This window comes from Passer montanus, unplaced genomic scaffold, assembly GCF_014805655.1.
Source record: "Passer montanus isolate IOZ18808 unplaced genomic scaffold, ASM1480565v1 scaffold226, whole genome shotgun sequence".
Classification (NCBI taxonomy): Eukaryota; Metazoa; Chordata; class Aves; order Passeriformes; family Passeridae; genus Passer; species Passer montanus.
The window spans coordinates 14,031-143,971 of record NW_024366882.1 but is presented as its reverse complement, the minus strand read 5'-3'; the positions used below and the strand labels follow the sequence as shown (position 1 = coordinate 143,971).

At 44.0% G+C, this 129,941-nt stretch overlaps 1 protein-coding gene across 1 annotated transcript; it reads right to left on the bottom strand.

Moving 5' to 3' along the window:
* Positions 1-22,373: 22,373 nt before the first annotated feature.
* Positions 22,374-81,969, bottom strand: MB21D2 (Mab-21 domain containing 2). Its single transcript, XM_039710229.1, has 2 exons — positions 81,762-81,969; positions 22,374-26,035 (listed from the first exon to the last, which is right to left on the bottom strand). Exons 1-2 carry the CDS (start codon positions 81,967-81,969, stop codon positions 24,771-24,773), a joined length of 1,473 nt encoding a protein of 490 aa, XP_039566163.1. The 3' UTR covers positions 22,374-24,770.
* Between the last annotated feature and the right edge of the window lie 47,972 nt (positions 81,970-129,941).

The window sequence follows — 129,941 nt, the reverse complement described above, 5'->3', positions numbered from 1 at the left end:
CCGCGCCGCCCGGCAGCGCTCGGGGCTCCGCGCGGGCACGGACAGCGCCGGCGGCAGCTCCCGGGCCGTGTGCCCCAGCCCCGGTGCTGCAGGAGCGCGGCCGGTCCCGCGGGTGCTCCGCAAACCCACAGCGGCCACGCCGGGCGGGTCGGGCAGAGCGCACCGCTCGCCCCCAGCCTCCCCGGATCCTGCGCGCACACCTGCAGACTCCGAGAGGATCTCTCAGGAGATGCCCAGTCTCAGGTTCAGGCCTTCCCTGGATATGTTGTTTCAAGATTAATTATGCTGATTCATAAAACATCCACCTCATGGCTAGTTTATGCTTTTCCACCTTTGCATCCAGCCACTGGATTTCACTCCTGGTTTTCACTCATCCTCCAACTCATTAATAAAATAAGCAGTCCCCTGCTAATAAGTTGATAAAACATTCATACCAGGATCAAGTCACTTTTTTTTGGAGAACAAAGAGTTCATCCCTGTTAGAAAGTTTCTCCACACTGGAATTACCGCTTGAGTTTTTTTTCAGATTTTTAACTTTTGTGCAATGGGGATGGTAAAACCCAGTTCTGTGTTTATGATTTGTGCTACTGAAAAAGCAGCTCATGGCATCCTGGGAGCTACACAAATAGAGGATAGATGGCTCCAGCACGATGTAAGTTTCTAAATACAGGAACAGTAACTCCTTTCTTTCACTGTTCCTGTATACATCCTCGCATTCACATCTTCCCTTGCAAAACACTCCGTAATGGTCTCTCATTCTGAGGTACTGCAAACCATCCCGCAGACACTACCTATGGGCATTCACATCCCAAAGCCAAACCCTGAATTTGGTTATGGAGGTGAACACTGCACACATCATTCCCCTTAGCACACAGCCCAGGCAGTTCAGCAACACCTGCTCCAATCTCAGCTGCCACCCCACAAAGTGCCAGGGAACTTAAGTTAGAGATGGCCCATTAGTGCAAGAAAACCCCACTAGAAACAGCTCAGTATGAAGACCCAGCACATAAAATTCACATTTTAACTGGCTCCTATCCGTTTATTAGGTCCTACACTATTGTGAAGAATGACATTGTTTTTTAATTTCAGGACTGAATAGTCAGGTACTGTAGGCAAGCTGTGACTCAAACTGTGCTATAGAGAACTGATGAAACTGACTTAGAAACTGAAGAAGCAACAGACATTTACTTTGACCTTCTAGTCAAATCATCAATTCTTTCTTTGACTGATGTGGGATCTTATTTCCCTGTTGCTATATCTTTACCCACCATCAATGCCAAACTGACTCAACTACACTTCCAGGGTCAATCTGTGTGCTTTTTCTGAAAAGCAATGCAACAATGACTCATTCAAGGTCTATTAGTCCTCACTAACATTTCATAATACAATCAGATTATACACAAGAGTGCTCCACAATTCCTCAGCCAGTTTTTTATAACTCTTGGACTCAAGTTATCAACTCCCACAGATTAAAATCAGGCAAAATCTCAAAGGACATTAAAGTTCCTGGCATCCAAGTTCAAGAACAACTTTCAACAGATAGAAGAGAAGGCAAAGAAACACCCTAACTTTTAAGGTACAGCCAGGCTGTTTACCAAGAGCACAATCTGAGGCACCATTTGTAACAGCAGGCACTGGACCAATGAACTAAGAGCCTCATTTCAAGGCTGTGCACTCCCTGGAAAGCTAACAGCCATCAATAACTCAGCTTCACTGAGAAAGTGGGCAACTGCTCCTAGCTGAACGCATCAAGCTGAACCCCACTGCTTGTCAGCAGAATACACAAAGAACAAGTTTCTCAAATACAGGAAATGTATTTTTCTGGTGTCCTGACAGGATCAGCCATAATATGATCCCACTGGCAAAGGTAGGTTGAGGTTTGGGGTTTTTGTGGCGGTCCTATCAAAGGAGGGGAACATGAATTAGCTGCTCAGAGGTCTCACTTTTGGAGAGCATGGCAAAATTAACTTGTTTCTGAGATGTGAAGCATTTCTTCCTTTGAGGTAACAGAGGGCAGAAACATAGAAACAGAACATCCAAACCCACTAATCCACACATTCAATTTTCAATCATAGTTCATCAGAGCTTTCTGGGTCACATCACATCACAATTTCTCTTCCAAATCATGAAACCATCACAAGGCTTTAAGATCCATGTTCTTAAAAAGCCAGTTTGAAGAGAGAAGTCCCTCCCTTTGCTCCTTCAAGGCTTCTCTCCTAAATGCAAAGAAGCAAATTCAAGGGAATAAATCCTGTGAATACTTTCCCTCCTTTGCCATTTACAGGTCATCTTTCAAATTACTTATCAGTAGAAATATAATATTGGCTGTGCTGTATTCTACATTAAAGTACATCCTGCATTAAAGTTTCAAGCAAGCTGGACCAGCTCAAGTTAGATCACTGTTTCTCATTTAGTCCCTCAGGAAAGTCTGAGCCTACTCTGGCTTTGCAAGTATCAAGCATCAAATAACACCACACACATTAATGGCATCTCAGTAGTGCATCAAGTACTTCCTCAAACCACAGCAACAGAAAGCATTGCAGCACTCAGGAGGTGCAGATGTGCTGAGCCTGGAATCCTTCCTACTCAAACCCTTTAGCCAAGATGGAAGAACCACCTTTGAAGCAGCCCTCTGCTGTGTCAAACCCACAGGGCTGCCAGGGCTGCTTCCTTCACATGCTCAAGCTTTGGGAATAAGCTGGAATCATGGTACAATTAAGAAAGTGGCTCAATCCAAGTACAAACCACCTTGTGCAGACCCTGCTGTCCCAAAATGCCTCAGCATATCCTCGGCCCCGGTCATGGCAAGGAGATGGCTATTTGGGAAAGGCAGAGTTATTCCTCATTGATCATAGTCCTGAGTGGTTTTTGCAGGGCTGCAAACACAGGATTTCTTCATGGCCACCTTGTTTGATCAGCAGGGCTTTTGCTCAGCCTGTGCTGCTGAAGAGCTGCCCGCTGCACCAGACTGACTCACTCTGAAGAGCAGAGAGCTGCCCCCTCTTCCCAGGGGTGGCAGGACAACATGTAAGGTCCTACTGCTGGAGGCAAGGTTCTGCTTGACAAAGAGCTCAGTCTGTACAGGTGAGAGAGAACAGCAAGGGCTCAGCTTGGCTGCCCCAGACAGAAAGAGAAATATTTCATGGTCCTTCAGCCCTTGAGGAGCCTGCTGCTCCCCACCTTGATGGTGGATGCTGGGCAGAGCCCACTGCCTGCCCTTGCACCTTTCCATAAGCTGCTGGCTTAGAAACAGCCCTGACCACAGACAGGATAAAGCCAAGTGGCCGTTTTGGCATTGCTGCAGATTGTAAGTCCACATGATGATCATACATGGTCTCCCAGCTGCTGCTGCTCCTGCCCATCTGCCACCCTGGCACAGAGCCTCCTTCTCTAAGAGGGAACCTCCATTCCCGGGGGCAGAGACACCAGCCAGCCTGCAAGGTTGTGCAGATAGCCACACATGCTGCCATGCACACATGGGCTACTTTTGCATGAGGCTGGAAGTGCCAGGAGGGAGCAGATTGCCAGGGGTGGGATATCATCTGCCCAGTGCCAGTTTCTGGTGATGACCATCCAAAATGGAAACAAAGGCATAAAAGGCACAGCCTCAAGGACCAGGTGACCTACTGGCTTCTATACCAAGCTCTGCACAAAAGCAGCCACAAATCAGCTTTGCTTTCATTTCAAGAGAGTGCAAATTGAGGTACCAATGTCTCAGCCTGTTCCCAAACTGCCCAGAAGCCAACTTCAGCACCTAAGTAAGAGTTCCCAGCCAGCGACAGAGCTGCTCTCACTGCAGGCAACTGAATAGTGTTTGTCCTACACAAGGTTTAAAGACTATGTTTCTTAAAGGCAATGGACAGCTCAATCAAAAAGGAATTGCACTGATGTCTGGCCAAGAAGGAGAAGTATCTACTAACTTTGAGGTTCAGAGTGGGTCTGACCTCAAATCCAGCTGCAATGGCAAGCAAGAATCAGCTAAGTGCTTCTGAAAGTCCTTGTTTGACCCCTGAAGCATCTATCCAAAACTACCAATGGGCATTGTTAGCTAGCTACCATCATTAGCCAGCAGAGCAGATTCCTTAAGGACAGAAAAAGAAAACAGCTCTGTACCACACCATGCTCAGAAGATGTCCACGTGCCATGAGCTGTGCTCAGATAAGCACAAGCCAGAGCAGCAGGTTCCAAGAAAGTAGGCCATGACACAGCAGCAGCAGGAAGGACCTCTAACAGTACTGAGAAAGCAAAGAACAGTGGGGAGGGAAAGAGGAGTAAACAGGGACCATAAGTTTTTAATAATATAGGTAGAGTAAAACAAAAAAAAATTTACAAGCTTTAATCTGTCACCCTGAGAATGATGCACATAACTTCTGACTATGAACAAAGCACAAATGATTACTACATTATCAGCTGATGCCACCTCCTTACATCACCCAATAGTTGCTAGAAGCAGAGGAAGTGCATTAGGAGCTGATGTGTGAAATAAAGACCAAAGTAAGCCTCAACCTTTGAGTTAGCTCAGAGTTTAATTACATTAAGTTATTGATTAAATGTTGTTAAGATTAATCAGTCAGTATTTTATTAATAAAGGAAAAATGCTAATGTCACAAAAGTACCAAAACAAGGGAGAGGCTTTGCAACAAAGTCAAAATTACCATGGAATATAATTCTGGATGGAGGAACCATCCTGTTATTGACACAGGAAGTTCCTTCTGAGCACCAGCTTTCCTCTGCTACTATTCTTCATAAACATCTGTATATACCCATTTACACTAACAAGAGTATTGGTGTTGATTTTAATGGTAGACAGCTCAACTCCCAATTTTAGTTTTCTTTGAGATATTGAGCACCCCGAGCTCACCAAAATCTATAGAAGGTGGATGTTGTTTTCAGTCCTTGCAGAAAAATGCTTTGAGTTTTCAGGGCTAACTCCCAGACCCTCTGAGCCCCACTGCAGGCTTCTGGTTACTCAGTGTAGTAAACAACTTTGTCAGATCCTCAACCAGACGGGGACAGGGAGGACGGTGTCTGAAGTCAGGTTATTATACCATTACAAAAGCTTAAGAATTTCATGTAAGTAGATAAAACATGAAAATTAGCCACTGAATGGAGCTCCTTAAGCTCTAGTCCCTTTTTGACTTGATTAGAAAAGGTAATTACCTACATTTGGAATTTATGCAAGGTAAAATAAAACTTTACAGGGCAGAGGCAGGAAAGAGCTTCCTGCTGACAGCTCAGCCCTCCCAAGAGCCAGGTGCCTGAATGCTTGCAGACAATAGACTACTCACCTTAAAATCCTATTTGCCTACACCTATTTCTTACAATTAAAAAAAAAATCTATTAACTCATCACTATTCTACAGCTATTAGGGCTGAGTAGCATTCACATTCTTTATCTGCTATTTCAAGAAATCACTGATTTCTTGATTTAAGCAAGCTGACCTCTGCCAAGGCCCAGAAAGCAATTTCTTTGCCTTATTCCTACCCCTTAAGAGCCATTCCTAGAACATGGATCTCTGCCCTCAGACACCAGTCCTGAGATACCCCCTAAGATGACTATTCAATGCCAACAGCCAACCCCCAAAACCTTAAGCATGTGTCAGACTGCTCCAGTGACCCTGATGCAGGGGACAACAGAGCCTTGAGCACAAAGAGTCATCTCCTATCCCGCTCCAACATCTTCTTCCATTTGTCTGTGTTTACCCTGTTCATTTTAATGCTATGTTTTCCAGAATGTTAGAAAATAATAAATGCAATAAAACCCACAGAGCCAGGACTATTATCATCAGTGTATTCATAGTGCAGCTTTTCCATGCCTCAGGGACTTGGATGTCTGTGATATTTCAGGCTGAAACTCAGTTTGTTCAAATACAAGAGACAGATAAGCACTGCTTGATACCAGCACCACTGACAGCCTTTTGGCTGGTCCAGTTCAGAGCTTAAACTCCTCTTGGCCTGTGTCATGACAAATAGCGAGAAATGAAATTCAAATAAAAGTGAGATGCGCAATGGAAAAGGCAAAGACAAGTGAAGAAGGGAAAATGACAAAAGCAGAGGGCAATCCTATCTGAACTTGCTCTCACCTGAAAGAATGGCAAGAAGAGTCCTTAGGAGTGAAGCTCTTCACTGGGGAGTTCAGCTGTCTCACCCATCTGCTCAACCAAACCTCATGCCTTTAACCCAAGCCTTGCAAAGCATGATTGCTTAGAAGGAGCTCAGCAAGTGAGTACAACTCTCCCCCTTTCTAAACATTGCAGCAGCATTTTCAAACTAACAGTTGCAGACTTCCAGCAAAGGATGAAGCAAGACTGAGATCATGGGCAGCATTTGTAACCTGCTGCCTGTTAGACGTGTAAATGTACTGCAGCAAGTGTAGCCCTGAGTTGGAAGAGCCACTCACTCCTGGAAAGACTCTTCCCTTATTCTACAGAGCTTAACACATGTCAGGTATGACAGGCTGATTTTCCCATCAAGGGGAGATGTCCAAGCTGGGTTTGAGAGGCATTTCCGAGAACCAAGTCCTGAAAGCACTCACACATAGGTGAAATCAAAAAGGCTCCTGTTTCTCTACCCATCTTCCACCCATGCCCTGCTGTGGGCCAGAAGCCCTGGAATAGCAGAGGTTTTTAGCTGTCAGTGCTACACCCACCTGCCATACAGACCAGAGCTGGCCATAACAGCTTAGCCAGCTAAGAGGCTGCCCAGGAGCACTGCCCATCCCAGCCATGCCCAAAGCTGATCCCCTTTGGATCCAGGAGGGTCAAAATAGCATCACTATTGCCCTTTCCCAGAATATAATTTTCTACTGCACATAAAAGTAGCCCTTTCTGCCCAGCATTTCTTAGCTGACTGATGAGCAAAAAGTGTATTTCTCTTTCTTAGTCAAAGTGGTTACCCTTTAAAACATAAATATCAGAACCAAGCAGCAGCTTCAGCAAACAGTGCTAAGAGGACATTCCTCTATTTGTCAGAGGACCAGCTGCACAGATACTGAATGGTGAGGAAAAAAACCCAGCAATCCCTTGGGCACGTTTACAGTATTTGCTGCATTAGGGGTCAGGTTTGTAGAACACCAACTCCACCAGATATTTCTTCTAGGCTAGGGAAGGGATCACCTTGAAATCAACACTCAGCATAGACAGAGGAGGCCTGGGATCACTCTCACCAAGAAGGAGAAACTGTGTCAGTAAAAGAAAAAGGTGCCAGTAAAGATCTGTGTGGTGTGGGAGAAGCATGCATTAAAATAGCTGTGACCTGAGAATCCAGTGCCATATTCAAGTTAAGTGGCATGCACATTGAGGGCCTTACAGCAATGTCAGTTGTCACTGGAAAAGCAGGAATGGACTGAAGGTGAGGGGACACTGGAAAGCTCTGATTGAAGCAAACACCTGGATCTGCACAAAGATCTGTTCTCAGACTGAGGAGAGGGGACAAGGCAGCCACAAATGCAATTTACTGCTTGGATTAGATCAGTCAAGTAAGATGTAAAGGGAGGAGAGAAAGAGCCCAAGGACAGAGTGATATAGGACACTTGAACAAATTTAGATTGGAAAAGGCCAAAGGGAAAAACAGCATTCTCCAAGGAACTTTGTGGATAACAGTCCAGGGAGAGAAGGGAAGAACAGAGGAGTAACATCCCAAGTGATAAGAGTAAGGACATGAAAGGAAAGAAGGGCTGGCTGCTGAAGGCACTTTGCAAGTCAAGGTGCAGTATTTAGAGAAACATGTGGGGGCTTGAATAGCAAGTTTGTTTTTTTAAGGAAGAGCTGCCAGAAGAGAGGGTGGGCTGAAGGGAAAGAATAACAGCATGGATAGGAATAGATATAGGGAGTCTGGAAGACGGGAGAAGGTGCTGGAGCTCACATCCAAGACACAAGGACAAGAAAGAAGAGCATATCATCTTGAATTTCTTTTTAAATGTAGAAGAAGTAGAAGAGATTTTGGTCAGAAAAAGAAATTAAGGCAGAGGAGGAAGGTTTGGACTGACTCAAAGTGGCAGGAAGCCAGTTGTGCCTGAATCCCATGCCAACAAGAAAGCTAGAGAAGAAAAACTATTTAGTCAGCAAGGTGGCAAAACTGAAAGTTTAGCACACTCAGCACGGCAATACAGTCTGAGACCCTCCAAGTAAAAGGAGCAGAAGCCCAAGTTAGAGTGAAAAAGCACTGGGAATCAACAAGTACCACATTGCAGTGGAGGAGGTTCAGGATGAGAGATCAGCTGCAGCAAACAAGAGGACTGACAGCAAAGAAACAAGAAGATGCATTGTCAAGGCTGAGAGCACTAGAAACACCAAGTGATGGGATGTGTAGCCAAGTGGGGGGCGGAGTGCAGCGGGAAAAAAAAAAAAAAAGCCAGCAAGTGGGAAAAGCAGAAAAGCAATGGAATTGTTTTCTTGAGGAAGACGTTTTCCTGTCAGCATCAAGCAAGCACCGCCAAAGGGCTCCAAACTAAAAGCATTTGCTGGAAACAATGCTTGATCCTGAAGATTTCCCACATCATGAGTAACAGCATCCTCAGTGCAGGGGTCAGAGCCCCACCGTAGGGCGCAGCCCCGGGTGGGAGCGGCGCTGAACCGGAGCTGCCGGGGCCAGGGCGGGCGGGCTCCTTCCCGAGGCAGATCCCCGGCTGCGAGCTCCAGCCGAGCAGTCTCCCCCGCTCCCCGGCTGCAGCCCTCCCACGAGCACGAAGCGCTGCAATTCTGGCATCTGCACACAGACACGAGCCACGTTTGCCACATGAAGGCAAAGCTCATCTCCCTGCCCGCTGCCACCTGCTATTCCTCCCCTTCCCGCAGCACACATTCTCTCTCCTGTCGGTTTTTTTTTTTTCCCCCCAACTCCTCCTCCCCGTGCGCTTTCCACCGCTCCAGAGCGCTGAGGCACAGCAGAGCGCCCCGGGCCGGGGATCCCGCCCGGCTGCCCCGCTCCGGGCAGGGGATCCGGCCTGGCTGCCCCGCTCCGGGCCGGGGATCCGGCCTGCCTGCCCCGCTCCCCCGGGCCCCCATTCCCCCGGCCCCGCGGGCTCCCGAGGCCGCGCTCCCCCAGGCTCCCCCGAAGCCCCCGGGCTCTTGAGGCCCCGGTCGCTCCCTCGGGCCCCTGTTCCCCCCGGGCTCCTGAGGACCCGTTCCCAGGCACCGCGGGCTCCCGAGGCCCAGGCCCCTGCTCCCCCCGGGCTCCCTCAGCCCCGCTCGCTCCCTCAGCCCCGCTAGCTCCCGCGGCCCTTGCGCCGCCGCCCTCTCCCGGCGGGATGGGGAATTCCCGGAGCCCGCGGCAGCTCCGCGCCAGCGAGCATCGGCCTCGCTTCAACAGCCCTCGAGATGCCGCGGGGCTGCACAGGACGAGACAGGGCTGATACCTCTCCCAGTACTGTAAATGGGTATTGGCGTTTCTCAAATGCCTTTCCGATAAATCACATCTAGGCACCGTGGTAAAAGCCCAGTGTGGATTGTGACACTTGGCTGTGCGTGGCTCTGCTCCAAGCACACCCATTATCCCAAATCCTAAGGTACAATTATCCCCGAGTAAGACTCTTGCTTAGCTACTAGAGCCAGTTTCATTAAGTTCATAGAAAAAGTTACCTCTTTATTTTCCATTCAGCAATTCTTATTCCCATGTGCACATGTTTAGGTGGCTCTCACAATAATTCATTTCTGGCTGGGGGAGCTAAATGAACTGGGTACCAGTTCCTCTGTAGGACCTGGAGCACCAGGTGTCAGGAACCTAAATCCCTGCCTTTTGGCCCAAATTCAGTTCTAAGCACAAAGCCCCCCTTTTCAGGCACGACTACCAACACATGCCCAGGCAGTCTCTTTCCCAACCCACAGCAGGAGAGCCTTTACCAGAGATGGGATCAGGACATTGATCACTTCACCCAGCTCTCCTGTAGCAGTAGGCAAGGAGTCCTGCCTCATCTGTCCCTCTTACTGGACTGGGTCATTCTCTTTACCATCCCAATTCTTTAAACTGGCATCACATAACAGCTTCCTCACACATGCACTTTGTGAGAATTAAAAGAATGCAAATGCAGGAATCTCTGTAGTACTTGATAAACGACTACCAACACATGCCCAGGCAGTCTCTTTCCCAACCCACAGCAGGAGAACCTTTACCAGAGATGGGATCAGGACATTGATCACTTCACCCAGCTCTCCTGTAGCAGTAGGCAAGGAGTCCTGCCTCATCTGTCCTTCTTACTGGACTGGGTCATTCTCTTTACCATCCCAATTCTTTAAACTGGCATCACATAACAGCTTCCTCACACATGCACTTTGTGAGAATTAAAAGAATGCAAATGCAGGAATCTCTGTAGTACTTGATAACCGACTTCTCACAAACTGTGAGAAACACCAGGAGGCTCCCATTGCATTACCAGTGACAACAGAGCACAACAACACACATTTATTTATTTATTTAAATGCATTACAGATATTGTCACAAACAAGGAGTTCCAACTGCTACAGATGTACGAGGGGGCAATCACCCATTATTTCTGCCTGATCCTGGCCTTGCAATCCCCATCCTGATTAAATTACTGAGGGCAGGATTATCAGCAGGATAATCAGATGCAGTGTCTAATCTGGATAACCCAGCATTACTGGGCCTCACAACACAGGATTTCACTGACCAGCCAGCCAGGGCATTCCAGAGCATTACATCTCATTTTCACCACTTAAAGGATTCAGACACCCTAGAGACTTGTGCAGAGGGGAAAGCTAAGGAACATAATCACAATTTCAGTCAAATGCAGTAGTATTTGAATAACTGCTGTGTTTCCAAGAACTCACAGAACCTGCACAACCAGGATTTTAAGAGCAATCACTCATCCGAACAACTTACTGTATATTTACAGGCTTCAGAATCTACACCTTTGGGTTTTCAATAAAGCCTCAAGTTCTCAACCCATCTGTTAGGAGCAGCTACATGCAGCTTCATCTGCTTCAAAGCAAGAGCATTGCCCAAATAGCTTTTTTTGGTCTGGATATTTCCCTTGACCCTCCTCCAGGCTTCCCATTTCCTTGGCTTTAGCCTTGCCAAATAACAGATGTGTAGGCAGCCATGAAACCTCCCGAGAGGGAGATCTCGAGGATAGGGACAAGTCCTGGAAATAAGAATTGTCTTATACTTGGAGCATTTCAAAATCACAATTGTCAAAATTTCTTGCTTATTGCCAGCATGTAATTGCTCCCCCCCAGTCTGGCTTTCCCTCAGCCAAGACTTTTCTCCCCATGGTTCTACAAGTTTCTCAATCTGGAACAGAAGGCAGGACCTCAGTGTTGTTCTGAATAAAAGATCCAGCTTTGGGAATCTGAACTTGCTTAGCTCTCATCACACAGCAAGCAGGGCTTTTGTTCAGTAACAAAATGGCCTGGATAGAGCACAAAGACAGAAAGCAAACCTGATCTTTCACCTAGTCCTCCATTGTTCACAGACAGCATGAGAGGGTATTTTAAAATCTCTTCTGATGATCTGCACAGCCTGAACTCCTGTTCTGCTCAAAACATGAAACACTCAGAGGCTTTCATCACCTTATCAAAGTCCCTAGTGGCCCCTGCCTGCCCTCCTAGGAAGAGTTTGATCTCCTTTTAGGAAGGGGATAAAGCTGTCCTTGAGCAAAGCTGCTTTTCAGTGAAGTATTGTGCTGGTTTTGTGAGAACATCAGACACCTCCAGGTGTCCCTCAGACATGTATCCCTCAATAGCTGCAGCTCTGATTTTTTCTAAGCAGCTCACAGAAAGTAGACTGTAGGCATCTGACTTGTGTTTGAAGGGCACATTAGAAACGTGCTTCATGGAAGAGATGTCTAGATTACATTTCTGATGCTGCATAACTGTGTGCGTCCATCTTATCTCCAATTACAAGGGCAAATAGGAAAAAAGGTCTGGGAAGGAAGAAGTTGAGCTGAGAACAAATGAAAACATTGCTGGCTGCCTTCAGTTCACACTCACTGCCAAAAGCAAGGTCATGCAATACTATCTCCCTGCATTGTTAAAAATCTCAAAGGTAAGAGGGTACTATTATTTCAAGAATAAAAATGGCTGCATGAAATAACCTTTATCTCCTGTGAGGGATGATGACTTTTTACCCGGGATAACCACATCCTCCAGCAATTACAAGATCTAGAGAATCACTGCTGGTTTAGCTCATCTCCACACAGAAATCAACAGCCCTCATTCACTAAGCATCAGGGATAGGAAACAGAACAGCAACTGGCTGAGTCAGACACCAAGAAGGGAGCACATTTATGGTGACAATGTTCATCATGCACTTATAGCCACCATGAAAACAAAAGTGGATAAAGAAACACCCTTCCCATTCGGTTTTCACATTCAACCAGAGGCTGGAATACAGGAAAGACAAATTCCCATTCTACCACCTGTAATGGAAAATAGTAGGTAAACACAGTGGTTGGAGCCTCAGAAGAGGGAGAGCAGAGGCAAAAGAAGGTAGTGGCTTTTCTTTTCATGACTCTATGATTAAAATTCTGAAATTGAGAACTCTGACTTCTGCCCATTTCCACTGATGTACTACTCAGGCTATGCAGAGAGCAACAACAATGAACCTACCACCTGGCTGAGAGATCTGCCTGAAATTCTGACGTCAAGGCCAGCAGAATGAGTCTCTCCAGCACGTGGTGGATTTGCTTTTTTGGAGTTCTGTTTGAATTTTTAACAAGTCACCCATAGGGAAGCTGTCCCTTGGCTCCACACCCTCAAGATAAGTCACATGAGGGTTTCACTAAGAAATGAGGCAGCAGCTGCTCTCATCTCCATGTCTAGAACCAGCTGAGCTAGACAGTATAACCAGGCCCCTTAGCTATGCTCACAGGCAAGGAGCTGTAACAGGACAAGAACTGTGGGCTAAACAACACTTCTCCAGAACAGGACTTTGCTTTCCCCGGCCATTGTTTTCTTTCTTTAAGAAAGGTAGAGAAATACGGTAGTTTAGAATGGTGAGGAATTACAGCCTTTAAAATACAACAAGCCAAAATCAGGCTGTATTGCCCAGTTTCTGCTTTTAAAGATCTGAAGAATTCCAGGAGTAAGGGCTCTGAAAATACAGCCTGAAAAACTTGTGCATTGCCATTAAAGTGTACACCTGTGCTCTGCTGAGGACTCTCACACTGCCTGGGTCAGTGAAGTCATTCCTGCAAGTGTCTCAGGCAGGGGTAATCCTAGGTCAACCTGCAGGCAGCACACTCCTCAGGTAAGGGAATAGCCAAGCTACTGAATTTACTTGATCAAGAGCTCTTAGGCCCCAGCTGGGCAAACTCTGGGCTTCACAGCAGGCACTCTGCAAGGCAAACAGCCCCTCAGCCCAAGCAGCTCCAGAGCAGAAACAGGGCTCACAGACACCTGTACCCAACCTCATGAGTGAGCCCTGGAGCACAAAGCACATGGACCTCAACACTTTGCAGGCTCCCTCACCTCACACTGCCAACAAATGCACCTTCACAGCAATTTGAAACATAAGCCAAGGGAGCATTTCACCTTCTCTCCGTGACACCTCACAAGGATTTACGACCATGTACAAGCACCTGCTAATGTCCAACTTACTAGTGATAGCAGCAAACAAAGCTGACTGTGTGCCAGGATGTGCCCTTTCTTTCCAGTCTGACCACAGAATTCCCCACCAGGGAAGTCTGCAGGCTGAGCAGTGGTACCACACAGGGAACCAACAGCTTCAGCCAACTCAAGCCCAGCGAGCTTTCCAAGGCTTCTTGCCTTCAAGATCAAACAACTCCCTCCTGCTCAGCTCTTCCAAACCAGACTCCTCCAGAGACCACACCTGCAAGGCAGTCACCAGTATCTTCTTGTTATGTTTCCTTGATCCTTTCCTATGAAAGAGCAGGCAACAGGACAGTTGCTACTTCAAATTCCCAGAGCTGTCTAGGCACCCCAGCTCCTGGCACACACAAGCAAACCCTGGCCTTTCATCTCACTCAGCTCACAAGATTGCTCACAGCTTTGCTATAATCTCTAGATAAGAGGAAATGGAGAAGGAAGAAAGACAAGCACATACTTCCATCAAAATGAGAATTCACCTTTTCCACCATTTTGCAGCTCAAGATCTATCCCCTTTATGAGCTCAGGGGCCAGACTCAGGACACAGAGCTGCTTTTGACACTGTGTACAGATTCACACTAGTAATACACAAAAGCTCACTTACTTCCCCATCCATCGCTGACCTTCCTCTGACTGCAGCCCCCAGCCAGATACCTTCAGAGCACAGAGACCTCTCCCTGCAGGGTCTTCCCAAGGCCCCCCTTTCCTCCTTTATAGCCTTGCTAATTCTGCTAGTGCCCCTCACCTGCGCTGTTGCTGTGTCCAGCCTTGCTGAGCAATCTGTTCTCTGTGCTGGGACCAGCTCCAGCTGGGAAGGATGAACCTTCCCAGGCACAGCCATGGCCAGGTGTGCCACAAAGGTCAGGGCTGCCCGGCAGAAAGAAATAAGAAAACTAAGGGATTTTCTTTTCTCCTTCTAATCTGCTTTGCCGTGTGTGACAGAGGGAGAAGGAGGTCACTACTGCAATTGCACCAGCTTACAGATGGAATAAAATGGTGATCCCAAACCCTCAGGGCCTGCCTGCCTAAATGTGCATGAGCACATTCCAGATCCAGCCACTCCTGAGGGCATGCAGCTCCAGCTAAGCTGATGTGAGCAGCCAGGTCCGGCTCCAGGCTGAGGGGCTGGTTGGTGGCAATGCTGGGTGCAGCCTGGGGGGCTTAGGGGCTGCACAGGAGGATGTAACAGCCATGCACTCGTTCTGCCTGAGCCCAGTCATGGACATGTACCTGCTTTGGTCAGAATCAAGACAAGAACTGGAAGGCACTAAGCAGATGAGGGGGCAGAGCCCAGTGAATTGTGTCCTGATGGGCTTGGAGATAGCCCAGGAGAGTTCATCTGCCCTGGAGTGTGTGAGCAACACATATTTGTCCCAAAAAAAGAGGTGCTCTTTTCTTCATTTTGGCTGCTCTTACCTTCTGCAGATTCAGAAACTCTCTCTTTTTTTTCTCCCATAAGATACACAAGCCACAAAAAATAGGGGAAATATTGGGAATTATTTAGGAAATAGAGGAGTCAATCCTGTTTCTTTGCTTGTTTCAGCAGGTGTGCTCTCTGGTGAGAGGAAGGGTTTGCATAAGGAACATTAAAGCTGCACTTAACAGTTTCAGCTGCTGCATTTTCACTATCGATTGGCACCATTCAAGCCCAGCTTTAATGCCTGACAGCAGACATAAGCTATGAGGCAGCTATGTCCCTACTGGGAGCAATGATATATTATCACTCTCTTTAAATGAACCTGGAGAAGTACTATATATATTTAACAGAAAATCCTGTCTCTAACTGACTGCAAAGGAATTTCAGGGGTTGCAGAAGTGCAAACCAACATAGCCTCTCTGTGACTAGATTGAAAATCATGTACTAAAAGTGAGTTATGCATACAGGAGATTATTTTACAAACACATTCATTAATTCATGTTGCTATTCTGTCCTCATGCCCCTCTCTTCATCTTTTGAACTCAGGCTGGCAAATGTGGACATTTGCTGCAGTACTGCATGTAAAATTGACAACAGCAGATATCTTCCCCATCCTCACCCTGACCTCAAAATAATGCCTTTTCCTGCCAGATGTGTGAAGGGACAAGACTGTGTGCAGATGAAACAAGAAGGTTTTGTTCAGTAAGGACTGGGAGGCTGCAGTTCTGCTGTGAGATATTTCCTAGCTTTGCTAGCAGAGTGGATGTTTCCCATCTGTTGCCAGATGAAGTTGTGAGATACCTGAGCTGGCTCTAAAAGAGCTCTTCCCAGAAATGGGAGCTGCTTGTGGTCTCATTGGTGCCATGGAAGGAGAGAGCAGGTCACTCCAGGGCTGCTTTTCCTGGGAGAGCTGGGCTGGTCCCCTGTGGGGCTGTGCTGTTCAGCTGCTCAGAGTCCCCAGGAGAAGAGCCAGACGCTGTCTCCAAGCCCAGCACGGAGGGCTGGGAGGGGAGGCAGACACAGCCCATCTCCTCCTGGCTGTCAGCGGCTCTTGCTCCCAGGCAGAGCTCCTTGGGCTCACAGGGTGCCTTGTTGAGAGCAGTTCTCAGTGAGGCAGTGGTAACTATTGAAGGAGAAATGGCATTTGGATCTTAAGGACTTTTTGCAGTCAGGTCAGAGGAGTACATGTGGTTACACTGGGCCCAGACAGCCCCTAGGGTGAGTCATTATATCACAAGTGTTTGAGGGACCAGGTCTGTGCCCACAAGCACCAGCAGTGCTGGAGGGTGTGACTCAGATGTTTAAATGCCTCACTGGTCCCTTAGACCTCAGATCTGTTTATGCAAATAAACACACACATTGACTCAGTTCTTTGTGACAAATAAATCCCACCCCCAGACATAAACCATGGCAATTCATAAGCCCTCAGCTTTGTGCTAAGATACATTCCATGCTTCAAGGCAGGTGCAGCTGCACTGCTGCAGTTATTCATGCCTGAAAGGAAAGGTGAGCAGTCAACAGGATTTGGGACAGCTGTGAGCCACAGAGACACAACACTCCCAACCTACTGACTGCTCTGCTGGGCTGAACCCAGAGCCCAGCACAGGGACGGGTGCCTGTAGCTGCCCCCAACACCTGCAGACCACACCTGAGACCTCTCCTGCGTGAAGGAATGGAGGGGCAGGAAAGGCAAGCCAGGTAGGAGCTGGGCTGCAAACATCATGCAGATCTCCTGGCACATTGTATGGGAGTTACTGAACATGCCTCATCCTCACACTATTGCACTACACTGACTTCCTTTTGATTTGAGAGAAAATTATCAAGGTAAGAAACACTTTGCTGTTCAGGAGAAGTTTTAATACACTGATACTGCAAGAAATTGGAAGACTAAGAGTTCAATACACACACAAACCATAGCTGTGCTTGGTGCTCAGTGGAGCAGTCACACAAGGGTTTGTGTTTGTCTCCAAAACTGCATCCTTCCAAAGTTATCACTGCTGTGTTGCCAGAGCACAACAAAGTAAGGTTCCTTGTGAGGTGGCAGCTGGCAGGAAATCCAAGCCTACCACAACATTAAAACTGATCATGTGAAGCTCCTTTTCACTCTTGCTTCTGCTCTGTGGAAGGGCTGGGTACAGTGTACTGCGTCTTAGGTGTTTTGAGGTTTTTTTCCCTGCCTTCTTTCTCTTGAGCTATTATTCAGAAATGGCTTTGAAACTGAAGCACTGACTGTATTCAACCGTTTCACAATGAATCACAGTACTGCAATCACAGGTGCCAGTGTGCAGGTACTGCTCCCACCCCCTGCAGCCTCACTCCACCCCTCCACACAGCCACACTGCTGAGTTTCCACCTGCTCAATGAGCTGGGAGGTAACAGGCAGGAGGCTTTGCTCAGTTTCCTCCATATTTGGCTTTTCCTTGGGAAAGCATGATTTCTGTGCGTGCTGGACCAGAATGCCCTGGCAGCTTGGGCAGCTCTGTGTATCAGAACAACAACCAGTGCCTCTGAATTATTTACTCCAACTCACATGAACTTGCATTTCTCTTCCTTTTCTGCCCAGTCACTGTGGTGTGTGCTGCTCCATGAGTAAGCTGGAGAGACAGATGACACAGACGATGAAGTCACACGAGGTGATTATAACAAAATATGACAAGGCATTTATGCAGCTCCATTCAGCAGCATTTAATTTAATTTCATTTCATTAGAGTTCATTACTGTGTAGCAGAACACCGCTGAAGAGTTTATTTAAAGATGGAGAGAGGAACGGGGCAGGCTGGGTGCAGTGGCAAAACAGAGCAGAGGAAACAGTTAAGACATATTTCTTTCCATTCCTGCTGCTGCACTGGGTTTCACATTCTGCCTTCAGTGGGTTTTGATGTGAAAAGAGCCACACCTTGGGGAAAGAAAAACTGAGGAACTGGTTTTGTGCTACTAACCCGGTAACACAGGCCTTGGTGGACTTAGTCCCAGTGGGCTGGACAGCAGTGTTCCATTTCCAGAATCTCCTTTAACTGGTGGGCTTGTGTTCTTTCCTAGAAACCTTCTGTAATGATTTCCCACCATTGCTCCATCCATTTTAACCAGTACCAGAGATGATGTTAGTGCAACTAGCTCAAGAATTCCACAAGGTAACATCTCTATGTATCCACAGCAGGCCAGGGGTTAAGTACAACACTTGCCAATCCCAGTTTTGCCACCACTGACGGTTTCGATGTGAAAAGAGCCATGCCTTGGGGAAAGAAAAACTGAGGAACTGGTTTTGTGCTACTAACCCGGTAACATAGGCCTTGGTGGACTTAGTCCCAGTGGGCTGGACAGCAGTGTTCCATTTCCAGAATCTCCTTTAACTGGTGGGCTTGTGTTCTTTCCTAGAAACCTTCTGTAATGATTTCCCACCATTGCTCCATCCATTTTAACCAGTACCAGAGATGATGTTAGTGCAACTAGCTCAAGAATTCCACAAGGTAACATCTCTACGTACCCACAGCAGGCCAGGGGTTAAGTACAACACTTGCCAATCCCAGTTTTGCCACTGATTAACAAAATAATCTAATTAATTAGAGCACTGAGGAGCACTGTGCACCTCAAGCAAGACCAGGCAGGAACCATTAGCAAATCAAGGAAACCTCTTGGAGAAGCTCAGTGAAGTTGCAGCTTTGATTTTTTTCATTACAGCTCTTTTGCCTGTTACAGGGTGTTAAAAAGTGTTGGTCTGGAGGTGGACCAGACGAGCTCTGGAGCCTAAACATGAACACCACCAGAGACAGTTCTGGTCTCCATCCCTCAGATGGCAGAAGGCAGGAGAGCCCCAGCAGCTGTGGCAGCTAAATGACACACATAAGCTCTGAGACACAAGGGTGCCTCTGTGGTGGCACAAGTCATGGAGACTGCTCCTGGTCACTGCACAAGTCACGGTGCTGGAAAGGTTAGACTTTGCAGTGGCCTCCCTGCAGGAAGGATTATCTTCTCTGTGGTCTTTAGGTCAGACAAGTGGAGTTATCTCTCCATGAGTCAGCTGTAGGGAACCTGGCCTGCCATCATCAGTGTACACAGACCCGGCCTGTACCCTTCAAACACAACCAAAGTCCATCCTGAGAGCAGACCTCAGTCAGGAGCAACTTACCCTGCAAGGGATGCTGAAGGTTGAAGGCTGGTTTGCACAGAAACACCTTGGCATTCATTCTGTGCTCAGCTGCAGCCTGCAAATGTGGCAATTCATATACTGTGTGCGTAAGCCTTGGCACACAGGAGGCAGGGGAAGGACACAATAGGTCACCAGCCCTTCATGAAAAATGCCCATTCCTTTCTTTGCAGAGTGCTGAACAAATCATAAAACCCTCTCCTGTCCTGTCAATGTCATGGCAGGGTGTAAGCAATGGAGACCTGGAGACAAAGCCATTAATGAGTGAAGTGCCTGACGTCCCAGGCCACAGCTGTGATTTGTACCCACTGACGTGGCCAAAAGCAGCTCATCTCTCTCCACCTCCCCAAAATAAAGCTAAAACAAAGGAGTCAGATGGGTTGAGAATCAGGGAGAAAAGTGGCTTTTTGGTCTCAATTTTCACTTTGCACTGGAGCTTGCTTGACTTCAGAATCATATACCATGTCTTCTGTGTGCTTAGCAAGACCTCAGTCATGTTTTTCATATTGATATTTCTAACACACAAAAACTGAGGGAAAGACAGGGCTGAGTCAGTTTGAAGAGAGCCTGATGCCCCTGATATGCACCCACATCTCTGCCTGGTGAATCAGGCTGTCTGGAGACTGAATGAGAGTGTGTTCCTCTACCACAGAAGGCCAGAAAGATAAAAATAACCCCCAAAAGCCTACATTCAGCCTGGAAGCACAGTGCTGAGCCAGGGACAATGATAATAGGAAAACACAATAGTTCCTCAGAGCAGTCCTAAAATAATAGATTATAAATGGCAAAAGGGGAGGAGAAGGGAGTGAGGGCTATTTTATCACTATTCTAAAAGCATTCAGAGGAATTAAATTTGGATTCACTTGACAGTTCTCGAAAGCCAAAATGTGCTAAATATAATGCTGAATGTCCCTAAACCCAAAACATGTCAGCAAGAGTCCCTTGGCCAGGGTGTTCTTTTTCCCTCCTCCCCTGGTTTAGCCTTTGCCCCATGATGGTTATTTGCCTTTCTGGAGAGCTTAATCAGGAGCTATTAGAGACAGTGCTCTCTAAGCTGTATAATGTTAAAAGTCCATTAGCTCACCCCAAGCAAGGCTGGCAGGAGGGAGATGATGTACTTGCTGAAGTTGAACAAGCTATTTGCATGCTGAATACTTCTAATCACTGAGCAATGCCAGGAGAATGTGAACATTACCCTCAGCTGCCCAGCAACATTTCGAACACACTCACTTTAATACAAGACAAAGTGGCAAAATGCATCCAGCACTGAACCCACAAAAAGGGAGAGATGGATGTTTTTAAGCAATTCTATGCATGGACTATGCACACCTTTTAAAAAAAAATTTATAAGAAATAATAATTAGCAAAATCTATCTTTCTTTCCCTCTGCCACAGTCACTTGTGCTGTGCATGGCCACTTGTATTATGCATGGGTTAAGAAAATATGATAAATGTCTGCTCACTTTTGGTCTGACCACAATCAGCTTTTATCCAGCAAAGTACACATGCTTTGTTTTAAGCATATTTTCAAGTCTCCCAATGGAATTTATTGTGACTGTCACCTTTCAATGCCTGTTTCAGCCAATTTTTAGCAGACACAAGTCTTCTCACAGCTCTCCATGGGGGGAACCAAGCAGTGGAGGGCACAGAGCTCAGGTGTCCAGGCCAGAACCACCACAGCTGCCAAAAGAAGGCTGCTCTCCACTGGAACAAGGCAATCAAGGAAAGTCCAAGAATCTAGATCAAAATTAGTGTTATCTGTCACAATGACAACAGAGAAAACAGACTTGTAAAAACCAGCTCTTTCAGAGGTTTTTGAGGACTGGCTTCTATTTTGGGCAGTGCATGATTAAAGTCCTGCAAAGACTGCAAAGAGTGACTCTGAGGCCCAAGTGTAGTTTTCTGGTTAGAGCACCAACATTTCTTCAGGCTAAAGTATTGCAATATGTGCAGAATCCACTTTATCACAGCCAGACAAGAGTGACTGAGGCTTCACACAACTGGTCTGAAGGAGCAGAGACTGCAGGCTGACACAAAACTCTTGGTCTCTTGTTTCCTTCTGCCTTCAAAGGAGTTCTCCCAACATACCACAGAGGGTAACTCCCATTAGCTGGTGGTTCTGTCACCTTGCAGCAGCCCAGATGTCCCTCTGAAGAAGTGACAGATTTTTCAGCATCTCCCAGAACTTACAACAACTGGAAGCAGTCAAATTAGCTGCTCCGCCCACTGTCCTACTGGAGAGAAACCCTACGGAAAGAGCAAAGGCAAAGGACCAAGAGTAGCACCAGAGCCAAGATGCCCAAGGAGGATCACAATGGGAGGTGGAAATGCAGCCTCTGAAGGGCACTTTTTCTTCCTCCCCACCTTTCTGATGCCTCAAAGCCAGACCCTCTTGGCTGGGACTCCCTCCCTTTTAACCCTGTAGGAGTCAGTAACCCACACACCCACAAAGGATCTATCCTACAAGCCACCAGCCCCTCACAAACTGTCCCAGTCCTTTTGCAACATCACTCAGGACAGGGAGAAGTCAGCAGAAAGGTGGCTAATGGACCAAAGGAAAGAAAAAAGAAATCTTATCTGCCATAGCAGTGGGTGCAGAACTGAAGCTCCCATGGAGACACTGGCTCACAGCACTGACTTGTTTTCTCTTGACATCAGCAGGGAAGATGCCTACATTGCTAGTTTAAAGCAAATTCCCTCTTAGTGTCTGTCAGATTGGCCAAGTCTCTAACCCCATGGGGCTGAGTGCTCTAAAATGCTTGTGTGAATGACTTTCAAGAACTCCCTAATAGGAAAAGCACCATGGTTTCCTTGAAACTTGCAGAGAGAAGTCAAGAGTAAAAGGTCATTGGTATCTAAACCCACTGACTACTTTGAAATCCCACACAGAGACTTCTGCACTTCACAAGTCTGTGCCAGCATATACTCAAAGGCAAGAGGGGACAATAGAAAAGGAAGAAAATAGTCTTTTGTATTCTCTAATATACAAAACACTTGTCACCTCTGGGCTGGCAGCTTGCTTCATTAAGTTAACTATAGTACATGGAGAGGAGCAAATACTAGACAGATACAAACCTACTGCAGATTATGATTCTGTCTCCTGGGAAGACAGATGTTCCAGGTGGAGGATATAACATTCTCACAAACCTACCTGGAAAACTGCTTTTCGGTCCAGTAAAATGTCAAGCCTCCACTCCCCCACAAAAACAAAAAACAACCCAACACACAGAATGCAGGAAGAACAAGGTGGATACTTTTCAAAATGTTTTTTTAATTAAAACCAAAAAAGGAGCACACACCAGAGCTTGACATGGGCTAGTCAAACTGCTGGTCACCAGGACATTGAACTGGCATGAGGAAGGCTGTGTTTCTGCATATCTCAGGAGCACTGGCACAGACAATGGGTCTCCTGGGAGAGTACTCTGCCTGCCAGGCTACTGCTGCTTTGTGCTGAGCAGATTTCTCACGTAGTGATGGGAAACTTCATCCTGCAGCCCAGACTCTTCTTTCAACAAACAGAAGTCCCAGAGACTGGGGAAGAAAACATTTCAACAAATCTGCATTTTCCACGCACTTCTGGAGAGGATTCCCTGTTGTTTCTCCTGCCTCCCCCAGGCAGGTTTCACAGGTTTATATGGAAACTCATCTTTGGCAATAGCCACATGGGTAGGACCTGGCTCTGCTTCGGCTGAAGCCAACCCGTGTCCTTCCCCAGACCAAACTGCAGCTGCACGGGGCTCACATCAAGAGCCAATTGTGCTTTAAGGTTAAATCCTCATCCACTCCATCAGGCCAGCAACTTCTGAGAGCTTCTTGTAAGTGTGTACCGGTAAATTCAGGTAAATGTGAACATCTTGGCTATAGCAATGGGGTGAAGTTTTTAATTAAGCCCAAGAGATGGATGAGCTAAAGGTTTAAGACATGACTTGGGCACCAGATCAGGTATTGAAACCTCCCTGCCATCTAATAAAGCAGTTGCCAAAGCTGTTGGTGTGCTGCTCCACCAGCCTGGTTTCTTTACCACAAAGGCTGGACTGAAAAAGTGACACATTTTTCATACACAATTTTTATCAGTTAGGATTTACTAGATATGCACCTCATTTGTCTGTCAAATATTTAAAAAATACTTCAACCTGCTCTAATAATCACATTTTAACACATGCATCAAGTTTGGATCAGAACAGCGTCTCTGGGATAATCAGTAAGCCCAAATTGCTGATTTAAGGCCTAAATATCAGTCACTGGCCAGCCAGCCACAATAAGTCACTCTATCCTTGAACTCTTGGAATTATTTTTGGCTCAGACTAACCCTTGTTACCATACATCTTACCCTACACACAGAAGAAAAGTGTATGTGTTTTTCAAGGCTACTGTTGCACCACAAGTTTACATACAAACACAACTTTTGCAAACATGAGACCAGAGTAAGATCTCCCATGTCCCAGGGTGAGTCAGAAAGTTCTCAGGAGTCCAGGGAATGGTAACTGCCAGAAAGGATCAGGCCTAATACATGCATTTGAGAAGCAAGGTAGCTCCTTTGCTGGAGGTCTGGCTGATTCACTGTGCACATACCACTGCTTTAGCATTACATCCTTATCTAATGGTAAACCTGTTTCAACAACATGCAATACATATTAATGCAATATGCACTGCAACACACAATACGCATCCAAAGAAATATGCCAATGCAAAACTCTGACTGCTCACACATAGCCGGGCTAACAAGGAAGTCTTTTACAAAAGACAATCAAGAAATCACCTGAAACCATGAGACCAGAGGGGTCTCAAGCAATCAGCAATATTGAGACCTAATAACAGATGCTAATTCATGAAAGAAACACAAACAGTGGGACTGAGGTAATGGCAGAGATTTCATTAGTGCAATTACATTTAAAATGGTATGTTCTTTAATAGAATTTAAATAAGGCTTTGAATAATTACGCACACTAAAACTAACATTCCATAACCTTATTCCGCATGGAAAAGCAGCAGAAACAACCCTCTGGACTGTACAAGGTCCAATTAATGAACAATTACATTCAAAAAGTAGATCAAAACAGAAACAACTCTTTCCCCAAAAAGCTGCATCATCATCTTTAAAGTCGGCTTTCTCCCCTGTATCAGAAATGTGAAGAACAGATGAACTGGGCTTCAGCCCAGTAGATTTGGCCTTGTCAGATTACCAGTAGTGCTTTCCAACCCAGCCTCTCCTCATTTCTTTAGGGTGATGGAAGCTCATGGAAAAAGAAGTAAATTTCTGAAGCAATGGAAGGCGAGTTGTCTCTTTCTCCCGGCCCAACAATGTACATAAATTATGGAAGCTTGGAAAAACCCCTACGTTACACTGTGGCTTGTGTTTACGATGCATGTCCTCCTTTAGAAACTACTCACAGACAGTGGGGCAGGGTGAGTGGAAAAAAAAAAAAAAGCAGCATATGAAATAGTAATATACTGTTCCAAAATCTGCACTGTCCTGCAGAAACAGGATTTATAATTTGTTCAGATTGTTCTCAATAGATCCAATCTATGCTGGATATGTAAAAACCAAGAGACTAAGTCATCAAGGAAAACCAAATTAAAAAACCTGCACGCTGCAAGAGTTTTAAAAACCAAAACAAATAAAAATCCCAAGAAACGCTGACGAAAGCTCAGAAAAATTTATCATCAATTCTGAAGTGGGGCCTTGTGACATCATCTGGATTAATGAAGACAGAGATGGACTTTCCGGGGTTCTCAGTCACTAGCTGTTGCAACTTTTTGGCTAACCGGTCGTCAGGCTGGTTGGGGTCCCCTCCATCAGACTGTGGGGAGGGGATGCTGGTGGTGCTGCCCCGCCGCTGCAGCTCCAGGGTGAGCCTGTTGGCTGCCTTGACGTGTTCGATGGCAGTTCGGAGGTGCTCGGCAGGGTCGGAGCGCACCGAGGACAGCTTCCGCGCGTGGAGCATGACGGTGTCTTCCGAGAGGTGCTCCAGCATGTTGCACTGCGGGATGAAGTAGTTAGGGCACATCTTGTTGACCAAGCAGTGCTGGAGATCATCAATGAGACCCAGGAGGAAATGGGCTGCGTAATCCTCCTGGGCCAGGTAGCTGGCTGGCAGCCTGTCACAAGCCCACAGCATCATGCTCCGCAGGTGATATGGACTAATGGCTTTGGGGCGGGACAGCAGTTTGATGATGATGGCTTTGCAGGCCTGGTAGGCTTGCATGAGGCTGCTGGAGATGCACTTTTTCAGCTGCACTTCACTCCTGGCAAATGACAGCCTCCATTCATTGTCCTTCTTCCCCTTGTAGGAACATGCAGGCACTAAGTAAAACCCACTTATGACTTCCTCCTCCGTGATCTTCCCATCCCAGAAGTGGTTCTCCATCAGCCAGCTCTGTGCCACAGCTGGCCAGCCTTTGAAGGACACCACAGGGACAATGTCATACAGCATCCGGCTGCTGCCCACTCCCAAAATAATGGATATGATAGTCCCATTCTTTTCTACCTTCTCCACCTTTGGCATCCCTCGCTGGGGCTTTTTCTGGATCTCAGAGAGCACAATACTAATAGACTCATAGAACCAGTCCGCAACTTTTGTTGGGGAGAAGAAGTAGTTGGTAGCTCCATTGATATGGTCCACGATGGTGCAGCAGTCCTTCCATTTGCTGATGGTTCCTTCGTCGAAGAGGCGCAGGCTCAGCCAGGAATGGCACAGGGCCGAGTGGCGCATGTCCAGCGTCACCGGCTGGTTGCGGTCGTGCAGCTTCAGCGCGGGCACCAGCAGCGTGAAGTCCATGTCGTAGTCTGTGCCCCGGGCATAAACATTCAGCTCATCGAGGTCAATGTCCACCACACCTTCCCGCACGCCGCCCGACAGCAGCAGGTACTCGTTGGCTACAGGCAGCTTCTGGTCGAGTTTCTGAACCATGCCTGAAAAAGAGAGAAAGAAAGTCCTTTCAAAGAAGGCAAACAGATCCAGGGTCCAACCAGGATTAAAACCCATTCCATGCCCAGCAGGAAAAAAAAAGCAACCAGAGGTATCTATAACTTTTGGTGTGGCAAAAATATACATCAGGCCCAGCACTCAGACAGCCTTTGGTCTCATCTGAGTCAGGGCAGGGCCTTCCCTGCATTCCTGGGAATGTGTGAAGTCCATCCTAAACATCACATTTCAAGCAATGGAAAAAAGCAGCAGCCTGTGGTGAAACACAACGAAGCTACTTTCCAGAACTAGATGTAACTTTTTAAAAACCTTCTAAACTGGTTTTTCACCATATTGACATTCATTTCCAGAGTATCCAAATGCCTCACCAGCACTCCATAGAGAAAAGAGAATATTAATTGACTCGCTGTTCTTATTTTCTCTCCGTATAGAAAAAAGCTGGACCAGCATCAGGGAGCTGGTTTGTTCATGAGTGAATGAATAGCTACAAATGTTAGTTCAAGCAGGTCTGATTTTACAATCTGCTTTACATTTACTGAAGGCAACATGAACAAAAGAAATGCATCCTTTTCTTATGGGCGAATGGAGCAGGTTAAATGATCAGGCAATTAGAGAAGCCAGCTCTGAAATTGGCTCTTCAAGCTGCAATGACATAAAATATCTGATCAGCTCCCCAGAACACAGACATGAAGACAGATTTTTACTTTCAGCACCAAAACCAGACACGACATTCACTCTGCAGTGCCCGTACCAGTTGTACAAAGGCAGCTTTTCACCGGGAATTCTATAAATACACCCCACTATACTGCGTTCATAGAACATGAACAGCACACTGAGGCTCTACACAGAAGCTGAGATATTAGCACCTCATTCACTGTTCAAATTAGGCTTAAAATTGAGCTCTGCACTTCAACTGCTCTGCAGTCTGCTCCTGCTTTCTGGGCTGATTCACTGCTGGTGTTCCTCTTGTGGTTAAACGCTTTTGGTTGTTTCCCAGCCTCAATTCAGCCGCCACACCTCAGCCATGAGGGAACATTCAGGCCAGTGGCTCTGAATGGAGATGCTAAAGCAGTTAGAAGCACTGCAAAAGGGATAGATTTTATTCCTTACATGTACAAATGCACTAGTTTCTGCTGGCACGCATTTCTGACTCCAGCTTTTGAAAGGCAATATGGTTTGCTTACATCAAGAATGGTCAAATGGACAACTTTCATTAAAAGGAAGCCAGTCATAGAGAGACAGGAGTGGGAAAAACTAGCCAGAGGCATAACAGAGTGAGCCAGAAAGCTGCCAGTCACTCTGTCAGCCCAGAAATCACAGGCAGACACATCAAGAATGTGAAACACAAATGATCAGCACTACAGTCTGAGCACCCATCCTGTCATAGTCCCAGTGACTGCAGAGCCTTTCCTGAGGTAATGCATCCCTGTAGGATCAAAGACACTGCCTGCACTGAGTGGCACTGCAGTGCTTTCAGACACACTCACCTGTCCTTCCCTGCATGCTAGGACAGCAACAAGGAAACCCTACCTGCATGCATATAGGTAAGCCATGACCAGAGCCAAATCTAAAGCTCTGTGGACACTGATTCCTTGGGAAAGCCAAGGATATTGTAGGAAGAGGCCTCTGTGTGAAGCGGAATGCATTTTGGGGAAATATTCAGTGTACCTGAAAGCCTCCATGTGAAATTCCTTGTTAAACACACTTTACCTGTTTAATTCCTTCCAAGAGCATTGGACCCAGTCCATTTTGCTGCACTGAGCTGGGATGATTTTCCTGCCAGGAAGGCAAGGACATAAACCCTTCCATTTCATGCAGCTCCAGGGGCTGCAATAGAAGGAAATAGCTCTAAAGGAGTGCTAAGAAACTCCTCCTGCTAAATCCTGAGCTAATCCCATTCTGCGATCTTGCCGCACGCTGCCCTGTTCATCCTCAAAGGGTAATAACTAAGAAAAGCTTCTGTCAACCTCAAAAACATTTTCTGAGGCTTAGACACACAGTGAGCTGTTCCCCTGATCTGTGGAGCGGCAAAGTCTTGCACAGGCTTCTCTATCCCAGAGGCCAAATAAGTAGCAGTCACTCTTTTGCTGTACCCAGAAGGGGTTTTCTAATGGATACCTCATTTGATGTGACTTCTGCAGACACCACTGACACACTGCCTCTGAATCCTGTCCTTGAACCAGTGCAAGCTAGTGCTTTACACCTCTGTTGGAAGTTGAGTCCAATACCCACAAAGTAGAGTCTGGCTCAATCACATCATAGGGACAGGAAACAATTTTTTTTCCTCCTAAAGATTAATGTACTACTGGCCCTTACTGTGGGGAAGCACAGCTATTCATGATATGAAAGGTTTGGATGGCCCATCCTGCCTCTACACTCACCCAAAGTTTTCCACTCAGGACAGTTTTCTGCAGCACCTGCCATGCAGATCTGCAGATACTCCTGAGACAGGCAGACAAAATGTAATTATCCTACAGAAGAAAATGTTCAAACCTATATGACTCAATAAAGGATGCATTTTTCTAAATATTTTTAAACTTAAAGGATGGAAAATGCTTGGCAGTAGGCCTTTTGCACCAAAACTTCCATCCCAGAGCCTTCTAATAGAAAATCAGATTTTTTCCAAAGAAATTCTCCACTACCAAATCTGCTGTTGGATCAGTTGCTCTCCTTGGCCTGAAGAGCTCCTTTGTCCTTACATGGGAGCAATAGAGTTGATAGTCTAATCCCATTCAACCAGCAGCAAGTGGGACTCAAGCCTTGCCTCCTGTCCACTGAGTCATTTGATTTTCCCTCTCCAGAGCTCTAGACCTACCAGCAGAAGAGAAATATGGAAAAATAGTAAGGAAATGGTTACAGGAAATGATCTAATATATCATCAATATCTTTCTACCTGGCTGGCTGCAGTTTAAATTCAAACCCTTGAGCTCTGCTTGGCACAGAATTTCCCCTTCAAGTCTTGAACCAGCAGCATCTGCAGCTCTGCCACAGAACAAGAGAAGGAAATTTTGCTAAATGATCACAGCAGCATTGCTGATCCAACTGAAGTGGTGGAGCAGGGAGTTGAGATAAGGTCCCCTTGAGGAAAGTATATTTAGAATAGTCATAGAGTGCTCTATAAATAGTTGAGCTGGCCAAATTCAGGATTACCTAAGGCTTTAGGGGTTTGCAATGTCTTCAAACTGCCCCCCTTGCCCACATATCTATTTGAAATGTGAAGGGATTTCAAGGAATCCCATGGGCCAGCACTGTGTGGCACACACCACCCTGTCACAAAGCTCTCACCCCAAGCTTCTGCAGCCCATGAATGTACAACAGAAGTAGGCACTCCAGTTCAGCAAGCATGTAAGTGCAAATACAACAAAAAATACCAAGACTGGTACTCAACCCCAGCACTTAATAGCATCAGTGGACAGTTTGAGCTCTGTTCTTTTCATCTCAGTCCCAGGACCACCTGGGAGGAGGAGGCAATAGGGGTTACAGAAATACTAATGAAATTTATAGAAGATCTGTGGAGTTGTCTGTAAAGACAAAACCAGAATTTGTAGGGTCAAACATACAAAACAAATTTTAGCTGAAGGAGCAGTTCTCATGGTATCAAAGTAGGTTCACTGATACATAAGAAGCCTCTTGCTGCTACCAGGCAAGACACATAATTTTCAGTAGTACCTTGTGTGACACTGAAAACCTTGTTTGGCAAAGCTAAGTGAGAGACTGGTGTACAGTTACCATTTCTTTCTAAAGCACCCTAAAAGAATTCTGTTTTTCTAGACATGTAACTAATTTAAAATCTTCCCAAGTTATTAAATTTGTCATTCTAACAGGTAAGTATGCTTGCAAGCATGAGAAAGGCAAGGATTGTAAGAATCAGGAGCACCACCTGTAGGCCAGGCTTGCTGGTTGGTTTACTAAACATGAATTCAGAGGAACACAGGTAACCAAGTGAGTTCTACCAACAGAACATTGTTCCTTTGTTGTTTCTTCAGTGTCAGGAAAAAAAGAATTTATTTCTACTTCAAGCACTATAATACAAAGAGAATAAAAACAGAGAAAAGAGATTTTACTTTATGTAACACCTACATTTGGGACACATCCTTGAATGAACTGTGACTCTGATGCAGATGACACAGAGATTATTCTTCCCATTAAAAACAAAAAAAGGAATGCAAAGATGCTCTCCAACCATAACAGAATTTCAAATGAACAGATTTCATGACCACTGCAGTGTGTGCTGGGATCCACTGCTATTTCATTACTAGCTTTGCGTAAATAAGGAGGAACACACAAATTTGTCTTTGAAGAAACTGATCACAAGAAAAACACGATGTAAAAACTTATTTCTAACATATGCATTTCCTAATTTTGGGTTCCTTCTTGAAGTCTTTCTTCCTGACACTTTAGATATGCAACCATTTCACCAAAAGGAAACATGGCAAAGCAAGATGCAGTTCTGTTTGCCTAACTTGGTCTCATGAAACTGAATGGGGTGATGTTCAGGGCAGTCACTGAATTCAGGGAGGCTGCTGCTGCACGGGAACTAGAGAGAGGTCAAAGGAGCAGTGGGGGGCTCAGAGAGGTTCCACAGAGGAGAATCAGCAGCACCTTGCACACAGAAGAAGCCTATCACAGGAATTTTTCTGGGAGCTAAGCCAGACCAAGGTACTAAATGGTGTATCCCTGGCAGCCTAGGGAGAAGATCTACAGAAGGGATCTTCCTTATATATGTGATCTATTCTGTAGGGAAAACTAAGGACCACTCACCTATCCTACTGCCTCCCTCTTTTCCACTACTGCTTAATCCTTCCACAGGACCCAGCATGCATAGTCAAGGCTCTCGATTTTTCCTCAGAGGTTCATCCTTTTTGATGCATTACCTAGAGAATGCCTTTTTCCTTCTATATGAAATCATCACCATCCTGTAAGTCCAAGACCTAAGGAAGTCTGACTTCCTGGATGATCAGACAGTGGCTGCTCAAAAGCAAGGCTTCTGCAGAGGTCTCCCAGCTATGCCTGAGCTGTGTGTGCTGGATTTCAGAGGCTTCTTTAAGACAGGATGAGAGGCCGCTCTGATGCATCTGGACTGCGCAGATTCTTCTGTTTCCCTTGGTAATTGCAATTCTATTTATGAGCAGCACAAGTTTTTGTTACGCAGGAGAACTGGAAGAGTCAGCTCTTTAGGGGAGTCTTCAGTTACAAAGCACATTTTGAGAGGACTGTTGGCGGAAGCAGGCAGGGGGTGGGAGAAGAGTGGGGAGACTGAACCATGTGATACCAGTTTAGTCAAATATGGGATGCAAGCGAAGGAAGCTGCTCCTTGCAGACTGATACATCAGTGTCCTACTGATTCTGCTCCTTTTAGAAATCTTGTGACATGGTGACAGAACACACTGCAGGGAGACAGCACCCCCTTGTAAAATAAATCAGCTTCTTTCTCCAAAGTCTTCTTTAAAAACAATCTTAAAAGTAGTGTCCCAGTTTTTTTCCATTTTTCTTGTGTCCTGGTGGAAGCCACCCACCTTGCCAAAATCCTGTTTGGCAATGGAAAGGGGTGTTTCATGGTGCAAGCAGGGGAAAAAAAAATGAAAAAGCAAGAAAGAATCCAGATTCAAAGGGTGAGCCTCTACAGTGAAGAGTGGTCCTGTCACAAACATCTAAACCCACTCTGGCACCAAAACCAGCAGCAGTGTTCCTGTAGTGATCTGCCTGGCTAAACCAGTCAGGGCTCACCAGAACAGCAGAACCAGATTGCTCCCAGAGCTGGAACCAGCATTTTCAAAGGGAGCCCCTGCATTGCTGTGCACCTCTACTCTGGGCAGGAAGAGTTTGAGAGTCAGTTCCAAACTGATGCTGGGATGTGTGTTGCAGAATATCAGGTTCATTCCAGTCAAGGTTAGCCACATGCTCGTGTTTGGTTTCAAGTTTAAAAAAAAAAAAAAAAAAGAAGCAAAGAAAAGTAAGAAAGAGCCCAGATTCAAAGGGTGAGCCTCTACAGTGAAGAGTGGTCCTGTCACAAACATCTAAACCCACTCTGGCACCAAAACCAGCAGCAGTGTTCCTGTAGTGATCTGCCTGGCTAAACCAGTCAGGGCTCACCAGAACAGCAGAACCAGATTGCTCCCAGAGCTGGAACCAGCATTTTCAAAGGGAGCCCCTGCATTGCTGTGCACCTCTACTCTGGGCAGGAAGAGTTTGAGAGTCAGTTCCAAACTGATGCTGGGATACCAGCATGCCAGTCTGCTTATTCAAGAGTCTTATCTCCAGAGTCATATTAGCCAAACTAATAGGAGTGATGAAAGGTGAAAGCCTACATGGAATATGAAGTGCAAGTCAAAGAGGTGCTCTAGGGTCTGAAAAATGTGGGTGATGAGGTCTGGGAGCAGCTGACAAGCAGAACAGAAGGAACAGGGGACAGAGAGGAGAGCTATAAGAACAAGTTGCTGCTACACCCCAGTTAACACTGCACACTGTCCATACGGTGTCCATATTTTCAAATGTGCTAAGACATGAAATTCCCTTTGGAAATGGCACAAGATGCCATCTCTCCTGGAACTGCAATGCCAGATACAAAATATGCCAGGGGACAGATTGTTTTAACAGTTCCACCCACTGGGACTGAGAGTGCACATTTGGCAAGGGCTACACAGGGTCTAGATGGGCCATTTCTGCTCACACCCCTACAGAGCACTGCTAAATATCCAGCAAGATGTTACCCTGGGGGAGACTCACCAGGATTCCTCTCTTGGATCTGATTACAAGGTAACAGCAGTGGGCACAAACCAGGTTGAGCATCTTGAGTGCAAACACGCAGCTTGCAGGAGAGGCTGTTCTGCCCTTGTTTTTCCTAGTTCCTTCCTTGTTACTGAGACCCTCACGAGAGCCCAAAAACCTCAGAGTGGTACATGACATGTCCACCTACTGTAGCACCCTGGCTCAGGCAGCTGCTGCTGAGGGCTTTCAGAAGAGCATTAAGAGCAAGGAAAGCACAGCATAACAATTTTCCCACTGCAATCTCCAAGCATTCTCTGGCTTTGCTATTTCCCAACCCAGAGGCAGCATTTGCAGCTTTGTCTTTAATAGCACTGACAGACTTATCTGCCTGGAATGTCTCTCATTGCTTTGTAAATCAGTTATATTTTTGTTATAGTCAGTGCCTTGCAGCACCGTGTTTCACAAAACACATGTGTCAAAAGAACTTCCTTTTGCTATCTTGCTAGGAAATGAAGAAAATCACCTAACCATGGCACCTCCCATGGATCACTGAAGATCTTACACAGCTTCATCAGTCATCTTTCTTCTACATTGAAAAGGACAACTTATTTAAATTTTGTTTAGCTGACTGTCCTTATCTGCAATTGTGTGGGCCCTGGTATTACTACCCTCAAGTGAAATGAGATGGTCAACACTGCATGGCACATGAAAAGGTGACTTCTGGGTGAATGCCTTCACAGTCCTCTGGGAAATACCTCAGCAGCCTTGCTTGCTAAATTAGCCCCACTTCTTTGCAGGTTTGCTCAGTGTAATGGAGTCCTCCTCCCCAGAATTTAATTTCACCTTCAGGATGCTCCCCTTGCAAAAGCCAACACCAACCCCATCACTTTACAAGGGGTGTTGCTGACACTGCAAAAGAACTGTGGAAGTAGGACAGGGTAAGGTTTTGGAGGCTGCACAGGGGAACAAAGTCCTCAGCCTCCCTCAGGCTCTCATCCCAATCTGAAGAGTCAGCGCCAGGTGCCTCTCACAGAAAACACGTGGCAGCTCTCCACTGATGAGCAAAGCCATTCCCTTCCAGAGCTGGGAACACATTCTCCTCACTCCAGTCAGCCACAGGGGCACAAGTACATATCGGGCACAACTTGACTCCAAGGTTGCAAAAGCACTTTGGGCTCCTCTGGGCTGGTTTTGTGTTCTCAGTTACTGTCTGGTATCTTTTTCCCATCTTGAAAGGGCTAAGTTGCCACTCCACTTTATGTTCTGGTGCACAGAGGAATGCCACCACAACCTCACATCCTCTATAAAACATAAGAGCCTCCACAGTAAATGCACTTTGAGCTGTTCTACCAAGATTCCTGCTTACAGCTATCCAACACACCAGAAATTCTCTCCCCAGCTGCTAAATTACCAGCTTGCTTTCTTTCCCTTTAGTACTTGTTTTCTACAAAGATAAGTCACAGCCAAGACAAATCACAGCATCATTCCTTATGAACTGGGCCTGAGCTAACACTGCCCATCCTCAGGGCCTGCCTTTTCTGTAATAACAGCTCTACCTTGCTGCAGAGCAGCAGGAGATTTATCCTTGACTCAATTCTTCACTTAATCATCCAGAAAAGCTAAGCTTACATGTGAAGTACACATGGTGACTAAAAGCCGTCAGGGAGTTGATGAATAACCACAACTGTAATTCATGTCCTTGATTTTCCCTGAAAATCCACCAAACTTGGCTCCTGGGGTCAATGACACAATCAGAATGGCATCTCTTTCAATTGCTTTAATTCTCTTAATCTACCAATAATGAAATCAACCTAGGTTTATACAATGGAACAGGTCAGAAAAAGAGGGCAACTGTAATTCATGTCCTTGATTTTCCCTGAAAATCCACCAAACTTGGCTCCTGGGGTCAATAATCAGAATGGCATCCCTTTCAATTGCTTTCATTCTCTTATTCTACCAATAATGAAATCTACTTAGGTTTATACAATGGAATAGGTCAGAAAAAGAGCAAATGAAGGATGATTCCAGGAAACCAGCCAAACACCAAAAGAGTGCTGGAAATCCTGAGTTCTCTGAATATAGAAGGAAAGCAGGTGTCTTCAGAAACCTTTCTGAAGCATGTAGTGGAGAAAATTCCATGAACTGAATTTTCTCTCCAGCCCTTAGAATTCACTGGACTCCATCTGTACAGACCTGATCTGGCCCCTTTGACAAACCTGGTATCCAAACACTGGGAGAAGACAAGACAGAGAGGCCAAATATGGCTGAGAAAACCAATGCCAGAAGCACAATGTAATTTTTCTCTGTCCTGCATGTGAGCATGGATTGGACTAGCAAAACAAGGCAGATCCTTGTCAGAAAGTGCTGAAATCAAAAAGGCTTAAACAATACAGCTGTGACTGAGCTCATGAAGCTAGGGAGCAAGCATTCCTGTAGTATTAACCAACTCCCCACCCACCACTGAGAACATGGCCAAAGCCATGTGAAGCTGGATCAAGTCACCCATAGGAGACACTTTAGCAAAAGCCCCATGTGCAGCATCAGCTGTATGTATGCTGGTTGGCTTTGACATTCATGCAAAATTCCTCTTCATCCACATCACCAGAAGCTGATACAGGCCAAATTTGTTGTTAGCAGCAAACAGAGCAGCTCTCCTGAAGTGATTGGAAATGTCAAGAGCATTTCTCCTCGCTTTCTATGGGAGAGAGACAGAGGAAAACCTAAGCCCTCCAAGCTTGCCTGTCCATGTCCCATTGCTCCTACCATCCTGCTCCAGCTTCATCTTGCAGAGGTCATATTTGACAGCACACAAAAGCCAGAAGAAGTTTCTAACCAAAATCTCAGGTTTTACAGCCATTTTTTTGCAGCTGAGCACTGTCATCTCTCAAAGAGCACAGCAGGAAGCACTGTGTGGATCTGATCTCCATCAAGCACCAAGCCCACAGCCCCAGCAGCTGTCAAGGATCTCTTATCCCTGCAGCACAGGCAGTGGCCAGGAAGCATGGAACTGAATAATTAGAGTAAAAGCGAAAGGGAAGAGCAACCACTGCTACAGCAGGGTAGAACCTGGACCACCTGGTGTGAAGGTATGCAGCAAAATGCCACTGTCATTTGGGCACAGGACAGCAAAGGTGAAATGTCTGAAGAAGGCAACAGTAAGAAGTCACATTGCCTGAAAGATCCAGGTATTGCAACCACCCTCCTTGCACTGTGAGGTGTGGACTGGCTGGTGGGAAGGAGGAGCTGGTGGAGCTGGCAGTGCGCAATAGCCCATGCCCTGGAAGCATTTCCAGTGAGATGAGGGCTGTATTTTTGGAGCCAATCTGTATTACCAGGAGCAAGGCTTGAGATGCCCTTTGCATAGAACTCCCATCCCATTTTACCCACTCTGCTCACTCAGGAGAAATTCCAAGAGAACAACCACATCTGTTGCAAAGCCTTTTTGTGCTTACCTGGAATGAAATAAAGCCTCACACACACATTTATTTAAAGAAAGGCCTGGTGATCTCTTGGCTCATCAGGATGAAAGCTACTTTGCAAGGTGAAGGAGGGAGGAGAAAGCAAAATTGTTGCTGATCAAATATAAAATTTCTGAAGTATGTTCCAGGAAGCTGTCCCCGCCAATAGCTGAGTCCCAAAGTAATGTCACTTCTTAAAATCTAATGGAAGAAAGGATGAGCAAGATTTGGATCCAGAAATTGTCACAAACATATGCAAAAGACCTCATGGAGTAGATCTCAAAGTCTTGTAATGGAAAGCTGATGACAATCAAACTCATTCTTCAAATCTCATCTCCTGTCAGGGCTGCTTCACCTTCCTGACACTGAAAGCTCGGGTGAGCAGAACCCCATTCACCAATGCCCCCATGTTTTAGGAAGCAGTGTCCCCAGCCCAAATATACATGAAATCACAGGGCATGAAATCACAGCAATGTCTTCCCAGTGCCATTTTCCCCAGCCATTTTTGCAAGGAGGACAGAGGAAAGGCAACTACTGCTCAAAATCCAATAGAAATATAATTCAATAGAATAGAAAATTCAGTTAGTTCACTTAGCTTTCCCCTGAAAATGTGAGAACTAGAAATGCTTTGTTTACACTCTGTTTAACAGAGAACCTCATATAACTCCAGTAAAATGCCTCAAGGAAAAACCACATTATACTGGTAGAATTTTCCTGCCTGCATTTGGAGTTTCTTTCAAAAATTAAAGTACCTTCTTTATTGTCTTGTACAGAGATAATCTGGAATTTTAATCCTACAAATTCTCTTGTACATACAATCACGAAAAATGTTTGGAGTTTCTTTCAAAAATTAAAGTACCTTCTTTATTGTCTTGTACAGAGATAATCTGGAATTTTAATCCTACAAATCATTAAAAATGCTAAAAAGCTTTGCTCACAAATGATGATAAAGAAATCATGTTTAGAAGAGGAAGGTACATGGAGAATACAGATCCTTCAAATGGATTCAGTAATTAGAAGTCTCACCTGTATTTTATAGATGTTGCTGTAAATCATGTTTAGAAGAGGAAGGTACATGGAGAATACAGATCCTTCAAATGGATTCAGTAATTAGAAATCTCACCTGTATTTTATGTTGCTGCGAAAATACTTTGTAAAATTTCCATGTGGATATTCAGCTCCTGCAAGGCTTGCTATCCCTTGCATGGAAACACTTCCCAGCACAACAGAAATGGATATTGTTTGAATACAGTCCTGCTACATAGAAAGCAACGAATAACACAGTGCTTGCTGGTTTCCCACTGACAGCTGGTCCCCACACTGTGATTAACAGACAAAGAAAGAAGATTACAGACCTCCTAAATTTGCTAACACAGTTTTCAGAATTAATTGCATGAGGTAGAAGCAGGAATACAAGGGTGTGAGCTGGTCCTGTAACAGGGGTATTGTCCCTGAAGTCAGACAGAGCTGATGTACAGCTCATACCCAGCAGAAATCTGAGCACAATCCTACTTGTTTGTTCCTGGCTGCACCTTAGAAAGGGGCTGGCAGAGACAGAAAAATACTGTTTTGTAGCTGAAGCCAACCATCACCAAAGCACAAATCACACCCTGAGCTGTGCTGCTGCTCTGGCTGGTATTGTTCTGCTTGTGCCCAGGGAGACCTGCCTTGGATGAGGGGCTGGGCCAAGATATGGGGCCCTGAACTGCCCTATTCTCCTTGCCTCACAAACAACCCACGGGGAGGAGGAGTGTAAAAAACCTTTCAGATTTCCTTCCCGACCTGATGGGGTTTGGGGGACTCCCTAGTTAAGCTCAGGGATCAGCCAGCTCTTACCCACAGGCAGAGCCCAGAGGAGGGAAAAGAATGTCAGTTCCCAAACTGCATCCTCTGCCTATAGAGAGGGCCACCACTAGGAGGACCCCGCAAAAATTTTGTTGCTAAAACACAACACTCTGCTCCAACACTCCAACACTCCAAAGTATATTCTGAGCATTCAGAAATTAAGTAAGAAATATTGCACAGAACTTTGTGGTTGAGGAAGAAGCAGCACTTTATCCCTTCCCAGAGAGATGGCTCATGAAATCACAATGCTGCTAAAACGTCTCTGCTTTCCCAAGCTGAGGACATTCTACTTTGCTGTGGGTTCTTTAAATCACCACAGTGAGCTTTAAATCTGAAAGGAACGAGGGATTTGTCTTTACAAAAAAACCTGTGGGTCTGCTGCTAAATAAAGCTAGACACTGAGAGATAAAAGAAACAATGGAAAGGATTCCACTAATTGATGAAAGGAGTGAGAGGGATTTGTCTTTACAAACAAACCATAGGTCTGCTGATAAATTAAGTCAGATACTGAGAGATGAAAGAAACAATTGGAAGAACCATAAATTCCACAGGAGTTCCACTGATTGACACAAGGAGAGGAAAAAGTGGGGTGTACATTAAAAGGCAGTCTCAGGTACTAGGCACTCCGGGAATTCTGTACCTCTCAAGTACCTCAGCCAGCGGGGAAACAGAGAGGGACATGCGGCTGGGAAATGAGGATAAAAAGAAGGCTACATCCTCCAAGAATTAGTGAGACCCCAGGGGAATACCCCATGGCCTCTCCCTTTATTCTAACAAATTTACAGGACCACTCTGTCTCCTTTTTGGACATAAACCTCTGATGTTTATGGATTAATTTTCCCGACAAATCTTACCCCAAACTTTACTGGCAGTTACCCAGGCGCCCTAAGGGGAAGGCAGGAGCCATTCCGCCCTGCTGCGGGCAGGAGGAGCCGTGCCAGCCGTGCCAGCCCCAGCAGCAGCGGCGGTGCGGTGCTGGGCGCGGGCAGCAGATGGCAGGAGCGCACCGAGCGCGCAGCCACAGCCCGCCCGAGCGCTCCGCGGCCGCAGGACACGGACACACAGCCCTCCCCGGCACCCGACCGGCTCACCGGGCACGGCAAGCCGGCTCTGACACTGTTACAGCCCTGAGACCAGGCCGCCAAACCGCGTTCGCTCCGTCCTTTCCGCCGGGTGTGCGCCCCGAGTGCTCTGGCAGCCAACGATGAACGGGTGGGAGCGAGATGCGACTCTAAGAGGGGATCAGCCAGAAGATAGACACCAAACCTGTCTACAAATCCTGTCTAATGCCAGATTTCCAGCTTGTGACGACTGAAGGAAAAGGCCAGCATTTTGTCTAAGCCACCGGTACACAGCTCCTCTTGTGCCGTTTCTCTTTGAGTATTGATGCCGCTCTGCGCAGCAGCACAACTGGGCAGGCAGCGAGCACCACGGCTTCAAAGGAGAACAACTGCTGTTTATAGAAGCACTGTCAAGAATTTATTGCTAATGCATTTTGGTAAGCTATGAAAAGAGAATGAATCATTGCAGGTAAATTTAGTTCAAAAATTAGATTTTCTATTTCTTCATCAAAAACCATCAAACTCTCAGCAAGCGCAGAGCTGCCCAGGAGCAGTTCTTGTGTTCAGTGGAAGCAGGTACTTCAGTTTAAGGACAGAGCCCTCCAGAGAATCAGATTAAAGGTGAAGTCAACATCTAACTAATCAGTTTCCCTTATTTATCTCCCTCCTCAGAACATAGTGAATACAAAAAAAGTAATCTAGGAGCATTCAAAATTAAATGCAAAGGGGATCATCTAGGAATGCACATACAGCCATGTATTGAAAAGCAGGGCTGGGATTTTGGAACTGTTTCAGGGCAATAAATAAAGAGTCTATCTGGAAATGGGGAATGAGCAGAAAGCATTAAGAAAAAAAAACCAACAAAAACAGTGTTGTAAAGTCATGTTTGCATGTTTAATCCAGTGTGTAAAATTTCTGAACTAAATCAATTTAAAATGCACCTAAATAGCAGAGACAAAGGAAGACAAAACCAGCTTCTTAGGCAAGGGAACTGTATTTCTATTTTGTCAGTGTAACTTACAGAGATTTAAAACACAGACCCTCTGTGGGCAATCTGCTGCAGACAAGGGAGGAGGTTACAGCATGACTCCACCTGTAGGACCAAGATTCATCAAACTGTCCTGTGTCAGCTGAGTTATGGGTCAGCAAAGGAACAACTCCAGAGTGGGAAGTGGGTGCATTTAATGTGTTTAATTAATTGAATGTGCGTGCTCTAACAGATAGCTGTGAACATCTGGCAACACAGAACACATCTGGGATGAGGGAACATCAAAGGAACAAACCCAAGCATCCTATAAGTTTACAGAAATAGCAAACTACCATCACAAGTGCTGTGTTGGTAATGCTGCCACTGAGTAAACTACAGCACCGTGCCCAGCAAGAGCATCAGCTGTCAGAGAGGCTGGGTATCTCCTACAGACACTTCTGAAGCTGCATTTAAACAGCTATTGTCACACCCACACTGTAGCTGTAGGCCAGCAAAAACCTTAATGGAGGAGACAAACATGTATTTCTCTGCCCCAGAACACTCCCCAGCCTTTGAACACTGCTCAGACTCTGCCATAGGAGACACTGCTGGGATACCTCTCTTGCTCCAGACATGCATATCCAGGAGCAACTCACCAGCAAGCCTATTTCAAGCCCTAGAATTGATTCCCAAGTATTGGACAGTGATGCAGGATGTCCTGTCATGTTCATTCCCTCTTTCCCCCAGCCCCATATTCAGTCAGGAGTCTGAAAAAAGGGAGGTGAGTGGATAATTCTAAATGTTCATACCTGTTTTCCCATTCCACTCCAGTTAAAAGGAAAGGGCCCAGCCCCAGCAGTCAGTGTGAGGGACAGGGAATTCGTTGCAAGGGGGCTGGGTGTAGGTCCAGTTTAAGGATCACAGGAGGAAATTCCCTGGGGAAGTCAGTAAGCAGGGACAACAAAAGGAACACAACTGGAAAACAGCAGAGAGAGCAGAAAAAGTGAATGAAGTGACAAAGAGAGCCACAGAGCCCTCCTAGGGCCATAAAAGTTTCAGATTCCATGAGGAATACTTGGTGAATGCAATGGGATGTGGTCTGGTTTTAAAGCAAAGTTGTGGCAGTTCAGAATACACACACACAGGTTTTAAGCATTGAACAGCAACACTCACTAGAGCTCCTTAACTTTGGTGCTCCCTCTGCCAAGGGTAGATGAGCTGGGTATGGAGCAGAGGGGCCAGAGATTAATTCAGAGTCATGCTTTTGAAAGCCCCGAGTATTTCAGCTCAGAGGCCTGAGACCAGAGCTTGTGTAACAGAAGAAACAAATGTGGAAACAAGTGAAGCAAGGACAGCTTACAGCAGGGAGGAAATGCAGGAATTGGGCTTTGGGGGAGCCTGCACTGCTAAAGAGCAATCGCTTGATTGCGCGAAGGACGAATGCTGGGAGATGTCTGAGTCTCCTGCCTGCTTGAGATGCTCAGCACACAAACAGCCCTGGCTCAGCGAGCCCCAAACCACAGCTGCATTCCCCACACCAGTGGATGAAGTGAGAGCAGCCTCTCTCACCTATTTCCCCTCCTGCTCAACTGAGCAGAGCTGAATTTGTGATCATCATCAAGCCTTGTATCCCTCGCAAGCTGAAGCACTTTTCCTGCTTTTCCCAACACGTCAGCTAGGGTCAGAGGCTGCTCTCCCAGCCCTTGTGTTCAAAACCTGGAACATGGACTTAGCCCATGGAAACATGGAAGGAACACGAGGTCCATTGTTTTTCCCCAAGCTACAAGCTGCCAGACTGCCTTCCTGACTTCCCTCCCCTGCTCAGAAACAAAGCTGGAATTCTCACAGCATCATCTACTGGCTCCAGAAGCCGGAGCTTTAATGACAGCATGAAATTTAACATCGCATTTGATTAAAAAGAGAAACAAAAAATGTGATTCTGAGTTGGCACCATTGCAAGGTGCCCAGGTGGTATTTTGCCCCCTGCACTGGAGAAGGCAGGGGCAAGTCCAACCACTAGAGACTTGCACAAACACAGCTCGGGTGTAAACCCCCTTGGCCCCTGCCTGCTCAGGGCAGAGTTGGTGTGTGATGGTGAGAGCCAGCCTCTCTGCTGCCCTGGCAGTGGCATGACATACCAACAGCCTCCAGGGTAACAGGGGAAGATATTTTTTACCTCTTCTCTGTTGCTTCAAATGTGTGTCTCCACATACCATCCCACTCTCTGCCCTTCAAGGTCACACACACACGCCACGGAGGCAAGGGCTGGGACAGACAACCACACTGCTGGCAGAATGGATGCTCTTCCCATTTCATGGCTCTTAAAAGCTGTTGACTTGAAGCAGAGAGAAAAGGAATCAATAAATGGAGGAGTTGCAATCTCTTTTGGGTATCTTAAGAGCCTGGCTTTTGGCTATTTTCAGCAAATTAGTGTGGGGCTCTTACACACTTATTTCTGCTCTCTGTGAGGTGAAAGCAGGACTGCCGCCAGCTCCGTGACTCATGCAAACACAGGGGAGGAAACATAAAACAAGCTGCCGGCTTGCTCTTTCCCAGGGCTTAATCACACCCTTTGTAACTATTTGATGTGCCTGCTCCAGCACATCCGAAGTTGCAGCATGAGAACAAGCGGGGCTGGGCTTCGACAGCTTTGGCACAGAATTGCTGCCAGAGCCCCATCTCAAACTTCCCACTGAGCAGAGAGGGGAAAATGGAGATCTGTCTGCACTTTTGAGACAGGAGCACTCAACAGCCCCTGCCAGCTGGACAGAATAACTGTTATGTTTTGTTACAAAGCATTTTTGGCTAGGACACACAAGAAGATCCATTCTCATCCATCACCTCCATCTACCAACCTAACAAACACCTGGAGAACTGTTCCTCCCTAAGTCTCCAAATCCTGAGCCATAGATAAGTATTTGTATTGGATTCAAGTTCAGGCACTTGGCAAAGATGTGCTGGAGGTGCTTGAGAAACATTCAATATTTGTTATTTGGCCATATTGCCAATTCTTGTCTTCTGTCTTTTTCTGAAAATCCAAGTTTCTGGAGTCCTAAGGCAGGACAAAAATCTCAGCTTAAATTTATGAAAAGAAATTACCAACTCCTATCCATCACAGCTGCAAATAACCAAAAATATCCTGAAGGAGATGAGTCTCACTTAAAAGTAGAAGAAAACAGAACAGAAATAAAAATACACCAAAAGCTTTTAATTTTAGTCCAACTCAGCTTGTGAATGCCTCAAGTGGCGCAAACCAGCTCACTGCTATTCCCCCTAAGCTTTCCTTTGGATGGCTGACATCAGCTCTCTCTACAAATTTATTGAGTAAAAAAATGGCAAAGTAAAGCCCACTGGGTCTCATATAGGGAGTGAGATGAAAAGATGGCTCTGAGGAAAGGGGCAGAGGGATCCCTGGGACAGTGATGTTCTGGGGAAAACAATCCAAAAAGGAATCTGCCTGCAGCCCTAGGGAAGGCGGGGGCAGGCTATATTCTTCCTTGGACAGAGAGCTTCCTTCTGGAGTGCAGTGCATCTTTTCCCAGCACTGGTTTCTGTCTTGCTGTGGTTCTCTAAGTGCTCACTTTCACATCACAAACTCTGCTGGATCCCTAACATCCCTTCAGAAGTCTTCCATGCAGGCAAACTCCCTCCAGACTCAAAGCAAAAGAGCACCAATGTACACTTGTACTGGAGGTGTTAGAAACAGCACAGTGAGCAGGGAATAAAGGCTCTATTCCAGAGACCACTTCCTGCCAGGTCCTGCAGTGCAGCACAATCTGGGCGCCTCTGCCAGGGAAAGAGGTTTCCAGGAGCTTAGAGAGCCCTGACTTCCTCAGCAGCTTCACTGCTGGGCTCCTCGCTCGCTTCCCTGCTCAGTGTGAGTTAATTACTCCCACCAGAGCATAATGCTTGCCCACTGGGGCATCTGGAAGAAAAAATCACACAGGGCATTGCTGTGACTTGGTGCAAAGGGGGACAGAAAAGCAAGTCGAGTTCAGCAGTTCTTCTAAGACAACACACCAGCACATCCAAAAGCCAGCTCCTGCCTTCCCTTCCAGCTACTGCCACAGCTCTCACAGTCTCACACCAGGCCAGACAAGGCTCTGGCCAGGGCTCTGCACACCTCCAGGCTCTCCACCTTCACCTGCTGTCCCAGAACATCCCCTGGAACACTGCCTAAATGAAGGGGACAAGGCTGAGAGCAGCCCACTTCACCCAGCTCTCGGGAGTGCCCGAGCTCTGCTGATGCCCAGAGCCAGGCAGCAGCAAACCTCTGCAATGCCACGCTCCAACACCGACAGCTGCAGCCTTCCTTGCTGCCCGAGGATTATCCTCCTCTGACCCCCCTCCTGCTCCTCTCTGTGATCTGCCCACCCCACTCCGCAGCCTGGCACAAGGCCAAGCTCCTCTGCCTCCAATCTCCATTACTCCATCTGTCCAAGTCCTGGCCTTTTCCAGCACCCTTCTGATGCTCCAGGGGCACAGCCGCTCAGCCCCAGAGCCTTCCACCCATCAGACACCCCCCAAAGGGCTCCTCAGGGGCTCATAGATAGTGACAAAACAAAATTCTGAACACCATGCTCCTTGAGACCACTCACTTTATCTTCTCCCCATCTGTGTGCACACAGGGAGCCAAGAGCCTCACTGCCTCGCTATTTCTGGATGTGGGCAGACCCTCCTCTGCCTCTGCTATTGAAGATGTCTGACATAGCAGACAGGCCAGGGCCTGGCATTTGGTTACCTTTCAGGCTCTCTTTCAGCTTCCACCCAGAGATAACAGATCCCTGCCAAGAAACTTAGTTGTCTAGGAGACCACTTTCAAACAAGAGTTTGCTAGAAACGATGTTATTATCTGGGGTAGCACATCTCCACCGTGGAGCACTGGGGTTAACTGCCTGCTAGCTCTGCCTCACTTAAAACACAGCCTCAGAGACAGAGAGAAGATCATAATGAAGTTGGCAGCATAACCAAGTCCCAGAGTTCATAATTTCACATACATACAGGATTCTCTGGAGACACTCCAAGGTCACCAAAGAGAGCTGTGCTCCTCCTAGTGTCATGGCTCAGCCTCCCCCTCACTCTCTTACACTGATTTTATAATCCAAATTCAAGCCATAATGCAAAGAAGAAAACAGATCCTAGCCTTTCACTAACATTGACTGTGCCTCCTCTGGGAACTGCATATTTCAGGTGGCAATATTTAACCTAGAAACAAATGAAAGCAGAAGCAGCTGGACAGGGAGAGCACAAGAGCAGCCAGGTGGGTTGGGATGGTGCTGAGCAGAGGGCTGCAGGCGCCTCATGAAAGTGGCAGCCGAAGGGCATGCAAAGAGTTTCACTCTGTGGATGCAGTTTTCTGACTCCCACTGCATGTTTCCTCCCAGTCCTGGCAGAGGACAGAGCTCTACAGCAATAAAAGCTCCTTTTTCATTTGCCTCTGCCTTCAGCAATAACAATTCCTGTTTTCTCTGTTTCCTTCTTCAGACACTGGGTTAGCTAAGAAGGAGGAATCTGCCACTTCCACCCCTCTTACACTACAAATAAAGCTCCCTCACAGCAGCATTACAAGCTACCAATAACTTCACCACCACTGAAAAGGCAGAGGGAACAGCAGCCAGGAACAAAGAGTGCATGTGGGTAATAGGGAAGAGTTACCCTGCATGTAATCTTCAAATCCACCCAGAGATGAAGCAGTTGAAGGAAAGAAAGGCATTTGCAAAACTACCAGGTGTCAGCTGATCTGTTTCTAATTGCCTGAAATGACAGCTCCTGACAGCGTGAAGCTAATCTTACATCTCTGGAGAGGAGTTTCAAAGGTAGGAGATATTTCCTGGCACAGGGAAAAAGCTGAGCTGGGAATTCAGGTTATAAGGCTCATAACAGAGTGGGAGCCATTTTAAGGTCTTCAATCACTTATTACAACACAGAGCTTTATTTGGTGCAGCCTCTTCTGTACAAAACATGTAAAAATAGCAACTGGTGAGACATGAAAATCAGAGATAGCGAGCTTGTGCCAGAGGCATTTAAGGGCAATGATGATCTGCTGTTATGGCTTCAAGCAGTGGTTTAAGTCTCCATAATTAATTCTTTGCTCTACACCGGACATGAATGAGGGGGGAGGTATCAAGGGTTATAGTTTTATCTTCAAAATAAAGCAAGCCTGAAAATGAACTGGATGTAAAGGAACAAAATTTAGCAAAGAACTCAGAATATGAAGTTGAGAGCTTCATTCCATACCAAGTTTTTGCTCAGCCTCCTACCATAACAAAGACCTAGACAGTTCAGCTTCTTATGCAGTTTGTCTAGAGATTAAATTCAGCACCAATTTATCATGTGGGAAAGTCTTCTTTGAAGGACTTTTCTCTAAAAGAGCAGAAACTAATAGCAGGTAAATTCTTTTTACTATATAGATTTATTGAAATCTGAATTCAGCCTACAGGGTCAAACTAAATAATACAATAAAATGTTAAGCGCTGACTTTATTTTATCTTTTTTTTTTTTTTCCCAGGAGACTGGTAACTAGATTTTCACACTTTCCTCTCACTAATGTGCTTTTAGCATCTTTGTCAATTTCTATAAACTCTAAAAATTATCACACTAAGAGGCCCTCTATGACCTCAGCACCATGATGAATGCATGGTGACACCCTTAACTTGAGTAGTATGTTTTTATCCTAGGAAAACAGGTTCATAGCCCAGCACCAAAAGATCATTTGGTCCCTTATTGGGCCACTGGAGGCCCCTAGAATTAATGCTGAGTGAAAGGAGAAAGTAACCTTAAAGAGGAAACAGCAACTTCAGAAATGTGTTTCCAGTGTAACAGTGGGTCTCGGAAAAAAAAACACTGGAGAAAAAAGAAAGGTAAAATTTGTCCTTTTCTGTGCTGAAGTCTGTGAGGTTTTTTAAAATATCAAATAAATCCACAGAGCAGTACAGAAGACAGAAATCCACTATGGCCAAGATTGAAATATTCTAAAATTTGACTTCCTTTGGAGTTGAAACAGAGGACATAAAACCTCTGGAATTATCCACAAGAGGAAAAATCTAAAAATATTTCAGGTAGTTAGGTACAGGAACAGCAAATCGAAAATACACAAAACATTTCAAAAACTTCAACTGCTCTGTTCCAGAAAAGAAACATCAAATCTCATTATTTTTCCTTTATCACGGAAAATCGGGGCAGTGCAGTCTTGTGAGTTACTCCACTCAGATGGAAAATGATCAAAGGTTTTTGCTGCAGCTCTGCCTCTCAGGTGTTTAAAACAGCTCCTCAGATGCCCTCTGCCCTCCCGAGCAGGATGCTCTGCACTGAGAGGCAGAACCCTTGGCCAAGAGCAGCAAGGTGAACTTTTCCTTTTGGTGAGCCCAGAGGACAGGTGCGTGCCCCAGGGAGAGGGGGTGCCTGCAGGCAGGGGAGGTGGATTCCATCCCAGGGCAGCAGAAGCCCTGGCCAGGCTCAACACGCACGGGACAAAGGAGAACAAGCTGGAACCCAGCCGGGAGCACTCTGCCAAAGCTCTTTGCCAGAGGGAAATCCCAAAAGACTGTGGCCTGGAGCCAAGGGTGTGAGGACAGGGAATTAAAGAAGTCCATCTAAAGTTGAGTGAATTTCCTTCTCCTCCAATTGCTGTGCAGTGTCCTCTGGACTGATGGGGTCTTTCTGTGGGACACATGTCAGGATAAGGAGTGGAGCTCCTTTGGAAAAACCCAGGAGAATGGACAGAAGCATTTGTGAGGGCTTCTTGTCCTCCACACAAGCCACTCCTTGCTTTAATGACAAATGACCACACAAACCACTGTTTCCACACAAAAAATTGCCAGTGCCTTGTGCAGCTAAGTGACATATATGAGCAGGAACAGCACATAAGGACATAGGAAAGATTTGGTGCCAAGATGGACACCAAGCAGCTGGTTTGGGGCCATAAAACAGGACTGGATTTTCCACAGAGTGGGAAAGGACCCAGACAATACAAGCAATTTCTAATCTGGGAAAGTACAAAAAAATCAGAGTTTAGCATCCACAGTTCACACCAGGACTTGGCCCCCTTTGCTCAAAAAAAGCCCTAGAGATACTCAAACAGAAAGAAATGAGACAGGGAGATCAACCAAAACCAATTAGCAGACTCCAGCCAGAAGGCAGAATTATCCCTGCCATTACTGGCATGCTGAATTTCAGCTGCAGATGAAGGCTGGAAACTTTGACAGTAGGAGAAAATCAGCTTCAGGGCTTCCAACAGGCGGGTCCCAAACCTCATAGTCAGATTTATTTAACAAACAAAATACACTACAACTAGCGTTTTCTCTTATCACTGTTAAGTGGGGATTTTCCAGGTTGTTTTTTTTTTTTTTAACTCTTTGTAGTTTCCTAAAAAATTCCCGGGTAGACACTGAATTTCTTAGTGAATATATAGCCTCCAGTAAGCTTGCTTCTCCCATCCACCTTTCACAAGCCCTGGAGCAGCTGAATATTCTTTTTTAAAGTTAATTGAGCTGGACTGAATGAGCAAGATGTCAGTCAGCAAAGCATCAGCATGTTCTCAGGGCTCAAAGATCCCGAGGGGTGGAGCAGAAATGAAGAGTTGAAAAGGATGTGACATATCCATCCCCAGGACTCAACAGATCACTTTCATGAGATACTTCCATGGCCAGTTAGCCATGCTCATGTATATGTGTGGGCAGACACCAGTCCCCTTTCTCGAGATGCAGAGCAAGTAGTAATCCCAAAATAGCTCCACTGACACCCTAAAGATTGCTCCATGAGTAAGGTACAACTAGTGAGAGCAAGGACACCAAAGATAGCCTATAGCAAGTCTGTAGCTCTCCTATCCTGGATTGATTTATTAATTTCTTCTGTGCTGGTGATTATAAAGAGGGGGAAGGGGGTGAGGAGACAGAGACAAGGCCCTTGTGTGCAATGAAATTAAATGCACAGCAGCAGCCATCATTAATGATGCATTATGGAGTAACAAAGGGAGCCTGGCTGATTGACACTCCCTAACAAGTTGTGTATAATAAACACTTCTCTCTAAACAGAAGGTTCCTGATTATGGGATATGTTCCCCCTCATGTTAATGATGATGTTTATTGTCATAAACGCACCCCACTTGAAAGGGGAGTGGCACCCAAAATAAAAGGAGGATTGACTGGGAGATGCTTGACTGAAGAAGCCACCAGGCCACCTTGCTGAGGTCTGTACAGAGCAAAACACATAAGGCTGGAAAATCATCCAGGAAAATAAATGACTGCAAAACAAGCATGAAGATCAGGGGCATGGATGCTCAGGATTTAGCTTCCTCAGAACAGGATCTGGACAGAATTTTTATGATCTTCTCTAAACAGATAAGTATTAGTGTAGAACCTTGGTTCTACAGCACATGAGCTTCTACACAGAGCACAGAGGCTGCCTGGGGAACCTGCTTTGGGGTCCAGGCAGCCCTGCTCACCCCCACACTCAGAGGAGCACCCTGCCACGGGAGACAGGCTGCTTTCCTTCTCTCAGCACCAGCCTGGCCCAGGGATTGACAGCAGACCTGGAGCGTCAGCACTCAACTAGGACTGCCCACTCTGAACTGGTGGGGATCCAGCCAGTTCATGCTGACACCTGCCTGTCCCCCAGGACATCACCTGCTCCCAACAGCTCGTCCTTCTCTCCCCTGGTAACTCTTAGTGCAATCACTGTCATCTCCTTCCCTCATCCCTCTGCCAGTACTCGCTTACTCTTTCCATTTGACCCTGGTGATTAGAGGCTGCATAGAGCTCGTGAGAGTCCATGGGTGACAGAACACAAGCCACTACTGGTTGGGTTCAAGCCACAGCCCCTCAAGCAGGTGGAATCCAACCCCAGGGCTGTAGGGTCCTCACAGGACCAGAACACATTCCAGGCCACTCAAGCCATGTAGAACCACACCAGTTCAGACTTCCCAAACTCTGTCTCACCAGCAGAGAATTTATCTCCAATAGAAACAGGGTCATCTAGTGAGGACAGAATTCTCTTAAAGGGAGGGCTAACTTCATTGCAGGGTTTGAACACCTTTAGCTCCTCAAGACTGAACCCAAAATGAAATGGGATGAAAGGACCCAAGCTCAAGAGAAGCAGAGGGATTATTCTTAACCAGAAACGCTCACATTCAGAAATGCATTTGAACAACCATCCCAAACAAGGGCTTTTCCAGACAGTTCTACAGGCCAGAGGTTGGGCCCTGGAGCATGCCATGTGGAAGGTTGCTGGCAGACATTGAACAGAGGGTGTAAACTCTGAGTTTCCCAGAGAGCAATTAGAAGAGAAAGGCAGGAAATTTGCAGATCTGTAATTAATGCCAGTGAGAAGTCAGAACAGAGGGTGACATCACCACAGCTAATTACAACTAGGGGGAAGGGTAGGACTAATCGTTATCCTGACCCTGTGATCCATATCTGACTTGCTTCAATTGTGCTGCTGGCCAGACTTCCCAGGATAAGCGTGATTCCCATGGCATGTTTTTGGCTCTGTTCACGCCAAGCACGTGTGAGGCCAGACTCCCATATATTTTACACAGCTATTTAAAAAGGAGAGGAGTCAGGAAGGAGTCTGGGGACAGATCATAGGGCTGCCCATGGGTCTTGCAGCAAGACAGTCCCTTAAAGCTTCTGCTGTAAGAGGATCCTCTAGGCACAGAGGAGCTGCCAGCCCTGACCTCTCTTCCCCTTCCCGCATTTAACTGCCCAAATCCCTTTTTCCACACCCACCCCAGAGCTGGCATTACTCCAGCAGTCAGAAATAAGTAGACATCTGGCACCAAATGCGAGTGAAGCCCTTCTGCACTCCTGGTGCCAAGACAATTCTCCCCAGGCTGTCACCGTCAGTGGCCTGGAAGCTGCTATTTCCACATGCACACAGGGGATGGATGGCAGGGCTCTACAGCTCATTGCCATAGATGGGGAGATGGGTCACAGAGCAAGAAAACCCAGAAAAAGCAGGAGCTGCTTAAGGAAGGTCAGCTCTCATCCCCCAGCCAGACATGGGAAGACACTGTTGATAAATCTTGTCCTGATGCCATCAGTGTTCTGGGATGAGCCCATGAAAGGAACTCTGTGTCACCACAGGAAAGCCACAGGTATGTCCTGATCTGAAAAGCAATTGTTGTAGTGCTACACAAGATCACTAAAACTTCAGGGTGCCAAATTTTCAGCCATGGTCTTCAGCTGCCCAAATCAGCCATTGCAGCTGATCCCCACAATCTGTTTAACCCTCTGACTCAGTGGCATTTAGCTCTCCCACTGCCAGGCAAAAGGATACCAGAAGATTGACAAGTGGCCTGCAGAAATGCAATATTACAGCAGAAAGTCCCTCTGAAACAGGAACTGAAACAAGGCAGCCAGCACACTGCAGCTCGTGCCCTCCACCACCCTGAAGGGACATGCAACCACTCTGCCATGTTAAGGAAATGATTTCCAAAGTGGTTTGAGTGAAATGGCATATTGGTAGAGGGAGCTGTCAGTTCCAAGGAAAACTAAACAAGGTCAAAAATTACCCAGACAGAAAAAGAAAAGCTATATTCAGGAAAAGGGAAGGGGAAGTTGCATCGTCTTGGTTTTATTAAGATTGTTCTTTATAGAAAACATGACGTTAGTATGTGGAATCACTATTTTGGCATTGCATGAAAGCAACAGACCCAGAAGCAGAAGCAGAGAAAGCAGCCAGTTTCTGATGGACTCTCAGGGTGAATCCAGTGCAGGAAGTTCAACCTGACAGCATAAAGAAAGGAAACCCACCACACAGAATAATTTATTTTTTTTTTAGTCTTGATACAGGAGGTGTTAATAACACAAAAAAGTATTTTTAAATGCTTTTCTAAATCACTGAAACAATGAAGCACTCCTGCCAAAAATGTTTAACTATTATATCGAAATATTGTCAAAGATGGCACATATTATATGTTGGTGAAAATTTCTTGGTAGCATTTAGCTACACTTCAATAATGTTTCAAAAATTAAAAACATGATGGAAATCTACAGCTTGGCTTCAAAGTAAGACATCAGTCAGTTTATACAGAAAACCACAGAAACAGACCTGTAATACTGAACTGCTAGTCTGCAAAGGTTCATTACAAATTCCTTTTAAAATCTTTCTCACATCCTTCTTCCTTTTCTCTATTCTTGTTTTCAAAAAGACTGCAGGAATCCTCTGGATTAAGGGAAAACTCATAGCCCAGTAGCATGCAATATTCAGTCAGTCCTAAGGCTATTACAGCACGCTGCTCCCATGCAGAGATAAGCAGTGAGTTAGAAAAATATCTGAGCAGTTCCAAACATCAAGATGATTTCACACCTCGATGGAAAATATGCAGGCTAATATTGCAGCAGTCATTATGGCATTCAGCATACAGTCATGCTAAAATCCACAGAAGAATATAACTACATTCCTTCATAGGATTAGAAGACTGATCCATACACCACTGAAACCAATAAGATTTTTTTCCATTAAGTGGGAACTGGGCTGGAGCCTATAAAACATTTATTCAGTGAGCTTTCACAAGACACAGAAGTGCAGAACAGCTCCACTGTCAATACCAAGATACACCAGCATACAGTGATTTGTAATGCACACTGCATGTGCTTATTTTCTTTCCTACTAGAAGGGAAGAGCTGATCACAGAGTGGGGTAGGTAATGAGGTAACATAGCTGGGTACTGCAAATAACAAATAAACAGGAATAAATACATGAACTCATGACATTCTAAGGAATAAAGGTAAGGTAAAATCAATAGCACCACTTTTGCATATGCCAGAAAGGTCATGCATGCAGCTTTTGAGGACAGTCACATGCTAATGTGATGCTTTGAGAAGAGAGTTTAGATTGTATATGTAAGCAGCCCTAGCAGAATTCAACAGTTCTTAAAGCGCTTTAAGTGGCAAGTTTTTGTAGCACATAGACTAGTATTTTATGACCTGTGAGCACCCAGGCTTCTAAAGTCACAGAAACACACTAAGGCAGCCTAACGCATATGTATGGCCTTAAAAACCAACCCAGCCATCTGTGTCACCTGCTGGTGGAGGTGAAGAAGCTGACCCAATGTGTGTTTGAAAGTCTCATCACAGCCCTAAGGCGACAGGGCAGAGCGAGGGTTGGGGCATCAGAAATAGAACTGGAATAGGAGCCCAGCAACACTGTGTGTCTCTGTGTGTGTGAAGAGTTGGGTGGGAGGGAAAAAGCCACCACTGAACATTGTCAGGAGGCCTCCACCCAACAATCCTGGCCAAAAGATATGCAACTGCAGCAGATTTCCATGTTGGAAGTCTATTTCCATCCTGAGGTTTTACAGAATGGACACCAGAGCCTGGACCTCCTGCCACGGAAAAAGCCATTTCAACAGAAATCTAATGAATGGCTGGTGATATTCTTGTCAAGTAATAATTATTAGATAAAACTGATGAAAAGCAATTAGAAGAGAGGATAGTGGGTGGAGGAGGGGAAGGCAGGGAAACACACAAGCAATCAGGCCCACAAACTAAGAGCTGTTTATGTTTGGTCATAATGTTTGTTCCAGCAAAACAAGCTTTGTGAATTACATGTTTTGGATCAAAATCCTTAAGAAAGATTGTGTCCCACAGTCTGTTAAGAGCACACCCCTGTCTGGTCTCAGAGAGAGGGATCTGTGTTGTACAAACCACCCATTCAGATACTGGTCAAAGAGCAGAGTTACCTCCCTGTTAGCAGAACTCTTGAGTTCCATATCCAAACCCCTTAAAAAGAGGGTCTGAAAAGGGGGTGGATAATATACTTTAAATTCCACTGTTCTGAGTAAGGGTTGTTTAAGAAGCCAGAAAACATGCATTTATCTCTTTAACATACTTGGAGATTCTTTTAGTCAGAGTGCTGGAGACAAGGGCTCAGCAAATTAAGAAGGAATGAGAAGGTATCTAGCTGCAAAATACAATGGCAGTCACATCAAAGAAACTCACACATGTGAAAAAAGCCAAGCAGCTGATCTGTCTGCACAACTGAACGGCTGTGCCTTTTATTTTTAAACACTGATATTGCTCATGATACTTGTATCTACTTTCCCTCTCTCACCCACACTGGAGCAGCTGCCCTGCTTGTGTGAAAAAGGAACTTGTGAGCTCCAGCACTCATTAGGGTGATGCCTCACACAAGCAGGCTCTGACTGGGATGCCAATGAGACAAGTCTGTGTGAAAGGCAAAAATGACAGGGTGGGAGAGTCGTGGCAAAGAAAGAGAAAGTGTTCAACAACACTAGAATAACAATCCTGGGTCATTTCATCGACCATGGACTGTCTGACAGTGACAAGGAGTAGAAACTTCGGGACAAGTGTGAAAAGGCAGAGTAGCCTCCAGCAATACCTCCTCTGACACACCTTCCCTGGCTTTCAGCATTTCGTGGCTTAGAGGCAGCCTTGTAAATCCTAAATAGTCACTTTGACAGGCAAATTGTCTATGAATGTGCACAACTCCTTTCAAACCCATTTGTATTTTAAACTTCATGTGTCATGGGGCAACAAGCTCCAAGCTGCAGCTATGGGTCATGAGAAATGCTTGCATTTCAGTGGCCACCTGCTAAGTTTATTGGTGCCTGTAATTCTTCTGCAGCGTGGAAGACAATCAAAATTCATATCATATCACCCTTTCCAACCCATTTGCTGTCATTCCTTTCAGGGAAAGAAGGAGTAAAGCACATAGGGGAGACTCCTTCTGGACTGCAGTCACAAATGCCATGAGTCAGTTCATTATTCTAAGCTGTTTCTTTCCTAAAGGAGTATCTTAACAGTTTGGGCTGCTCTGTAGCTGCTTTACAAGGAAGAGAAAGATCATATTCTGATCCAGGCCTGATGATCAGAAAAAAATCTTCACTACCAGGCATGACAAGTCTGGGCAGAGTGCTTCTGTAAATGGTATGAGTATTATCAGTCCAGACAAGTCCCACTGCAGAACAGAGACTGGGGCAAAGGGAGGAAGGCACCAGGGCACACACATCCCTTCTGGCACTGCTGGCTAACAAACCCTGCTCCAGGGGAAAGAACTGACAAACTATGTCTGGCTTGTGCATTGCTAAATTAAAGTTGATGTAAGGGAGATTTGTAAGAGCTGTAATAGAAGAATGTTGTCAGGACTAAAGGGAAGATATGGAAATTTGATAGTAAAACCCACTTTTCCTGTCCATCCCACCCTGCTATGTATCTGTCAGACTAGAGCTACAATCACCTCAGAAAAGAGGCAACTGCCTACTGAGCCCACCCTTCTGCCTGTAAAGCCAGCTGTCTGCTTGTTTCAGGAGAGGATGAAAGACTCTGGGGTTCCTCCTAACTGTGCTACCACAAGACAGCAGAAGAGGATTATTCCTCAGAGCCTGCAGGGTGGCACTCCCCAGAAGCTGCTTCCATCCTGGATCCCAGGCAGCCTGACAGGAGCACTGAGCACCAGTGTCCCCCAAAGCAGTGCCCACCAGCTCTGTGGCTCCCTGCACAGTGGCTGGACCTCATGCTTTGTGGGGGAGAGCAGCTACTTGCACTCCTAAGGATCCATCTCATGGGGGTCTCATGGGGAATGTGGGGCCAAGCTCCCACGCCAGACTCCATCCCTGACTAGAGAGGTCTGTGGGCCAGGCAGAAGCTTTTAGGAACTACTGATACCCTTTGTTTGCTCTTCCTACAAGCACCATGTGGATCTGCACAGAGCTCTTCTTGAAAGGCAATGAGAAAGGAGAGCAGTGCTGCACAGAGATTTCACTTCCATGAAGTCAGCAGCATCATGAGTTATTCAAAGCAATTTTTCCATCCAGGACATTTCAGGCCCAAGGCTAGCACTTCACAAAAGGACAAAGGAGAACAATACTTCACAGGTTCTGTTTTCCAGCCTTTTCTTTCAAGAGTTCTCTAAGTCCCAGCACACAGTAGAGTCCAAACTTACTAGAGTTGCATACAAATATTAAGTATTAACTCAGTACTGTCCAGAGATTGATAGAGGAAAGAAAGAATAAGCCTGGGCTATTCCAAGACAAACTCTCAGTACATGTTGCATTCCCGGTGTTCACAGAATCACAGAATCATTTACGTTTAAAAAGACCTTTAAGATCATCAAGTACAGCTGTTAACCTGTCACTACCAAGTCTGTCACTAAACTGTGTTCCTAAGGTCCACATGTACAATCTTTCCTGGGTAGCCTGTTCCAATGCTTGACAAACCTTCCTATGAATAAATTTTCCTTAATATCCATTCTAAACCTTCCCTCATGCAACCTGAGGCCACCTCCTCTTGGACTTGATACCAGGGAGAAGAGACTGACCTCCACCTGGCTACAACCTTTCAGGCAGTGAGAGAGAGCAACAAAGCCTCCCTTCAGCCTCCCTTTCTCTGGTTAAACAACCCCAGTTCCATCAGCCACTCCTCATAAGCCTTCTGCTCCAGACCCCTCCCCAGCTCCCCTGCCCTTCTCTGGACATGCTCCAGTCCCTCAGTGTCTTTCTGGTTGCAAGTGGCCCAAAACTGAACATTGGATTTTGAGATGTGGTGTCACAGTGCCTATCAGCCTGAATTGCTACTCATTGGGTAGACAGAGTATCCCTTTTAGTCTAACCTATTCTTTGGTCTGCTTTGCTTTTTATCTCTGCTGAAACTAAAACCATCCCAGCCTAAGGAATGCGCTGCAATTTATTACTGAGAGATCTGCCACTCCCCTTTAACCACCTTAATGCATTTATTACAAAGGAACTTACTTTGACCTTAATTTCCTTCCTTCTGTCCTGCTTGTCTCTGCTGATAGCTTTGCACTTCAAGCTAAGCAAACATAGTGCTACAGTGGCCAACTGCATAATCACACCAACTTGTGGTGCTGCCAGGTATTTAATGACAGAGCAGCTCCATCCCCAACCTCAGGAGGTTTCCTTGAAGCAACACTCTCCCACTCTGCTGCTCGCTTCACCTACAGATGAGTACAGACATGATGTTTATGAGGGCTGTCTCCCATCAATTACATCCTTCTCTTTGTGTCCCTCTCCCTTGAAAAGCTCTTGCATGCATTACACGCTTTTCTGCAGGCATCAAGCAGTCTTCTTTGAGGCACTTGCCTCCTCCTTTGGAGCTTGGTGACGTAGGAGTGCTGGGTTTTCCCACCTAATCTCCTTGCTAAGGGTGAATCTGTCTCCAAAGGCTCTTTGCATCACCCCCAAGATGCTCCATGCCATAAGTGAGAGAAGGTGGATCAAAACACTACGTGAAGAAACCCAGGGTTCTTTCTGGTGGTTATTTTTTTCAATCCTGCAGTCAGAGGGTCCCTGGGGTGTGGGACAACTGTGCCTATCAGGAACACTGCATTTAACACCTTAGTCTCCATTGCTTAATATTTCAAGTGGTAATTCTGAAACAAACTCCTATTTAGCTCACAAGATTAATTCAGTACCAGCCTCTGCTCTTGCCTATTGCTTTACCAGCCTCACTTGCCTCTCTTCTGTCAAGGTTTGGCTCATTCTTTTTCAAGCCTCTGCAGCAGCCTAGCCCTTGCTCAACTTCACATTCTGCACTGTTATGATGTGGTGTTCTCTCTTGCCTTAATGTTATGTCACCAATTACAGTCTAGGGAGGTATTTGGAGGCCTCCTGTAGCCCTTTCTCACCTCTATCACATATGTTCCTATGGTTTATAGCAAGAAATTAGAGAACCCCATAACTTTAAATCATATCATCATGCTCCAGTGCTGCCTACAGTAACAAAGTCCCCATTTCTCCTCCACTGTGTTGGTTTGGCAAACTTGCTCCTTGCATCACCACACAAAGCCATCTTTCTTCTCTTTAGCAGCTGCCTGCTTGTTACCTTTGGTTAAGACAGAACCATTCCTACTCTGAACAAATATTCCAGGCTTAAAGACCCCATACCAGCCCTCAGATAGCCTTTCTCTGAGAGCTCCTCACTAGCTACAGAATGCCATGGAAGAATACAGAGAAGACTCAAAATTCACAGCTGAAGAATGTCCCTCATCAACCCCACCAGTGCCAGTGTGTGCCACAACCACTGGTTTATGCCTTAAGACACTTTTAAGAGCCTGGAAAGGCTTGTAAGGAACCATCTGCCCCTGCCTTCTGTGGCTGAGTTCATAGAAGCATTTTTGGCCACATTTTACTAGTTTCGGAATAATATATCACCCCCTCGGTATTTTTGAACAGGCTTTTGTTTCCAGATATGACACTTAGAGGGAGACCTAATCTTCATGCAGGCACCTGCTGACACTCAGGAGGACTCAGAGGCAGTAGATGTGTGCAGCCCCATCTTTTACGTACACACACAGTGCCAGGCTGGACAGAAAGCACAGCACAGCCAGCCAGGAGCACGGCCACTTAAACCCATTAGAGGGGTCCTTGCTGTGACTAAGCAGCACAATGAGATTAGGCAGGGGAATGGGGGGGATGGGGAGGACCCTGCAGCTCTGTGTTACAGACACAAGATTTCAAGCATTACACATAACAAGAGCAAAGTGTGGATGGGAGGCAGGGCACAGGATAATTTTTTTGTCTGCAGGACTCCCGTGTAGCTTGCTGCAGCCCTGCTCATGGTGATACACAGGCAGTGAAGGGCTCATCCAGGAGACCAGAGCACAGTATCTGGGTCAGTACAGCTGAGGTGCCTTCCCTCAGGCAAGGGGACAGCGTGGCTACCACAGAGATTTGTCTCCTCTTTGAAAGGGGCACAAAGGGATTCTGAGTCTCCTGGATTTAAACCCTGGCAGAGGTCAGTGCCAGCTTCTTTTCAATATCTCCTAAGAAGGTCAACATGATAAAAGCTCACCCCCTCAATACTCAAAGTGATTAGCAACCACTTGAACAGCACCAATATCTTCTCCTCCTCTCCCCTGGTTTTATTACCAAGCAAGTCTGTGAGTGGGTTCAAAGGAACAGATGTCTTCATTGTGCCTTCACCCTCCCTTTGCTCACAGGAAGAGGCGGAGCAGAGAGAAATTAGTTTCCTCCAAATAATATTTTTTGCTTACTCTATCCTCTCCACTATTCAATGGTTACAGAGCTAGGGAGGAAACTGCAAATTTCTGATATTTAGGCAACTTATTCAGAGTGTGACTACAAACTTTCATATTTGGAATACATGAAATAGCCTCTTTATCCAAATAGCAGCCGTGTTTTAATTTCAAATCTTTGTTGTAAATGTAATAAAAACTTGGTAAATACATTTTACTTCATCTTTGTATCCAGCTGGAATTGGGTTCATGGTTACTGGGTGGTTTCTCACCAATAAAGGCACACCTCAGTTTGCCATATGTAGCATTTTACTGCTTAGGACCAAAGCATGCACTCCCTCTGAGTGAAATTCCAGGGGCTGCAAAGTACTCTATCATTAAATAAAACTTGGCAACAACACAAATGCACTATTAGCCCAGCTCCTACAGCAAGATCTTCCATCAGCATCACCAAAAAATGCAAGAGATGCAACTGAATTGCCATTAAAGCCCTGCAGCCTGAGCCCGGTCTCTGTGCCACTTGGTGCCGCTTTTGCAAAGGTAGGAAAGCCTTCCTGGAAAAAAAGTGAAAGAACCTTGGCAAGATTTTGCTGACAGAGCCTGCCCTTACTAACCTGAAAGGACATCAAGCCTCCTGCTTTGAAAGCTCAGCCCCTGCACTTTGAGCTGCATGAAAATCTCCGGTAGCTGGATAGAGAACAGACATTTTAAGCGCAAAAGAAGCCAGAGCACAGCTGGGACCCCAACTGCTTTATTTAACAATTACATAGAAAGAGGCATGGCAGAGTGTGCAAACACTGTCCCCTCCCCAGGCAGCTACAGAGCATGGGGAGCACAGCCCACTGCTGAAAGGACCACCATCTCCCACGGAATACCTGCAATAGTGTGCAGCAGCCCAAGCCTGCCACACTTGACTTCTTTCAAATTACCAGGAGCTGCAGCAGTGGCATTGGGTAGAGACTGCTTTTTTGGCTGCTCTGCTCACTGTCACAGGGGATCTGCTTTACAGACCACAGTCAAGAACCAAATAGCAATCAGGAGGTATCCTAATTTCTCATGGAAGGTAGATTGGGTTGCTAAACCATAGAGTGAGCTCCCAGAAGATGGATACTGAGAGAAACTATTGTGCCAAGCTGTGAACTGCTTTCCCATGGGACCAGAATGACAACTCTGAGTTTCTCATCTCCACCCCCTCCTGACTCAGCAGTTGCAGGAAAAAAACACAGTTATAGTTCTCTTTATTAAGGCAGAATGTAGTATATATTTCAGCAGAAGACTGACAAAGCTGAAGTTTTTTCTGGGAACATGAAGAAGAGACAATTCCCACCATCGCCTGTAGACATTTCCTTCCTTTGATCCATCCCTGAGTGAGGCCACTAGTACCCCATGTTTTCTGGCTGGTGGAGGCTGCAGGTACCCTGCAAACATTTTGCACAAACGTCTTCCCTGAGAGTCACACACACAAGACTATAGACTCCACATTCCTCAGTGCCAAGACTTGCTACACTGTATTCCCCATAAATGCCCTGTGTGCAATAAAAACCACATCTTGTTCAGCAGTTAAAGTGATTAACACTTCCCTATTATGGGTTACAAAATAACCAGTTTCTCCTCCTTGGGCCCTACTCCCCAGGCACCGCCATCAGCACACCTCCCCTGGACTTCACCCATGCATGAACCTTTAACCAGGTTTAGGTTAAAGTGCTCCGATTTACAACAGGAAATTTAGCAGGAAAGTCCAAAGAGCCATGCTGGTAAGACATGTGGACTGAATTTGATTAAGCACTTCTGCTCATTCTCTGCACTCCTGAATCTACATATTAGTAAGTTTTAAACAAACAAATGTGTGTTTACTGTGCCAGACTTTCAGGCAACTGCCCAGTCCCATCTCTGGCATGATTCTATGTATACATACAGCCTTAGAAAAGCTCATTCCAGTGACTTTCTGGGAGACTGCCAAGTGTGACTGCAAAGGGAAAAATAGGTGAGCTAATCACATTCCTATTCATGAAAACAGAATTTTCTCCATCTCAGCAGAAGGTGGAAGGAAATACATTTGGCCAAGAGGACCCCAGTGATCTCTGTGCTGATGGCATTTGACTACAAAGGAACACTTGCAGTGGGAGAAGCACACAGGGGCTGTGTGCAAGCACCTCCACACATTAACCAAGCCTATCACAAATGCATTTCTGTATTCCTTTCAGGCTCCCAGGCTGGCAGCACCCAGTTCTGGACACACAGTCCCCATGCCTCCCTGGCCTCATGGCACAAGACCTCTGTGTGCACCCCTGATCCCATCACTCTGTTAGACCTTTGCTACATCAAAGGGAACTGTACCTGACATGGCTGCAGTAACAGACACGCAGGGCAGAGCCAGCCCAGCACTTCAATCGAATTATTCCTTCTCTCAACCCCACTACCAGCTGAGAGTTCTGGAAAATGTTTTGGCACCAGTCTTAGCTGAATCATCTAGCAATATAAACCACATCTGTTCCACATGCATGATCTGGAAAACATCTTTTCTGTAGTAATTTCACAGGAGGAGAAGGTAAAATTGATAGCAACTTGGCGAATGGCCTTGAGCATGCTGCACACCAAGGCAATCAGCTTTTCTAGTCCCAATTGCAAAAGGGAAATCAATCCAGCTTATTCTTCATAACTCACTCAACCACCTCAATTATTACTGGAGACAGTGAGCAAACCCCTGCCAAACTCCTCAAAAGAGGAACCTCCAGAAACAAGTAAGACAAACCTTGAGAGACTGTCAGTAGGGATTTTAGCTGAGATGCAAAGAGAAAAGAACAAAACACCAAGCAACAGCAAACAGTCCAGTCAATGATTAATACAACCCAATGCAAGTGAAAGTTAACAAAGCAGCAGAAGGCACAAGACTACTTAAAATGCTTCTGCTACTTATATCCTGAAAACATGTCAAAACAAAGGTTGCAGTTTTCAACTGATCTTTACACAGACCTGACTACAAAGGGGCTCTGTCCCCAACCAAGAAGTCCTAGAGGTACTGGCAATATAAACCAAAATCTCCATTTCAGCATGAAAAGCTGATTTTAGTATTACTGCCTACCATTAACCTGACCATTGTGGGCTGGCTCTGCTGGATGTGTGTCAGGTGAAACAGTACTGCTGCTTCATTCCCTGCCAAGACATCATCAGACAGCGTGGGTGCCTCGCTGGCCACAGCACCAGGAGCCACATGAAGATGCCTGTCAGCAGGTTCCTCTTCTGGGACAGACATCCTGAGTAGCAAAGCCAGCTATTATGCTGCCTCTTTTCTGAAGGCTGACATTTGCCAATCTGGCAAGTACAACCTTGTCTGCAGTAATCACAGTGTCTGTGCATCCTCTGGTGTCCAGAAGAAACAACTAAAGAGATGGAGGAACCCAAGCTCCTTGCAGATTACACAGCAGCACCAGGCACAGTACACCATTCTAGAACAGGAAAAAAAAAAGAAGAAAAAAAAAAAAGAAAAAGAAAAAAAGAAAAAGAAGGACTTAATGGCTCTGCTCACTCACAGTCCTTGAAAAAACACCGCAAAGAGTTAAGTAGAAGTTAATGCAAAGCTTAAGTTTTGTCCTCATCAACCTTGGTTGCATGCTTTCAGTGCCAGTGAAGACACTGCAAGAGTTGGAAGAAAAATAAAGTGAGAACAGGCAGATAAGGGGATTTCACAGTGATCCAAGCCAAGCACTGCTGTCTTGTACTGTCCTTGAAAGAAGTGAGAGATCTTTTTGTGGAGAGCACTAGAAGTACAAAATCAATATGTCTAGGAGCATTTTAGGTTGCAAAGGGCACATTATGAGCTGAATAATAAAAAAAAAAAAATCATCTCTCTTTTTCTCTTGGGCACTAAAAACAACTAAGCAAACTTGCAAAAAAGAGCCAAACCTTTCATGCACTTTCCTTCTCTCTCCTCAAACCCCATGTCAGTATCTCCTAGATTTATCCTTCCCTCATGGCAAGACAGCACAAAGAAGTGTTTTTACTTATACAGTGCTTAAGTATAGAGAAAACTGAGTTGGAAACAAAATGTGTTGTAAACTGCTGTGAGTGATTAAAATTACTTCAAGAATGGTCTTTAAAAATATAAACAGGATACACAACAACTGGTTTCAAAGTTAAGCTGCACATGAGAATCCATAGCACCATTTTCAAGCTCACTTCAAGGTGATGAGGATTCACACTAGGAAGACTGTGGTGACAAGGTCAGGTCCTCCATTGTGTGCATCTGCCTTCTCAATTCTTCACTGTTGTGTGTGGAGACTTCAGTTTGTCTCACTGCTTGGAAAAGTACCCTTCCCAAATCTAAAAACCTGTCAAGAAATGCAGGAACAATTGCTCCATTTCCTGTGCTTCCATAAAAACCCTTCATAAATCAAGATACTGGGGACATGAAAAGCTGAATCAAATACTGAAAAAACATCATACATTATACTGATTTAGGAGAGGAAAAAATTCAATCCCAACCTTAAATACATCACAGTGGAAAGAATTGCATCGGAACGTGTGAAAGGAGACAAACCCTTTTCTGTTACAAATTTAAAGCACTGGAAAAACCAGAACTTCCTCCTTGTTTCCAAATACATTTTCCTCTTTTGAAATTCTACTTTCGTTTGTTCAAGATTCTTTATACAATGGGAGAAGCTAGAAACTAATGTTATTTTTTTTTTAAAGAGTAAAACTGAAACTGAATCTCCACAAAACCCCCCCGAGCTGATCTGTTCTCCAGAAATTAGGAATCTGTATGAAGTATCCTTGCCCTGACAAAATCATAGTTTAGGAGAAGGCTACAGAGCACCAAAGGAAAGTTGGACGAAAAAGAGTCTCTATGTCTCATGATACAGTGCCATGTACATGCCATGCACCACCAGACAACTGTTTTCATAATTAAACTTTTTTATTTGTGTCCAACAATTATCTATCCTTTCCCAATAGCCAAAAATAGTTATTTATGCCTAAAGAAATTTTGTTTCAATATAGCCAAATGCAAAATTTGAAACATTGAAAAAAAGCAACAAGATAGTAGTTTGCAAGTACGCCAGCTGGATGAGGAGATCAGCATTCTAGAATTATTATCATTTTATTACTGGAAAGAAAAGAGCTTTGCTTTTACAGAAAATCAGCACCATGCAGTTTGGACAGAAAGCACACCTCTAGATGGACAGAGAAAAAGAAGGAGGGAGAATGGGAGAGAGGGTGAAGCTTGTGTGGAATCCAGCCCTGCCTATGGAATGGAAAAAATTCATGTGTCTTCCCCGTAGGCTGAGGCTGGGTAAGTAAATACTCATTTCCCTGGCATGTGCAGACAGATGCCACCAGGGAAGACAGAGCTACCTCTGTGTGGCAGAACATGCTAGTGGTGTGACAGCTTGGCTCTGTCAGGTGTAAATGCACTTCAGGAGTTCAGAGATCTTCACCTCCCAAGCAGACTCTAGCTGGGGTCAGCGCTGCACATGCGCCTCATTTAGGAGTGCTTCTGGCAATTTACAGGTAAGGAAAATATGTGTGCTGAGAAAAACAGGTCATTAGAAAAACCAACAGTATTTAAATATAAAATAAAATAGCAGCAAAGTACACTTTGTGGCCACAGTAAGACCCTTAGGAATCCTGAGACACTTCTTGAGAGGTTGCTGGTAAGCACAGACTGTTTTTCCCTCTCTCAGCTAGCAAACAGGATCCAGCCCTCCCCAGCATTTAAAATTCAATATTGCAGAGACTGCCGACTCCTCTGTGCATCGGAAGCAATGGGGGAAGCGAACAAAGCTGCTTTACTTTCTCTAATCTTTCTCCCTTGTGTGCCTGCACCAGATGGTGCTGAGCTGCAGGTTGGAGAGAGATAATAAACCCAGAGGGGAAAAAAAAGATAATATTAGGTTATAAAACAGCTGACCTTCAAATATGACGTCAGCTGCTGTTTAATTGATGGGACAGGTCCAGACAGACAGACGCATGCACCCTGGGATGCCCATGTTCAGCAACTTCCCTTCTAATATGGGAAGAAGCCATAAGGCAGCACTGTGAAAATGGACTGCTCAACCTTTAGAGGTGTGAGAATGAGCAGAGGAAAAGTCAGAGTCTCCTTTTAACTTCAGACAGGCAGAACCACTTGTGGAAAGCATTCTTGCTGAAAGTGGTTTTGCTTAAACCCTGGTCCAGGATTACCAGTTTCTACTAATGATAGCCTGCCTTTCCCACTATAAGGGAAGTTAAATAACCCCTGAGTTAGACAGCACAGATCTTTCAGAAGATGAATATTAGATGTTCTTAAGCTTTTGGCTACTCTGGTCTAGAAGATTGCTTCCAACTGCCATCACTGCAGGCACTGCTATGAACAGTGGTTTTAAACACCCTATTAGGGACAGGAGTTATCCTGCTTCAGTCAAGCACAAGCTCTGGAAAACTCTGCCACAGCATGCTGTAAATTTTTGCAACCCTTTCTGATATGCTGATGTTCCTACCAGCCTAGTCTTGCATGACTATTTTCTATGATGTCCAGTTTTGGGTTAAAGCAAAACACACTAAATGGTATTCCTGCTGATGAAATGGAAAGCTAGGCTGCCATGAGGAAGATGGAGCACTGTAAAGTGCATAGGCCTGAGAGTGGAAGCCCTGGGTGGCTCTCTGCCTCCCCTGCAAATGCAGCACAGAAGGTGGCTCCTTCTCCCCCTCCTTGGCAAGGAAGACATCTCCTGCTCACCTGCCACAGCTGTCTTTGCATGTTTGTGAAAAGGGCTTTAAGGCTATTAATTGATTTAAGAAACATTAGATTCTTTTTCAGTGCTGCCACTGCTCTCTAGGCAAAGGTGACAAACAACAGCCTCCGCTAGAACAGTGAGCATCTCATGCCATTCTGGAGGAAGCATTTTGCCAGTCTCAAGAGAAATCTATGCAGAGACTCCCAGCAGCAAGGGACAAAGCCACATTGAGTGACAACACTGAACAGTTCAGTATTTATTAGACACGTACAAAAATAAAATAGCTTGTTGTGAGCTGCTCAGTGCTGAAGCACTGAATTCCAGTTTTCTTGCTGTGTCAAAGATACTTCAATCAGGGAGGAACAAAGCCAAGAGCAGAGACACTCAGTCCCTGTGTCCCAGCAGAGTGTCTGCACCCAGACACCAATACAAACATCCCTCAGTCACATCACAGCCGTACCAGGTCTGCCTGGCTCTGCTCTCTGGAGCCAGACAGATGCCTGGACACTGGCCAGCACACAGGTCCCTCACCAAATTAGTGCTTCATCATCCTGTGAACAGCCCTGTATCTTGTCTCTGCTCTCAGAAACCAAAGGTTACTGCCAGAGAAAATGCCTTCCTAGGAGTTCAGAAATTCTGCAGAGAGTTTGGAATTGGGGCAGCAGTGATTTAATATCTACCATTAAAAGCAGTTTAAAATTTTATGGTCAGAGATAATAAATCCTATCCAGACATTTGCAGCTTGCAAGCCAGGCCATAGGCAGGGCACAAATAGCTTTGCTGCAAGATGACCAGGAACAAATTTAACTGCATTTTATATACAGAACACAAGCCCTGGATTGCTTCAAACCCTTGCTTTGTCCAGCACCTAGATGAGTAGATGCAGGGTCACAAAAGGAGGTGCTCAAGCAAACAATATTTGCCAGTTAAAACAGATGGGGCCGAGAAATGAGGAATAAGGCCGAGCAATGCTGACCTGTAGTGCAAAGCTGGAGCATTATCTTCCTTGGTGCACAATAGAATAGCAGCAATCCTAAAAATAACCTTACATTTTTCTCCAGAATCACCCTGGGTTTTCATTTGGTCCAGGCTGCTTCTCATACCGACTGTAGGATCTCAAACAGCTTGAATCACTGCCTAGTTATCAAGTGTGGCACTGAATGCCTGCATGTGTAGGAATTCTGCATTAACACAGTTTGGATGAGACTCCAAGATGCACTGTGGAGATCTTTCAGAGATGCTGGTCACATGATTATCCTGCCCTGCTGAGGACACAAATTGCTTTGCCTTCCTTTGTCAGCTGCTTTTCAAAGCAAACAGAAGGACCTTCCACTACCCACCAGAAACAGAGACAGGGATGGACTAAGGAGTGTCCTTGGTACCATATCTGCTACCAAACAAACCCACAGACTCCTGCTGCCTTGCTGTGTGAGGCACACATGCAGCAAAGGGCACACAGTGCACAGAGCTGTGCACAAAGCCAAGCAGGTGCTGGGGCCTCTGTGACCACTTTCCTAACCTACTCCCATATGGGTCAAGAGCAGACCTCCCACATCCTCCAACAGGAACTATTTAAGTGGCTGGAGGCTAAAGATGGAGTTGCACCAGCACGGAGGGGACATCAAAACGGAGAGGTTTGCATCAGTGATACCAGCTCTACCCTCCCACTTCTCTTCCCTCCTTAGATCAATTGCCCCTGTAATTGCGAGCAACACAACACTAACCACAGTCTCTTCAATATTCCAGTCACTGGAGTTGTAATGCTTTAAAAACAAAGGAATTGGGAGAGGGGATGGTGAAGGGAGAGGGTTGAAGCTGGGCTGTGTCAGGGAAAGGGAAGAGGCCTTTCTCCAGTTCTTTGATGTTGACTCCTGCTGTTCTAAATGGAACCTTACCCAGGAAAATAAATCTTTAGTTAAAGAATACTACAAACCACAATGGGGTTTTATCCTGGCAATACCAACCCCACACCAGCTTCTAAAGCTCTTAGTTGAACAGAGGGTGAGCAGCAGCAACACTGTGCTGAAATGCACATTCCTAAAATTCCCCAGCGAATGCAGGCAAGCTCGGGGAAGGCAGCTTAGGGGTTATTAGCTGAGAATTCAGGTTCAAATGTGCCACGGGACAGAGGTCAGGGCAGAAATACAACCTCCTGTCTCTCCTGCACATTATTTGAAACTCTTCGAGTGTTCTCAGCACTCCCTGTGCTCTCACTACCCACCACTGCACAAAGCACATTTTGCTCGTGTTCCTTCAGTCTGGGCTGTCTCTGGGGCTGGAGATCTCATGGAAACAGCAGCCAGCACTCCCACCCTACCCCTGATAACCACCACATCTCTGTGAGGAAGGACAGTATTAACACAGCAGAAATCAACAAGCCTGCTTGTTTCTTATTCCAAAGCAAAGACAAAGGTGGGGTTTGTTCAGCTGAGCAGAACAGCCAAGGCTTGCAAGGAGGGCAGGAAAAAATGTGGGTATTTTTGATTCTGGTTTGGACCAAGTACATTTAACAGGATGGACATAAGAATGTTTTCAGAAGAAAAGGTTAAAATTTGAAATGCAGAAAAAAACACTCAAAACGCTCTACACCTGTTCAGTAACACTGCTCCTCTGGAGACAAAGGGGACTGGGAGGAGGGGATAACACAGGGGAAAAAATCCAATGGTTCAAGCTTCTATTATCCTAACTTGAGAGTAGAATAAGGTCACTAAACCTTTCTAAGTTTTAGAGCATAAGGAAATCAGAAACAAACACTTGATTTTTTGGGTATATTTTAGAAAAAAATATGGCACACTAATACTTAAAAAGCAAAGGTGAAAGGTAGCAGGGACATAGACAATGAAATGTGAGAGTAAAAGAAGGTCCCTAAATTCCACATATAGCAACTGGAGGAAAAGAACTGTAAAGGGAGAGAATTAATTCCTACTATTTGGTAGAAGTTTTCTGATAAATCATTTTGCTAATCAAATAACACAATCCTTTTTATTTAAAGTTATTCATTTACAGTGTTTAATAGGTACATTTTCAGCCTTAGACTCTGAGCTGCACTTGGCAGCTACAGTGCTAATAATTAACTGTTAAAATATCTTGCTCCTTCAGCTCACCAGCTCCCTTAAAATGTCTTGTGGCAGAAGCCAATGTGCTGTTTGACCAGGAAATCAGTTGTCTTGGAGACATCTTCACATGCTACAGCAGCACAGTCAGTCACTTTGAGTGACGCCACCCAGCAATCTGCACATTACCTTCACACACAAAATGAGGATATCAAAGCCACTGAAAGATAAATCATCACCTGCAAGAAACATGCTGTACGGCTCTCATGCACTGTTAGCTGAAGGAAGAGCTGTAGCAAGATGAGAGTTCTGATCTCAAAATGCTACCTGTCTGCCTAATTAGGTCACTAAAAGGCTAATGGTGCTCCTGGTTCATCCAGCCATTTATAGGAAAATTACACTCTATGCTGGTCTTGCAGAATCAGTTTCAGGTTAAACCTGCAGGCATCACTTCTAAACCAGAAGGTTACTGTAAGATTAGACAAAGAGGAAATCCAGAAGTGTGACCACTAGCTATAACTAAACCTCTCAGATCAGAAAAAGAGTTACAACTGTAAAGCCATTCTGAAGTACCAGGCACCAATTTACAAAGACTACAAAACAGTTATTTCCAAGGTAAACCACTAATCCCACGTTATATGACCTGATTAAATAAGATGCTTATCTTCTAGTCACCTGAATGGAATGCTAAAATGGTGCTATTCTTGGAAAGAAAATGTGGAACCAATCCTGCCCAGCTTGAAGATTCAGACAGGGATGCATCAAACTCCCTCTCGCCAGCTCTATACACATATGCAAAATGCCAAGGCAGAAAATGAGTCAAATGCCTGACAGATTAGATTCATGCCAGTGCATGTCTGGGACCCCAAACAACATGTTTGGGGTTCAGGATTACAAATAATAGGGCACAGTATCTTTAATTGCCTTCAAAACACTTCTTACATGGCAACAGGCTTTTCTTGAGCTTTCTCCTGTCCCAAAAGACAGGTTGGTGGCCTAGTGCACCTGGTGTTAGATCTAGTGCACCAAAACTACCAAGCATCCTCAATTCTTCAGTACATGGTGTGATGATCCAACTCAGTCAAAACTGACAGAGACTTATTCCCCTCCTAAGCCTCGAGGACCACTGGAGGTGGTGTTCCCTGAAGACCTTATGGAAGTACAGAAAGATGCACTTAATGTAGCCACATCTTTGCTAACTCAATGACTTCTGAAACCACAAATCTATTAACCCTGGGTCTGCATATTTGCAGCACAAAATGCAAGGAAAAATCTCCTGCATATCTTTTTCATAGTATCACACATGACTCGGGAGTGGTCCAGTTCCTGTGCAAACAGAGGCAAATGCAAATGCTTAAAACCTTCAGGAAGAAAGAGACAGGCCCTGTATAGAATATTCCTGCCAACAGCTCCAGTTAAGGGTAAAAAGAAAAGCTTTGTCCCAGCTGTAATAAAAGGGTCCGCTGGGCAGCAAGAAGAGTAGTTTTACTCACAGAATATGTGCATCTCAGCTGAATTAGTTAATGTGTGTTGAACACACTGAAAATTGTGAAGTGGTATATAAATGCTAAGGATTGTTATTTATTATTGTCTCGGTGCACAACAGCGGAAACCAGTGCCATTTACAGACACGAATTAAGAGCAACAGGAGGTCTATCAACATGCTGTGGGTCTGGGGATTTTCTTCATTTGTCTCCCTCACTCCTGTCTCCCTCAGACAGAAATCTTTTCCACAGGACTCCTCCAGCCCTCGCCAAGCAGTGCTGGCCTTGGCCCAGCGAAGCCTGTCACCCTGGAGCAGCTCTGCTGGGAGGGGGTGACACCTCCACACAGAATAAAACAAAGGCATATAGGCATTTTAAGGTAAAGAAAGAGTCATTTAGAAGAAGTTGAGAACTCGGTGACATACACAGAACAATAGAGTGATTCATACATACACAAGCAACGTCTTACAAGACTGGTCTCAGCATAAGAGCAGATTTTCAAACACAGATTTCTTTACCTGAATTTCTAAGCAGCAGTTTAGATAAAAAGATGATTCCAGATTTTTAGGGTGAAGGAGTGAGAAGGTTCGTCTAGTTTCTAAAGTAATTCATGAGTGCTCCAATTCAGAGCTAGGATTTAGGTTTAAGAGGATCAAAATAATTTTTTAAACTTTGATTTTCCAGACTAACTTGTAGCTTAACTCTGCAGCTCTGATAATGTGAAAATAGTTTTGATAAATGCTTATATAGTACATATGAATCTCTCCCCAAGACAATTAAAACAACGGCACAGAAACAGTCTTTCTTTGATGTTACAAGCCTTTGTCAAAGGGGCTATTTTCACTGTAACACTGTTGCCTCAACTGTAATTTTTGCACATCCACAAAAATTCACAGGATATTGAGAAAAAACTCAGGTTCAGGGTCAAACTTTTACAGACAACTTATTACATAATGCAAGCCTCTGAGAGATGCTCAATCAAATTGTAATGGTTCCTTTTTCTCAATAATGCACTTAGATGTGCATTACAGCTTGCTCATTGGAAAAAAACATGGGCATTTAATTCAGCTTGTCAGAGCCATGCTGTGCTGGCAGAGAGACTTGCATTCCTCTTATTTTCCTCAAGTTACTGATTGCTTAGCACATGGCTGTCCTACTGTCTACAAAATACAGATATTTCAGCAGCTCAAGCTTTAAGGGCCTTATATCAAGGGGCCAATATCAATACCTGATCTGCCATTCAGCACACTGTATTCCAGAGTGAATTCCTGAAGAGTTGTTACAGTGATATTGCCTTCTCTATTTGCAGAGCTGCACATTTTTTGTTTAATACCATTAAACCAAAAGTTTATTTTAAACAGCAATTCACAGTCCATGCCAGAACAGAAGCAAGCTTTGCTTGTTGCATCTCAAGGACTAACTACTGCAGAGCAGTTTCTCAGCTATCCCTGCATACAGATTTGCATCCACACCCAGGATTCAGAACCACACAGAATGAAGAGGGTTGGGTTTCACAGAATCACAGAATCTGCTGAGTTGGAAGGGACCACAAGGATCATCGAGTCCAGCTCCTGTCCCTGCTCAGCACCATCCCCAAGAGTCACACCGTGTGCCTGAGAGCATTGCCCAAACTCTTCCTGAGCTCTGCCAGGCTGTGCTGTGACCCCTGCCCTGGGGAGCTGCTCCAGCCCAACCACCCTCTGCGGGCAGAACCTTTTCCTGATATCCAACCTAAACCTCCCCTGACACAACTCCAGGCTGCTCCCTCAGGTCCTGTGGCTGGCCAGCACAGGGAGGAGAGCAGTGCCTGCCCCTCCTCTTCCCCCCAGGAGGAAGCTGCAGCTGCAGAGTCTCCCTCAGCCTCCTCCAGGCTGAACAGACCAAGTGCCCTCAGCCTCTCCTCACACGGTTTCCCCTCAAGGTCCTTCACCATTCACAGCCCTCCTCTGGATGCTCTCTGATGGTTTTGTGTCTTTCTTACCTTGTGGTGCCCAAACCTGCCCCAGCACTCGAGGTGAGGCTGCCCCAGAGCAGACAGAGCAGGACAATCCCTCCCTTGCCTGGCTGGTGATGCTGCACCTGATAGCAAGGTAATGAGGTTGTTACCTTGTCATAAAAGAAAATCAGATTAAACAAGCAAGACTTCCCTCTCATGAAGCTGCACTGGCTGTGATCAATGACTGTGTTGTCTTCAAAGTGTTTTTCAATACCTCCCAGAACATTCTCCATAACTTTGCAAAGCACTAAAGTGAGAGTGACAGGCCTATAGTTTCTGGGGTCCTCTATTTTGACCTTCTTGAAAATCAGGAATGTTTGCCAGCTTCCAGACAGCTGGGACTTCTCTTGGTTCCTAAGACCACTCAAAAATCATTAAGAGAGGTTTTGTGATAACATCAACAACAATTTAAAAATTCTTGGATGAATCCTATCAGGCCACAGAGATTTCTAAGGATCCAACCGGAGCAGCAGATCCCACACAATTTCATGGTTGACTGGAACTTGATCACTGTTCAGTCATGGTCCTCCAGCTCAGGGCACTGAGACCCCCGTGGTCCATCATCCCCCCTGCCAAACCACTGTAAAGCTCTGTCAAGGAGCAGCTCTGGATCAACAGAACCATGCCTTGCTCTGATTGCTGGCAAAGGAAGAGGTGCATTTAGAAGGAAATGAGGGCATTTCCCTGCTGCTCACAGGACACCCCTTATTTCAGCTGAAGCAGACAGATGTTAGCTACTTTGTTTGCTCTCAACTCCACATTCCTCAGCGTGCCAAACAATCCTGTACATGCATGCTCAAGAGTGCAATGTACAAAAAAAGTTTACATGAATTGGTCACAAAGTATCTACAAGAGCTTGCAAGATCATGCAAAATGCCCTCTAGAACAGGTTCCTGTTGCACTGAGCTCGGGACAGAGATTAGAGTTATCAGCTTTGACACTCAGCAGGAATGTGTCACAAAGGATTAAATCATTATTTCATGAAGTGTCAGCAAACGCAGCTTTCCTGCTGTTCTACCACTAACTTATACATTAATTAGTGAGGTACAAAACAAACACAAAATATCTCCAAGCACGTGCCTGTGGATCGGACACAGCCAGAGCTATCAGCACAGGATTCATTTCCAAAAGGAGTCACCCAAAGCACCACAAAGCTCTTCAGACTGTTAAAATGCAGAGAGTAGAAATGCTGAAGGGAAACACACAGAAGCTAATTGCAATGTTTGTCTCAGCATTTTTGATAGATATTTAATACCAATCCTTCACAACCTCAGAACCTGATTTTGTAAACCGGATAAAATATGTACCACTGAATAAAAACATCCATCCTTGAGAGAGGGTTGTGGAGCAGTGCCAAAAGATCCCGCAAACAGGAACAGAGGAGTTGAGACAAGACATTTTAGAACAAAAAAAAAAAAAAAAAAAAGCACACTGTCTAGCAGATTATGCAGTAAAGCAAGAACTGACTTTGTTATTTCCAGATGAAACTGAAAGTGTTTTCTAGCTCCTCAGTAGTTCTGGACCAAATAATTTATGAACTCTCACTCCATCAGTGGGTAGAAGTTCTGTATAGTCTGACTGCAAGCCACATAAAGAAGCTCTTGGCAGATCAATGACATCCTACACATAAACCTCTACTTTTCTCCTAAATTATGACCTTATAAGTTTGTCATGGAACAGGGGAAAAAAAAAATCACTGCTAATGGCTATCCAAGCAGGATTTCTAGTTTTGGTCATGCCTTGTATTTTTCCCTTGCCTACTGTTCCAAACTGTTGCCTTCTACTGAGTGGCATTGCCTGACACTGCCAAATTGCATCCCTATGCACACTATGGACAGGATGCATTATTTAATTTGTCCCAATTTTTCTTTAGGGTCCATTCTGTATAAAATAAGATTACTTGCTAGAACTGGGTTGGGTTGTAATCTCTCTCATACAGGTTGAATTGTACTTGATCTCAAAGCCACTAGATCAACACCAAATGACAGGCAACTATTTGCCTTCATGATTTAAACACTTTTCATGGCAAGACTGTCAGAGTTAGACTTCCCTTCACATAGGAGAGTTGCATGATTAAACCATCATGTCATGAAGAACTGCAGCACCACAATGTTCCACTCTTCCAGTACCACCCCACCCTTCACAGACTGCTGAAGCACAGGAGACAAGGAAGGCTTCTCATAGTACCAAGGCCCTACTACACATCATTATATTCAGAAACTTGCATAGATCTGTATAAATTTGGGGGCAGCTCAGAACAGAGGTCTAGGGTGTCCTCACTCTGACTCAGTGTTTCACCCACAGAATGATCTTCTTAGGTTGAAATAGATGCCACCCACCTCCTGTTCTACCAGCTGAAGCCACCCAGTGCTGTGAAAATGTCTGCCCACAGCCCTAAACATGAGTGGGCGGCAGTAGCTACCACTGCTGTGTCAAAGACATGGATATTATGAACCTTGGAGCAACCAATCACCCCCACTCAATGGTATTTGTACTTTTGACACCAGCATGCTCATAACAAAATACATTAACAACCTTCTAATTAAATGCTTTAAATTAGGTTAAAATGAGACTGACTGACAGTGGAAACAATGCATTAATAAGATTGTTGTGACTTCCTTAGTATCCGGTGTTTATTAAAAGCTCAAAAGTCAAATATGTTGGGGAGCAGGGAATCTATCTTCTTCAAACTGAGTGATTCCTATACAACCACACAGTCACTGAAATAGTGCTTTGAAAGAACTGCAGAAAGTTTATCTAATGCAGAAGTACATGATTCAGAGACCTGCCAGTTTGATTGAAGTACTAAGGCACAGATCAATCCACTCAGTCCAGGACAATTGCTATTTACAGTAAAAGGGAATGCAACAGAATGGTAGAAATGAAAGCAAACAGTGGAGTTCTCTTAATGAAACACAGCAAAATCCATAGCTGCATCTGTCAATTGGAACATCAGCTGCTGCTGAAAGAATTATTTTGAATGTCTCATAAGCTGCCTTCCAGTTACATTAGAAAAAAAACCCAAAAAAACAAAACAAAACCCCAAAAAAACCCCAACCAACACAAAAGCCACCAAGAAAAGCTGACTGCCATATTTTTGTTACTCAGACAGTAAGAGAGGTTTATGCTAACAGAAGTCATAAAACTTCACTGGATATAAAATCCATAGTTAAGATGGGGAACCTATGAAATATGGTTGTGAGTTCCAATAAAGCTACAGTTCAGCTCCTGAACTCACACCACTCCACGAGTGATCAGGACAAGACTCAGACCAATAACCTGAGCCATGCAGCCAGAGGTCATTTTTCAGCTCTCACCCTTGCTCCCATGCAGGCTCACTGCTCTTTTCCCAATAAAGGACATTCTGTGAATTCAGCCTCCAAAGCTGCTTTCTGCTTAGCTCCCATTATAGGTCTTCTGCTTTTCCAAGGGAAAAAAACTCCAGACACTCCCTTTTCTTCCCGAGAACTCCACCTACTCTACTGCTTGTTTCATACCCCAAGGATAAGCAAATTAAAGACAGTCTAAATGTAACATATGATGTTGTACACATGAAGGGACTGTTCACTCTCAAGGAATTTTCTCCTTGTTCAGAGGATAGCAGGCCAAGGTACCAATGGCCAGAATTAATGGTTTTCTTTTAGGACATGGAACTTACTACCCCAGCTGTTGCTAAGGGAAAACCCAGGAGATACGTCACCCTATATAATGCACTCAACTCTTAAGCCTCTCCTTTCACAGCAAATGATCTACAGCTCGTGCTTCTCAAGCGAGGTTCATACATCAGCATCCCCCAGACAAAGGTGATGGACTCAACAGCAGGTCATTTTTCTTAGACTCACAGAAATCTGACAGGTCTATTCCAGAGCCTCTACCTGCAGCTGCCACCACAGGGTTCCACACAGATACGCTTGGAAGTGCAATTTGCCATCTCAGTCACTGTTCACAGTGCAATGCTGAAGCACCCTTGCAACTCAAGGCCCCTTGACTGGAGGGTGAAAAGCAATCTTGGCCTTAGCCACATCTCTTCCTGGCACTTTCTCACCTAACCAATCCTGCAGAGTACAAACAGGGTCTGACCTGGGCAGAAGATTCCTGAGGTGTGCCTGGGAAAACCACCTTTGCAGCAAAAGGACTGGGACATGCCCCTAAAGGTGCACCTCAATGCAAAAAAGTGCACATGTCAAGGCCCAGGAAAAAGTGCAAAAGTTTCAGCTGTCCAGGAGACAAAGCAAGAACCTGGCACTTGTCAAATAAAAATTACAACAGGCAATCCCAACTATCCAAAAAAACTGATCAGCTTGGAGATTCTCTTTGAGAAGTCCAGGCAGGACTTTTACCCTCTGAGTTTCCTCTAGACTGGACATTGTCTATGAGCTACTCTAGATCTCTGAGCACACATCCAACCTGCAGATTACCAAAACATGTCCTCCAGCCTTCCTGAGCAACGTTGGAGTCATCTTTAATTTAGCTTCACCTATAAAAGTAGCCAGCTGCTTAAAAGAAAGTTGAACAACTGGTTTCTAACTAGAATTGCCCTGAATATTTTAGCATTCACGCAAACTCACATAGGGAAAAAAAAGGAAAAGTCAAAACCTCAACAATTCCTGTATCCTGGTTACCATCCTCCACTGTAATTATAAAATTGCCCTTAAAACATAATTGCATAATTGGGCTTGGCAAGTATTCTCCCAAATCTTTTACAAATATTTCCACAGACTGAAGGAACAGGCGGTGGGCAGTCTGACAAGCCTGCCATGAGAATTTGTGCCCTCAGGACACGTTCCTAGCTATTACACTAAATACTTTGCATCACAGACTAATGTTTCAAAACAGTAGTCAAGCAAGTAAAATACCAGAACCTTAAAACAAATTGAGACAAAGATTTTCAATCTATTTTCATTGATGACACATATATGGACCAACAATCCCTTTGAACAAAGAGACAGAGGAGGCTACCAAACCTTTTTTAACTAATTCCCAGTGAGATGAAATTGGTTGATTTCTGACAGGTAAAACCAAAGAGAAACTACCAATGCTCTGTAGCCTTACCTTACCAGTTTAGTACACTGTCCCCTAATCAAGAAAAACAAAACCACCAAGAAACTCGCCCAGCCTCAAATGCAAATACAGAAACGTGGTCTGCAGGGAGAGGAGACACAAGTGCAGCCAGAAATGAAATCTGTGATAGAGTAAGGTTGTTTTTAACAGCTGTGCATTATGCATTCAGCAGCACAGGGAATGCCAGCAGGGAGCCTTTATTAACATAGGCCTCAGAGTACAGTGTGCTCCTATCATGATTGGCTTCTCTTGAGAGAAGGCGCACACACACAAAAGACTTAACCCTAGAGAGATCACTCCAATCCTGTTGCTATTCCATCGGCTTGACACTACAACAGAAACCAGAGAATTTCCATGATGTATCCTAGACACATACCTAAACAGCTAACACCTCAAACAATGCCTGAAATCTAATCTACAACAGATTTTATCAGCAAGTTATGGCAGGTAGGGAAGGGGAGAAAAAAAATGCTACACAAACCCACAGAAGAGTCACACTGCCAGTGCTGTTCTGCTATACAGACCTCAGGTACAGGGGGAAACTGGAAAATTCTTTCCTTGTAAAAGCTGCTGATAAAGGCAAGCTATTGTGAGGACACCTGTGTTGCCAGCACAGCAATCTGCACCTCCACAGCACATATTTTAGGGGCCCATCAGTCCAAGGAACAGCTGGAAGCCTTGCTACAGATGAGGGGCTCAGCAGGGTAGCTCACTCCATTTGGGAATCTGGTATTTGCAGCAGAAATAATTTGCTGATGCCAGCCCTGCTTCCACTCTGAGACTTGCCTCTATCACAAACACTTGCTAGCACCCCCAGTGCAGCAGCAGGCAGACACCAGAGAATTAGGGAATGATGTCAGAATAGGATCACCACCTCTCCTGTATCAGGTGCTGGGACAAGCTCTCTAGAGGTCTTGTCAACAGCTCTAAGTTGCAGCTGGCTGCAGATGCTCAAAGTATGGCCTGCCCTGGTGGGCACTTCCCACAGCAGTAACCACTGAAGTGACAAAAAGACACACTAGAGGCCTTAAAACCCCAAAAGGCCACTTTAGCACCAATTTAAACTAGTCCTTCCCCTGATTTGATTTCTCAGGAAGGAGAATGGCATGAAATGTCCTAAGAAATGTCTTCTGGCTCTGCTGAGGAGTCTCATAGTAGGAAATAGAAACAAAACACCAACCTAAAGAGCTTGAAAAGTGCTCTAGATGACTGAACCCTGATGTGTACCTGGAGTGGAGAATACATCTCTATACAGTGCACTTATTCATACATCTTTGTTCCTTTCTCTTGTTACTATATAAAATTCTAGAGTCAGTATTCCAAACAACATGAACTGGTTTGAGGTAGCAATAGCACTAGAAATTTCAAGGAGTTATTTTATATGCAATGTTCTAGTTCCCAAGAGCATAATATATGTTTTTTTTTAAGCCTACCACATCTGTGCATTAAAGTACATTTTATTTAGGTGCTGAACAGAAAGAGACAGGCAGTGTTTATTAAAGAATTTCTTGAAAGTACTTGTACTGTAAGAACAATACTCTCTAGGTCAGGTACTCTTAAAAGGTTCTTAATATGACTGCTATGCACCTCTCATCACAATGGCAGCAAGTACTTTAAAAATCAAAATATCATTGACTGTAATATCATTATTTGATAAAAATACTCCTTTATCACTTTTTAAGTACAAAACCCCCCAAAACTGAGTCATCAGGGGAATAAGTAGAAAGCTCCTTTCATGACTAGCAGGTAGAGACTTGGTTTCTCAGCCTCTCTTAGCCAGCCCTCTGCCCAGCACACAAGACTGTTTTTCCTCCACTCTTTTTCTTGGTTCCTACAGCCTTTCCCTCATCTGAACCTCAATTATACCTGAATCAAAGAGACAAGTATTTATCAGGCATAGCTCAGTGTGAGCACAGAAATTTACCAACAAAGGCACCAAAATACACCTGTTGTTTGGTGTAGGGTGTTGGCAAGACCATATGGTCTTGGTGACTGTGAAAGGGACTGTGAATGTCCAGGAACCACCCACATTCAGAAAATACTCACTTCCCCCACCAGAGAGATAAGTCATTTGCAGTCCTCTTCTAATGCTTGGGCACAAGATTTTGGACAAACACATGACAAGTAGTACCTCTCCCTAATTTTCTCACAGTCCAACTCTTTAGATCTCCCAAAGTTCAGTTACTTAAAGCCAGGGCAAGACAACACAGATAAAAAAAGAGTTAATACAAATTAAAAGCTAAGTCTGACCTAGAGGGCAAGCCATGCAGAGTACAAACATCTGAGAATCTTTACAAGGTCTCCTCACCTATCATTCATCCACCAATTACACACCAGTGTAATTAAATCAGGAAAGCTATGTTTAATTTTCCTATCATCACCCGACGAGATAAGAGCAGTACGTATGGGAGGGATCAGGCACAGGGGAAAGAGCTATTTATTAATAAGTTAAATCCTTTTAGATTTAAGAGCCTCTCTTGCTAAGAAGGATCTGATCCACTAACACAAGTTCTGGGTCTAATGCAGGCAAATCAGACATCCCATCTCCATTTCTGTCCCGGGCTCAGTCCTCAAGTCTTGTCTTTTATTCAGAAACAAGACTTGCTGAAAATCATCAGGTACACCTTAGACAGAAATAAGTTTTTTTGTTGAACCAATGGTTTAGCCACACATTTAAAACTGAAGAATGCTCATCTCCCAGTCATTATATTCACAAAGACAACCACATTAATTTGCATTACTTATAAACAGCCTAAGGTTCCCTGTTTCACCAACAGCAAGGCATCAGGGTGCATTTGCAGAAATACACAGCATGCTCCAGTTTATTCTTCTGTCTTTCTTTTATTGCCTTCTCCCACGTGAGGCAGGAAGAATTCTGTGATCCCTGCACCCTGCAAAGACTATTAATGCTTAAACAGGATCATACAAAGCTTTCTCTACTTGCTAGACAGACACACAGCAGCTATAGCTGTTTTCTCTCCACTCTTCTTTGCTCCATCCTATCCAGCCATGTTTCCTCAGCCAGTTATTTAAAGCCCTGATTGAAAAATATATCAGACCATAATACTGGATGACTTCCACCAGATCAGGCTCTTAAGAACAAAAATCCTACAGGCTTTGATGCAACCAAGGCTTTACCACATCTTTTTTGTTGTTGTTTAACTGGGAAGGGGAAAATATTTATAACTGCAACTATAAATATACACGCTACTGACTTTTCAACTTGTTGTCCTTGCTCTCAGGCTAAAATTAGTCTGCTATATCCTGTCCAGCCCTTGGTGAAAAAGCAATACACATATAAAATTGTGCAAATCCCACACAGCAGGCAATTATACTGATCCAGGTACCTTACAAGATAACCAGTGGGAGAGATAGATTCCTCATCACAGTGTAGTTGTGTTCATGGCTGTAGAGGAAGTGGAGTGGTCTATGATAGCGACAATCCTTCCAGACAGAAAATAATAATTATTGCAACAGGACAGCTCTGTGTTTACGGATGAGAAAAGTGATGTAGGTTATTCAGAGTGTACATGTAGACTATACACTTGGTTAGTGCCAAGTATGCTTTAAGGGTGTATGTGCACCTCTGAGCTACAAAGAACCATTCAATGGCCACAGCAGCTGTTTACACAAAAATGTTTGAGAGAATGTTTAAGACAATGATTGAAACTTGGATGACTGATTCCAAGGTCTAATCTGCATGTTAAAGAGCATCCTTTTGTATCCTGAAGGCACTTATTCGTCTGAGTGATTTCTTAGTTAGTTCACAGTAAATATTTATCAGAAACTGACTACCTGGAGACTCAGAGCTGTTAGTCATTTACTGTTACTCTTAAGAAGCCTTAGTCATGACAGAGCCCAGGTGATTTCCGCAAGGGCCAACACATGCTTCACCCTGGTTTAAGGATCCCTGCCTGCGATTCAAAGTTTCACACAGATGAAGACTCCCCCGCCACAATCTGACTTGCTCCACTCGCTGCGAGTTTTGCAACCTAAGCAAGAAAGGCAGTTCGGGAGATGCTCCTGTACAAGCATCCACCGGTCTAATAACCGAAATAAGCGGTCCAGAAAAAAAAAAATCAAAAATTTGTTTTTCCTATGTCTCGACAGTTGGGGGTAAAAACAATAAAGGGTCGGGCTCGCCTCGCATGCAGCATTGCTGGCTCGGTGTTCCTCGGGCACCGGTCAGCTCTGCGACCCAGCCTTTCCTCTGTGCCTATAAATACATCGCTGCCAAAGGCTAGTCGGATAGGACAGGGAAAATTAGTTTTCTGGGGGTAAGAGCCGCCCTGAGACCGGGGACCCCCCCAGGCCGGCGCGCGGAAAGGGAGCGCCGGTGCCGCACCGCCGGGAGCCCTGCCCGGGAGTCCCCGGCCGGCATCGCCCCCGCCCCGCCCCGCGCGGTCCCTGCCCTACCCAGCATGGAGAAGATGAAGTCCTTGGCCGTGTGGATCTCCAGGGCTCGCTGGTCGTCGTACTCCCTCTGATCGTGCTTGGTGAATTCCTGGATGAGTTTATTTAATTCCTCCACCCTGGCTCCCGATCGGAAATCCAGCTCCGGGAAGGGAGGCTTGCTGGTGGTGCCGGCGGACCCTGCCTTGCTGGCGAGAGGCGCCGCCATCATAATTATTTTTTTCTTTTTTTCTTTTTTTTTTTTTTTAATTTAAATTTATTTTAAACTTCAGCAAAAGCCTTGTCCTGGAAGTGGGTTAATAACTGGCTGTGAGCTGTGTTCCTCCCACATGTTCCCAAAGCATTCTGTGTTTATTCCTTTTTAGCTTCTTACGCTATCTCGAAGGTTGCTTTACATATACATATATGTATGTATATAAGAAATTATTTTATGGTATGTCCTAGGAGAAATGACCAAGAGAAAGTACAGTAACTCCTGCGCTTGAGACCAACCCTGCCTCGAAGCTCCTGGGAGCCACATAGACAAAGGGTAGGAGGGGAAATGGGATCTCGGAAGACTTGCCCGAGGTCAAGTAGCCTGTGGCGAGGAGCCCAGACCTATGATCTTCATCCATTTCTCCCATCGACAAGACTACTCCCTTTTCTTCTGTATGTAATTTTAATGCCTTCTAACTTATCAGCCTGCAGTGGTTTTCTCTCTTCAGCCCAATCTTCTGTGCCTTGACCCATCACTGAACGTATACAACACAATCCATTACATATCTTAGTGAATCCACTGGGAGAACTGTCTGTCTTTCTGCCCAGGGAGGGTACAAATACATTGTTTTTGTCTTCTGTAGGGCACTTAAATGCCGTACCACGGATGCAAACTGCTTGGATATGTAATATCCTCTCAAGATTCTTGGCAGGAAACAAAGCTTTCAGCTCAGTCTCAGACTATGATAAAATGCGTCTACCAAAATCGGGCATGAGCATTTGGATAAATAATTGGAAGCTGAAACTAAGCTCAGCGTGAAGAGGTTACAGGCGGATGTGAAGAGGTTACAGGCTGGTTTGCCTGATACATTGTAAATACAGGTGCCAGTCTTTAAACCTGAGCTTAGGGATGTTGCTTAGTTCCTCTGAACCATTACCTTGATGTGAAGTGGAAGCTCAGCAGAGGGGTCGGTTTGGACCCTGGAACAGAAACCACAAACCATTCAAGCAGAACGCCTGGTGCCTCTGGCTTTGTCCTGTAGCCACTGACACCGTTTTGGGCACTGATATTCTCATTATCTAAGAAATGATGTCCCAGAGGTACAGGCAGGAGTGTGTGTGTGTGTGTGTGTGTGCTCATGCCCTCTGCTGGGTACACGGGCCCTGTTGTGCTCAGACACTGCTCACACCGACTTCATTCACCATCGGAGCCTTGGTGATCAGCTGCCTTGTCACATGAACCTCTGACTAGCACCTTGTCTGACTTTGACCAACCACCTCTCCTTTTTCTCCCTCCCCAGCAAAGCCTACAGAAAGACAAAAAAACCCAATTAACTGATAGCACTGGCACCATGCAGGAGCTGACTTGCAGAAGAGCAATTAGCAGTGTGCAGAGTGGGTGGCCTGCCCTGGGGGATTGGTTCTGCTAGCCCGGCTCAGCCCATGTCCTCCACTCTAGGCTGCTGTGGTCCCTGCCTGTCGGAGCACCTCTTGCCTCCTGCCCCTGCCAGGGTCTGAGAGCCCTGGTGCTGTTTCCCTGCAGTGTTTCTTGCCGGGGTGACAATCTCATACAGGCGGATAGCTCCCTCTTGTGATAATGCTGCTCCCACAGAAGTCACAGTAGCTCCTGAACCCCAACCCACTTCAAGACCTGCCCCGTCCATCTCTGAACATCTCTAAGTCTCCTGTGTGCCTGTCATAACCATTTTTAGCTGTGTGGGTATCCTTGTTTCCCTTTCCCGTGGTGCAAACCCCAGCAGCTCTGCCGCATGCACCACTGGCACCACTTAGGCAAAGTGGATGGGCCTTTTTATACCAGTTACAGTTTTCATCCCCAATCCTCTTGCCTCATCTTCTTCAAGATGATGATCTCCACAAGCTTCATGGACCAGATAGCTTTCTTTCCTAACCATGTCCTCTTTGCTGCATCATATTTCAATACTGGAACTTCCAGTCATTTATTTATGAGCATTTTGTCTCAGATTCTGTCTTTCAGTGGATCTCCAAACGGTCCCATCAACTCTCCACCCACATCAACCATAGATTTACATTATCATTTTCCTGCCTCTTCATTTAACAGGTCTAAATCCCATTCAGTGACAACTTCATAGCTAGCTTTCATTGCCTGAACTCACTAAGCACCTATGGAAAACATGAAGTACTTCAGAAACAGCTAACACCAGAAGCAGTGGCAATTTCAGTTTGTCTTTTTTAATGGCACCTCTGCTTGAAGTTATAGTCACCTTCATACTTAGAGAAGATTTCTATTAGATCAGGTTCATAGCTGCTTCATGCTTCTTGTTCATCTGAATTTATTTTATTCCTGGTACCATGCATTATTCAGAAATTGCTCAGATCCAAAAATTTGCTTTATTCAGTGTCTGAGCTCAAACCAAGACTGCTCACCAAGAGCAGCATCAAGCAAGTAGCTTTCATTTTCTTCAGAAGTCTCTGAAAGGTACTGCACCTCTCTACCTCACCTCAGTGCTAAGATAAATTTTGCTTCATGAAAAGCAGTTCTACTTGTAAAAGATCCTTCTTACCACCTTCTCTAGAAACCTTTGAATGGGCTTGGATCCCTCAGTGGCAAGTGGGATCTGCCTCACCATCATGTGCTTGTTAATACCCTTGAAAGTGCATCAGCTTGCAATTTTACCTCATCACATCAGTGTAATTTAAGATCTCTGAATAAATACACAGTTAATTCAAGTCTTACGTAAATCAAGCACTGGGGATTACTTGAGCAAATAAATGAGAATGAGATTGCAAATAGTGTTGGCCCAGAGTTTTCTACCAAATCTTTTTTCTTTCTGAAATTGAACTCTTTGTGGAAAAAATGCAGCATCCTCAAAGCCCCTCTTGTGAGCATTATTTAGGATCTGGAAGGAACCTATGGCCTCTGCTGTGCTAGCCCCAAGACTTGCCAACGAGGACACTCACCTTATTCAGGATAGGGATTGACAACCTGGATTACTAAACTGCTTCTCACCTGCACTAGAATCTGTGCTTTTCCTCTCACTTTCACCCTTTCTTTCTCCCATGTGTTTCTTTTTTCCTTCAAACAGCCTTCCTCTTTTCCTCCTTCAAAATAGACTTCCTCTTAATTTTTTTCTTGCAGAACAGACACCCTCTTTTCAGTGCCACTTCCAGCATTCAGAAATACAACATGCCACAGAGAAATGATGTGAAAGAGAAGAAATAACTGTTCTCCCTTCTGTAGCATGACCTGGGACCTCAAAAAGCTTTTCACACTGGAATAGGCTGTCTCAAAAAACTGCTGGATAGCAAGTGAGTATTAATGCCATCATCCTAAGACTGGCAAAATAGCACTGCAGTAGCTATGAAGAGCAATTGGTCCAGGGTACCAAGGGAGAAAGAACAGGCAACTCATGGCCTGATGCTCACTGCATTTCATTTAAGTGCTGTAAACTGTAGAGGGAATTAATTGGAGCAAGATCCAGAAATAAGATGGAGCCTGAGATACATCATCTTAGAATATTTCACTGCAGTTGGTAATTAGAGCATGATGAAAAATGAGCTAAATTCATCCCTCATTTCATGGAAATTGTACCCAGTTTTTTAAATTTCAAAGTAGACTCCAGAAAGACCTCCCTTTTCTGTAGTTAACACTGCAGCAGCTGTAGCTCAAAGCTTCATGTGGCATGGGACTTCACCAGGAACAAAATTGCTGACTGGAAGTGCTCTGTTTTCTCTGTCTGCTGGCTGCAATTTCTGCTTTGTATTATTGCAGTACCTTCTAAGCTGTTCAAGGGTCCTTTGTGCCTTGTGTTGCAGAAACCTGGTCCTGGCCTATAGAACAGGCTGTCTGTGCAGATAAGAAGAGTGACAGAGCAGGGAAATGAGCTGCTCACATGGAGAGAGTCGCTCAGTGGCAGGCCAAGGATCCTGCTGTGCCATCTTCCTCCTTCTCCTTCACTGGCTTTGCACTCAGCTGTGCTCTTCCCATTGACAGCTGGATCCTGGCCAAGACTTCTCCCTTTTCTTCTGCCTGTATGCTTTCTCTGTAGGACTCAATTGCCAGCTCTGCACCAGTCCCAGTAGGAAGGAGCCCAGAGAAGCACCAAACCTAGTTTCACATTAATCAGGACCTCACTTTCATTGGGCTAGTGATATCCTAGTGTACTGCAGCTTCAGTAGAGCTTCACTGCTCTTCAGATCTTTCCCTCCACTAGCAGTCCCTAGTCTGGTTCTGTAGCAAGGCATTTTTTGGGACTCCTGGATAGAACTGCAATGTCACAGAATGCCATGATGTAACCAAAACACTCCTTGTGCCTCTTTGCTTCAGGCCTTCCCTTCCTCCTGATGCCAGAAACTGCCTGTATTTCATATTCCCCAAAAATATCCTTAATGCAATGTCACAGAATGCCATGATGTAACCAAAAGCACTTCTTGTGCTTCTTTGCGCCAGGTCTTCCCTTCCTCCTGATGCCAGAAACTTTGCCTGTATTTCATATACCCCAAAAATATCCTCAAAACAGCACTTACAGGTAGCAGTCTTCAGGCTCCACAAGGCTAGGATCTGCAAAAGCTGGGTTTAGTGCAGACTCAGGGCACACAGAGTCTTTCAGATGAAGTCTGGACTCATGATGTTTCCCTGGCTCTGCTTGTCAAGTTACATGCTTCAAAGGGGCAAGGGTTTGAGGAACTGCAGTCACAGAGCCCCATCACAGCACTTCCAGACTCTGGAGATCTGGAACTGGCAAGGAATTGGGCTCCTGTTTTGTATTCACGGTTAGCTCTTGATTTCCCCCATTTTTAGGGTAAAATCAGCTCAATTCTAATAACTAATGCCATGAACTCCATTAGTTTCACCACCTGGAGCTATCTCCACATGGGACATGTGTGGTCACAACTATTAAATTTGCTAGCCAAACTAGCATGGATTATACTCAGCTGTGTCCCTCTCCAAACACCTAGTGTCCCCCAGGTGTCTCCCAGAGACAATGATAAGCTCTGCTCCCTCCTTATTCCCTCTCCAGGAACCACAGATTTTGTGTTTGTAGCTAAAAATCTGGATAATTTACAGGTACAATCTCAATATGCCAAGGATTATGTCAGGCCAATAGCATCCAGCACACACCGCAATCTTCAGACAGTTTTAAAAAGGTGTGTGTTTCTTCCTTGAGAGACTTAAAATTCTTCTCCAGATTAAAAAATTAAAAAAAAAAAAAAGAAAAGAAAAAGCTGTGAAGAGTTGTGATCTGCATCCTGTCAGTAGAACACAGCATCAAGCTGTCCACATGGCAGCAGAGCTGTGCTCATTAAAATTTTTTGAAACAATAGCATTGCATCTGCCATAGCCAGCCTCAAAGTGCCCATACTCAGGATGCTTAAAACATTTTCTAAAAGAAGAGCAGATGCTTTCAAGTAAGGTTCTAAGAAGCAAACTCCTGATTTACTTCAGACAACAACTATTGAAAGTCCCCAGGTGGGTCATTTACTATTCTTGCCTCAGTGTCTTTTTTTTTTTTTGTCTTTTCCTTTGGTGAAAATATACTAGTGATGTGTTAATCTCATTATTGTAAAGTGTCATTAGATTATATCCAGGCACCTTTGAAGTTGATCTGAAAAACTTCATCGTCTCTAAGTGGGCTGGCTCAGGACCTCTGTAAGCAATGTTTGTATAGATGCTGCTCATTTCCTGGATTTATGTTCATTTTCTGACATTAGATTTATTTTGAAATTGGGATTTCTCAAGCAGTAAAATTAGGATTCTGAGCAGCGCTGAGCATTGCAGTGCTGCACTGGAGCTAATGCTTTGGTACAGGGATATGACCAGAACATTAGATCCCTCATCCATGTGCAAATTTCTCCTACTGGAGAGCATACAGATTTGGTGTTTGGGTTTGGTTCCCTACGTAATAAATACATTTTGGTGGGGCAGTTTGGGGAACACAAACAGTATGACATGCTCCCTTACACATCTATATGCATTATGTATAGCTTGTCTACTCATTGCTGTTGTTCATTTGTAGCTAATTGCTTGTATTACAATAATATCAAAACCCACAAATTACAATCAGGGCTCTATTGTACTGGAAACCAAATATAAATACAATGAAGAAGTGGTCATTAGCACTTGTGTTTCATTTCCTTGTGTGCTCAGAGACCTCACTCAGTGACTCTCTTCCCATCCAGGAGCTCAGAAATGTTCCCAGTGGGTCTGTGCTGCAGTGATGCACAGACCCACAAGACCCAATTACACCATTTCTCGAGCCACCCCTCTGCTCACAAGGTGACTACCAGCAGCAGGTTAAATTTCACATCGTATTCTGCAGCTCTTGAGCAGATTTCAACACAGCACTTTATATGCAAACTCAGTAAAATAGCGACTGTGATGTAAACATACCTGCTACCTCTTTGGAGCTTCGTAATGTACCAGTCTCAGCATCATTTCTTACTTCAAATCCCACATTGAGGTCACAGGTGGCTCAGCTCTCCAGGCCATTGTGGAGTGGCCACAGCTGTAAAATGGCTGTAGCTGTAAAAGATCAATATTTCTCCAAGTTTGAAAACAAGAAACACTCCAACACCCAGACCCTTTCCTATGAAGAACACACTTCTTAATAGTTGTCATAAGGGTGTGGAAATATAGAGGTTTGCAGGAAATGCTACAATTCCCTGTGGCAGCATCTACACAAAGAGGAAACTGTCCCTTGGTCACATGTTTAAAGACAAAAGTCCCTTTCTTCTGCCTTTCCCAACATTATGCTTCCTGTTAGAATACCCCAATCTGTAAATGATTGACAAACCACACTGATTGATATATCAATTTCCTTTTCATTAGCATGAAAATAAAATATATTTCTTCATGTCTTTCCATAAAAATACATTAATATAAAATGAAATTCAGGAGGCCTGAGCTCTGTACTGTATTTAACTGCCTGCTTCACTAAAAAAATCTCTGTGCATCTGGCCACTGCTGACAAATTTTTAAGAGCTTGTTTTTTGTACTGTTGAGAAGCAGCTTTCAACACGGCTTTGGCTGATGCATAGGCTCATATCTGAGAAAGGAAAAATGTGAGATGGATAAACAAAAACCAGGAACAATCTATAATAACAAAAAAAAAATCTCCCGCAATTCTTGTGACAGCCTGAAAATGTGTTAGATAAAACATTTTAGAGATCTATAATAATGAGTAGGAGTTTGTGTCCTGAACACAGGACTTGTCTGTCTGCCAAGACAGACAATTGCAAATGAAAAACAATGAAAAAATGGGAGGAGGGGGAAGGAAGGAAAGATGAGGAAAATCAAAGTAATTGTGCTTTTCATGAAAGGTGTTAGTGAGTCAGGACTTGGTCAGAACTGCAACACACATGAATGGTTTTTCTAGCTTTAGTTCAACTTACAAATCTAATAACTAACATAATCTGTTAGTTTCTTCCACTATTGAGCATGCTGTTTTCTGCTTTCTGGAATGGTCTGTATTTACTCCTAAGTGTTTTGTGTTAGCAGCTGGCATGTGAATATCTGCAATATAAGTGGATTCCTGGAAAAGGAAAAGCACCTTTTAGTCTGAGGTAATCAAGCACCTTTTGTCATGTGGACTTTAAATGCATGGGTATGTAGTGTTGGGATACCTGGGACAGGTATGCAATGTTGGGACAGCTTTGTAACATTTTCCTAATTTAATTTCTCTCAAAAAACCCCTCAGTATCATTCAGTGCTAGAATCCCTCTGTGAGTCCTGTACGAAAGCTTGGCATGTTGTCACCTGGAAAGTCACTGTTTCCTCTTCTATCCTCACCTCTTTTGCAGAAACAAGGAAATTCTGAAGTTGCTATTGACATCCTTCTTCAATTTTCCCTGCTGGGCACTTTTAAGGGGTGGTTGAGGATAGATGCCTAAACTTTTTCTGTGACTTCTCTTGTTCCCAGATCTGCAAACCCTTGCATGTGGCAGCCTTAGCTGCACTGCTTAAACCCAGGGTAACTCTGGCAGCACATCCTGGAGTCAGGCACTGTTCAGCGTGCTCCCCATCAGGTGGTGGAATAACAAATCTGTTGAAAAGCACACAACTACACTCAGCAAGGTCTTTTCCTTCAAGGTCTTATAAGAAGAGAGCAAAAGCAGTTAGCATAAACCAAAAAAGGAACAGAAATGCCCATGGGAAATGGGAAACTCTCAAAGCAGATACTGTGTAGCTCTTACTGCTGACCAGGGGAATGGAAGGGGAGCTTGGTATCACTCCCAAGTACACAAAGCACCTGACAGTGCCCCACCACACTGCCATTGCAATCATTCCTTGGATGCTTGAGCACGTTAACACTGAGACCAGATCTGTGTAGCAAACCACTGCACAACTAAGACCCAGTTTTCCCTGGGTTACAGTATTGATGTCTGTGAGGTGGAAGTGAGGGTGCTGAGCAGGGTTCAGGGAGTCCTTTTCTGTCAGTGCAACAAGTACTAGGGGAGGGAGAAACAGGCTATGTACAGCACAGTCTGCTCAGGAGGGAGCTGGGATTGCAGCTGAAAGACCTGGCTCCTGCTCAGCTGAAGGAAGTAAACAAGGAATTGATCAATTATTGCTATATTACACATGCAAATATGGATTCTTACATGCAAGCTTCCAGGATACGATCAAATTCCACTGTCAACTTACTGTGTTAGTTTAGGGACATATAACCAAAGTAAAGCTTTTTGCACCTCCCTAAAGCTGCAGAGTTTAGGTGGGAACAAGGGTCTGCCAACAGCAACTCCATGCAGGATGAAAACCTTAGCTTTTTTCTGCCTTCCTTGGCTATGTGATGCATTTTCATAGGGTTACAAAAATGGTGTCCTGTAATTTCATGCAGTCCTTTTTCCCAGAAACCAGATCACTGGTCTCTGCTATTTTTGCCCTTCTTACTCTAATGAGTATGCATTATAAACAAAGGTGAACAGCATAATAGAACCCCCTGGAAATATTTGTAAATAAAAGTCTTTTAGAAACCTTTTATAGGAAGCCCTATAGACATTAATAGATAGTGAACACTTTTCTAGAGGCATTGTTATTCCACTAGTCTATACAATTCAATAGTGAATTATATTCTTGCTATCAAATCCCAAAGGATGATTCAGAAAACCATTACAAAGGATCTAATTCCCTGTAATTTTCTGCAGTAATTAAGATAAAAGCCTTTCAGGGTCTCCTCTATTACAGTGCATGGGATTTTTCCACAGGAAAACAAATGATCAGTTTAAATTCCCCCTGGTTACTTAAGCAAAGTAAAACCAGTAAATAATGAAGGTTTATTAAGATAAAATTTCCTTGCATTTCTGTGGAAAATTCACTTAATTTCAGGAGAGAGTGACGGCCAAGGATTAGGCTCCCTGTGTGTGATTTTATAACAGGACATCCAACTCCACCTTCTGCTAGAGTCAAAGAGTTTCAGTGATTTTTCCCCATCTTCCATTCGGGCTGGCAGGGAAGGGGTGCTCTGTGGAGGCATTGCACACAGCAGCAGGTGCCATTCCAGTAGCACAGGGAGGGTCAGTGTAGCAGTGAGCTCCGGGCTCTGAGAGCCCTGGCACATCTGGGGAGCTGCAGAGTGTTAATTGAAACACCACTGGTGCTTTCCCCCTCGTGTGCTTGGAAAGCTATCTGAGGACAGAGACAGTGTATCTAGAATGTAGTACCGAGTTCCTGTGAAACCCATGTGGGTTTTCAGCCTTTGTCTCCATGTTTGCTGCCCCAGGAGAGGCACTAATGACCTCTGCAGGGAGCTCAATGCAGAGCCTTAGGAAGAGGTCACACCCAGAAGGGAAGAATGAGACATAAAAGCCATGGTGACATATCATAGAGCTTAAAGGCAAATATCACTCCACTGCCATGCTTTGTTGGAGCTCCCTTTGTGAGGCTGTGACCTATACTTTGGACTACATATAGCTGAGGTCAGACCTCTATGAAATCCTGACCTTGATGACAACAATAAGAGCCTTTTCACTGACTTCTCTCGTTTTCTGATTTGTCCATAGCTCTATAGTAAGTGTGGTCCAGGAAGTGCCCTCTACCCATCCTAATGGCTTTTTCTCCAGCCTCCTCCACTCCACCCTTCTCCTCCACCACTCTTTGAGGCTGACAGTGAACTGTCCAACAGTAAAATGACAACAGTAATGGCTTCTACTGTGTGGCATTTCTCACTCCCAGATCATTTCAGAGCCAAGTGCTTTAATATCACTGGCCTTTTACATGCAGCTTATAGCTCATTCTTCCTTGGACAAGCCAGAGCCAAAGCTGGGTACAGAATATAGCACTTCGGATTTAGTTGTCTTCACTAAGTCTTGTACCTGTGTCTTTCCCTATCTCAGGACCTGCCTCCCAGACACAGTGTGAGAGGAAGCTATTCCTGTTTCCAGGAGCAATGGCAGGCCCCAGCTGATAATGCAAAAAGGTCATTAGGAGCTAGTAGGTCTGTGAGAAATCATCCCTTACGTTAGCAAAGAATGAAAGTCTGCAGAAAATGGCTTATCAAAGATGTTTATCACCTCTGCTTCCCAGTGGGCATTTGGAGGTGTTCAATACACTCATCAGTTACAAGACTTCCTGCTGGAATTGCTGCATCAATTAGCCATGTGAAAATTGTCATCCTGCTCTCTCCACTTCAAACAGATCTTTCCTTTCAGTATGTGGTGTTCTCTTCATCCTTATTCCAGAGTTATTTATTTCATCTTGTGACACTTTGAAAAATTTCCTGACCTTGATACTTATTTTGCCTCCATGTACCAAAGTGTGACTTCGATTACGTCACTGTCCCAACCACTCTAAATCCTAGCCACTTATCAGTAAATTTAAAGTAAGCCACAATAGGTTCAGAAACAGATGACTTAAAAGACAAATCTTCATCTGTCTGACAGATCACCACCTCTAATATTAAAAAGAAGGGCTGTTGTAGTAGGTGACTCCCTTCTGAGGGGACAGAGGGCCCATCAGATGCTGGGTTCAGAGCTGGCTGGATGGCCAGCCCAGAGGGTGCTGGTGAACAGTGCTGCATCCAGCTGGCAGCCAGGCACCAGTGGAGTCCCTCAGGGCTCTGTGCTGGGGCCAGCTCTGTTCAATATCTTTACTGATGACATGGATGAGGGGATTGAGTCTTTCATCAGTAAATTTGCAGATGACACTGAGCTGGGAGCGTGTGTCCATCTGCTGGAAGGTAGGAGAGCTCTGCAGGGAGACCTGGAATGGGTGGATGGATGGGCAGATGAAGTTAGTAAGTCCAAGTGCCAAGTCCTGCATTTTGGCCACAATAACCCCCTGCAATGCTATAGGCTGGGGACAGTGTGGCTGGACAGTGCTCAGGCAGAAAGGGACCTGGGGGTGCTGGTGACAGCCAGCTGGACATGAGCCAACAGTGTGCCCTGGTGGCCAAGAAGGCCATCCTGGCCTGTGTCAGGAATGGTGTGGCCAGCAGGAGCAGGGAGATCATTCTTCCCCTGTACTCAGCACTGGTGAGGCAGCACCTTGAGTGCAGGGTCCAGTTCTGGCCCCTCAGTTTGGGAAGGACGTTGAGATATGGGAGCATGACCAGAGGAGGCAACGAGGCTGGAGAGGGGCTGGGAATACAAACCCTGTGAGGAACCACTGAGGGAGCTGGGGGTATTCAGCCTGGAGAAAAGGAGACTCAGAGGCGACCTTATCACTCTCTACACCTTCCTGAAAGGTGGTTGCAGTCAGGTGGGGCTTGGTCTCTTTCTCCAGGCAGCACTGACAGAACAAAAGGACACAGTCTTAGGCTGTGCCAAGGGAAATATAGGTTGGATATTAGGAAAAAGTTTTTTACAGAAAGGGTGATAAAGTACTGGAATGTCTGCCCAGGGAAGTGGTGGAATCACCATCCCTGGATGTGTTTAAAAAAAGACTGGATGTGGCACTTGGTGCCATGGTTTAGTTGAGGTGTTAGTTGGACTTCGTGATCTTGAAGGTCTCTTCCAACCTAGTGATTCTGTGATCAGTGCCAGTACTGCACAAGAAAGTAAACCATAAATCTTCAAAGCACCACTACAGAGTGTCACTGTACTACTCCAGAGACCAAAGGAAAGAGTCCACAGTGCCAGTACTGCACAAGAAAGTAAACCATAAATCTTCAAAGCACCACTACAGAATGTCACTGTACTACTCCAGAAACCAAAGGAAAGGGTCCACTCTCTGAATTAGCTGATTCTGCTTTTGATAAATTTAATGGTTTTTGCTTGATATTTTATAAAATTACTGTAATTCATGAATGGTGCTTCTTCTTCGTTTGACACCATGAGAGTGGGGAAAAGGATATGACTGAAGGGATTTTCATTTCCTCCAGACTAAGCAGTTCTCTGTCCTTAAGCAAGCCCCTACAATGTGGGGGCCTGATTCTCCACTGCCAAGCAGGAGCATTTGCAACGGAGCTGAGTTAAGAGTCACTTACCTTCATTAATAAGGTCCTTTCACAGTCTGCCTATCTTTTGAGCTCTTGTGGAAGTCCTCTGGGGGAACTTGCTGTGGCTTTTGACCACAGTGGACTTAAGAATGCTCTGAACCTCTCTGATAAACTGGAAGATTAAGACCATCAGAAAATTCAATGTGGCCAAATCCACCACTAGTAATTTCTTCTCTACATTAATTTTGATTAGGAGTTTGCCCAAGGCTACAAAGTCCTCATTTCACAATGAATATTCTTCCCTATACAGACTGACAGAAGTCAAACTGTGCCAGTGTCTTTTTTTCCAGAGTTTTCAGGGGACTTGTTTTATCTAGCTGTACAGATGCCCATTCAGCTGTAGCCAAACCATAATAAATAATTTCCTGCTATTTTTACAGACAGGTGTTTTGTTCCTATGTGACAGTGAATCCCCACATTTTCAAAAGCCTTCTGCCCATAAGTGATGTTTGCCTTAGTGTACAGTAGAAGCATACAAGGGCTCCCTCAGTACTCTTTGATGAGATTTTTGCTGCACACGTCTTTTAGCAGCTCCTTTACATGAATGAATTTTATACAAACAAAATAGTTTCGAGATGCTGAGCTGAAAAGCACTGTGTAGGTGCCTAGGGTTATTTTCAATTAACAATATCTAATTCCAAGCACACCATGAATCACATTTTTCTTCTCTCTTTAGAGCCAACATGTTAATCCTTTGAAACAAAAATGGCTGCATTTTAATGAGAGTTTAAAGGGGTGAAAGTTCTGCTCTAGTACACTGAGCATAATAGAATATTTTTGTGGTGTATATCTTCCATCTACTCACTTTAATTTTCAGAATATCTGGAGAGCAGCCTGTTTTATCTCTGGGCTCTCCTCATTCACTCCACTTAGCTTTCACTGTGTGTATCACAGTTAATTTGAAGTTGATGTTTGCTTTTCCTTATGGGCACGAGGTTACAATAATACCAAAAAGATTACAGTGTTGTCCTCTCCAGGTTGGCTGGCACAACATATCTCAGAGAAGTATTAATTATATTTGTGTTTTTACATTCAGTTTCCTGATATTAGAACTTAAGAATTCCTTCTTGGATTAAGTCCTGAGCTGAAGACATGCATATTAGCACCAGAAAGCCTTCCAGTGTCTGGCACAAACCCCATGTGGGTCTGCAGTGGGTTGGCTCGTGTCTGTCCCTTAGTGATGGTGAAGCACTGTAAAGCAGCAGGCAAGACTACCAGTAATGGTAGGAGAGAAGCTGGAAGCTAAGAAGGAAATTTCCTATCCCATTCAAGAGAGGCCAATATGTTGTTCCCAACGCCTTTCTAATATGATTTTGTGGCTTTCACAACCTGGTTCTCTGTTGCTTGAGCCAGTATTCAAGCAGGAGTGTGGGGGAAAATGAGGTGTCTAAAAATACCTCTGTGTGCCCTTTTCCTCCTTTGTGCTCAGCTCTAGAGCTGAGAAGTCCAGGTAGCTGTTTATGTTGCAGATGGGGAGGAGTGGAAGTGCCCATGCAGAAGTTTTTTCTGTAGTTATATGTGATGTGTGAGCATGGGATAAGTGGACATATCCTCCATTAACAGTCTGCTGAAATTTTAGTCCATTTTGGATTAGAGATGAATTTACAGCCTCTTGCATTACAAAAAACCCCATAAAATCACATTCCTTCTTCCAGTAGATTTACAGATAGGCACAGTTCTCTCCTGGACTGTTCATGGCAGTATCTCCCTGCTTCACTGCTAGGTCTCTACCTCTGCAATTTCCTTCCTCTGTCACATCCACTTACCCTGGCTGCAATCTCTCCAGATGTGACTGATGTCACTTGTGTCCAAATCAACTCAGGACAGGAGAGAAGCAGTAGACAGAAAAGGACGATGTGTTATTATGCTTATTTGTAATGGTGGCTGGATTTAGACAAAAGCAAAACAAAATTAATTTGCTAATGGAAATTAACTCTATAGACATAACACAGAGCTTGCAAGACCTGACCCTTTTATCACTGAGGGAATTCAGATGCAATTTTCCTTGAGTTCAATAAAATTTCCCTGGTATTAGCAAGGAAGATCAGGCCTTACTTTCAGCATGCTGTTTAAAATATACATGAGAATTCTCCTCTCCATTGTGGCAGAACAAAAGCCATTCTCACAGTTCTAGCTGGAGAGGCTTTGGGCAAAAATGCATGTTAGCATGTTACCTCAACTGACTGATTTTCTTTGCTGCACTGATGAGCAAACTAGGAGTCATCAACTTCAGCATTTCACAGGAATCAGAGCACCTGTCCCCTCGCACTCTGTGCTCTGCATGAGATGAAATAAAAAGCAAGTAGATCAGTGCTTGTGAAGCAGAGCAGCTAAGTGAGCACTGAAACAGCCTTGCAACACTCCTGGCCTGGCCTGGCCTGACCTGACTACTCCTTCTTGACCCAGATTAACACCCTCTGCTAATTCAGGTAACGAGCATAAGTTCAGAGCTTCTACTCTCTCCTAACCAACATCTTCACTAACAGCAGAGACAGCTTGCTCTTAATAAGCAGGCAGGAGATTTTATTACTTTGGTGAAGTGAAAGAGAAACTGGAAAGAAGGCAAGAGTCCAGAGCATCACTTCCAGACTGTGTTTCAGTATATTAAGTGTTTAACAGCCATACTGTTTCCCATACTCCACCAGTACTACTGCTCATTCCCATTCACTTGCTGCAATGAACTCCCTTGGCTGTACGAGGGTCTGAGACTTTGCTTACTGGGCCAGTAGTGAATACCTAGTTTCATTCTTTAGCCATTTTCTTCTTCTAAAAGCCAGATCAGTTCCCTATTCTTGTTCTTCGCATTCTTGTTCTTAGCCTCAGAAACAATTTCACTGATATAATTAAGAGGGTAGGTGGAGTGAGATGTGGGCCTTGAGTATTCTCAAGATTGCTGTCTTTGCACACCTTTGGAACATAAAACCCTGTCCCATAATGGAATCTCAAAGGGTAAAATTCAGCTGTACACAGGAGCCTAGCACAAGAGCAACATCCAGTTTTAAAAGTCTGATTTGTTCTTAAATATTGCTCATGTCAGAAATGTTTAGTGCTAGTTCACAAGAGCTGGTTGTACGTTCAAACTTTACCATGTCAGATGCTGTGCCACAAAAAAGGAAAAAAAAACCAAACCAAAACAACAACAACAAAAAAACCCAACAACAACAACAAAAAAGCAGGGTCTCTGCCTCAGAAAGCTCTCACACAGGCATGAGTCTGTGAAGAAACAGAGAAACAAGTACTGGCCAGCATGACAGATGGAGAGTTCTGCAACCACATTCACCCAGCATCACATTGCTGGTGTTGCAAGAAAGCAGACTTTCAAAAAAGTGAAAATCACTGGTTTATTTAATTTTTCTCCTTTCATGTGGAAAGTCTATAGAAATATGACATTTGTATCATCTATCAAAGTTCACTAGCATGGTTTCAGTGACATTCAATGTTTCTCAATATTTTGTTGTGAAACTCAGTTCATCAGGGACACGTTAGAAAATGTCATGCAGCCTCACCATATTCGAGTCTGATTACCCTTGACCAAGCTGGGTAATCTTGCAGACATTTTTCTCATCTCTTCTCACTGACAAGTACTGAAAAGTACAGAAACAGAGCCAGGCTTTGTCCACAGAGAGGGAAAACACACATACACACAGAGTGAAAGCCCTAGGAAGTTTTCCAGAGCCACAAAAGACTAATATTCACTTTGCCATACTTTGGTCATTAGATGCTTCACTTATATTGTTGAGCAGAAATAACTGTTGAGATTATGGGTGTTAGTGATGTATTTATCCACAGATCTATAACCCATAAATAAATACAACATCTCCTTATATTACAGACAGCAAACCTCATATCCAAACTTCTGTTCCTACAGCAAACAAATCTAGATGGACAGTTTCCTGCTCCAAACAAAATGTGTATTTTGACATCTTGGAATCATGGCTGCAGTGTTACTGATGTCAATCAGCTAAAGCTCTCAGAAAGCTCTGATGATTCAGGCACATGCCAAAAGAGGTGTTTAGAAGACTAACCAGAGTAACTTGGAAAAGTTGCTTGGCAAATTCAAGACACATGTGATTTAGGAAGAGCCACCCGTACATTTTGGAGTTGATCCAATATGCACTGAAGACCTCAAGGTAAATTCATTCATTGACTGTGCTCTGCCATGGATGGATTCTCACAATAAAGACACCAGAATGGAGTAACAGCGTGTTATGATTAACAGAAGGGGATACATAGGACTCCTGGAAATCACTGCAGGCAGGATAACCTAGAGCAATGGAGCAGCCATTTCCTTCAGCCTTGTGCCAAACAGTTTCACAGGACTCTTTCCCTGCTCTGGATCTTTGCCCTTTTTATGCCAGTGATGTAGTGTGAAACTTCAGGGCTTGCTGATCAGTGAACTTTTGAAAGGCAGTCTGCAACACAGTAAGTTGCAGGGTGAAAATGGAAAAGCCATTTTTGATTCACTCAAGGATGAAGTGCTAGTAACCCAAAAGCAGAATGTTTCCTTCTGAGCAACCCTGAACCTTATTATGAAACCAAACCAAAAGATGTTCATACTTAGATATCTACTTAAATCACTGGAATTTAAAGAGGTGGATTTCCCATAGACAGTCAAAGATTTATGGATTTGAGAAGGTAAATGTCAGTACATTTTGGGTGAGCAGAATGGCCTAGAATCAGACACAGGCTATGGAGAAGTGTGAATTCAGCACTCAATCGATATTTCAGTCCCTTATCCATCAAGACAGCCCCTGCTTCTCTTTCTGACTGATTAGGCAATGAGGTGAAATGCTGGTATCAATGGTAGCTGTTATTCACAGCTATATCTTGTGTGTCTTTGCATTCAGAAGCAATTTTATTCATCTGCCAAGAGGAACAGGTCAAGATAAATGTCCAAGTTGTGTGGGAGGACGCAGCCATGAAGCTCACAGCAACAAGGCCCCAGCACAGCAGCCTTGTGCTGACATAAGCAGATGGCAAATGGGGAGTTGTGAACTGGGGACTGCCTGGATGGGAGTGGGAGCCCTATTTTTTTCCCTGCACTGATATCTATAGCAATCATGCTGCAACACTGTCTGCAGAAGGTTAATTTTGAGAATTTACCCTACAAATCTGACCCAAAGAGATGAAGAAGTGTCTGTGTGTGGCTTCTGCAGCTGCCTTGTCATTAGAGGTGCTCATTTCCTAGGTGGGCATGTGATTTCCCATTTCCTTGGGTTAGGAAAATAACATAATTATACTCTGAATTAAAATCTGCTCTGGTTTAGAGAGAAGCAGGGTCTGATATGCATATTTTTGAATGGATGTCACATTGCAATTGAACAGGAAATAGTATCAATTTCTCTTCTGTGTGAATTTTTATTTCAACATGTCAAGAGTCACTTTCATATATAAAGTCCAGAATTAATCTTAGCACAAACTTTGAAAAAAAAATAAAGGCACCCCCAGTAGACATGAATAGATAGGTGACCATCTATCTTCCTAACTTCTGTTCAGAGTCAGACCAGTTGCACTCTTGACCACAGGAGCACAACTGTAATCTGTCAACAGATTTTCACTTTTGTGCAGGTTTCTCTTTTTAAATTTAATTTTCATTTTCTTTTCATTTCTTCATTTACTCTCTTTGTACTTGACTGTAATTTTGCACTGTGGATATCTCATATTTAAAACATAAGTCTGTTATTTTTCTGTAAAACCATGCAGAACTCTCTTCTTTCTACAGCTCCCCCATTAAAATTTCACAGATGAGAAATTCAAGCACTAGACTCATGCAGACCTGAGCCATAAACAAGCCCTCTGGATTGTAAAGGCCCTAATTTTCACAGACACTTTACTCAGAAAGGCTTTGGGCTTAAAATGCCCATAGTTGAGAAATGGAAATTAGATTGTAAGTTGCTGGTTGGAGATATGCCAGCTTTGTTCTGCTTTGCTACCCTTCTGCTCGGCTAGAGGATCATTGACCCAGCGTGGCCTTGAATTTGGATTGAGAGCTCTCTTCAGCACTTCACTGTGTCCTGCTGTTCATGTGAAAGGGCACCATGTTTTAGGGATGTGTAGTAGTCCACAGCCCCTGCAAAGGTTGAGAACAACCCACTTTTTAGGGACCAGATCTCATTTGAGATGGCAGGGGGAGATCCACAACTCACACTCCTCTCCACATTCTGCTTATATCTCAGCCAAGCTGTTTTGTTCCCTATTCTCCCAGAGCAGCACTTGCTTCTTCTCCTATCTCCAGAAAGCAGAGGATGTCCTCTTTGCAGCAGCACCTCACACTCCTGCCCCATATGCATGTGCAAGGATGTGCTGGTTGCCTCCTTCATTAGGGAGGAGTGAAAGTCTCCTCTCTGTGCCCCTGAACCAGTGAGTCCCTGCTGGCCTTATAGACTGCCAGGATACTGAGTGCCATCAGTCCTGCTGATTCTGTGGGTGACAGAGCTCTGCAGACATTCCCTCAGGCTGTCTTCTCCATGTTAATATGTTATCTGGACTTCTCCAGCTCTAAGTGGGTCATTTCCTCTCTCATTTGTCTCATCTCATAGAGCCCTGGAGGTTTGCTCACGTTTATTTTTGGCTCTGGTGGAACAGATTTGCCTGTTTCAGTTTGATTTACCTTCATTCACAGACATTTATATTTCTCTTTCTTAGAGAGGCCAGTATTGAACCACATGTTCTTACTGGTAGTACTTTTGTAATCAGCATTTTGCTCCTTACTCCCTGGGAAGCTGGATACCCTGTCTCCATCAGTAACCCACAAGTGGCTGGAAAGGTACCCAAACCATGCAGACCCCTGAGCTGTGAGGACACATGTGTGAGCATCTCACCCCTGTGCAGCTCAGGTCTGGATTGTAGGCTCCTACAAAGCTAAAGCTGGAGGATGGGTTTCAAGCATCACCAAAGCCAACAGTTCAGCCTTCAAGCAGGGAGCAGACAGTGTGGCCAAGGGCTGCTTGCCTTGGCGTAGAAGGAGTGCCCGGAGAGCCACTGAGGGCTGTTCTCTGGGAGCAAAGGGTGGTACTGAGGCACATTGTACAATTTGAGCTCTCCTGCAACTTGGTCAGACACAGACATTATCCCTCACCCCCTGAGACACATCTGGAGGATCCGTGGGCTGGGCTGACAAGGATGCTACAAGTTCTTTTTACTGGAAAGGGGCAACACTGCTCCCACAGCTGGAAGGAACAGCTCAGGCCCTGCAGGCAGAAATACTGAGCTGAATATTCCCCACAAGCAGCTGTAACTGGAAGAGCAAGGGAGAGTTGCTCCCTCCCCCACCCCGTGCTTCAGGACAGGGATTATGGTGTCTAAGGAACCATGAAGGAGAAACTCTCTCAACAGTATTTCTAGTCTTCTCTGCAGCCTATTCTTGCCACCATCCTGACAAGTGTAAATCATGTCTCAGTGTAAATATACCCAGTACATCTGTCACATCCAGGTGGCAATATTGGCTACGCTGTTTGTAAATCCACTGAGAATAATGTATTTGTGCTGTGGGATGACATCCCATAATGAGATTGTGGTATTCCATAGCCCCAGATTTGCTGTTTGTGACAAAGATGGATTTCATGAACAGAAAGGCTGCCGGGAGATCCCCTAGACACAGGGGACATTCATAAGCTGGGGATCCTTCTAACCTATTCAGCCATAACTCAAATACAAGGGAGATACTTTCTCTTACTTTTGAAACCAACAAATAAACACAATTAGCTGCATATGTGGCCATATAATTGCATTCAAAACACCACAAAGCACAAAATAACTAAATGTAAAAAAGCATTGTCAAGAATTGTATATATTTACAAGCCAGCCTATCATATTGATCCAATTACACGTAATATAGCAAGTATAATAGTGAAAAAAATTATTTCCAGGTCTAGAACAATTCCCTTTTTTCTCAGAGATTTAGAAAATTAATCATTTTAAAAACTAAACTCTGATTTTTTCTTATTTGCTTCCAGGTGTAGTTTATTTACGGAAAGCTTAAACAAAAGTCTTCATCCTCTTTCATGAAAATAAACGTATGCCACACGTTTCCCTCCTGTGTTGTAAGCAGAAGTTGTATATATGTGTATTTATGCATATGTAGAAATCTACAAGGAAACTCATGCCTCTCTAAGCCTCTTAGCAGCAAAACAACTTACACCTAAGTTGTTTCTTCTATCCCATTGGGAATTAAGCTAGACTAGATTAATCACCTAGACTTTGAAAGTAGGCGAGTTAATATATGTATTAATAGATTTTATAAAAGCTGCCTTGGAAATGCTGGCTTGTTCAAGGCCAAACAGTAAGAGAAAAATTGTTACAAACATATCCTCTGTATAGAGCTCACAGAATTAGGAACTCAGCCTAAGCCTCTTGAGTCGCAATCTTATTTCTGTCTCTGAGATCAGCTGCCTTGTCATATCCTCTGCATAGAGCTCACAGAATTAGGAACTCGGCCTAAGCCTCTTGAGTCGCAATCTTATTTTTCTGTCTCTGAGACCAGCTGCCTTGTCTTTATTTAAATTACTAGTCCTTTGAAATTACTATTCTATGCTACTAGATTTCTTATTCTTTACTTACACTGTCACATGTACAAACATGGAATAGAGTTTCATGTAAGTTAATAAAATAAAAGAGAGCCCAGGGTATAATGTGAACTCCAAACCCCTGTCCATGCAGAGCCCAAGGCACTTCCTGGAAGCTGAGGTCCTTACTCGAGCTGGTGTGAAGCAAACGCTGCCTGCACTATGGGGAGCTGTACCCAGTGACTCAGGGCATGCTCTCAGCCCTAATTTCCCACAGCTGGAGCACAGACACCCCATTTTACTGGTGCACAAAAATATGAAAAAGCAAAACAAAGGTGAAGCAATCTGTCTGTGGCCACAACATGTCTGTGACCATGCAGAGCAGGTCTCAGTGTCCCACAAGCCTGTCCTATCAGTTCCTGCAGCTGCAGCTGTGTGGACTCCTCCTATGCTGGGTACTGTATATTCAGATGTATAAGAAAATGTGTTTTCTGTTGGCTATCTGCTTTGCCTCCTCCTTAATATAGCTGCTTTTCAGGGCTGCAGACAGGTAAGAGATGCTTACACATGAATTAGCACATATTTGAAAGCTGCCATTTCCCAGGACTGATTTAGATATATGGGGCCAAAACCAATCCTAGGAGGAGTGGATAGGGTTTTCCTTACGTCATCAGTGTGGTGTCTCCTGAGTCAGTGCGTGCTTGGCTCGCTCTCTGTGGCCCCAATCAGGCAAAGGGCTTGTAAAGTGGTGTAAAAGAAGCATTGATGGGATTTAACATAAAAGGTAGAATCAGGCCACTGAAAGTGACCATTTAAATCCAGCAGGTCACTGATTCTTTTGTCTTGATCTGAACTGGAATAATCAAAACCTGGCTGGGTTCCTCTTGCAGTCTCTCCATCACATCATCTGAATTTCCCTGCATTCAGAGAACACTCCCACCCCCTCTGTCCTGCTCTCTGAAGAAACAGTTAGTTTGAGGTTGTAAAAGGTTCCCTTTTTAACAACATTCTCTCAGAAATTCCAAATGCCAAAGACTGCACATCAGCCTATACAATCTCAGCCATTCATATGCACACATCCGTGATTTTTTCCATCTCTGATATATCAATGCTGTTTACAAAGAAAATACTTACATATATATTTCTTCCCTTAAAAAAACTGTAGTTGTGTGACTGCAGTGACAGCCCTACATAACGGCAGAGGTCCTGTCCTAGAGATACTGCTGCCAAGGAGTGAGCTTGCCTGTACACAAGAAGCTCATGAAGCCTATGGGTATAGTTTCTAGCTTGTATTTGCATTAGAAGTCCCACAGGTTTTGTAAAGCAGGTAATGGAAGAGCTTTTTTCCATGCTTTGTGAGCCATATTTCAGGTTTATATTTGCCAAAGGACAGAAATCTCTCCTTGCATTACTAATCTTCAGGAAAATGTCATGGCCATTACCACTGAAGATACTAAAGCCAAATTTATCGCTGGAATCTGGAAAAATGCCATTCTGGTGATATCCTCATCTCTACCATGCCTGTCCAGACATTTGCCTGACACTGGTTTTCACTGCCCCAGGAGAGGAAGTTCAGTTGTGCTGGTGTACATCAGATAACAGAGATACTGCACCAAGGCTGGTCCTGCAGAACTGGCCTCAGCCAGTGTTCTGCAAAAGAAAAGAAAACTGGGAAAAATTTTAGAAAATAATCTTGGAAGACAATTTCCAAAAACATGAGGTGCTGCTAAGGAGCTCATAGCATACTTTGAGTATCTATTTTGCCCAATCCCTCTGATTTCTACATCTTATAATGTACCAGTCTGAAAACTTAGTAGCAGATATATTTGAAAACTGGAGGTTTCTCCTCTATAATGTATCACCACAAAGGATGTTTGGAAAAGTCCTTTGACAGGACAAGACGAAGAGGACTCATGTCCCACCAGGAAAGGTTCAGGTTCAGGCTGGACATCCAGAAGAATTTCTTCACCAAAGAATATTTATTTATTTTAAATCAAATTTCACTGGACACTACCCCATATATTCAGCTCCATTTGCTCTAAACTCCATGCTGGTAGCTCAGCATGGGACTGCAGAAGCTGCTCCAGTTGGAGGCAGTGGGAACAGTGGGAAGGGAGACACAACAAGTGCTAGCCAGGCTGCCACAGAATTTGGCAGTTAGGGATGACATAAGTAAATAAGGTGGATGGTTCTGCAATGTGATCAGCAGCAAAATGGACTGCTGGTAATAACCATAATGGTAATAACCATAGTAACTTGGTTGTGATAAATGCATGTGGATGTCTTAAAACTGGTTTCCCACACTGTTTGTCTTATCAAAAAAACTTGTATTTTATCAGTGACATATTTCTGAAGTTTTCCCCACAGCTATAAGCACTTGTGATACCTATACTTAACTGTATTTCTCCCTGCAGAGGAATGTCATGTGGCAAGAAACACTGAAGGATTTTGTTGGTTCTAGAGCAGGGCAGCACTAAATAAACACGCCTGAGTCTCTCAAAACACTGCTGCCAACTCCAGTGGGGCCAGTGCCTGCTTGCATCAGCATGTGATTCACTCAGAAAAAAAAGCCTAGTGATGGGCTGGATTTTTTCTTAGTACAACTCTCTTGACTTCAGTGGAGTTTCCCTTGCAGTGAACTTGTTCTGACACACTCACATTGTTCAGTCTAGCAAAGCAGCAGAGGCTCTGGCTGGCAGGCCATAATCAAATTCCACTTCAAGTAACCTAGGCAGCCTGCTGCCAGGGGTTTGGAGCAAGGAGAGAGGCAGTGTGCCAAACCAGTTCTGTCCTACAGAACTGTGTTCTTCCCTATTATTTAGTCATACTGATGCTTATAAATGTATTTTAACATAATAGTAGGAAGACTTGGGTTAGAAGGAACATTAAAGGTCACCTAGTTCCAATCCCCCTGCTATTGATAGGGAAGTCAGCCCCTCAGCTGCTCAGGGCCCCATCAAACCTGGCCTTGAGCACTGCCAGGAGTGGGGAATCCACAGCTTTTCTGGGCAGCCAGTGCCAGCACCTCACCACCTATGAGTAAAGAACTAAAGAACTTGGCTTTAACATCTAATCTAGATCTCTCCTCTTTTATTTTAAAACCATTTCCCCTCTTTATCACTATCTGCCTAGGTTAAAAGACACTGTTCCTCTTCTTAAAAGCCCTCTTTAGGTACTGGAAGGCTGCAGTAAGATCTCCCTAGAGCCTTTTCTTCTCCAAGCATAACTACCCCAGCTCTCAGCTTGTTTTCATAGGAGAGGTGCTCAAGCCCTACATTTTGTCTTCTTTGCGGCTACTTCATCAGTGTTCAAAGCTGAAGGGTGACTTCTGATCAAGTAGCCAAACCACCAACCTTGGAGCTCAGCACCCAGTCTCCTGCAGTGTTTGCTGTGGTCACGAGCAGCACCGGGGCTGCTGTGAAGGAGTTTGTGCTGGCTCCTCTCCAGGTGCTGTTTGCACCTCTGGCTTTGGGAGGCACTCTCGCTCTCCTCTACAGACACACTCTTGCTCTCCTCTGCTCGCTGCTCCCGCTACTGAGTGCGACAGTGCCTGCCTTAGTAATCGGAAGACAAGAGGAATCTGTTCCAGGTTGCCAAGGAGATGCTGAGTAAGATATGCAAAGTCAATTACTTCACCAGAAAATAGCAGCATGAGGAAAAAAAATAAACCTAAGCTCTTCTGGGATAAGCATGCTTATTTCTCAGAGCATGGGACTAGAATGCTAGAATGACTAGACTCATTAGCCATTTGTACCCCAAATTCTGGTAGGATATTTTTGGAGAAGAAATAAATGTACACTGTATTACGTCCTGTGACAGGAAATTTTATGTAGAAAGTGTTTGGAACAGATAGGCACAAGTCTACTGTAGGCCTAGTATGAACTACTCTATTTCTTTTAAAATGCTGGAAGAAATCACCTCACTGTGATTTGTAGGAGTTGAGGAATAAGACACTCCCCTTCACACACTTTCACACGGAAATTCTCTTCAGAATTTCCTATTAATGATTTCCCTCTGACAAATTGGGACCAGCTCTCTCCTTACCCTTAAGAAAGGGAAGGTGGCCATTGCCAAAGTACTAAATGATGGACTTCACTTGTGGATTTCAATGAAGCTAAAAGGACTATTTTTCATGAGAAGATAAACACTTCCCTACAACAAAAATATATGTGGGAGGTTTTCGCTTCCTCTGGGAGGTCTTAGCTTCCTCTGACCAAGGAAAAAGCCCTCCCTTATTGCTTCTCCCTCCCTTGTCCCATTTAGTTCCAACCATAAAAATTAACAACAAGATACTATGGCCTTCTCTTAACAGCCTGACTGGTGCCCAAGTCAGAGGAGGCTGACTTAGTTGAGTGAGATTCCTCTTTGAAGAAAAAGTGATTCCTCTTCTTTTCTGTTTCCTAGCATAGATGACACTGATATCTCAATGGTTGCTTAGTTGCTGTGATTGCAGAGAAACTGGGTTTGGTCACTTTGAGGCTCCCTCCATGCCAGTGTTTCTTTTCCTGTTGCTGAGAAAAAAATGAGATTTGGAAAACTGAACCTAAACTTTCATGATTGTAGTAGTGGGTATCTAAAATCTACTCCTGCATTCTTGGCAACATTCTGAAATACTGTATCTTGTGTGAATCACAAGTCTTGACTGAGACACCATTCAATCTGCTCTGCTATGTCTGATTTGCATCCAGATTTTTTTTGCTCTGTTTGTTTCTTATGAATGCATCAGAGTAGTCAGTGTGCATCCCAGGGTGGTATACTGGAAGCTGTATCTTGGAGCCTGTGACTTCAAAAAAAGCCAGCAAAATTCTTTTTTTTTCCACTGGGCTGAGCTCAGAATCTGTTTTGCTCTATAAAAAGGTCCATAATTTTTTGAGCCTTTTCCTTTTTTAAATTTTTTTTTTAAAATTAAATTTAGCTGTGGCTGAATAGACAATTTATAGCCAGTTAAAATGTCACTCTGCAGTATTGCAGGTACAAAGTTGATGCTATATAGTAGCTCAGTAATAATGTTATCTTCTAGATAAATGCCATTGTGATTTACAAGCCAGTGAAGCTTGGAAGTTCATATAACAAAGGATTGTTTGTGTGTCTGTTGTTGTGGGAGTGGCCTTTCAGAGGATATGAACTGCAGGGCTGCTATTTCTTATGGCAGCCCCATGGTCCCTGGTTGCCAGTCCCAGCCCAGTGAGCAGGAATTACACACTGTCACCTCCCAGGGCAGATGAGCAGAGGCCATGATTTTATTGCTCTTGGGTGTCTGGGGGAAAGACTACAGTCCATCTTAAATTAAAATCACAGATAGTGGAGGCAAACAAGTACGTACCAGAACATTAAAATCATCTTGGCTAAATGCCCTTCAGTGAAAAGGAAAGGTCTTTTATTTGTCTAAAATTAAAATCAGAAGGAGATAGGGCAATGGGTTTTCTAGGATAATGAATATGCTTTGTTGCAGCCTGAGATAAATGAAAATGATGATTACATCTGTCACAATCAGAATCACAGAATGGTTGTGGTTGGAAGGGACCACAGGAGGTCATCTAGTCCAACCTCCCTGCTCAGGTAGGGTCTCATGGAACATGCTACTCAGGGCTATGTCTTGACAGTTTTTTACTGTCTCCAGAGAGTGAGACTCCCCAGCCCCACTGTGAAATCTGTGAGCAGTCTGTCTGGTGAAGGGTCTCCCATAACTCATCTCTAAGCATTCTTGCAGGAAAATGTGCTGGCCTGCTACAGTCTGGCAACAGTTTAACTTAATGAAGCCCAAGGACCTAAGGCTTTTAGATATTTTCACTATATTGTGGACGAAGGAAGAACTGTGGGGTGGTGAGCATCAGACAACAGAAATAACATTGATATGTGTCTTGATTTTTGGAAAGCAGCCATATGGCAAAGCTTTTTGTTTCTGAACAGACAGCAGAATTCTTTCAGAAGTTGCCACACAGGAAATCCCTAAGGAATCCTTACAGCAAAGAGACAGGTGGCTACGAGCTGTCCCACCACACATGTTGCTGTCAGAGTGGAAATACAACCATAACAGAGCTACAGCTTTCTGTCCCACAATAGCAATCAACTCATGCCTGCCTCATCTGGCATTGCTTTCTTTAGGAAGGAACTGTTTTTTCTGCTGTGCATTCCAGCTCTCTGGTTTGGCTCGGCTCCAGGGCAAAGAGGAGTTTGTGGAAGTTGGCAGCACCTTCAGCTGCAATCACTGAATACCTTCCTCATCTTTAGGCAATGAATTTTGTCATCTCCTCTTTTCCTGTTGGCATCATTTCTTGATAGACAGTGAAAATTTCAGTAATCTTGTGGATAGAACATTTTCCTGTTAATGAAACAAGCTAAACCCGATTTAAATATTAACATTTATTTGGCTGCAAAAATAAGCTCTCCACACCCAATGATCTGTGCTCTATCTCACCCACAGACAGAAGCCCCACCCAAAATATCATCCATGTTCATTGTCCTGTCAATGTAGACAGTCTTGATCAAGCAAGAAAGAATTTGACAGTCAAAGGCAGGGCCCTCAGTAAAATTCTTTCGGCTTCCAAATGGGTGAGTCTAGGGGAGGTGTTCTGCTTGATGTCTATTATGATGACACACTAGCAGATAGGCACTCTGTGAGGCAGAATGGGTCTGCACCTAAATGTTTCTGAGATCAAAGTCAGTGGGTAAGTTGCTGGTGCATTTTTCTGAGTCATGACAGGATACAGGAAAATTACATTAATTAGACAAGGTTTTACTGCCACCCACATATTGCATGTCCCTGTTAAGATCAGGCTTCACGTCAGAAAAGGGGTAATACAAAAGGGCATTGATAGATGGGCAGAGCCTGAAAGACCTTGAGTCCTGACAAATGAAGATGAGAGAAAGAAAGGATTTTTGTCTCTATGCTGTAGATACACAGTAGAGGATCTCCAAAGTGCACACTGCTGCTAAGGGCCCTGAGCCAGCTGATAACACTTGGTGTTCCTAAAAATCATAATTTGGACAGGCAGAGGCAGCACCCTTTGACATTACCTTAAGCTGACACACCTCTCATCCCATCCTCACAGAATCATGAAATAGTCTGGACTGAAAAGGACCTTAAAGATCAGATCATCTAGTTCCAACCCTCCTGCCTTGAGCAGGAACATCTTTCACTAGACCAGGTTGCTCAAAGCCCCATACAGCCTGGCCTTGAACACGTCCTGGGATGGGGAGTCCACAACTTCTCTAAACCTTACCAACCTCACAGTAAAGAATTTCTTCCTAATATCTAATCTCAATCTACTCTCTGACAGTTTAAATCCATTCCCCCTTGTTGTGTCACTGCACGCTCTTGTAAATAGTCTCTCTCCATGTTTGTTGTAGATTCCCTCCAGATACTGGAATGTCACAATTAGGTCACCTCTAAGCCTTCTCTTTTCCACATGGAGCAGACTTACCAGATCTGTACTCTGTGAGCACAGATAGATTGTTTGCAGACTAGACTGGTGATTGCACAGCCACTCTGGCTCTCCAACCCCCAGGTTTTGTTAATTTCTTGGTATAGAAAAGTCAACAGCTGGATGCACACTGGAACATCCACCTTTCTCTATGTGAGCAGGCTGCAAGGCCCAGGATTTAGCCATGGGTCTTCTGTCCAGTACCTAACTGCAGTACCTAACTGAAAAGAAACTTTCATGTCGGCTTTGAGTAAAAGGCAATCATGTATTTCAAAGCTGAAGAGTTGGCAAAGGACACCCGGTTGCACAGGTGCCCTCTGTGCAACCTCTGTTGAGCAGGCTGCAAGGCCCAGGATTTAGCCATGGGTCTTCTGTCCAGTACCTAACTGCAGTACCTAACTGAAAAGCAACTTTCATGTTGGCTTCGAGTAAAAGGCCATCATGTATTTCAAAGCTGAAGAGTTGGCAAAGGGCACCTGGTTGCACACATTTCACCCTCTACTTGTTTCAGTCTGAGGAGGATTCAGGGTACTCGTGGGCAATAGCTGGGCAATAAAACTGGTATTTTAGTAACCACTGCAGTAAAAATAGATAAATAGATTTCATTGTTCAGTATCATTCACCACCCCATAACTCACTCAAAGAATCTTGATATAGAGAGATAATGAAACAACCTTGAACAAAAAGTTAATTTTCTGTGAAGTTTAAAATCCTTTCTGAAGTTTGAGGGAATTTCCCACTTGGCCTTTCACAGATTCCTTTTATATTCCTAAAGAGTGTTTTAGGTGCCATCTTTTGTCTGTATGTACCTCAGAGTATGTCTCTAGTGTATTGAGACTAGTTTTCACTCACAAGTTTCAAGAAGGGTTTGTGATTTGTGGTGCTCCTATCTAAGGATGCTACCTTGTTGTACCTGGAAATGTTGAAAATATTAAGCTGTAAGTTTCAAGAAGGGTTTGTGATTTGTGGTGCTCCTATCTAAGGATGCTACCTGGAAATGTTGAAAATATTAAGCTAAGATGCACCATCTGTCACTTTCAGATGGGAATGACTACAGGATCCCTGTTCACCTTGTACTCTGCACCATTAACCTGAGAACCAGACAACTCTTAAGATTTCATTTACATAATACTCTCAGTCCTGCAATGTCAAAGGGCACCAGTTGGAGTATTCCACTCATCTTTGTACTTTCTACAGCTACTGTCTGAGGCAATTAAAGAACATGACTCAAGACATGTCTATACAATGCAGTGCAATGCAGAGATTTTCAGCTACCACTGATTCATCCCATAGTGGAAGTTCCTCTGATTCACAGAAGTCATTAAAAATTATGAGATTATGTACAGCTTCCAGAGATAAAAATTCTGTCACAAGACTTCAGATCTTTCAGTGTCTTCAAACTCCCAGAGATTATGTTAGTTAGGTGTGAAGAGTTAAAATATTTTTCTGTGTGGGCAAACATTTAAATGGCAAGCATCCATAGTTCCTAGTAAAAGGCAGCCTAAAGGACCAGCAGATATATCGTAGAAATTGACAATCTTCTGGTTTACTGTGTCGAGTCTTCAGGATATTTCACTTCTCCTGTCTATCTTAATAATACCCTGAGGAAACTTGGTTTTCAGAGACCATCAGGAACTCAGCACTGAAAGTCTTGAAATTGAGGCAATCAGAGCAAAGACTTACTTTTGAGAATTTGAGCCATTAAAAGTAGAACTCTTCTGCTGTCTTTATTTATGAATGATATAGCCAAACTGAACAATTTGGGAGAACCTAAGCCTCAGATCTGGCTTTTCTGGGATACTCTAAGAAGAACACCTGTCATTTAAAAGCACCTCTCCCAAAATCAGTCAAAATTCTACTTGGGTTGTGCTTTAATATTCCAGTGAGTTTTTCCTTGTTAAAGGCTCATATGTTCTGTCTTTAAGAAGTAATACTAATTTGCTTGTAGAGAAGTGCATTTAACAGAACTGCACTTTTTTAACACTACATCTGTTCAACTTCACTACAGTTTAGTCAGATTCCTGCAACTGAATTTTCTCTTCTGGCTGCTTGCATTTAGCAAGCTCTAGCTGTATGTGAGCAAAGCCTCATTTAGCCAGCACCAAAGTGCAGCTAAGGATTAAACAGGTAAATTATTAGGAACCAGATCTGGTATCCTGCTTTCTCTTCACTGTCAAGCTGCTGCCTCATTTCCACTGGACACAGACATGTAGGAGAATGCCCACAGCCTGGTCACAGTGGCAGGAACAGCAGGGGAGCTCAGGCACATGGAAGTTGGACAAAAGTGCTGTGCTCTGCTCCTAGAAAGCAGCAGCCAAAGCAGTGGCAGATCAAACAGATCACCTGCAAGTACTGAAACAGCTGAAGTGTGAGGAACTAATAAAAGCCACTCATGAGGCAGCAGAGGTAGTGAGCCTCATGTTGCTGGTTACTTTAAGGTATCATTACAAAGCTGAGGAAATACTTCCTTTTTTAGCACATTTTAGCAAGAGAGAAACTTACTCCACACAAGAAAATTATTTCACCACAAAAAAAACAGTGTTAAAAAAAATCAAAAACAAACCAAGGAAACCTCATGCCTTTATACAGCCTATAGATTCCAAGATTAAGTAATTTCATAATGACATAATTTAAAAGTACCTGGGCTGCTTCCTTCACTGTACTCTCATTCTCTGTAAGCATTATGCCATTTAAGAGCATTTTTGAATATGATTTACCCAACAATATGTTTTTCAATATTATTAGCTTCTTCTACCTGCTCTCTTCCAAATATTTCAATGTTTTCAGCAGGTTTCTTGAACCTTTGACTCCAGACTAATATAGCATGCTTCAAATGAGCAGAAACTTTTAGTTAATTATAGTTGTCACAGCTGACTCAGTGTTCCCAGCCCAAATCAGATCAGCCCTTTATTTATGGTATTGAATTCTGCTGATTTTACATCCAGGCTGTTGGAAAACTTCTTTAGCCCTGTCACCTTCCTTGAATTATAGCCTTTATTTTGGTAACAGGAATAGAGCTGTGTATTTCCCTTAAGCGAATATCCATGTAGATTACAAGCACTACAGATCTCTGAACCACCATTCTCTAGGCTGTCTTATCTAATACATCCATAAATGTCTCATCTGAACACCCTACCAGTCATGATTTTATGGTTTCTTCCACATCATTGCTCAGACTATGTTCTACATACACCCAAGAAATCAGCCTAAGCTCCACACCCAAATTACCATAATCCCTTGTTTATAGTTACCTACTGGGTTTTAGCAAATTATTCAGCTGGTAAAGGAACTCCTCAAGAATTAAAACATTTTCACTAAAACATTTAGCACAGGGCTAAAAAGGATGTGGCTTTTCTAGAGAATTGCATTGACTTCCAACTGCATTGGCTGCCATGTAGAGACCATGTAAAAATATTTTTACTTACAAGGTTTACTCAGGTATTCACAGCATGTGAATGGCTACACACAGATATCTTAGATGTCAGTTCTATAGAAGCGGGGCATCTCTTTGAAAACATCCTCAGACATCTCTACAGCCTGAGGCATCAGCAAGTCTTTAATTAAAGCACCACAGCACAGTTTTACAACAGCCATCATGTGCAGCACTGGCATTATTCAAGCATTAGTGCGGACTGGCCCTAATGGTTGCCGCCTCACACTTTTACCCTTGCTTCATTTTAGGCAGTCTTCTCAGTGTCTCATGGTCTTTGGAGATAGTAGAGATGACAAAAATTAGCAGGAAAAACATCAAACAAGATTAGAGAAATTATTGTCTTCTGTTATTGCCCACAATTTTGGTACCAGGGTGTTTAACTCCATGAGTTTTGCTTCAATCTAGTGCAGAGAGAGATTTGTGAAATTCAGCCCTAAAGTTTGGAGGAATAGGAAGAAAGGACTATGCCTAAAGATATATGCAAGTGTAAAAAAAAATATTTGCCAAACATTGAGGAGGTTTAACCTCAGTTTCATAGAATTCCAAGTCTGAAGTCTGCAAAATGTTCAAGAAAGCTCAAAAGCATCTGAGGCCTTGGCTAGGCTTACCAGGATCAATAGGGCAAAACATAGGCCTGCCAGAAGATGTTCTTAAAACTCCTATTGAACTGGTCTGAAAGATTAATATGATCTTATCCAACCTCAGGAAAATAATCAAAATCCAAAGGCCATGGTAGCTGGATATTTGACTTAGCAAAAAAGCCCAAGGTTTTCAGGCCTGTGCAAATCTAATACTAACATTAAAATCTAGAGGGCTAACTGAAACAATTATTTTCTCATTTTTCTCATTTGGTCTAAAGATATTAAATCAGTTGACAGCTTTGTACAGTCACCAAGAAGTGGCTTGCAATGAAGAAGTAATTCCACAGGTCCACAAACAGGAACAGAAGCTGGACCCCAGCCAGTTATGTGCCAGGCTGTGCTGTCACGGTGCACATCAAAGCTCATTCTTTTAACACCTGGTATTGTGAAAATGAAGTTTGGACTCAAGGAAGAAATCAATGCCATCATCTTACTCAACAACTGAATTTCCCACTTATCAAAATCAGACCAGACACGAGAAACCAAACGAAAGAGTGACTCTGGCACAAAGAGAAAATTGCTATGGCACTATTGCAGGATGCACCGAATGTGTAAGCCCCGCAGGGGACTGTGTAAAAGGTAAAACCATCTCAGCCTGGAGAATGTCTCCCTGTGAGGAGACAGCTGGTGTGACACGCTGGGGACCAGCCCACCATGGCTTCCATCCATCTACCAGCCTCTTCCTTTTCCCTCTCAGTGGGGGCACCACACCACAGCGCCCAGCTGGCTGCAGCACAGGGCTCCCACACAGCAGCTCTGACCCCTGGGCCCGGGGACGGGAGCCAGGGCTGGGGACTGGAACAAGACCCAGGGATGGGAGCCGGGCCCAGGGATGGGAGCCAGGCCCAGGGATGGGAGCCAGGCCCTGGGATGGGAGCCAGGCCTGGACGCAGCACAGGCTCTGTGGGCAGCCAGGACTCAGCCTAGAGCCTGGGCAGGCCTGGGCTGCTGCAAGGCCAGAGGGTGGCCCCAGGCTGGGCTGCTCTTAGTTCAGGTTTTGAGTACCAAAATCAACTCCTTGCTTCTGTGACCACCTGTAAACAGCAGTTTCTGTTTCCACATCTCTGGCATGTGCTTCAGCCTGCAGGCAGGCAGAGGGAATGTCCTGAGCAAGGCCAGATGTCCCAGGAGCTTACAATGGTGGCTCTCAGAGTGATTGACCATCCTGTCTCCCAAAGCACGTCGTCTCTTACCAGAACCAGGAAAACCTGGCAGTGCCTCAACCATTTGCCTTAAGGAGAGAAGCCTCACCCTTCACCTCACTTTCTAATGCACAGGTTTTTGTTTCCTCCATGGCTATCATGGCTATCCAATGCAATTTGGTCCCCTCCATGCCTTAAGGGCTGTAATCTGCTCGTGCGCCCACAGGCTCCATCACTGTTGCTGTTTTACTTTGGTAAAACCTAGGTGCTTTACAAATTGTGTGAGTGCTACAATCCCTGAGCTAACTAGGTAATTTCACTCACATTTTTCCTCTACAGACTTCCTCATTTCCCGTGAAGAATTAAATACCCCCAATCCAGAAATCTAGGCTGACTCACATGGGATGCATGAGACCAAGGTACAAGAACTTACTCTGAACAGGCATTTGAGATAAAGGAAAGGCCAGGTTTCCTTTCCAGTATGTGACGTCTGACAAGCCCTATCATCTCTTACTGTTCCACCCTGAAAACCAGGAACAAAGCAGCAGCTCTGAAATCTCAGCTTGAGGAAAAGAAAATCACAAATAAGGGGAAACCACGTGTGGTTTCACTGAGTGAAACCAGCTGCAGTAATTTATTGCACCTAGTCCCTTAAGCACAGTGGTTTAGAGACCTGTTTCTGTATGTCAGCATGCAAAGATAGCCCAGAGAAACATTTTATAGCTCATGCTTGCCTAAAAGATTTTTCTAAGTATATTATTGTACTATATCCTTCATTTTATGCTTCTCCTGGATTTGCATGTTAACATAAAGCAACAGAAGAACTGTGGGATAGAATGAAAGCCATTTTCCACAGTAAAATCTTAACTGATTTGTATGCTTAACTTTTATTTAGGGATTTTTAAAAAATAAATAATAATAAAATAAAAATGAATAAAAAATAGATAATTTATTATTCCTGACTACAGCACATTTATAGACACTTCTGCATGCATTGCTGAATGCAGGTGTGAAGAGAAGCCCATTTCAAGATGGGTATCTACTCCTAATTACATTTTTAAATCTTCATATTGGGAATGGTCAAACACAGGAATCATAGAAGGACCCAGATATGTTGTGGTGTTTCCTTCTTGACTGGGCAAGGGCCAGACCAACCTAATGTAATCTTGGAGTTGCTTAGACTTTAAGCAGGGTGTGAACCAGGTAACTTTCAGAGCTTCCTTCTTCTTTTGATAATTCTGCAATTTGTATGCAAAATTGCCATGGGCCTGCCCAGTGAGAGAACCTTGATTGATATAATTCCAGATGAATCAACACATTGCTATAATTTTACTCATACAATTACGTACATGGACGTACTATCCTGAAATAAGGGTAGAATATTCTGGTACTATTGATCTGGTCTGCAAACTGTAGTGTTCTTGTTCAATTTTCTTATGTACAACAAAAGAAAGGAAGAAGATTGTATGTGGTAGACATATCTGCTCTCAATGAGGCATCACTGCAGGTGTCTCGTAAAGAGTTTTCCAGCCCTGCATTTTAAAGCATGTGGAATTTGCTTACTTCCATAGAAGCTTCTAGATTGCTGAGATCATATATGATTTTGTTGTAAGGACAATTTATTTTATCTTTCTGAATCATGTTAATAGCTACTTATGTCCTTGCTTTTGTGAGTGTAACATAGTGATGCTTTTTAGGAAATAGATATATCATAAATCACTGACTTGATTGCCATGGCTTTGGCATTCTTGTTTCCAAGAACTATTTCTTTCCTTGGTTTGATGTTCATTTCCCAGCTCACATCCTCCATTCAGGCTTTCTTTCAGCAGTGAGATACTACTTTGCCAACCCCTTCTATCTACTAAATGCTGAAATAACATATCCAATGGCTTTTCTCACATGGGTCCATATCCACTGCTGTAGGCACTTTCTCCACAGATTATATTGTATTTAATGGTTGAAAGATAATTTATTAATCTACATATTCAAACCAATTTATGTGTATTTTTTGATAATTAACATTTCAATTTATAACATCACGGTAGTTGATAATCTTCATCTTTTATCTATATGTGTTTGATTTTTAGATTTAGTGGCAAACAGAGAAACTTAGAAGAAATGTGTAAACTTTAAATTTTGACCAGTAGAACTCAAATGGAAACATTTTCTCTTGATCAAAATACAGTTATGTTATCTAGAATGTCACATTTTGGACTCAATATGTTAGAAAATGCTATCCAGCTGCCTTTGGCTTCTGAAAATGGAAATCACAGTCATTCACTTTTTTTAAAAAATCATTTTCTGAGGCCAGCTACATGTCCTAAACCTTTTTCACACAAGCTTTTATGCGTATATAAAGCCGCAAACACACCCAGGTGTCACCTGGAGTACTAAATGCCTTGCTGATAACGAACACTGTGTACCTCAAAAGACACAAGCCTTGTTGTCCTGCATAGCTCAAAACTCAAGTACTCTAGTGTAAATACAGTTCACTCCAAACCAAACAACAGAATCACTCTGCTCTGAACCCATCAATGACACAAGTGAGTTCCATTTCAGTTTTGTTCATTTCAGGTGTTCATTTCATTTCAGGTGCAGAAAAAAGTGCAAGTAGCAATGCATTCCACAACCTTCCTACTTTGCTAGGATCCAGACTGGATTTGGTTTATGATCTGTGGAGAGACTGTGCAACAGGTCAACTTTCCTCTTTCTCTGATTGTAAAAGTGGCAGGAGCTGCTGGACTGAGACTTTTCTTAGCTGAACTCAGTTGCCTCTCAGTATGTTTTTCTGTAGAGTGAGCAGGGAGTTATCTGTGACCTAGGTACTGAGAGTACTGCATAGTTCCAGTAGTCATGGGAAATGTAGGATTTAGATCAGAAAAGGCCATATGAGTAGATTTTGACAAGTTTCTTAATGTTTAAGTAATTAATAATTTTATATCTTTAAAATTTCGTAAAACTGAGATTGTATTTTAATTTTTTTGTGAAGCAACTCTTGTAACAAGTTATAATAGTTTAATTGTGCAAACCATTTGCTATTCAGAGGACTGTCTTATAGAAGGGGCTGTAAGAAGTGACCATACCTTAGGACTGTAAACTTGAGAGGAAGCAGAGTTATCCAGAAGACAGGGGATGGGAGAAGTCATTTGTTGTGAAATGACCAAGAAGAGTTAAGAAGCTTGCAGGATTATGCAGTGCATGAGGAGCTGGGTTGGAAGGCAAAGGTCCCAATTCATTTGGGATCCATAGCAAAAATAATCAAATAGACACAGACAGCTGTTTAGAATTGTGTTCAAGTAAGTGAAAGGCTTTCTGAAGCCACAGTGCTGATGACAGGAGGGACAATGCAAGCTTCATCAGCACCAAAGGAGTATGTAGTGGTGAGATGAAAATTCAGATCTCAGCATTCATTAAACCAAGCCTGAGATTGCTAATTTTAGACACAGCTGTTGCTGTTATATTTAAAGAATGAGCCAGGAGCCTAATTTGTTTAGATCACAATGAACTAGGATCAGCACCACCAGGTTTAAAAGTACTATAATGAAATTCAAAGAGCACAATAGTGGAATCAGACCTCTGTCTCTGTAGGCAACTTCGATTTACAAACCCATGGACAAATAAAGAGCAGCACTCTGCCTCTGAAAGAAAGTGTTACTAGAGTATGGTCTCTGCTGACCACAGGTTTGTTGTGCACTGTAGATGCAATAATAAATGTAAAATGTGTAAAGGTGAAATTACTGAACTCCAGTGAACCAGAGACAGTTGCTTAGATTATCATTGAACCAAAAAAATCCCAACCCTACATAAAGAAGGCAGTTAAAGAGAAATATAATTTATTTCCTCCTGCCAGAGATCTACTCCCAAACCACACATTCAAAATTGTCTTTTATATCTCATCTTTTATTAAGAGACAGACTTGGGAAATTTCTGGGCTTTTATGAACTGATTTAGTAATCTTATTATTGTAAGTGTAGCCCCCCAAAATGAAGAAGAGCTTTACCTATTACAGTTTTTTCTTTCTTCAAATATCCACTGGAATACCAGCAAACCCTCTTTTTTGCATTAATTGGGAGGAATTTTATGGTCTTTACCTCAGTATCCTGGAAATAAAATATATTGAGATGTATTTCAGCTGAAAGAGAAGAAAGGCCATAATAATTACAGATTTAATTATACATTATCCATATAGTACACATTTGTAAGCACTTAATAAACTCATGAATATTACCTTGAAAAAGTATTTCTTTTAGATCACAGCATAAGAACACTATTTGCGCTGAGGAATTTTGACCCTAGGCAGTTGGCAACAGAAAATACTGGCCAAAAAGCTGCTATCTTTTTATTTCTGTCATCTCTGCATTGTTCAAACCATAAGAAAGAGAATGAAATCTGAAGCTCTCATCTCTACTCTAGTAAGAATGTTACATTTAATTTCCAAAATTATTTTAGATTTCAGACCAGGAAAGAGATAGCTTGAATTTCAAATTGAAGTTTCAGTTTAGAGAGCCAGTAGTTAAAAAAACAGCCTCTGCTTGTGCTCAACAGAACACAAACACTTTACTCATCAAGTAAACATCCAGTTATAACACACATTTTCTGTGTCCTATCACCATATATTACTCAACAGTACAAAAGTGAGATTAGTTACACTTCGGTATAATCTGAATTTATCCGTTTATTGATTTATGGGTGCTGATTGCTTGATTTATAACTCCTTGGTGAATGTTTCTCAGAGCAGTGACTTGAGTGTAGCTCCAACAGGAGTCCAGCATAGAGAGATCTCTGAAGGAATGGGACATCTATCAGTGCCTTCTCACCCACAATGTCAGTAAAGGCAGAATGGAGCCGTAGGTCAGTGAGAATTCCAGAAATAGTGATAGAGGTAATACAGGCTCCAGAAACTGACTCAGTAATTTGTGAAGACTGAGGAAGCAATTATTAGCTGAGCAGAAACAGCAACAACAAGAGGATCCTTTTATTTACACAAATTGTATCAATTAAACTGAAATTGATGAAAAAACCCGTGCCATTAAATCTTTGCAAAGCCTAATGAAATACAGTTACACTGTCTGAAAACCAGAGAAAGACCTTTTGTTTCTATGTGCAAATTTACAGAACCTAATTTATTCTAAATTAAGGGAATCTGCACAGAATTCTGCCATTTAAGAGCAGCCATTTAGTTAATTAATTTAATTTTTTTTTTCTAGATATAGCCTCAGACAGAATAAGTCTTGAGATACACATGCTTCAAGTGCACCCCAACAAGACAGCAGCATTTCATATCAGGCAGTCACCTCTCTGCTTTGTGCAGGGAGCAGTGTAAGCAGCCTCCTGCAGTGTCACTGTGAGGCTCAACTGGCCTCAAACTGATGCCTTAGGAGAAAGAGGTTTTGTGTAATTTCCCCCATTCTTTAAGCTTTTCAAGCTCCCTAGCTTTCAACTGATTACAACACCACAGACTGAGCATTAGCTATTCAGTGAATTGCAATTGCTATTCATCAGAGAACACTTGCATTCAAGAAAATGGGAGGAACCAGATTTAGGTACTTGAGGACAATTACATGTATTGAAGTAACTGTGCAGCAAAAGCTGTACTAGACAGCTCTCACTGGAATGGCTGAACTGCTGAGTTTGCTTCTTTTATTATTTGATTTATCTTGCTTGGGGTTTTTTTTGTTTGTTTAGTTGGTTTGGTTGGTTTTTTTTTTGTTGTTGTTGTTGTTGTTTTGTTTTGTTTTGTTATTTTCTTCATTTTGCTGTCTCCCTGCGTGCATATCAAGCTGCTTCTATCTCTTGGGAAACATAAATTCATCCTGCAAAAATTAAGAGAGTCTCTTGAAGCCACTCTTTCTGACCACCAGCCAGAAGTAAAGTTGTATGCAGTATTATTATCTGTCATTTTGACAGTGTTGCATGTCACACTGAGCACTTACAAGCCCTAATATTGACATCTTCTGCTTCAGATTTAATGTGGGAAATGTCTTGTATCACCTAAAGGCAAATAGTCCCCATAATCAGCCCCCATGTGCCTTGTCAACAGGCAATAGGTGAGGTATCTAATGCTGGCTGCAGATGGAGTGAAATCTGCTGTCAGAGGGAAACACAGCAGTACGAGCACTAGCAAGCCAGTCACAGGCATTGCCAACCAGGTGTGCATCACTTGTACCCTGGATTTAAGGCAGAAGTAAAACATAACCTGTTGGTGACATTCCCTGCAAATGCCCTTCCTTAGAAAGAATTTTAGCTTCACTGTATTAGCAGTTAAGAGCAGATGTTGCTTTTCTTCCTCAGGTTACTGGGCAGTCCAGCCCAGTATTTTTATACAAAGGGCAGTGTCTCCCAGGCACCTTTCAGAGATACAAAGCATGCAAGTAGAGGAGAGAAATAGTGGGCTTGCAAAGTGATCGGTTTGACTCTCAGGAATGTGGGATACTGTCACATCCCACTGGAATAAAATGACAAGTCATATCCTTGTTATTTTTTCATATGGAAAAAAGGTTATTAATATTTGTCCCTCACTGAAAAGCTTTAATCTGTACTTCAGTTCACCTTTGACAGAGTACCTGAGATGGCACTATGTTGGAGTGACAGAAAAGTCACAGGAAAACTCACACAGCAAGGCTGGGGGGATGTTCATGGTACTGCAGGTCCTCACACGTGCTGTGGGTGAGAAGGGGTCAAATAATGTGTGAATGAATGGATGGGTTTATCAGAGGGCTGCTTTCTTTCCAAGACAGACTCACATCTTGTCAGAATTGTACAGACCAGCACCAGATTCAGGGCAAACTCCTTGTCTGCAGAAAGAAAGCATGTGAGTACATGGAGTACTGCTTCCCAAAGCAGTGCTAAGCACATCTATTGCCCATATTTCCACCCGCTGGATGAGCATCTCAGGTGGTAAAAGGATTCATTCAGCCCTGCTGAAAATGCAGTGTGCACTGTGCATCTGTGTCTGGTGGTCACTTGTATTCTCCTTGTCCCACTGAGCTCTCCTCAACTGAACTGGAAAGTGTGGTGAAGGGTTTTGTGCAGGAAATGAATCTCTTTTGTTTCTAAATCACAGAAATCCTCTTTCCTCTTTACTGGGTGGCCAAAGTACACAGATTTACCTAGGAAAATATTTGCACAGGGGAGGGATTATTACCAGTCAAATGAGCATCTACCCTCTTGCTTGGGAGGGGCTTGTGTAGGGCATGACATTGTGGCAGAATGCAGGCCCAGGAAAATTGTCAACACAATGCATTAACATCTAACTTCAAAAACGTTTGTGTTTCTCCTTAGCCTCCCTTGATCTGTCTTATTTCTCTTGCTTTTGTAAGTTGCCCCCTTTTGCCTTAATGAGTAAGGCAAAAAAGAGTTGAAGAAATTCCAGACTTAATTTATGAAGGCTGAATTATCTTAAATACTAAACTATAATAGAAAGAGAAACTGGTTGCAACTAAGAGGCCACTTTTACAGAAAGGTCTACTCCCAGACACATCCTCCTTTTAGATTAAAATAAAAAAGAGCCATGGTCTGGGGTTTCCTGGCAGTGGAAGGAAGCACTGTACACCTTATGATACTCCTTTGACTCTCATCACTCATGAAATCCAATGGAGTAGGAATTTGTCTGCCTTTGAGCTATTTGTTGCAGACCCCAGTGCAAGAAATCCTGCAAAAGAGCAGAATGGTAAAGGCTCAAGTGTCAGTGGGAATGATCCACCTGCTTTTTCTGGACTGCCAGCCACTGCCAGAGACTTCATGGAAGCCCAGAAAATGATCCCTTATTTTTAAATAGGACTAATATGGTATCAGTAATATTTCAGCAAGTTCCTGAATTATGCCCATGACAACTTGACTGTTGTGAGTAAATTGAAATGTTATCTGCTCTGCTGACTGCTAGTTTCAGAAAGGGAGAAAATTCAGTCGGAGTGAGAAATCTCACACAGATTAGCAGTAAAAGCTGGACAGGAATTTTAAAATGGAAAAAGTTGTCTTGCTATTCATGTCAGAAAAAAATCCCTTTAAACTTCCAGACTTAATTAACATACAAGAGCAGCAAAAAAAAAAAAAATCCAAAATCACATCAGTTTCTCTAGCAAACGGCAAAGGGTGTCAAAGAAAGTGACGCAGAGTATGAGTCTTCAGTTCATAGGTGCTTGCTTTTCTCAAGTAGACAGCCCAGGGAACACTATACGTTGGACAGATTTTTATAATCGCCTCCACCCTCTTGTCAATATATTCACCTGCTTCACTGCAGTTCATCCCCTTTTTCTTCTTGCTCAGTACAGCAGGTGGATGACTATGCAAACTGCACTACACAGAAGATTTAACTCTGTCTTCTAGCATGGGGACCCCCTGGCACTTACAATACATTTTAATTTTACTCTGTATTTCAGTGCTGAGTACTACAGGGTAAGTAGCACACTACTGAATTGAGGAAGATTATCTGTTAATGATTAATATCCTTTCTTCACTTTTCAAATGTGGAATGTTTCTTCCCTTTTTAAATTATGAACATTGTACAATTGAACCATGTCATTTTTAAAAAGAAATAATTTAAATTTGTGGTTGCCTAGTTCTGCTCTGGCTTCTGTCTGAGAGAGAAACATTTAACACCTAGATTTCTAATGGGACATCTGAAAATAAGAGATCTGGACAAATAGCCACAATACTTATAAAACTCTCTTGACTCTGAATATACCTACAGTAACCTTTGCTTTAGGATTTACCTGATGCGTAACAGTTTTAAGATGAGACTGAGAAGAGACTGAGTGACAACTTTTTATGGCTTTCCCTTTCCCATGGAAGAAGTAATCCAAGAAGAAAAATGAAGAAAACTTTATCTATCTTTACATATTCTTTTTCCTCCTTAGCCTGGGATCAATCTGTTTTCTAGTTTCTTGCTGCATTTCATTGCATCATTTCACAATAAATTAATTGTGATATTTGTTCCTAATCTCCCTTGTTTTCTGAATGTCATTGCTTGGATTTTGAGCAGTGTAGACATTCCTTGTTCCGCATTCACTTAAGGACAGATTCTGTATACTGTGTCAAGTACTATAAGGATAATTAAGGAGGGAGCACCACAGAGTTTGGAACAGAGCTCTGCCTCCAGAAGTTGAGGAGCATTCCTTCCTTATGCAAGACATCCACAGAGCAGAGCCATTTACCTTGTGATCTGTGGTGGGATTTTGATCTTGGGTCAACACACCTCTGCAAGACTTTGTAGCGCACAAGGACTGTGCATTTGTAACTCCTTTTGTTTTGAGGCATTTTCAGGGCAAATTAGAAGAACTGCATGAAATGAAACCTTTGTGTCATGAGAGATTTGCAGGGGTTAAAGGAAATATGTAGCCTTCCAGCAAGTAACCAAGTTGCACAGAGCACTGGCTTACTGGCACTGACATGCTTTGCTTAGCAACAGTGGGGATAATAAAGCCATGAGCAAGTTCCTAGAAAGTCTTTGTTATCATCCTGGTGCTGTCTGAGCTGAGATGTATCCATCTGCAGCTCTCTGTGCCCAGGAGAACTCCCCTCATTTCAGTTCAGTGGGATACAGAGCAGAAGGATACCTGTGCTCTCAGACCTTTTTCATGAACGAGTAACTTCCATATGGGAAGAGAAATTCAGACATGGCTGAAATCCTGGGTCTATTCAGTTATTCAGTGAAATGCCCAGAGGCATAAACTGAGGTCCCAACATTCTTTTTTTAACAGTTTTTGAGTCTCTAATTCCACAAGGATTTCACTCTGTTTTTTCTTGACAGGATCAAGCAAAGACCAAGAGGTGGCTTGAGGACATGGGATCCTGAAACAGGTAACGGCACGGCATTGGTGCTGATAACCATCCAAGGTACACTTTGGACATGCTGGCTCCTCTTCCTCACTGTCATGTGTTGTATTTCAGCTTACCTCACCAGATGTGATTTTAACAATAACTCAAGGCCATTCTGTGACTGGACCCAGCCTTGCAATGTCAACCAGGGAGTGTGGATACGAACCAAGCATGACACTCCAACTGAGGGAACAGGTCCTGATGGAGATTATCCTGATGGAAGTAAGTGCTCATTTGTGGCCTTGTTGATTCTCCATTTCTGAAGACAGCTTGACTACCTTTATTCTTCTTTCCTTGAAAGAGAAAAGACATTCATGAGGCCCTTTGAAATGTGTCTTGTTTCTTTCATGCAGACACCTGTCTTCGGCTTTTCATCGTATTAGACAGGAGTTTATTAAACTGACTTGCACCTCATAGATTGGATATCTTTATCAGTGCATGGAAGTAAAAGAAAGCAAATTGTATCACGCTTAAGGCTTCATAGAGAATATAGTGACATAGAACAGATCATTTTTCAAGAAACAACTTCTGGTCAAATTCCACTGATACCAGTTTATGGCTACAAATGTAATGATTACTGCACTGGTACGAGATAAAGTTCACACCCGCTAGTTACAAAATCAAGTTTGAAACTGAAGAATATTTTTAAAAACCTTGCCCTCTGATACCTGTGATTTAAAAACTGGAGTCTAACATGGTCACAGGATCAAACAAATACCCCACAGTTCCATCTCTGTGTGTTTGAACCACTATCCTTGCCCCAGCAGATCCATTTAAGGGGATCAGTCTGCAGTCATACAGCTTCCGGTAATTATCCCAAGACTGAAAGGCCAGCTACTGTCAGAGTCAGTAAGCAGATTAGAACAGTATTAGTTGGGATTGTTGCTAAATAATTTTCTGCCTTCTTTCTATTTTGATAATAACAATTAAAATAATCTGGTGGAAGAAAATAATTAAACATTTTTTATTTGGATTAACATAAATAAAAATGTTTTGCTTTTTGAATTGACATAGACCATATCACTTTAAATGTGATTTAGATTTTCTTGCCAACTTAAATCTATGACTGAATGTTAGATGCTATGTGTGGAGCCATACTTTACCAGACAGAAATGGTCATTCATTTATTCTTGATTCTTTTCCATAGTCAAATGAGAAAGGCTTGACTTTAGCTGCATTAGCGAAAGGTAACTTTGGTCTTAGCCCACATGAAGCAAAAGATTCCAGCCCGAGTAAAGCAAAGTCTGATTTCATATTGAACCAATCAGACTATAGCATTTCAAATCCTAAAGAAAGACTGTAAGTTCCTGAATTTTGAAAAATTTCCTTCCTTTTCATAATGTCAAATTTAAATATTTTGAAGGAAATATCAGCATTGTTTTCTATTTCTTCTATTTTGAGACAAAACAATATGCTGACAGTTTAGAATTTTCCTTGTGGCAAGGATTTACTTATCTTGAGACCAAAATATGTATTAAAAAATATAACCCACAAAAGAACATGTGTAGAAGATTGCCTTATTTTCCTTTGGGGAAAGTGGAAACTGAGCACAGATCAGTATGGCAGTGCCTGGAAGTGCTGTCTCTTGAAAGAGTCCCACGACTTTAATTGTGATCCCAAAATAAGTGTTCTTGTGAGATGAAATATATTTGCTTTGCTCTCAGGCTCACATTCTACTTTGTATAACTACACAAGTTATCCATTGCAATGTGAAGTCCAGACACCCTTTGCTTTGCTTGTTTACACTGATAATGACACCTGAATTTCTTCCAGATTTGGAATGTATTTCAGTTTTAAATGACATCTAATAAGTTATCAGAAGCTTCAACCATATTTTAATTTTTGTTTCACTCTGCAGAAGGTTATTTCATCTACCAAGAAGCAAGTAATCTGGTCCCCTTCGATACTAACAGACTGGAGAGCCCAGATACTGTAGTTTCTGGAAAAATATGCATAGACTTCTGGTACTACATGTTTGGATCAGAAGAGATGAATGAGCTGAGAGTGCTTGTCCAAGATGGCACAGGGGAGTCCGTGGTGTGGCATCGGAAGGGTAACCAGAGTTCCTTCTGGAAATATGGTGCCATCACTCACACTTTTCCAACACAGAGGAATATAAAGGTAATAGATTTGCAGAATATATTTCTTTGTACAGTGTCATCATTTGTTCTCACCTTGCAGGATGCAAAATCTTGTGCACATAACCTAGAAAATATAACCAAGATTTGCTTGGTTTCTATTTTGTAAATAGAATGGCCTCATGATTTCTGTCAATGAACTAAGAGAAGAAACCACCAACCTCCTAGTTTCACCAGTGCTGTTAGTTAAGGGATAAAATTCAGTTTCATTTTCTCTCTTTTTCCTTCCTTTCCTCCTTAATTTGATCATGAATTTAAGGACTTTAAATGTTGTAATTAAATGCAGATTTGTCAGCTGTGAGTTTCAAGGTTTGAACTTTGGGATGCCACCTGTTGTACTCCTCTGTACTAATTCTCATAAATCATTTATAAGTCAGCAAAATAGAGGACAAGGTTTCTTGTAGTCCTCACCTTATTACAAAATATATATTCCTTTAGCTTTTATAACCTCATTTTGCTGGTTGCAATTTTTACCAAAAAAGCAGACAGGTTAGTTTGAAGACATGCTAAGAGAAATGGTCTCGTGTTTGCCTAAACATCTATGATGCAGAAATCACTTTGTGTCCTGCCTAGGTAATTTTTGAGGCTGTCCGAGGACTGACAGAGTATGGGGATACAGCACTGGACAATGTGAGAGTAAGGGATGGACCCTGTGGTAAGTCTGTGTTTGCACCCAAGTCTATGCTTCTTCCTTCTCTCTGTTTAGAGCTGAACACAAATTTCCATTAGTCTACTCCATATACAATATAGAAACCCCTCAGAACATCAAACCACAAAAGAGAATGGCAAAAACTTTACAGCTCACTTCACTTCAATGTTATGGGTTTTGCTGTAATTTTGTCCTAAATCTTTCCTCATGACCTCCAACATCCAAGACAAGCTATCACTTTCTCTGCAAATGTGAACTTTTTCACCAGGTCCAGCAAAATTCACCTTCACTTCTAAATCTGAAGTGCATCTCTAAACCTAGACAAGGCTTTGCACATTGATCTTGGCTTCCAGATTAAATGGTCTAATTGGTATTTTATGGCAAATATCAGTTCATGCCAGCTCATTAAATACAGAGTACAGCCACATGTCACAAAAAGAAATAATGAATCGATAATACTGAGTTGCACTACCAGCTTTGACTATGAATCAGGAATTTGAGCTCGATCTCTGACCTTGTAACAGATCAGCCAAGACTAGCACAAGCTGTGCATGGCTGGGATCCATTTTTACTGACAAGCATGAAATGCCAACAGAATGTAAATTGACCAAGAAATTTGCTGAAAAACTTACAGAAAATTTCATTAGGTCTCAATAGATGCTGTTCTCTGTGAAATACTACTAAGGTAATGAAATAACATGTTTTGAATTTACAATACCTGTGACAAAGATTTCCTTTCAAGTCCACATTCTCTGATCATATGATTCTATTTAAAATTCCATGAAAAAGACTTGGGGCCTTATTTTGTTTAGGGCTAGGGAGAGCCAGTTCTTTATTTTCCCAGTTGTATTAGCACATGATTCAGCCACTGGATGGTGCACAAAGGTCACTCCAAGAGACAAGAGCTTCTCTGTTCCTCTCACTCTCATACCTGCCAGCACTAGCTGACAGTAGGACCTTCATGTGTCTTAACACACACCAGAGGGAGTCACACACCCAGCTGTAACTACACTTCCAGCTCCCGAGAGGAGCCCGAGCTCAGTCACCGTGATCTGACTAACAATCATATGATCTTTCCTAAGAGCTGAAAAGACCCACACATCCCTGATTTTAAATGCAGGCTGTTCTAATTTCTTCACTGAAGAACTTCTAACTTTGTGCTGGTGAGGAATAAGTGAAAATTCCTGTATGTTGGTGTGTGAATAGTGTTCACCCTGTAATGTTGAAGCTCATTGTACTGATTTGTCTTTTCCACTAACAGAAGATGTCCCTACACCTGGACCACCAACACCTACACCAACAGAACCTACACCAGCTCCAGTGACAGGTAATTTTAGCCAATCATATATACTACTCAACAGGTCGTAAGACACTTGCATTTTTTACTAGCAGTACGGCTTCTTTGCTTCAGTTGATTTCTATGGGTATTTGTCTATGGTGTTGCTTTATGCCATACAAATCAGCCTTTTCTGTTTCAGTTCTTCCCAGTGTAATCTACAAAATGAAGGTGATTGTGCAGTGGGAGAACACAATAAGATGGGATTTTACCATGTGTCTGTATGTTCATGAGAGTATATTCCTTTTTCCTGTCTCCAGAAGCTATTTGCAGTATACATGGGGATCCCCACTACAACACCTTTGACAAGCAGCGTCATGACTTCATGGGCACCTGCACCTACACCCTCTCCAAGCTGTGTGAGAGCAACAGCTCCCTGCCCTACTTCAACGTGGAAGCAGCCAACGAGCACAGGGGAGACAACACCCGTGTGTCCTATGTCCAGTATGTGGATATTGATGTGCATGGCTACAGGATCAACCTTGGTCAAAA

What these genes read in the sequence shown, in the direction of transcription:
- MB21D2 (XM_039710229.1), bottom strand. Translation starts at nt 81,969, where the DNA reads ATGATGGCGGCGCCTCTCGCCAGCAAGGCAGGGTCCGCCGGCACCACC. An exon ending in CTTCATCTTCTCCATGCTGG is followed by an intron (nt 26,036 to 81,761) that starts GTAGGGCAGGGA and finishes TCTCTTTTTCAG; the next exon opens with GCATGGTTCAGAAACTCGAC.